At 45.0% G+C, this 144179-nt stretch overlaps 1 protein-coding gene across 1 annotated transcript; it reads right to left on the bottom strand.

Moving 5' to 3' along the window:
* Positions 1-46857: 46857 nt before the first annotated feature.
* Positions 46858-134781, bottom strand: LOC126295450 (uncharacterized). Its single transcript, XM_049987951.1, has 2 exons — positions 134686-134781; positions 46858-50237 (listed from the first exon to the last, which is right to left on the bottom strand). The coding sequence occupies exon 2, from the start codon at positions 50234-50236 to the stop codon at positions 49841-49843; it is 396 nt and encodes a 131-aa protein (XP_049843908.1). The 5' UTR covers position 50237; positions 134686-134781; the 3' UTR covers positions 46858-49840.
* Positions 134782-144179: the final 9398 nt, after the last annotated feature.

Raw genomic sequence — 144179 nt, 5'->3', positions numbered from 1 at the left:
TACTACAGAAGATTGCTGAAAATTAGAAGGGTAGATCACATAAATGATGAAGAGTTATTGAATAGAATTGGGGATAAGAGGAATTTGTGGCACAGCTTGACTAGATGAAGGGAGACATTGTGAGGCATCAAGAGATCACCAGTTTAGTATTGGATGGCAGTGTGGAGGGTAAAAATCGTGAAGGGAGACCAAGAGATGAATACACTAAGCAGATTCAGAAGGATGTAGGTTGCAGTAGGTACTGGGAGATGAAGAAGCTTGGACAGGATAGGGTAGCTTGGAGAGCTGCATCAAACCAGTCTCAGGGCTGAAGACCACAATAACAACAACAACAGCAACAAAACCATTATTATCGTAACTCCAAGTATACGTGTGTGTGGTGTCTATTCTTTGGGACATGTCCGAAATAGCAGATACAACATAAATGTAACTTAATCAGAGGACGGCCAGTGATGTCTTCTGTGCAGGTGCATACAAAGCTCGAGCTCTTACGGGAATCGGCGAAATATCGTGAGTAATGAAGGTAATTGAGAATAGTGTGTGGGTAAGTTGCTTGTTTGGGTCTGACCGGAGTCGTGCTATAGCAGTCCGATGAGCGCTGTGTACGTATGGCGCAGTGTTGAGCGCGTCTGCCTAGAAAGCAGGAGGCCTGGGTTCAAACACTGGTCCAGCGAATAACTTCCGACATTGACTCAGATCAGTGCCAGTTGCAGCCAATCTTTGTTATTCCTTTGCGTCTCGAAGTACAGCTGCCAGTTATAATGAGCGTGTTAGGTGGTTTTAATTACACCAATAAATGCATGGATAACCTGAGTTTCTGTGCACGGGACAGGCAAAATAATGTGAACCAGTGGTAGTAGTGGTGTGTTTTACGGCCAACGACGCAGCTAAGGCACGTGTCGGGCTTGATTGTTCAGTGCGGGCTAGGCATCAGTGCAGGTTGTTTACGGGTGGTGCACGCTTCCTATTTGCATTCAGAGGCCGAGGTCGACGTGCAATGAAAGTCCTAAGAGAGTTCCAAAGAGGGCAGACTGTCGGGGCCCGATCAGCAAGAGCAATAGTAACCGAGACAGCCAACTTACTGAATGTTTCAAGAGCAACTGTTTCAACAGTCATGACAGCCTACACAAAACATGGAAAGACATCATCGAGTAAGCGTAATAGTGGGCGCAGATCAAAATTAAATGACAGAGATCGTCGTACGCTAACACGAATTGTGTCAAAACAGCACAACACTACGGCGGCTAAAGTGACTGGAGAGGTCAACAGCGATCTTCGAGACCCCGTATCTATCGAGACTGTCCACCGAGAACTCCACAAAGCTAATTTTCATTGACGATCTGCTATGCCGAAACCATGGGTGACGACAATCAGCGCGAAGTAACGTAAAACGTGGTGTCAGGAGCATACATCTACATCTACCTCTACACGATTACTCTGCAATTCACATTTAAGTGCTTGGCAGAGGGTTCATCGAACACAATCATACTATCTCTCTTCCATTTCACTCCCGAAAAGCGCGCGGGAAAAACGAACACTTAAACCTTTCTGTTCGACCTCTGATTTCTCCTATTTTATTTTGATGACCATTCCTACCTATGTAGGTTGGGCTCAACAAAATATTTTCGCATTCGGAAGACAAAGTTGGTGACTGAAATTTCGTAAATAGATGTCGCCGCGACGAAAAACGTCTTTACTTTAATGACTTCCATCCCAACTCGCTTATCATATCTGCCACACCCTGTCCCCTATTACGTGATAATACAAAACGAGCTGCCCTTTTCTGCACTCTTTCGATGTCCTCGGTCAGTCCCACCTGGTAAGGATCCCACACCGCGCAGCAATATTCTAACAGAGGACGAACGAGTGTAGTGTAAGCTGTCTCTTTAGTGGACTTGTTGCATCCTCTAAGTGTCCTGCCAATGAAACGCAACCTTTGGCTCGCCTTCCCCACAATATTATCTATGTGATCTTTCCAACTGAAGTTGTTCGTAATTTTAACACCCAGGTACTTAGTTGAATTACAGCCTTGAGAATTGTACTATTTATCGAGTAATCGAATGCCAACGGATTTCTTTTGGAGCTCGTGTGGATCACTTCACACTTTTCGTTATTTAGCGTCAACTGCCACCTGCCACACCATACAGCAATCTTTTCTAAATCGCTTTGCACCTGATACTGGTCTTCGGGTGACCTTACTAGACGGTAAATTACAGCATCATCTGCGAACAGCCTAAGAGAACTGCTCAGATTGTCACCCAGATCATTTATATAGATCAGGAACAACAGAGGTCCCAGGACGCTTCCCTGGGGAACACCTGATATCACTTCAGTTTTACTCCATGATTTGCCGTCTATTACTACGAACTGCGACCTTCCCGATAGGAAATCACGAATCCAGTCGCACAACTGAGACGATACCCCATAGGCTCGCAGCTCGATTAGAAGTCACTTGTGAGGAACGGTGTCAAAAGCTTTCCGGAAATCTAGAAATACGGAATCAACTTGAGATCCCCTGTCGATAGTGGCCATTACTTCGTGCGAAGTTTTCTGAAACCATGCTGCTTACGTATCAATAGATCGTTCCCTTCGAGGTGATTCATAATGTTTGAGTACAGTATATGTTCCAAAGCCCTACTGCAAACCGACGTCAATGATATAGGTTTGTAGTTCGATGGATTACTCCTACTACCCTTCTTAAACACAATCCTGGATGGCTGATAAGTCATATGGTCCGACGAGTCAACGGTTTCTTTACTTCCAACAACGGGTCGCGTTTACATCCGGAGAACGCCATAAGAAGGCTACAGACCTGATTGCTTGATTCCGTCGGTTAATCGTGGTGGTGGAAGTGTGATGGTGCGGGCAGCCACATCTTGGTATCCTGGTGGTCGCATCAGTACTCTCAATGCCGAGTTACAACCAACGATTATGTGAACATTTTAGGTGATCATGTGCACCCCATGACTGAAGTGTTGTTTCCCAATAAAGAAGCCAATTTCAGGACGATAATGCACTCATTCACACAGGCAGGGCAGTACAATCGTGGTATGAGGAGCATACAACTGAACTGCAGCGTTTTCCCTGGCCAGCACAGTCCACGGACTTGAACATTATCGAACCCCTCCGGTCGGTATTGGAACGCTGAGTCCCAAGCAGATTTCCACCTTCCTCGTTACTAAAGGAGTTAGAAGAGGTGCTGATCGAAGAGTGGCATAATATTCCACTGGAGAAATGCAATCATTATAGGCCAGTATTCAAAGAAGAATCGCAAATGTATTACGTGCAAATGAAGGGCGAACCACTTATAAATAAACCATTCCCAAGTAAGTACAGGTGATCACATTATTTTGCCTGTATCCCGTATATCTTGATCTAAGATTTTGTATCCATGTATTTGAACATAAGAGATCGTCTATCTAAAATATTTGTTTGACACCATGAACGGTCATCAAGCCACAGTCGCTAAAACAACAAAAATTTTAAAAGATTACGTAACTACACTCATGCTCATAAATTAAGGATAATGCTGATACAGGGTGAAACAACGCTCTGGTGGGCCTTTTGCAGGTTTAAATCACCTCAGAGTGTGACCGTGCGGTGCATTTGACCTGCGGTGATCGCACGGCAGCGTTGGCAGCAGTCCACACACGCAGAGGTGTGTTGGTGCATGTCAGAGTACGGTGCAGCGAATAAGTGTGCAGACGCTTTCAGACGTGCTAATGGTGACTGTGTGTTGAAAGTGCCTCAAAGGACACATATTGATGACGTTATGAGGGGTAGAATACTAGGGCGACTGGAGGCTGGTCAGACACAGCAGGTCGTAGCACGGGCCCTCCGTGTACCAAAAAGTGTGATCTCAAGGTTATGGCAACGATTCCAGCAGACAGGAAACGTGTCCAGGCGCTACAGTACGGGACGACCGCAGTGTACAACACCACAAGGAGACAGATATCTCACCATCAGTGCCCGCAGACGGCTACGGAGTACTGCAGGTAGCCTCGCTCTGGAACTTACCGCAGCCACTGCAACAGTTGTCTCCAGACACACAGTCTACAGACGACTGAACAGACACGGTTTATTCGCCCGGAGACCTGCAAGGTGCATTCCACTGACCCTTGGTCACAGGAGAGCCCGTAAAGCCTGGTGTCAGGAACACAGTACATGGTCATTGGAACAGTGGTCCCAGGTTGTGTTCACGGACGAGTCTGAACAGTGATTCTCACCATGTTGTCATCTGGCGTGAACCAGGAACCAGATACCAACACCTTAATGTCCTTGAAAGGGACCTGTATGGGGGTCGTGGTTTGATGGTGTGGGGTAGGATTATGATTGGTGCACGTACACCCCTGCATGTCTTTGACAGAGGAACTGTAACAGGTCAGGTGTATCAGGAAGTCATTTTGCACCAGTATGTCCGCCTTTTCAGGGGTGCAGTGGGTCCCACCTTCCTCCTGATGGATAACGCACAGCCTCACCGAGCTACCATTGTCGAGGAGTACCTTGAAACAGAAGATATCAGGCGAATGGAGTGGCCTGCCTGTTCTCCAGACCTAAACCGCATCGAACACGTCTGGGATGCTCTCGGTCGACGAATCGCTGCACGTCTTCAGACCCCTACGACACTTTAGGAGCTCCTACAGGCACTGGTGCAAGAATGGGAGGCTATACCCCAGCAGCTTCTCGACCATCTGATCCAGAGTGTGCCAACCCGTTATGCGTCCTGTGTACGTGTGTATGGTGATCATATCCTGTATTGGTGTCGGGTTACATGCTCAGGAAACAGTGGCGTTTTGTTGCACATGTCTTTCGGGACTGTTTTCTCGACCAATACTGTGGACTTACAGACCTCTGCCGTGTGTGTTCCCTATGTGCCTATGCTATTAGCGCCAGTTTTGTGTAGTGCCACGTTGTGTGGCACCACATTCTGCAATTATCCTTAATTTATGAGCACGAGTGTAGTTTGGACTCACTGAGTCGTCATTTTCAAATGTAATCACAAACGTGGAAAACTGTATTAATATTAGCAACCTCAGTCCTTTGCAATATTACCAAAATACATTAAAACCAATAAACTGATGCAAAGGCAGACGAAACGGGTCACAAGACGTCATGACAGGGTTTTTGGTTGATCAGTCATGTCAGACATTAATGAGGTGTGGATTAAAGCTGCATCGGGATGAAAGATTTTATGTACACTCGCATTACGTCCAGCTGTGATACAACGAACATTTTACAAACAAAGCCTCGGAAATCGTATTCTTGTAACGTGCAGCAAGCCGAAAGCTAGAACACAGCAGGCAGTCCGACTACGTGCTGGTAACGAAATCTTAGAAAGACGATGCACTCCCATTTGGGGCTAACACAAGCTCAAATGTCACGGAGGCCAATATTACAATTTGAAGTCTACCGAGGCACCGCAACACAAAGCGACACATCAGCCGGAGGAATGCCACCGAAATGTGAGTCTCGCACCGACGGGAATCATGGATAGCAAAGACCTTGGCAGTTGTTCATAGTGATTTTGCAGCGTCTGCTCCTTCATGGGGCAGGCAGGACAATGACGGCCAATCATCACCGATTTCCAGTATCTCACAGAACAACCCACCCTTACAGATATTAAGTGCGCACCACGGAAGTTCTAAAAATGAATCTTTGTTTATAAAATGTACTAGTCTCTTCTCTCTAATGTATTAGTGAAATATTTAAATTACAACTTGGAGCTAACACCAAAGTATGATGGGCGTCAAGAAATAAGTACTAGTGGTAGTAGTATGGTTGAAATGGACCTGAGCACTATGGCACTTAACATCTGAGGTCATCAGTCCCCTAGACTTAGAACTACTTAAACCTAACTAAACTAAGGACATCACACACATCCATGCCCGAGGCAGGATTCGAACCTGCGACCGAACCGGTGGCGCGGTTCCTGACTGAAGCGCCTAGAACCGCTCGGCCACAACGGCCGGCAGTATTAGTATGGTATTCTGCCTTGCGGCAGGTCTTGTCATGGGTTAAGCCTCTTCCACTTTTGTCTGTTCATAGCCGGTCTTTCATTTCTGAATACTTGTCTCCTTTGATATTGTCCAGTATTTGATATCTTCTTTTTCGTCTTCCCCTTTTTCCCTCCACCATTCCTCCTATTCCTTCCTCAATCAATGCCCAGTCCAGTTCCGTTTCCTCCTTGTGATGACTTTCAGCATGTTTCTTTCTTCTCCAGCCCTTTCAACAAGTAAACCAACTCATTTTGTTTTCCCAGCCAGTTCCGGTTGAAAAAATGCGGAATTTTCTATGGGACATCACAAAGCAGTGTGGCCGCTGGGTTCCTCGCCGCGTAACAGAAAACCGCAAAGGGCAGCGGAGGACCATCTGGGTGGAGCGTTACGAAGCTGACCGTGACAATTTTTTGGCGAACATCATCACTGGCGATGAAACATGGGTCCATCACTTCGGACCGGAAACAAAACGGCAATCCATGGACTGGCGTCACAGCACGTCTCCTCTGTAGAAAAAGATCAAAAGCCGCACCGTCAACTAGTGAAGGTGAGCCGTGCTGACCCCTGCATTGGTTTAAACCTTGACTGTTACTCTGCGTTTGGTCTCCCGCAGTTATTGCGGTTATGCTATGATTGTTCCTCTTTCTACGTGTGGCAGGAGTGGTGTGAATCGATATTTGCACCATGTAATATCTTTGGTCCGGAGCTTATAGTTTCCGGCTAGCCAGTGCACCGCAGTCGTCAGTTGGTGTGGATCAGCCAGGAAATCTCTGCGGGGTGTAGTTTGGCTGGGCCCGCTGGCGGTCTCTACCCAGTCCGGAGTGTGTGGGAGCTGTTCCGATTGTTACGGGGTTCGTGGCTCACCGACACAGGACATCAGGTAGAGTGGCGATTTAATTACCGAAGTCAGTCTGTCCACATTGTGCCATTGGTTTTCATGGTTGGCTGTTGGGGGTATTACTTTGAACAACAGCGAGTGTTTGAATTGTTGAAAATTTGGTCACCATCCTGTGGACTATAAGTGTATTTTGGTTATTTCAAGTCCAAGTGAACCAGCGGAATTTTCTGCCTTGTGGCCGTTAGCGTTCCGGTTACCTGCCCTGACCGCTGGCGTGAAATTCGGGCAGTGTCCTTTCCTCACCGTGTGTGTAGTTTTGACAGCTTATGGATACTTGGTTGTGGGTGGCTATGACTTTTAAGTTATGGCTTCGTAGTTCCTCGTGTACTGGTCGGGTGGAAAGCGAGTCGTCTTGTCGGTGGGTCCGTTGACTGTCTCTCGGTTGGGTTGCTACCGGATCGGATATAGTTGGGCAGACTACCTGTCTCCCCTAAGCGAAGGTCAATATTTCAAGTGCGGACCGACCCCGGAAACTTCAGAGCGCCGCTGGCTGTACTGCCTTATCTTATTGGTGTTTGACTGTGTATTTTAATGGCTCATAGCCGATGGTTTGAATCTGTATGCTTTTAGTTGCGCTTTAAATAATGGGCCTTCGGCTGTTTTAAAACTGGAATTTCCTTACTTGCCAAGTCTTGCATTGTTTGGGTCTTCAGACACATTAAAAATATTTTTGGATAAAGCTTTGGGCCTTTTGCCTTTGAAAATTTATTGTAGTTGTGTTTTAAATCATGGGCCTTCAGCCGTTTTAAAAATTAAAGAGGTTGCGCCCTTAAGCCATAAGATTGTGTGACATATTCAGTCGATAGTTATCTCGGAAATTTGCGCTGTAACGTTTGGGCAACTAAATGAAGTTATATGTGTTCGAGGGTAACTGACAGCCGCTCATTTGTGGCCCCTTTCCACAATTCCAACTACCTGTACTGCCCTGCGGATTTAATCAGGCGTTTCAAAAGCCATTGCAACGCTGTTCTGGTACTCTGAAGTGCTTGTTCTCTTTAATGTCCTCCCTCAAAGTGACAACGATCGGCTATCATGTGTACTGTGCTACCCTCAGGATATTGAAAAAAGGACATCAGCGTGTTCGTCATCACAAAAATGGGAACGAACTTCTTCTCCATGACGACGCAAGGCCTCACACAATTCTTCGCGCCCACGACCTTCTCACAAAACTTCACTGGAATGTTCATCCTAATGCACCCTACACCCTGGATCTCGCACTTTCCGACTTCCATCTCTTTGGACCAATGGAGGATGCAGTCCACGAAAAGCAGTATCCGGATGATGTGGAGGTTACCGATACAGCGAAACGTTGGTTCAGACATCGGCTTGTGGAGTGGAACCAAGCGGTCATCCAGGTCCTCCACGTAAGGTGGCTGAAGGCCGCCGCATGAAACGTAGATTATGGAGAAAGATAGGGTATCATACGCCAAAGAACGAGGAATAATAAGGTGTACTGGAATTCTCAATACAACCAACCTACTTCCAGAAAAACTGTGTTCTATTACGTATTGAACGTACCTCATATTATTTATTACTGTTTACTATTTATACAAACACCTTTCGCTGTGAAGGGTATAACAATTGTTTCATTAACACTCTCCTCGCTATCTCCTTCAAGATTCAAGATAGCGAGGCTTCTTAGTAATTTTCATGTCAAAGTGGTTTTTCGTCCGCCTTTGGGATGTGCTGGGATCGGTGAAGTATGATTTCTTTCTGCGGAAGGTCGGAATTTAGAAAATACCGTGTCAATGTCGTATGGCCTATATAGGACAGACGACGCATACAATGGAAGAGCGTTGTACGGAACATAAACGATGCACTCGTCTACTGCTACCCACTAAGTTTGCAGTTGCGGAACATTGTATTTCTAACAGACATGCAATGCAGTACAACCAAACTTAGATTTTCGCAACAGCAAGAACTTTTTTGAAACTCCATTATCGAAGAATCCGTCGAAATACGCATTGCGGGAAATCTAATGAACCGTGCGAGTGGTTACCAATTGAATAACTCGTGGACCCGTTCGTCTCCGAAATTTGCTCGAGACGAAGACGCCAGAAGACTTCGATAACTGCGGCCAACAGCAATACCGACGGCAGCTGAGTGGTGCAGTTCCACCAGCGAGGGCGCTGCCGCTGGTCGGTGCGGCCCTCCTGTCTCCGCGACTGCAACGCATGCGCGGCAGTACTATCAGCGCACTATATTAGCTGGAGCGGAGAAGGTCTTCGTCATCCGCCCTACCCTCTGCTACGCCCACCCTGCCTGGATCTCCACTCCCCCTACCTTTTACAAATCACTTCACATCCTAAAACGCCATGCTCTTTGCCTCAGCTGTCGCATCCGCCTCCCCTCCCACATGCGGATCCTGTACGACCTCATTCCCATCCCCCACCTCCTCCTTTTCCTCGAACGGATACGGATCCTGTACACCTCCCGTAAACTCGACCCTCCTCACCCGCTTGTCTCGCCCATCCTCTCCCACCCCCGCTCGTGCTGCGCCTGTACTTCCACGTCCCACCCGGTCTCCATCTCTCCACCCTCCTTACCCTCTCCCAAGGTGGCTTCCGCCAGCTCCCCCTCCCTGATGATGCCCTCCTCCCCTCCATCTACCCCTCCTATCAACTTTGATCCTCCCTCCCTTTTCCTGTGTTTGTTTCTATGAGCACCCTCTCTCCCTTCTCTCCCCCTTCCCTCCCTCCTCCCTTTCTCCCCCCTCCTCCCCCGGGCTTCCCCTACCTCCATACCTTCATCCCTCTCACCATCTCCTCTGCCATTGGGATCTTTGCTCTCCCCTCTCCCTCCCCCACCATCTTCTTCCCCTCGTGGCAGGTCTCTGGACTCGCACACATTAAGTGGACATTCACGCGCCGGAGATCATCGCCATCGTTTTAGTGTGTGTGCCATCACGTTTGTGCATCAGTGTTTTTCGCTGCCCATGCTCCATTGTTCACGTGTCGTCTCCGTCATCAGTGTCCATGTGCAATGCAACTGTTTCTTTCGGTGTCTTCGCGTGTGAACAGCTATGTGTTATTCGTTTCTGTGTCTACTGTTTTTTGCCCCCCACTTTGTTCTTCATATTCTGTGTCGCCATTTTTTTCCTTTGTAAAACTTGTGGCTGAAGAGTAGTGTAGTTTGCTGCTCCCAGCCCACCTTCTGTAAGGTGTTAAATAACAATAAATAAAAAAACAAGTTTTGGTCGGGTTCGCCATGACGTATACCCTTCCTTCCAACTATAACCTGACCTTGTTCCACCCCTCTCCACAGGGTCCATCTTTTCCTCACACCTCCTTCTCCCAGAGTGGGTTTTCCTCCTTCCCTCCCTGGGTCCCTACACCCCCTCCTCGGCTATTTTCCTCTCCCGCCCCGTCCCTTCGCTTCCCAGCCCTACTTCGGTGCGCCCCTCACCTCACACCCCTTTCTCACCCCTCTTCCTCGCCTCCTTCTCCTTCTTCGCATTCCCCTCCTACACAGATCCTCCCAGGTTTTGTTCAGTATTCGTGTGCTGCGTTATTGTTGCGTTTCAGTGCCATTCTACAGTGCCATCTATTGATGTGGGTTTTAATTGTGTGCTTGACCTGTTTATTGTCCATGAAGTTCCTTGCTACCCCTCTCATCACGTGTGTGTTTTACTTGTTCTATGGACTTTCATACTCCGGCTGTACATTGCCTGGTGACTTTCAATGTAGTGTGGTTTTTTCTTTGGGTGTGTGCATGTAACGTACCTTTTTAGATTTTTATCTCCAATTTACAGTCACTGCTTTGTATGTCTTATTTGCTTCTGTTCTGCCTCCTTTGTTTCTATATTCCGCCATGTTATCTACTTTATATTTTTTTTAAATGTCTTCCTGCCTATTTATGTCTCTCAGCTGAAGAGGAGCGGTTATGCTGCTGCCCACCCGCCCCTGATGGGGAATGGAAATGACAATAAAGGGGAAAAAAACGTTTTTGTCAGTCCTCGTTCTGCTCACCTGAAGATGGCTGGCAGCTGTCCAGCCGAAATATCGTGCAATGAAGTTTACGACGACCAGCTTCAAGCCAGAAATCTTTTTCAACAACACTCTCCTACTTGCTGACGACTTAGTGAATGGTAAACTTCTTTGGATGTGAAGATCAGGCTCCTAACACACCTCCAGCCATCCTCATTTTATGTTCCACTGACTTCCGAAAATTACTAGTGATGAATTCAAGTACGTCCCTAAACAACGAAACGGCAACATTCGTGCAGACTTCTTGTCCAACTCATTATCTGCTGCGCCTCTTACGATTTCAGAGCTGATGATAGGAAAACTAGTGCTTAGCCCCGTAACTATCAACTGTATCCTTAAAAAGATGAACACTGATGTTGATTGCCTGGTAATCCCCAAAGATCTGGCGGAAGGCAAAAGTGGCCGTATTGCTTAAATCAGGCAAGGAAACGAATAACTTCTGTATCATCTCGTTAAAGTTCCGGAGAGAATGGTTTTGAATGGCATTTTTAAGTATGTCGACATGAAGATAAAGAACAGTCAGGTTTCAGACCAGTGAAGTCATGTACTAGTCCCATACGTAATTCACCCCAGCACATTGAGGAAAGGTGCGAAAGAAATCAGATTACACAAGTCGACTTTATCGGTCTTACAGCTGCTTGTGACACCATGAATCATAAGAAAGTAACAAAGAAGCTGTACATAGCAACTAACAACAGTGTCTGCTGCAAATTTTTTGCCTCTCTAAATGACAGTCGAGAATGATGACCTTCTCGAGAGAAGTGTGCTGGCTCCAGTATTACACAACCTCTTGCGATGCCCCCTAATATCGAATTACGGACAACTGAAATTGGAAGGAACACTTAGAAAATGTAACAGACCTACTAAAGACACTGCCTACACTACACTTGTCGGTCCTCTTTTAGAATACTGCTGCACAGTGTGGGATCCTTACCAGATAGGACTGACGGAGTACGTCGAAAAAGCTCAAAGAAGGGCAGCACTTTGCGTATTATAGTGAAATACGGGAGAGAGCATCACAGAAATGATACATCATTTGGACTGGAGATCATTAAAACAAAGGCGTTTTTAGTTGCGGCAGAATCTTCTCACGAAATTCCAATCATCAACTTTCTTCTGCGAATCCGAAAATATTTAGTTGACACCGACCTCCATAGGGAAGAGCGATCACCACGATAAAATAAGGGAAATCAGGCCTCGCACGGAAAGATGTAGGTGTTCATTCTTTCCTCGCGCTATACGAGATTGGAATAATAGAGAATTGTGAAGGCGGTTCGACAAACCCACTGCCAGGCACTTGCAAGTGATTTGCAGAGTATCCATGTAGATGTAGATCTAGATGTATATGTAGATGTAGATCGTGTCGGGCCTTAATTTTCCCGGTGTAGTGCAACAACTGGACGTGCTGTGGACTCAACAAGACGCTGGAAGTTCCCTACAGAAGTACTGAGCCATGCTCCCTCTATACCTGTCTATAACTGCGGAAGGGTTGCCAGTGAAGGATTTCGTGCAGATATCCACTTCTCGATTGTGTCGCATAAATGTTAGATGGGATTAATATCAGACCATCTGGACAGCCAAGTCATTCGCTCGAATTATCTGCAAGGTTCTTCAAACCATTTGCGAATAACTGTGCGCCAGTGGCATGTAACATTCTCATCCATAAAAATTCCATCGTCGTTTAGGAACACGACATCTCTGAGTGGCTGCGAGTGGTCTCCAAGTAGCCGAACCTGCAGAGCACACAGTCCATTCCATGTTATGGAGTCACCACCAGCTTGTCCAGTAGCTTGGTGACAACTTGGCTCCATGGCTTTGTGAGATGTGCACCGCTCTCGATCCCTACTGTCAGCTCTTACTCCAGTACCCTCCGCCGCGGAAGTCGAACACGCACAAATGGACGCGGTCAGCCCATAGAGGGCTCCACGTCCGCGGCGGCTCTTCTGAGCAGCGGCTCTCGCGCAGCGAGGGCGCCACCGCTACGCCACGTGCAAACAGCGGCCAATAGCCACTCCCTCCGGTTTCGTATATAGGGACCAGCTCTGCCCTAGTCCAGCCAGTCTCGTACTCGCCCTGGATTTCGTTTCTATCTCGGCGGTACTGCGTTCTGGTCGTTGCTGGTTGTTGACATTTGCCTGGCTCTGGTTCCGAGTGGTGTTGTGTTTCCACACACCGGTGGTTGTGTCGCTCATAGTCGGTCGTGGTCGGTTGTTGTCAGTTGTCGTTGGTCTGTTGTCCCACTCGTCCTGTGTTTAACCGGAGGCGCGTGCTGCACCGCTGGCGGCTCCGATCCATGGCCCAAGGGCATCCCCGCTGTTGTTTGTGATTACTACACTTACCAACTGAAACCGGGACTCAGTTGACCAGGCCACGGTTATTTAGATGTGTAGGGTCCAACCGACGTGGTCATGAGGCCAGCAGAGGCGCTGCAGGCGATGTCGTGCTGTTAGCAAAGGCACTCGCGTCGCTCGTCTGCTGACACAGTCCACTTACGCCAAATTTTGCTGCAGTGCCCTAAATACATGCTCGTAAATTAAGGATAATTGCAGAATGTGGTGCTACTCAACGTGGCTCTACACAAAACTGGCGCTGATAGCACAGGCAAATACGGAACACACACGAAACACATCTGTTAAGTCCACGGTATTGCTGAAAAGTTGAGAAAACCTCCCGAAACACATGTGCTGCAATACACCACTGGTTCCTGCGCATGTAGCCCGACATCAGTATGGGATATGATCACCATGCACACGTACACAGGCCGCTCAACGGGTTGGCATACTCGGCATCAGGTGGTCGAGCAACTGCGGGGGTATAGCCTCCCATTCTTGTACCAGTGTCCGTCGGAGCTCCTGAAGTGTCCTAGGGGTCTGAAGACGTGCAGCGAAAAGTCGACCGAGAGCATTCCAGATGTGCTCGATGGAGTTTAGGTCTGGAGAACAGGCAGGCCGCTCCATTCGCCTGATATCTTCTGTTTCGAGGTACTCCTCCACGATGGCAGCTCGGTGGGGGCGTGCGTTATCATCCATCAGGAGGAAGGTGGGACCCACTGCATTCCTGAAAAGGCGGACATACTGGTGCAAAATGACGTCCTGATACACCTCAAGTGTTACAGTCTCTCTGTCAAAGACATGCAGGGGTTTACGTGCACCAATCATAATCCCATCCCACACTATCAAACCACGACCTCCATACAGGCTCCTTTCAAGAACATTATTGGGGGTTGGTATCTGGTTCCTGTTTAAAAACAGATGAGAATCACTGTTCAGACTATACCTGGACTCGTCCATGAACATAACCTGGGACCACTGTTCCAATGACCATGTACTGTGTTTTCGACACCAGGCTTTACGGACTGTCCTGTGACCAGGGGTCAGTGTAATGCACCTTGTAGGTCTCTGGGCGAGAAAGTTCAAAGTAGGGCAGCACGTTTTGTATTATCGCGAAATATTGGAGAGAGTATAATAGAAATGATACAGGATTTGGGCTGGACATCATTAAAAGGAAGGCGTTTTTCGTTGCGACGGAATCTTCCCACGAAATTCCAATCGTCAACTTTCTCCTCCGAATGCGAAAATATTTTGTTGACACCGAACTACATAGGAAGGTACGATCACTACGATAAAATAAGGGAAATAAGAGCCCGTACGGAAAGATATAGGTGTTCATTCTTTCCGTGCGCTACATGAGATTGGACTCTTTAGTCGTCTGTAGACTGTGTGTCTGGAGACAACTGTTCCAGTGGATGCGGTAAGGTCCCGAGCGAGGCTACCTGCAGTACTCCGTGGCCGTCTGCGGGCACTGATGGTGAGATATCGGTCTCCTTGTGGTGTTGTACACTGTGGACGTCCCGTAATGTAGCGCCTGGACACGTTTCCTGTCTGCTGGAATCGTTGCCATAATCTTGAGATCACACTTTGAGGCACACGGAAGGCCCATGCTATGACCTGCTGTGTATGACCAGCCTCCAGTCGCCCTAGTATTCTACCCCTCATAACGTCATCAATACGTGTTCTTTGAGCCATTTTCAACACACAGTCACTATTAGCAGGTCTGAAAACGTCTGCACACTTACTCGCTGCACCGTACTCTGACATGCAGCAACACACCTCTGTGTATGTGGACTGCTGCCAGCGCCACCGTGCAACGACCGCAGGTCAAATGCACCGCACGGCCAGACCCCGAGGTGATTTAAACCCGCAAACCGCCCACCAGAGCGTTGTTTCACCATGCATCAGCATTATCCTTAATTTATGAGCATGAGTGTAAAACGTGCGTCGCACGTCCCAGATTTTAGTTTTGTGGTTATTTCATGCAGTGTTGCTTGCCGTGGTCTTTAAGTAAATACTATCGGACACTGGCAGGTAACGCCTGAAATCTGCTATTCTCAGCACACTTTTAACTCGGTGAATTTCGAAAAATTAAGAATTTCCCAACAATTTCCGAAACGGAATTTTACATGCGACCATCTACAAATGCCATTCCGTGTTCAGAGTATGCCAAATCGCGTGGTGCGGCCACAATCATGTCGGTAACCTTTCCACATGAAGCACAAATGACATCCCGCCAATCTACTGCCTTTTATGCGTTGTGTACGCGATATCAGCACTGATCCTTGGATCGCTGCAAACTCTCTGCAACTCCTGTCTGAAACACATGATATCGTCCTAAACCATAATTCAGAACTAACTCGCTCATGGTGAATCACACTAATTTTCGTCCTCTTCTAAGCTCTCCTAAACGAGGTTCATTTACTTATTTCCCAGTCTAAATATATAAAAATATATTGTTACACCCTGCATCTTTCCGAGATATGTTTTGTGAATTTGTCTTATCGTAGAAAGCACTATTTTCGTTGTGCAATTCATGTACCAATGGCTTTGTACATTAGTGTTTCTTTCTTGCTCAATCTACAAATAATTATATTAACATTTCAAAGGTAGCTCTTACAGAATCTAAATAAATCACCTTACACTTGTTTTAAATACTTTATTGAACGCTGAACTGGAATGTGTACAGTGATTTTTCAAAATGTTATTTGTAACTTACTAAGTATGAGTTTTTTTCAGTGTTACTGAAAGTAATAAGCACTTCTCACTGCCTATTAGCAAAATGAACGTCAATGAAAGAAATTCACAGTCACATACTACACTTCAAAAGACAGTGGCCACCATCTTCCTTTCTTTGACCATAGTGGCAAGGGGCTGATAAACATTTCCTTGTTGAACCTGTATTATGCAGTTATGCGACAATTTGTATTTTACAAAACTATAAAACAAAAAGTGTACTGGCACTACATGCAAGCTACACGTTTCCGTCAAGCTCCAGTTCTAGAAAGATATAAATGTCGGATTTAGAATTTACACTCTAAGAGAAAATCCGAATGAGTGGAGAAACCGTCGATTGACGTACGTGTACAGCCAAACAAACTAATAGTTAACATTTCAGAAACAGTGGCCGGCCGGAGTGGTCGTACAGTTCTAGGCGCTACAGTCTGGAGCCGAGCGACCGTTATGGTCGCAGGTTCGAATCCTGCCTCGGGCATGGATGTGTGTGATATGCTTATGTTAGTTAGGTTCAATTAGTTCTAAGTTCTAGGCGACTGATGACCTCAGAAGTTAAGTCGCATAGTGCTCAGAGCCATTAGAACCATTTGAACCCAGAAACAGTGGATGATTTATTCGAGAGAAAGAGCTCAAAAAATGGAGGAAGTCAACAGCGCATTGGTCCACCTCTGACCTTTACGGACACAGTTATTGGGCATTGGAGAGATTTACCAAGTAGTTCGGTGTCCCCCTCAGCGGTATTGAAGCAAGTTCTGTCCAAATGGAGCGACACATCGTCAAAATCCCGAACTGGTTGGAGGCTCAAAAAGTCATCGAAGAATCTCTCTTACTTCTGAAGAGTAATGTACCTATTGCAACAAATGCGGGAAACAGTAAGTGAAAAACTGATGAAACTTCTAATTTAAAAAAAAGAACTTGTGGCACACATAAACAGCATTTATTTGCTAAAACACTGATCACCCAACACAAATGTTGAATATTATGTTACCGCAGCACAGAACTACGAAAGGTTACTTGGCAATGGAGGAGACAAAATACTGCCCACTGAAGATGCTTCAAAAGAGAAAAACGCATCTGGTCTAAATAAGACGCTTATTACAGTTGCAGAAGAGGAATATATTTCAAATTCTGCTCTAAATAATACTTTTAATACTGTCGTAAAAGAATATATCTCAATATGAGATACTGCGGAAGATAAGATATACAAACAAAACAGATAACTTGAATATTGTATGTGTGCCTTTTCATTGTTTTTAACTGCTGTGAAAATAAATATTCCAGGACAAAATTAGAAAAACCGAAAACCTATTATGGCTACAATGAAGAGAGAAAGCATTAGAAATTTCAAAAAATTTCATTCAAACGAATAAAATTCATGAAGTAAGACATTTCGATATTGTTTTTAAATAAAGAAAATATTAATCTCCGAATAAGGTTTGATCTCAGAACCTTTTACTTCGCAGCTAAACACATTAACCATGACGCTAGCGTAGATCGTAAGCAGGTAGGACTCCTGGAAGACTAAAATATCACGCAATATACCGACAAACTCTGATGTTATGACTATGAATTACTGATGTTTCCTCGAACTACAATAGAGAATAAGCGATTACCACTTTTCTTTATTGCGAAAAAGCAGTTCGTGAGAATGATACAAACACCTTTCCTTGCTATCGCCTGAATTACGAGGCTTATTCCTTGTTTGGTTTAATTAATTAATAGAATATGAAGCAACTGCTATAAAGAATGGTTTTTCCAAACTTTCTATAAAATAAAGTCTGCTATCTAGACATAGCTTTTGTTCAATTACTTTATTTATGACTGAACGTGTCTAAAACTGAAGACACTCGTCGATGCTCTGCACTGCAGTCGAGATCTGGCAACGTCGTTCTCTGCTCATTGGCTGACTGCGTTTTGTGACGTCAGATGCGCAGAACGAAGCTAAACTTGGCCGCCATCGTAAATGACGTGCACTTTAGCGCTCAATATGAGCAGAGTCGTCTGGGGCGGAGGCGACTCGCGGCTGTGCTGGCCATGCAGTGGTGGTTAATTGGAGTCGGCGTGCTCGTTCTGCCCGCCTGTCTGATGTGGTGGTCTGGTGGGGTCCTGTGATACTCTGGCCCAGAGACAACTAGTTGCTGAATTTAGGAGTCGTCTGCCAGGTTTGGGTGTGGGATCGGTTGGCTAGTCCGCTGGAAGCTCCAGCGGCGGTTTCTGAACTTCATTCTGATGTGGAATGGCCTTATTGGAAGTTCTTACTGTGTGTGTGTGTGGGGGGGGGGGGGGGAGGGGGGCTCATTACGATATTTGTGGTCACTAATTTATTTGCTCAACTGGACTATCTTTTGGTTATCCCACTGAGTGGGTCGTTGCCGACCCGGTCTGTTCCACATTATCTTCGGTGGTGCCTGTTTGTTCCTTTTCCAAGGAATTAACGTAGGTGTTTCGTGTTACCTGCCCAGAATTGTGTTTGTGTATCGTATATTTGACATTTGATGTGTTGGGTAAAGTCTGCCTAAGAAAGGCGGTTTTGGACAATATGTGCATAGTGAGTTACTGCTGCTTGGTGCATGTGGTCTTCTGGGACCTGAACAACAGGACCTCGTCATTTTGGTTTCTGTAACAGCATTTAGTGGTATGTTCTGTATTGTTATCTCAAGGTGTTATTATTAACTAGGTGGAATAGTCGCATTTGGTGTCGTTAAGGCACTTCTAAGACTGTGGTTTGATTTTTCATGTGCGTTTGGGTTTTATTGTTTTGTTTTAAGAAGCGAGAATTGTTTATTAAGTTTGTGTGTGGTGGCTTCCGGCACTTGTTAAGAGCACCCGAGCTAATGACACCGTGTTAATAATCTGCTGTCGGGATGTTATATTGTTATTTGATTTTTGAATTTTATCTTGTGTTGATATTACCTATTGTGTGTTACAGAACATAGCCACAGTGCGTAAGTGATGGGCAGTTGTGGGAGGCATGTCGGGGAGCTCTCAGTGGTTTATTTCGGGGACCGTTTCTAGTGGGAAGGCTCCGAAGTGTTGAGAGCTCGCTCGTCTGTGATTGCGTTGGGAGTTGCCCTTGCCGTTTGGTTGTATCAAATCATTATTTTCTTGAAACTTCCTGGCAGATTAAAACTGTTTGTTGGACCGAGACTCGAACTTGGGACCTTTGCGTTTCACGGGCAAGTGCTCTACCAACTGAGCCACCCAAGCACAACTCACGCCCCGTCCTCAAAGCTTTACTTCTGGCTGTATCTCGTCTCCTACCTTCCATGGCAAAGGTCCCGAGATCGAGTCTCGGTCCGGCACACAGTTTTAATCTGCCAGGAAGTTTCATACCAGCGCACACTCCGCTGCAGAGTGAAAATCTCATTCTGGCATTATTTTGCCGGCTGGTGTGGTCAAGCGGTTCTAGGCGCTTCAGTCTGGAATCGCGCGGCCGCTACGGTCGCAGATTCGAATCCTGCCTACGGGCATGGATGTGTGTGATCTCCTTAGGTTAGTCAGGTTTAAGTGGTTCTAAGTTCTGGGGGACTGATGACCTCAGATGTTAAGTCCCATATTGCTCAGAGCCATTTGAACCGTTTGGCATTATTTTGTTATTATTTAACCCGTGGTCTAGGGGTAGCGTCTTTGATTCGTAATCAAAACGTTTTCGGTCCCGGGTTCGATCCCCGCCACTGCCTAAATTTTGATAAATAATCAGCATTGGCGGCCGAAGACTTCCGGCATAAGAAGTTAGCCTCAGTCTGCCAACGGCCTTGTCAAAGAGGGCGGAGGAGCGGATAGAGGTTCAGGGCACTCTGTTGTCCTAGGGGGTGGGAAATTTCCCCTAAAGGCGGAAGAATCAGCAAAGATCAACGACATGAGGATGCAGAAGGCAATGGAAACCACTGCATTAAAGACACGTAACGTGTATCCACAGGACATGTGGCCTGTAATTGAAGAAGTGTCATGATGATCTCTCCTTTGGCAAAAGATTCCGCAATAGTCCCCCATTCAGATCTCCGGGAGTATGGTTTGAGAGTAAATCGGAGAAAGACGAAGGTAATGAGAAGTAGTAGAAATGAGAACAGCGAGAAACTTAACATCAGGATTGATGGTCACGAAGTCGATGAAGTTAAGGAATCCTGCTATCTAGGCAGTAAAATAACCAATGACGGAGCAAAGAGGACTCGCTATGGCAAAAAAGGCATTTCTGGCCAAGAGAAGTCTACTAATATCAAATACCGGCCTTAATTTGAGGAAGAAATTTCTGAGGATGTACGTCTGGAGTAGAGCATTGTATGGTAGTGAAACATGGACTCTGGGAAAACCGGAACAGAAGAGAATCGAAGTATTTGCGATGTGGTGCTATAGACGAATGTTGAAAATTAGGTGGACTGATAAGGTAAGGAATGAGGAGGTTCTACGCAGAATCGGAGAGGAAAGGAATATGTGGAAAACACTGATAAGGAGAAGGATGATAGGACATCTCCTAAGATGGTTCAAATGGTTCAAATGGTTCTGAACACTATGGGACTTAACATCTATGATCTGCTAAGACATGAGGGAGTGACTTCCATAGTACCAGAGGGAGCTGTAGAGGGCAAAAACTGTAGAGGAAGACAGAGATTGGAATACGTCAAGCAAATAATTGAGGACGTAGGTTGCAAGTGCTACTCTGAGATGACGAGGTTAGCACAGGAAAGGAATTCGTGGCGGCCGCAACAAACCAGTCAGTAGACTGATGATGAAAAAAAAAAATATTGGTTATGTGTTGCTCTTCTTTGATTTTATGGTGCCAAGTGCCATTATCTTTTTCAAAGTTTTTTTTATATAAATGATTTAAAATTGTAATGCCAAGTTAACTTATTATTGGATTTTGTCTCTTGTGTAAACTCTAAAAGCACTATTGTAAAATGGTTCTTTGACTTTATGGTGTCAAGCCGCTGTTATTCTTTTTAAAGCTCATTCTTTTAACCATTTCTTAAGTTCTATATGTTATATGAATTTGTTCTTATTTAAAAGAGTTTAGTATTGTCAATTTAATAAATTGCGTACAGAGTCTGCTGTTTAGATATTATTGGGTGGAAATTCTTGGATAGTTGTCCTGTAAGAGCACACATTTCACTTCCTGGTCATGCTGACAAAGTTTTATGTATGAGACTTTCACTCTGCAGCGGAGTGTGCGCTGATATGAAACTTCCTGGCAGATTAAAAGTGTCGTTCACAGTGTAAATATGCCAGAAAGTTTCAAAATTTTATGAATTTATATGTAAAAGCATAGACAGTGGAAATAGGAATGTACTATGGTCCCTCTCCTGCTCCAAGTCGGCCCGTTTGATCTTCGCGGTGTGTTTGTTTACTGTTGCTCGGCAACATCAAAAATTGTTTTCTAGTGCTTGTCGTCATGCTTACCAAACCCAATATTGACCAGCAAGGTCGCCAGATATGTCCCAAACTGAGAATGTATGGAGCATGAAGGGCAGGGCCCTCAAACCGTCTCGGGATTTTGGCGACCAAACGCCCCAATTGGACAGAATCTCGCACGATATTCCTCAGGAAAACATCCAGTCACTGCCCGTATGTGGGCGAAAGTTGGACTAACGAGGTCTTGACTTGCTCTCGTGAATAAATCTTCCCATTTTTCACTGAATGTAATCATTAGTGTGTATGCATATGTACATCACTTGTACCGATTTCCATCCCATTCGAATAATTCCTTTGTGGGGTGTGTTGTTTCCCGTTTTTGAGTGTATTTCTTGTCATATTAGAATACAGTATGTGATGACCTACAAGTGGGTGAATCGTCAAAGTTGGAAAGACTTTACACTGTAATCTTTTTGCGCTCTTTGCGCTTATATGTAGCAAGAGAAGCTGTGCATCGGCAAAAAATTTTCGTACAGCACGAATCTCAACCGGACCCTCATCTATCGACAAAAACTGTAGGCTGAAAACTTACAATGTGGAGATTTATTCCATATAATGGTGGGTCGTCAATATAAAGCCCGCTTTTCAGGAGAGATGTACATCCCAGTGGTATACGACAACATGATGAAGTGGCCCCTTTGATTTCACAGCCACATATGACACGTCGAAGGTAACACCAAAGGACAGGCCATCACACCTCGACAGCGGGTCGGCTAATCGGCTCGTCGGCTATCACTTTGGTGGGCTCATCGACGATCACTTTGGTGGGCTTGTTGGTGACCACTTTGGTGGGCTCATCAATGATCACTTTGATGGGCTCATCGACGATCACTTTGGTGGGCTTGTTGGTGACCACTTTGGTGGGCTCATCGACGATCACTTTGGTAGGCTCATCAACGATCACTTTGGTGGGCTTGTTGGTGACCACTTTGGTGGGCTCATCGACGATCACTTTGGTAGGCTCATCGACGATCACTTTGGTGGGCTTGTTGGTGACCACTTTGGTGGGCTCATCAACGATCACTTTGGTAGGCTCATCGACAATCACTTTGGTGGGCTTGTTGGTGACCACTTTGGTGGGCTCATCAATGATCACTTTGATGGGCTCATCGACGATCACTTTGGTGGGCTTGTTGGTGACCACTTTGGTGGGCTCATCGACGATCACTTTGGTAGGCTCATCGACGATCACTTTGGTGGGCTTGTTGGTGACCACTTTGGTGGGCTCATCGACGATCACTTTGGTAGGCTCATCGACGATCACTTTGGTGGGCTTGTTGGTGACCACTTTGGTGGGCTCATCAACGATCACTTTGGTAGGCTCATCGACGATCACTTTGGTGGGCTTGTTGGTGACCACTTTGGTGGACTCATCAATGATCACTTTGGTGGGCTCATCGACGATCACTTTGGTGGGCTTGTGGGTGACCACTTTGGTGGGCTCATCGACGATCACTTTGGTAGGCTCATCGACAATCACTTTGGTGGGCTTGTTGGTGACCACTTTGGTGGGCTCATCGACGATCACTTTGGTAGGCTCATCGACGATCACTTTGGTGGGCTTGTTGGTGACCACTTTGGTGGGCTCATCAATGATCACTTTGGTGGGCTCATCGACGATCACTTTGGTGGGTTTGTGGGTGACCACTTTGGTGGGCTCATCGACGATCACTTTGGTAGGCTCATCGACGATCACTTTGGTGGGCTTGTTGGTGACCACTTTGGTGGGCTCATCAATGATCACTTTGGTGGGCTCGTTGACGATCACTTTGGTGGCCTCATCGACGATCACTTCGGTGGAATCGTCGTCCATCTCTCTGGGCTTGCAGCGCCACCAGAGGAAGAAGATGCCGACGGCAAACAGCACCCAGAGTGCCAGCGCCCCCACCATTCGGAGCGGCGTGTGGTAGTAGTCGCTCTGCTCCGTCTTGGGCACATTGGCCCACAGCAGCGGGCACCAGGCGAAGAACATCAGGATGATGACCACGCCCACCACCACCGGCAGCGCCAACATCGCCACGCTCAGCTGCCACCAGCACACGTGCATCCTGCAGACAGCCCAACACACCGTTAGCACCTTCTCAAATAATTTCAGTACGCTGATGAGCGAAAACATTATGACCACATGCTTAACAGCTTGTTTGTCCATCTCTAGAACGAAATACTCCACTTATTCTGCGTATCAGGGCACAGTTTGATGGCACATTTGTGGAGGTATCTCAAGTGGTTCAAATGACTCTAAGCACTATGGTACTTAACATTTGAGGTCATCAGTCCCCTAGACATAGAAAAACCTAACTAACCTAAGGACATCACACACATCCGTGCCCGAGGCAGGATTCGAACCTGCGACCGTAGCAGCCGCGTGGTTCTGGACTGAAGCGCCTAGAACCGCTCCACCACAGCAGCCGGCGAGGTTTGTGACTTTAGATGTCTACGCATAGGTCATACACATCGCGAAAATAATGGCACGCCACTTTACATGGCGCCCGATAGCGACTCTGGTGGGTTCCACAGGATATGTACTATGTGATCAGAAGCATCCTGACATGTGCCTGAAAATGATTCACAAGCCTGTGGCGCACCCCATCGGTAATGCTGGAATTCAGTACACTGTTGGCCAATCCTTATCCTTTGTGACAGCTTCCACTCTCCCAGGCATATGTTCAATCAGGTGCTGGAAGGTTTCTTGGGGAACGGCAGACCATTGCTGCACTGAGGAGAGGTATCGATGTCGGTCGGTGAGGCCTGGCACAAAGTCGGCGTTCCAAAACATCCCTTAGGTGTTGTGTAGGATTCAGGTCAGAACTCTGTGCAGGCCAGTCCGTTGCAGGGACGTTGTTGTCTTGTAACCACTCCGCCATACGCCGTGCATTACGAACAGGATCTCGATCGCGTTCAAAGATGCAATCGCCATCCCGAATTGCTCTTCAACAGTGGCAAGCAAGAAGGTGCTTACAACATCAGTCTAGACCTGTGTTGTGATAGACCCACGCAAAACAACTAGGGGTGCAAGCTCCCTCCATGAGTAACACGACCGCACCGTAACACCACCGCCTTCGAATTTTTCTGTTGGGGCTACACACTCTGGCAGATGAAGTTCGGTGGTCATTCGCCATACCCACACACTGCCATAGGATCGTCATATTGTGTACCGTCATTCGTCACTCCACACAACGTTTTCCCAGTGTTCAGTCGTCCAATGTTTACGCTCCTTACACCAAGCGAGGCGTCTATTGGGATTTACTGGCGTGATGTGTGGCTTATGAGCAGCCGCTCGACCATGAAATCCAAGTTTTCTTACCGCCCGCCTAACTGTCACAGTACTTGCAGTGGATCCAGATGCAGTCTGGAAACCCTGTGTCATGGTCTATCACACGTTACTACCCACTTCAACAATTGTCGCTCGCTGTCAGTCAACAGACGAGGTCGGCCTTTATGCTTTTGTGCTGTACGTCCACCTTCACATTTCCACTTCACTATCACATCGGAAACAGTGGACCTAGGAATGTTTAGGAGTGTGGAAATCTCGCTTACAGACGTATGATACAAGTGACACCTGATCACCTGCCCACGTTCAATGACAGTGAGTTCTGCGGAGCGCCCCATTCTGCTCTCTCACGATGTCCAATGACTACTGAGGTCGCTGATATGGAGTATCTGGCAGCAGGTGGCAGCACAACGCCCCTAATACGAAAAACGTATGTTTTTGGGGGTGTCCGGATACTTTTGATGACATAGTGTACATCAGGCGAATTAGATCGCTGAGACATCAACCTGAGTACACTATAATGTTCCTCAAACCACGGTTCTGAGTCAAGGACAATTATACTGCTGAAATATGATATCGCTGTCGGGATAGCTATGCGTGAAAGCATGCAGGCGGTTCGTAGATGTCAGCCCGTCTAAAATTACTACCACAGGTCCTATGCAAGCACAGTACAATGCCTCTCATAGCATAATGCTGCTCCCACCAGCGTGTGCCTTGGAATATTATTGGACTTTCCATCGTATGAAAGATATAAGTACCCTTGGAAAGGCATTCACCAAGCTACGTATTAAATGATCAACTTATAAGATGAGACCTAAGCTTGGAAAAACATTTGTTTTATATAAGTTAAGTAACTGTAAAGATGCGCATGTAGCGCAAACGCTAGTACATCGACAGCGCAGTCAGAGAAACACTTCAACAGAAGCTGAACTGATCGTTCCGCTTCGATCTAAATAAAAAATATGGCGGTAAAAACTTTTGTACAGCTTCAGATTTTGTCGCACTTCTTCTTGTAATGTGAACAGGTAAAAGAGGTCGATTGTGAGCCATAAAGATGAACGGTCTTGCGAGAGTGCAGACAGCAGTTATTAATTGGTAAAATTCAAGTCATTTGTGTCCTCTACCGTAAATCGGCATGTTTTTGTTATAAAAGCGTTGAACAGTGAAAGAATTGCATCGAAAGAGAAAGATAATGAGTGTTATTTTTTATATAGACGTGAACCACGAACAGGCTGACATCTTATCGCACCAACAGTCAGAAAATTACTTATATAACTTAACACTGTTTATAAATAAGCCCTAATTGCTTGTGAGAAATATTTGAATATACACTCCTGGAAATGGAAAAATGAACACATTGACACCGGTGTGTCAGACCCACCATACTTGCTCCGGACACTGCGAGAGGGCTGTACAAGCAATGATCACACGCACGGCACAGCGGACACACCAGGAACCGCGGTGTTGGCCGTCGAATGGCGCTAGCTGCACAGCATTTGTGCACCGCCGCCGTCAGTGTCAGCCAGTTTGCCGTGGCATACGGAGCTCCATCGCAGTCTTTAACACTGGTAGCATGCCGCGACAGCGTGGACGTGAACCGTATGTGCAGTTGACGGACTTTGAGCGAGGGCGTATAGTGGGCATGCGGGAGGCCGGGTGGACGTACCGCCGAATTGCTCAACACGTGGGGCGTGAGGTCTCCACAGTACATCGATGTTGTCGCCAGTGGTCGGCGGAAGGAGCACGTGCCCGTCGACCTGGGACCGAACCGCAGCGACACACGGATGCACGCCAAGACCGTAGGATCCTACGCAGTGCCGTAGGGGACCGCACCGCCACTTCCCAGCAAATTAGGGACACTGTTGCTCCTGGGGTATCGGCGAGGACCATTCGCAACCGTCTCCATGAAGCTGGGCTACGGTCCCGCACACCGTTAGGCCGTCTTCCGCTCACGCCCCAACATCGTGCAGCCCGCCTCCAGTGGTGTCGCGACAGGCGTGAATGGAGGGACGAATGGAGACGTGTCGTCTTCAGCGATGAGAGTCGCTTCTGCCTTGGTGCCAATGATGGTCGTATGCGTGTTTGGCGCCGTGCAGGTGAGCGCCACAATCAGGACTTCATACGACCGAGGCACACAGGGCCAACACCCGGCATCACGGTGTGGGGAGCGATCTCCTACACTGGCCGTACACCTCTGGTGATTGTCAAGGGGACACTGAATAGTGCACGGTACATCCAAACCGTCATCGAACCCATCGTTCTACCATTCCTAGACCGGCAAGGGAACTTGCTGTTCCAACAGGACAATGCACGTCTGCATGTATCCCGTGCCACCCAACGTGCTCTAGAAGGTGTAAGTCAACTACCCTGGCCAGCAAGATCTCCGGATCTGTCCCCCATTGAGCATGTTTGGGACTGGATGAAGCGTCGTCTCACGCGGTCTGCACGTCCAGCACGAACGCTGGTCCAACTGAGGCGCCAGGTGGAAATGGCATGGCATGCCGTTCCACAGGACTACATCCAGCATCTCTACGATCGTCTCCATGGGAGAATACCAGCCTGCATTGCTACGAAAGGTGGATATACACTGTACTAGTGCCAACATTGTGCATGCTCTGTTGCCTGTGTTTATGTGCCTGTGGTTCTGTCAGTGTGATCATGTGATGTATCTGACCCCAGGAATGTGTCAATGAAGTTTTCCCTTCCTGGGACAAGAATTCACGGTTTTCTTATTTCAATTTCCAGGAGTGTATTTAGTGTTTACCAGAATTCTTATTCTATTCTTTTCCTTTATATATTTTTTACCTCCATGTCATATTACTTTTATAAATGTCAATCAGCCTTTACTACACCAGAGAATACTGCGGCATCCTCTTCGTAGACAGAAGGGCGTTCCTTGTTTTTCTATACAATTAATAGCCGCCCCATTAATAATGATTTCATTTGCAAATGCAATTTTTATTGTTGATTGTTAAAGGTCCCTCGGGTAATTATAAAATTCACACTGATTACGTAAATAAATGCGGGTTGTTCTTTTCCAAATGATAGAAGCCTTTGCGTAATGACAAACTAGCCTCCCTCTGAAAACGATCAGGAACCGAACACACGACGGACGTCTTTGGCCTCTTTCGCGATTCCCGTGGCAAAGCTGTGCCAAACTGGCAACACGACATTCTAGTATGAAACACAACACCTACATAAGTATTAGATTAAAATTGAAATATTTCAATATTTAATTACATTTTTTTAGCACACTAGATGTGGCTCCCGAACACGGTGGATAAAAAAAAAATATCTGTTCTGTTATTGTATCATGACATCATCCAGTGGACGTCGGGAAGCCATAAATGAAGTACTGAACAAAACCGTGGAAGTATTAAAAATTTCGAAAAATAACAGCAGGGAGCAAAATGGCGGATGTGAGTACGGTTTACATTACGCATAAAATCTCGCGTCTTGTATATACACCACTTCCCATTAACATTGCTACACCAAAAAGAAATGCAGATGATAAACGGGTATTCATTGAACAAATATATTATACTAGAACTGACATGTGATTACATTTTCACGCAATTTGGGTGCGTAGATCCTGAGAAATCAGTACACAGAACAATCACCTCTGGCCGTAATAAATGCCTTGATACGCCTCGGCATTGCGTCATACAGAGCTTGGATGGCGTGTACAGGTACAGCTGCCCGTGCAGCTTCAACACGATACCACAGTTGATGGAGAGTAGTGACTGGCGTATTGTGACGAGCCAGTTGCTCGGCCACCATTGACCAGACCTTTTCAATTGGTGAGAGATCTGGAGAATGTGCCGGCCAGAGCAGCAGTCGAACATTTTCTGCATCCAGAAAGGCCCCTACAGGACCTGAAACATGCGGTCGTGCATTATCCTGCTGAAATGTAGGGTTTCGCAGGGATCGAATGAAGAGTAGACCCACGGGTCGTAAAACATCTGAAATGTAACGTCCACTGTTCAAAGTGACGTCAATTCGAACAACAGGGCACCGAGACTTGTAACCAATGGCACCTCATACCATCACGCCGGGTGATACTCCAGTATGGCGATGACGAACACACGCTTCCAACGTGCGTTCACCGCGATGTCGCCAAACACGGATGCGACCATCACGATGCTGTAAACAGAACCTGGATTCATCCGAAAAAAATGACGTTTTGCCATTCATACCACCCAGGTTCGTCGTCGAGTATACCATCGCAGGCGCTTCTGTCTGTGATGCAGCGTCAAGGGTAACCGCAGCCACGGTCTCCGAGCTGATAGTCCGTGCTGCTGCAAACGTCGTCGAACTGTTCCTGCAGATGGGTGTTGTCTTACAAACGTCCCCATCTGTTGACTCAGGAATCGAGACGTGGCTGCACGATCCGCTACAGCCATGCGGACAAGATGCCTGTCATCTCGACTGCTAGTGATACGAGGCCGTTGGGATGCAGCACGGCGTTCCGTATTACCCTCCTGAACCCACCGATTCCATATCCTGCTAACAGTCATTGGATCTCGACCAACGCTAGCAGCAATGTCGCGATACGATAAACCGCAATCGCGATAGGCTACAATCCGACCTTTACCAACGTTGGAAACGTAATGGTACGCATTTCTCCTCCTCACACGAGGCATTACAACAACGTTTCACTAGGCAAAGCCGGTCAACTGCTGTTTGTGTATGAGAAATCGGCTGGAAGCTTTCCTCATGTCAGCACGTTGTAGGTGTCGTCACCGGCACCAACCTTGTGTGAATGCTCTGAATAGCTAATCATTTGCATATCACAGAATCTTCTTCCTGTTGGTTTAAATTTCGCGGCTGTAGCACGTCATCTTCGTGGTGTAGCAATTTTAATGACCAGTAGTGTATATATAAAAACTAATTTCAGGAATTTCTTTCCTCACTGCTTCATTTTACCCTATCGCTGCCAGTTTACCTTGCAGAATTTTTTATCTACGTAGTTAGAATTCGCTTCCGATCATCTTTCATGCAAAGTTTATTTGTTAGCATTGTTAGCATCTCCATTGTTACTACGGTTAAGAACACAAAATGGATGCCATAATAGCAGGATTCAGTGTCTAGTTGGTGATTGTCACTTATTTGCAAAGCTAGGTGCCATCTTGTCTTGTGCCCGGTATAGCTCTGCAATTGTCAGCTACCCCGGTGTGACATCTGACGATCAGAAAGCGTCGCAGCGTGCGCATCTGAGAGTTGACGATCGGCGTGCCGAGAAACATTTCTCTAAGCTGTTACGTCACAAGCTTGAAAATAAACATGGCAGATGACAGATGCAAGCCGACAAACAGTGTGGGTGACGGTGATGACACAACTGTCAAGTCAAACCCACTACGTTCGCGCTCGGGAAAAGGCAGACCCGTTACGCGAATGGGGAGAGCGGCAGATGACATATCGTCGCAGCAAGCGGGAGAACTTTCGATGGTTGAAATGATAAGAATTTTTCTTCAAGAAAGAGAACAGGAGACTCCGGAAAGGGAAGCTTATAAATCACAAAAACAGCGTGATAGACAAGAAAGGGAACCAAAAGAAAGGGGAAATGAACAATGGGAAAAACAGGAAACGAAGCAAAAGGAACCGTAGACAGAGCGAATAACTGCAAAATGCGATGCAGAGGATACATTTTATTGTGCATATGTCTTGTTAGAGTTAGAATTTTGTGACAATCGGCTATCATATGTACTAATATTCTATGAAGCATGCTCACAATGTAAGTGTACTATATTTTTATATTTTTTTTAAAAAAAAGTGTAGTTGAAAATATTACAAGATATAGTTGATTCACTTGTTGAATATTTTTCTACATAATCGCTATTCTCTTCGGTGCATGTGGTGAATTGTGGCAGGAACTTCTTTCTGCCTTCCTATAACGACACTCCTTGCCCCAATTTGGGACCTCTTTCTGTACCTCCTCATCGGTTGAAAATTTAATTCCACTAGGGTGTGCCTTCAGGGACGTGAAAAGATAATAATCTGAAGGTGCCTATGTGTTGGTTCAAATTTAACGTGCTTGTAACTGTAATCCCTTAGAATTTTGTTGAATTGACATACTTTAGATTTGTGTGATTTACCATCTGATCGAAATTTATCGGATTCCTTTTTAGGACTCAAGTGGGTGACTTTATACTATTCATTACATAGAGTCAACTGCCACTTTTCGAACCATAAAGATATCTTGCCTAAATCAGTTTGCTATTGGTTTTGATGACTTTACAAGATCGTAAATGATACCATCGTCAGAAAACTGTCTAAGACGGGTGCTCAGATTGTCTCTCAAGTGATTTATATGGGTTAGGAACAGTAGAGGAGCTATAACAGAGATGTTGAATTTAATAGACGAAAACAGAAAATGTTAAATTGCAGCAAATGACGCGAGCGAAAGGCAATACAGACGCCTAAAATACGAGATAGCCAGGAAGTAGAAAGACTAAGCAGGGATAGCTAGAGGATAAATGCAGGGCTGTAGTAGCTGATATAGCTAGGTGAAAGGTAGAGACAGGCAACTGAGATATTAAAGATACTTTTGGAGATAAGACAAGCAACTGTATGATTGTCAAGAGCTCTAGTGGGAAGCCAGTACTTAAGAAAGAAAGCAGAGGAGAAAGCTGGAAGGCGTATATAGAGAGGCTCTACACAGGAAATTAACTTGATAATAATATCACAGAATGAGAAGAAGAAGATGAAGGTGAACATGAGACATTGCGAGAGGAATTTAACAGATCACTGAAAGACCTAAGCCGAAATTAGCCATGGTGTGCACGGCGCTCCCTCGCATCATAGCTGCTGATATCTTTGTGAGAGGAAGTCATAAATTAATTGTTCCCCCTAATGCGTAATATACACGGTACAGTCACAGTAATGTGACTACCACCTATGTTCGACTTCAATGTGTGACAGCCAAGGGCACATAAAGTGTGTCGGGGGGTGACGCTGGAAACACTGCAAAAGTCGTCGCAATGCGGAAAGGGGGCGATTTATTTGACGTAAGGCTCCAGCTCTCAGCTGATACACGACTACACAGCTTCAAATTAAGTGTTTATCGTTTTCTGTGTGCTTTTCATGTAATATTCACTAGACTCTCGCTAATCTGGCAATTCCTGTCACATGTGGCTGCCTGATTAGTGGAAGTCCCTGGAATTTATTTTATTCAGTTATTTTGAAAACATAGAGAATATAGTGTACTGCACTTTATTAAACCGGAGGATACAATGTACTTTATTAAATCCAAAAATACATTAATTTTCAAAGAAAACTTAATCCTTGAGGGTACTATACACTATACATAATTACACAGTCGTATCACTAACTATTAAACATGTCACTAATTTTTGACCGTTGCAATTACGATACGCGATGGTGGCATGCTTAATCACTCAACCGCTTTACGAGTATTACATCGTTACTGCGTGTATCTGGTTGTTGTATTATGTACTCCAGGAAGACCGCAGCAGATTCAGCACCAGCAGTCTGAGAGATCTACGTGCTCTCTTCTCCTGCGTCCCCTTCTTCATCACTTTCGTCAATACCTTCTCGCGCGCTTTTGATTATGTCTGCATCTGTTAAAGTTTGGTCCGTATCACAGTTTCTCTCATTCAGCCACTTAGTAGCGTCACCATCAATTTCTTCTCTTCCTGGAAGGTTGTGGAACTTGTCAGTGTACAAAGTAATTGATAATTCCAGCGGTCCGCTGTGGCCGAGCGGTTCTAGGCGATCCAGTCCGGAACCGCCCTGCTGCTACAGTCGCAGGTTCGAATCCTGCCTCGGGCATGGCTGTCTGTGATGTCCTTAGGTTTAAGTAGTTCTACATCTAGGGGGCTGATGACCTCAGATGTTGAGTCCCATAGCGCTCAGAGCCATTTGAACCATTTTTGAATTCATAATTTCGAATTGATGGATGTCCACAATTTTCTCCAACTCTTCATTATGGCAGCACTCTCCACTTTATCGGCCGGCCGCGGTGGTCTCGCGGTTCCAGGCGCTCAGTCCGGAACCGCGCGACTGCTACGGTCGCAGGTTCGAATCCTGCCTCGGGCATGGATGTGTGTGATGTCCTTAGGTTAGTCAGGTTTAAGTAGTTCTAAGTTCTAGGGGACTGATGACCTCAGATGTTAAGTCCCATAGTGCTCAGAGCCATTTGAACCATTTTTTCCCACTTTATTCCATGCTTTGGCTACTTGGAAAACAACATCACGTATATTAATTGCTTCACAAGCCTTCAGCATAGTCTCAATAGAACGGCTTTCATTTTGATTGAGCAAGGAGACGGAAAGTGAATGTGGATAATGACGTTTAATTGATTCCAAAATTCCCTTGCCCATGGGCTGAATTAGGGTTGTAACATTGCGTGGGAGAAAGAGTTCTTATATACCATCGGACTTTAGTGAATGATGATCGCATTGAAACTGCGGATGACACGCGTAAAGCTGAAATACTAAACACCTTTTTCAAAAGCAGTTCCTTCTCTAAATCGTCGCACAAACGAAAAAATGGCTGACATCGAAATAAGTGTCCAAGGAATAGAAAAGCAAAGTAAGGTTCCAAATGATTGGAAAAGAGCACAGGTAGTCCCAGTCTTCAAGAAGGGTCGTAGAGCAGATGCGCAAAACTATAGACCTATATCTCTGACATAGATCTGATGTAGAATTTTAGAACATGTTTTTTGCTCACGCATCATGTAATTTCTGGAAACTCAGAATCTACTCTGTAGGAATCTGTAGGAATCAACATGGATTCCGGAAACAGTGATCGTGTGAGATCAAACTCGCTTTATTTGTTCATGAGACCCAGAAAATATTAGATACAGGCTCCCAGGTATATGCCATTTTCCTGGATTTCCGGAAGGCATTCGATACAGTTCCGCCGGCCGCTTTGGCCGAGTGGTTCTAGGCGCTTCAGTCTGGAACCGCGCGACCGCTACGGTCGCAGGTTCGAATCCTGCCTCGGGCATGGATGTGTGTGATGTCCTTAGGTTGGTTAGGATTAAGTAGTTCTAAGTTCTAGGGGACTGATGACTACAGAAGTTAAGTCCCATAGTGATCAGAGCCATTTTGATACAGTTCCGCACTGTCGCCTGATAAACAAAGTAAGAGCCTACGGAATATCAGACCAGCTGTGTGGCTGGATTGAAGAGTTTTTAGCAAACAGGACACAACATGTTGTTCTCAATGGAGAGACGTCTACAGACGATGAAGTAAACTCTTGCGTGCCACAGTGGAGTGTTATGAGTCCATTGCTTTTCACAATATATATATAAATGACCTAGTAGATAGTGTCGGAAGTTCCATGCGGCTTTTCGCGGATGATGCTGTAGTATACAGAGAAGTTGCAGCATTAGAAAATTGTAGCTAAATGCAGGAAGATCTGCAGCGGATAGGCACTTGGTGCAGGGAGTGGCAACTGACCCTTAACATAGACAAATGTAATGTATTGCGAATACATAGAAAGAAGAATCCTTTATTGTATGATTGTATGATAGCGGAACAAACACTGGTAGCAGTTACTTCTGTAAAATATCTGGGAGAATGCCTGCGGAACGATTTGAAGAGGAACGATCACATAAAATTAATTGTTGGTAAGGTGGGTGCCAGGTTGAGATTCATTGGGAGAGTCCTTAGAAAATGTAGTCCATCAACAAAGGAGGTGGCTTACGAAAGACTCGTTCGACCTGTACTTGAGTATTGCTCATCAGTGTGGGATCCGTACCAGGTCGGGTTGACGGAGGAGATAGAGAAGATCCAAAGAAGAGCGGCGCGTTTCGTCACAGGTTATTTTGGTAAGTGTGATAGCGTTACGGAGATGTTTAGCAAACTCAAGTGGCACACTGTGCAAGAGAGGCGTTCTGCATCGCGGTGTAGCTTGCTCGCCAGGATTCGAGAGGGTGCATTTCTGGATGAGGTATCGAATAAATTGCTTGCCCCTACTTATACCTCCCGAGGAGATCACGAATGTAAAATGAGAGAGATTCGAGCGCGCACGGAGGCTTTCCGGCAGTCGTTCTTCCCGCGAACCGTACGCGACTGGAACACGAAAGCGAGGTAATGACAGTGCACGTAAAGTGCCCTCCGCCACACACCGTTGGGTGGCTTGCGGAGTATAAATGTAGATGTAGATCTGATGAATGACTGGGAGCATTGTCAGTTATAAGGATAGCTGCAATTGAAGTTTGTTTTCTTCTTAGCTGTCGTCTCACTGCTGGTACAAACGTTTCATGGTAGCGCCAAGAGAATATTTGTCTGTCCATCCACGCTTTCTTCTGAGCGCTGGTAGAGTATTTATGTCAGTGTTTTAAAGCAACGTAGATGTTGGGATCTTCCAGTCACCATAAGCAACAGTTTTTGACTCCCATATGCACTACAACACGACATTAATGTTACGCGCTGTTTCTGTTGCTCGTTAACTACGAGCTTGTTTCTCGTTGTCGGCACTAATGTTTTTTAAGGAAGCGTCTTGTAAAAGAATCCTGTTTCATCAGTATTGTACAAGGCTTCAGCAGTTAAATCTTCCTCCGTATCTTGCTTAAGAACTCATCACCACTCTTATGATTAGCTGAGCGACTTTCCCCCAGTGACTGAGAGCTGACGAATGCCTTGTCGCTTTTTCCAGTTTGATAGCCAACCTTCGCTCGCTGCAAACACGTTACTGCCACCTAGTTGTTTTTTAAGGTCACTTACAAGTGAATCTGCTTCAAAAATTCGTTTTCGTCCGTCTTAAATCAATATTTAGAGTTTTGTGAACAAAATGGTAGTTACATGAATCGAGTCGGACATCGTGAACATCTTTAAACACAAATTTAAATATATGTCGGTATATTATGGAAATGGAAGAGGATGTAGATGAAGATGAAATGGGAGACACGATACTGCGCGAAGAGTTTGACAGAGCACTGAAAGACCTGAGTCGAAACAAGGCCCCGGGAGTAGACAACATTCCATTGGAACTACTGACAGCCTTGAGAGAGCCAGTCCTGACAAAAGTCTACCATCTGGTGAGTAAAATGTATGAAACAGGCGAAATACCCTCAGATTTCTAGAAGAATATAATAATTCCAATCCCAAAGAAAGCAGGTGTTCACAGATGTGAAAATTATCGAACTATCAGTTTAATAAGCCACAGCTGCAAAATACTAACGCGAATTCTTTACAGACAAATGGAAAAACTGGTAGAAGCCTACCTCGGGGAAGATCAGTTTGGATTCCGTAGAAATGTTGGAACACGTGAGGCAATACTGACCTTACGACTTATCTTAGAAGAAAGATCAAGGAAAGGCAAACATACGTTTCTAGCATTTGTAGATTTAGAGAAAGCCTTTGACAATATTGACTGGAGTGCTCTCTTTCAAAGGTGGCAGGGATAAAATACAGTGAGCGAAAGGCTATTTACTATTTGTACAGAAACCAGATGGCAGTTATTAGAGTCGAGGGACATGAAAGTGAAGCAGTGGTTGGGAAGGGAAGGAAACAAAAGAAAATTTCGGAGTACGTATTAAAATCCATGGAGAAGAAACTTTGAGGTTCGCCGATGACATTGTAATTCTGTTAGAGACGGCAAAGGGCTTGGAAGAGCAGTTGAACGGAATGGACAGTGTCTTGAAAGGAGGATATAAGATGAACATCAACAAAAGCAAAACGAGGATAATGGAATGTAGTCGAATTAAATCGATTGATGCTGCGGGAATTAGATTAGAAATGAGACGCTTAAAGTAGGAAAGGAGTTTTGCTATTTGGGGAGCAAAATAACTCATGATGGTCGAAGTAGAGAAGATATAAAATGTAGACTGGCAGTGGCAAGGAAAGCGTTTCTGAAGAAGAGAAATTCGTTAACATGGAGTATAGATTTAAGTGCGAGGAAGTCGTTTCTGAAAATATTTGTATGGAGTGTAGCCATGTATGGAAGTGAAACATGGACGATAAATAGTTTAGACAAGAAGAGAATAGAAGCTTTCGAAATGTGGTGCAACAGACGAATGCTGAAGATTAAATGGGTAGATCACATAACTAATGAGGAGGTATTGAACAGAATTGGGGAGAAGAGAAGTTTGTGGTACAACATGACTAGAAGAAGGGACCGGTTGGTAGTAAATGTTCTGAGGCATTAAGGGATCACCAATTTAGTACTGGAGGGCAGCGTGGAGGGTAAAAATCGTAGAAGGAGCCCAAGAGATGAATACACAAAACAGATTCAGATGGATGTAGGTTGCATTAGGTACTGGGAGATGAAGAAGCTTGCACAGGATAGAGTAGCATGGAGAGCTGCATCAAACCAGTCTCAGGACTGAAGACCACAACAACAACATGCACACCATCGCTCCCTGCCATTTGAGGTATTGGAAGCAACTAATCCCGTATACAGGGACCTAAGCGACACTAAACTATTGTCGCGGTGCTTACATGGAAACACACAAAATGTTGATGAATGTTTCAACCATGTGATAAGGGAAAGTCTGCCTAAATCTGTGTTTATTGGCTTCAATACCATGACATTAGGTGTATTTGATGAAGTTATTTGCTTTAATGATGAGGCAGTTAGCTATTTGAACTAAAGGTCTGAAATGTTTTGTGATATTTCAGGCTACCATTTGGAGAAACGTAGACTACAGACACCAGCTTACTATCACCAGGAGGAAAAATATAACCTTATTACCTATGAAAAATTACCTTAATTTTGTCTGTATAATTTATGTATTTATAGTATAAAAACTATTGGTTAAAATCATTTGATTTCAGTCTACTTTTTAGATGACAATGCCATAAATGTGTGCAGTAAGTTTTAAGCATCTAAGAAAAGTGACTACAGACAGAGACTGGCAGGAAAAATTTTAAATTACTGACCGACATAAATGTCTATATAATAAAGTTTTTATATCAAATCTATTCTGATTATTCTTATACCAACATCTTCATCCTTAAAACACTTTCATTGTTCTAAAATTTCTTTGCATTCATTATGTAGTTAGACAATCATAAACTTTATGAAAATTGTTGCTATTCTTCCAGCCATTCACTGGCGAGTTACCTTAAATGCAGTTGCTTTTTCCTTTATAATCGGGACACTCACCGGAATTCCTTTACTGCCTTGTTATACGAACCATCTATAAACAGCTACGTCCAGTTCTTCATTCTCACTCTTTCGCGTGACCTACCATTTTCACAACTCACTATCCATTTGTGTTGAGTACTGTCGAATAACAACTTATTTCTTTTTGATGTCACAAATATTTGCTCGTCCTACACTGAACTCAGCAACAATGGATTTCTGTGAAGAACCTCGATTTAACTTGTCTACAATTTCGAGTTTCTGCTTGAGGTCTAGTGTAACTTGTTTCCTTTTAGAAGATTCCATTCCGAACTGTAAAGAAAGCTACAGTTTCAAATACAGTATCTAAAGCATTATTTAACTAAGCATTGTTGCGCACTATAATTCATTGTGCACGTGTTTTCGGATGTGCTCCGGATTACTGAGAGGCCGGACTACTGAGGGCCGAAAAATGGTTCAAATGGCTCTGAGCACTATGGGACTTGACATCTTAGGTCATCAGTCCCCTAGAACTTAGAACTACTTAAACTTAACTAACCTAAGGACACCACACATCCATGCCCCAGGCAGGATCTGAACCTGCGGCCGTAGCAGTCGCGCTGTTCCACACTGAGTGCCTAGAACCGCTCGGCCACAGCGGCCGGCTTCTAAGACTTAGTTTGTGAGGATTACACGCTTTCACACCTGTACTGAGGGCTGAATTAGCGAGAGTCTAGCGCGTGTTTCTCTGCTTAATAGGCTTATTCTCGCGCTTCTGTTAAGTGTAAATTCATTGCGTGGAGCGCAATAGCTGCTTACTGAACAGGCAGCTGCGTAGTACATTAGTGCATCAGCTTCTGTTGCTGACATATCGGGGTGGTAGCAAGGTTGCATATCTAGGATTGTCTGCTTTTATAGTTTACTTGCTCAGTTGGTCTTGCTAGGACGGCTAGGATGTGTGCGTGCTAGCTGCATTCCTGGGACACCTGAATATGCTTTTGGGTACGATCAGTCACCTTCAGACTGTTGGCGACGGGTGTAGCGGTGTTGGAGCATCTGACGTGTAATACCCCAGGTGTCGCTCAGTTTTCCCACGGGCTCTGTTTTCGAGGAACCTCCTGGTGCAAACGATGGGTCAGTAGGGAGGGGGGGGGATGACTTTTGGTATTCTTGGTACACTCTTGACACCATGGATCTCGTAATAGTGATTTCCCCGACGACTGACGAAGTGGAATGTCAGATACATCTATCTTCAACTACGATTCAGCGTTCAAAGGCTGCTAATTCCTGTTGTGTGGTTATAATTGTAGTGTTGGCAGAAGAGCCAACACCGAGTTACGATTGGAGGCTAAAATGCACGCGTTTTAGCTCACGCAGGCTCGAATGTGGAGGGAAGAACAATACTGACGTGAGGTCTGGAACATGACCAGGAATTAGAATTCAGAAAGCGGACCTAATTAGTTTGATGCTTAACTTCATCCATTAATGATCAACGTCGCTCTTGACGGTACATGATTCACATCTGTTCAGAATACATTCATAGTAACTGAATGTGGCGCTTTGCTAGGTCGTAGCAAATGACGTAGCTGAAGGCTATGCTAGTCTCTGCAAATGAGAGCGTATGTAGACAGTGAACCATCGGTAGCAAAGTCGGCTGTTCGACTGGGGCGAGTGCTAGGGAGTCTCTCTAGACTAGACCTGCCGTGTGGCGGCGCTCGGTCTGCAATCACTGATAGTGGCGACACGCGGGTCCGACGTATACTAACGGACCGCGGCCGATTTAAAGGCTACCACCTACCAAGTGTGGTGTCTGGCAGTGACACCACAATAATCACATCGCAAACTTTTTCAGTAAATAGGAGGATATAAGATGAACACCGACAAAATCAAAACGAGGATAATGGAATGTAGCCGAATTAAATCAGGTGATGCTGAGGGAATTAGATTAGGAAATGAAACGCTTAAAGTAGTAGATGAGTTTTGCTGTTTGGGGAGAATTTAATAACTGATGATGGTCTAAGTAGAGGGGATATAAAATGTAGACTGGCAATGGCAAGGAACGTGTTTCTGATGAAGAGAAATTTGTTAACATCCAGTATAGATTTCAGTTGCTTGTTGTTGTGGTCTTCAGTCCGGAGACTGGTTTGATGCAGCTCTCCATGCTACTCTATCCTGTGCAAGCTTCTTCATCTCCCAGTACTTACTGCAACCTACATCCTTCTGAATGTACTTAGTGTATTCATCTCTTCGTCTCCCTCTACGATTTTTACCTTCCACTCTGCCCTCCAATACTAAATTGGTGATCCCTTAATGCCTCAGAACATTTACTACCAACCGATCCCTTCTTCTAGTCAAGTTGTGCCACAAACTTCTCAACTGTCCATTCCATTCAACTGACAGAATTACAATGTCATCGACGAACCTCAAAGTTTTTATTTCTTCTCCATGGATTTTAATAACTACTCCGAATTTTTCTTTTGTTTCCTTTACTGCTTGCTCAATATACAGATTGAATAACATCGGGGAGAGGCTACAACCCTGTCTCACTCCCTTCCCAACCACTGCTCCCCTTTCATGTCCCTCGACTCTTATAACTTCCATCTGGTTTCTGTACAAATTGTAAATAGCCTTTCGCTCCTTGTATTTTACCCTGCCACCTTTAGAATTTGAAAGAGAGTGATCCAGTCAACATTGTCAAAAGCTTTCTCTAAGTCTACAAATGCTAGAAACGTTGGTTTGCCTTCCTTTAATCTTTCTTCTAAGATAAGTCGTAAGGTCAGTATTGCCTCACGTGTTCCAGTATTTCTACGGAAACCAAATTAATCTTCCCCGAGGTAGGCTTTTACTAGTTGTTCCATTCGTCTGTAAAGGATTCGTGTTTGTATTTTGCAGCTGTGACTTATTAAACTGATTGTTCGGTAATTTTCACATCTGTCAACACCTGCTTTCTTTGGGATTGGAATTATTATATTCTTCTTTAAGTCTGAGGGTATTTCGCTTGTTTCATACAACCTGCTCACCAGATGGTAGAGTTTTGTCAGGACTGGCTCTCCCAAGGCCGTCATTAGTTCCAATGGAATGTTGTCTACTACGGGGACCTTGTTTCGACTCAGGTCTTTAAGTGCTCTGTCAAACTCTTCACGCAATATCACATCTCCCACTTTACCTTCATCTAAATCCTCTTCCATTTCCATAATATTGTCCTCAAGTACATCGCCCTTGTATAGACCCTCTATATACTCCTTCCACCTTTATACTTTCCCTTCTTTGCTTAGAACTGGGTTCCCATCTGAGCTCTTGATACACTCCTGGAAATTGAAATAAGAACACCGTGAATTTATTGTCCCAGGAAGGGGAAACTTTATTGACACATTGCAGGGGTCAGATACATCACATGATCACACTGACAGAACCACAGGCACATAGACACAGGCAACAGAGCATGCACAATGTCGGCACTAGTACAGTGTATATCCACCTTTCGCAGCAATGCAGGTTGCTATTCTCCCATGGAGACGATCGTAGAGATGCTGGATGTAGTTCTGTGGAACGGCTTGCCATGCCATTTCCACCTGGCGCCTCAGTTGGACCAGCGTTCGTGCTGGACGTGCAGACCGCGTGAGACGACGCTTCATCCAGTCCCAAACATGCTCAATGGGGGACAGATCCGGAGTTCTTGCTGGCCAGGGCAGTTGACTGACACCTTCTAGAGCACGTTGGGTGGCACGGGATACATGCGGACGTGCATTGTCCTGTTGGAACAGCAAGTTCCCTTGCCGGTCTAGGAATGGTAGAACGATGGGTTCGATGACGGTTTGGATGTACCGTGCACTATTCAGTGTCCCCTCGACGATCACCAGAGGTGTACGGCCAGTGTAGGAGATCGCTCCCCACACCATGATGCCGGGTGTTGGCCCTGTGTGCCTCGGTCGTATGCAGTCCTGATTGTGGCGCTCACCTGCACGGCGCCAAACACGCATACGACCATCATTGGCACCAAGGCAGAAGCGACTCTCATCGCTGAAGACGACACGTCTCCATTCGCCCCTCCATTCACGCCTGTCGCGACACCACTGGAGGCGGGCTGCACGATGTTGGGGCGTGAGCGGAAGACGGCCTAACGGTGTGCGGGACCGTAGCCCAGCTTCATGCAGACGGTTGCGAATGGTCCTCGCCGATACCCCAGGAGCATCAGTGTCCCTAATTTGCTGGGAAGTGGCGGTGCGGTCCCCTACGGCACTGCGTAGGATCCTACGGTCTTGGCGTGCATCCGTGCGTCGCTGCGGTCCGGTCCCAGGTCGACGGGCACGTGCACCTTCCGCCGACCACTGGCGACAACATCGATGTACTGTGGAGACCTCACGCGCCACGTATTGAGCAATTCGGCGGTACGTCCACCCGGCCTCCCGCATGCCCACTATACGCCCTCGCTCAAAGTCCGTCAACTGCACATACGGTTCACGTCCACGCTGTCGCGGCATGCTACCAGTGTTAAAGACTGCGATGGAGCTCCGTATGCCACGGCAAACTGGCTGACACTGACGGCGGCGGTGCACAAATGCTGCGCAGCTAGCGCCATTCGACGGCCAACACCGCGGTTCCTGGTGTGTCCGCTGTGGCGTGCGTGTGATCATTGCTTGTACAGCCCTCTCGTAGTGTCCGGTGGGTCTGACACACCGGTGTCAATGTGTTCTTTTTTCCATTTCCAGGAGTGTACATTGCACACATCTGAACTTGTTTCATTTTAAATGGGGTTGCAACGCGGAGGTCAACCAACTGCCGCAACAGAGAGAAGCATTGCAGGGGAAGCATGTTTTTCAGGTACCTATCCAAACTGTGGATAGTTAACTTTCTTATCTGGGAAGGAGTGGTAGGTATCACTTGCGATGCACCACGAATTCCTTCGTCATTCATTCTAAAACACACACACACACACACACACACACACACACACACACACACACACACACACACACACACACACACACGCGCGCGCGCGCGCACACACACAGACACACACACCTTTGAGCACACCAACTGGTGGGCGACTGCGTCAGCAACACCAACAGAGACGTCCAGGTGAGTAGCCAGGTGTTTGATTGCGATCCGTGGATCACCTCGAATGAGAGTGTCCACACGTTCCGGCGTTGTAGGAGTCACAGCTGTGTGCGGCAGGCTGGCAAGGGGGAGAACGGTCTGGTTTGTGCGGCCCTGACAGTCGTCTCGGCCAACGACTCGCCGTGCTTTTGTTCACTGCCAGTTCTCTGTAGATATTCAGCAAGCTCCTACGAATACCTACGATGCTCTGGTTTTCCGCCAAAAGAAAGTCAGTGTCAGCTCTCTGCTTGCAGTACACCTACGTTATAGACGCCATTTTGAAGGGTACATATAGCACCACCACCTATCAGACATTCATGAAACTATAGTATAGGAAGCGGAAATATTCCACGATGTCTTATAACAAATCCCGGATTTGTTTAATCGAAACTGGCCTAGAAAACAAAATGAGCTGCTTTACTTAGTGAACGCCCCCGTACTTTCTTGTCGCTGCCAAGTTTTACTTAAAATACTTCACGAATCATTAAACGAAAATGGACAGCATATTCTGTAGCCACACCTGTTAGCCGCGTGGTCCGAGGCGTCTTGCCACGGTTCGCGCGGGTTCCCTTGTCCCTCGTGCATGGGTGTGTGTGTTCTCCTTAGTGTAAGTTAGTCTAAGTTAGGTTAAGTAGTGTGTAAGCCTAGCGACAGATTACCTGAGCAGTTTGGCCCACAAAAAATTTCATATTCTGTAAATAAAGAATCAATTTTAGAACTTCTCTGGTGTGGACGTCACGCCTGTAAGGGTGGATTGTTCTGTGAGATAATGGAAGACATTTATGCGAGATGCGTACAACAGTTTCCACAACGAAACTTTGCCTCGATATCTGGCAGAAGCTCCAAAGAGATTCTCGTCGTATGTGAAGTATGTTAGCGGCAAGAAACAATCAACGTCTTCTCTGCCCATAACAATGGAGATACTATGGAAGACAGTGCTGCCAAAGTAGAGTTGCTAAACTCAGCCTTCCGAAATGCCTTCAAAGAAGAAGACGAAGTAAATATTCCAGAATTCGAATCGAGAACAGATGCCAACATTAGTAACGTAGAAATAAATATCCTGGGAGTAGTGAAGCAACTTAAATGACTCAATGAAATCAAGTCTTCTGGTCCAGACTGTATACTAATTAGATTCCTTCCGGAGTACACTGATGCATTACCTCCATACTTAACAATCATATACAACCGCTCGCTCGACGAAATATCTGTACCCAAAGACTGGAAAGTTGCACAGGGCACAGCAATATTCAAGAAAGGTAGGAGGAGTAATCCACTAAATTACAGGCCCATATCGTTAACGTCGATATGTAGCAGGATTTTGGAACATATATTGTGTTCGAACATCATGAATTACCCTCGAAGAAAACGGTCCATTGACACTCAGTCAACATGGGTTTAGAGAACATCGTTCTTGTGAAACACAACCAGCTCTATATTTGCATGAAGTGTTGAATGCTGCTGACAAGGGATTTCAGATCGATTCCGTATTTCTGGATTTCCGGAAAGCTTTTGACACTGTACCACACAAGCGACTCATAGTGAAATTGTGTGCTTATGGAATATCGTCTAAGTTATGTGACTGGATCTGTGATTTCCTGTCAGAGAGGTCACAGTACGTAGTAATTGATGGAAAGTCATCGAGTAAAACAGAAGTGATTTCTGGCGTTCCTCAAGGTAGTGTTATAGGCCCTTTGCTGTTCCTTATCTATATAAACGATTTGGGAGATAATCTGAGCAGCTGTCTTAGGTTGTTTGCAGATGACGCTGTGGTTTATCGGCTAATAAAGTCATCAGAAGATCAAAACAAACTGCAAAACGATTTAGAAGAAATATCGGAATGGTGCGAAAAGAGGCAGTTGACCCTGAATAACGAAAAGTGTGAGGTCATCGACATGAGTGCTAAACTTCGGTTACACGATAAATGAGTTTAATCTAAAAGCCGTAAATTCAACTAAATACCTAGGTATTACAATAACGAACAACTTAAATTGGAAGGAACACATAGAAAATGTTGTGGGGAAGGCTAACCAAAGACTGCGTTTTATTGGCAGCACACTATGAAAATGTAACAGACCTACTAAGGAGACTGCCTACACTACGCTTGTCCGTCCTCTGTTAGAATACTGCTGCGCGGTGTGGGATCCTTACCAGATAGGACTGACGGAGTACTTCGAAAAAGTTCAAAGAAAGGGAGCACGTTTTTAATTATCGCGATATATGGGAGTATTACAGAAATGATTCAGGATTTGGGTTGGACATCATTAAAAGAAAGGCGTTTTTCGTTGCGACGGAATCTTCTCACGCAATTCCAATCACCAACTTTCTCCTCCGAATGCGAAAATATTTTGTTGGCACTGACCTACATAGGGAGGAACGATCACCACGATAAAATAAGGGAAATCAGAGCTCGCACGGAAAGATGTTGTTGTTGTTGTGGTCTTCAGTCCAGAGATTGGTTTGATGCAGCTCTCCATGCTACTCTATCCTGTGCAAGCTTCTTCATCTCCCAATAGTTACTGCAACCTACATCCTTCTGAACCTGTTTAGTGTATTCATCCCTTGGTTTGCCTCTACGATTTTTCCCCTCGCGCATCCCTCCAATACTAAATTGGTGATCCCTTGATGCATCAGAATATGTCCTACCAACCGATCCCTTCTTCAAGTTGTGCAACAAGTTTCTCTTCTCTCAATTCCTATTCAATACCTCCTCGTTAGTTATGTGATCACGGAAAGATATAGGTGTTCATTCTTTCCGTGCGCTTTACAAGATTGGAATAACAGAGAATTGTTAAGGTGATTCGATGAACCCTCTCCCAGACACTTAAATGTGATTTGCAGAGCATCCATGTAGATATAGAGGAACGAATGCTCGCAGTACAGTAGGTTCTCCATTCTTAGACGTGGAAATCAGTGACGGTTGACGGTTAGTGTACTGACCGTTACATGAAGAAGCAGATGCTGCAAGATCACCATGAACAACTGCCAAGGTCTTTGCTGTTCATGATTCCCGTCGGTGTGACACTGATCTTTCGGTGGCATTCCCCGGGCCGAGCTGTCGTTTCGTATTGAGGTGCCTTCATTCGCTGCAGATTGTATTGTAATATTGACTGGTAGATTTGGAGGGGTGGATACCAAACAGCGAGGTCAGATTAGGGAAGGATGGAAAGGGAGTCGGCCGTGCCCTTTCAAAGGAACCATCCCGGCATTTGCGTAAAGCGATTTAGGTAAATCAAGGAAAACCTTAATCAGGATGGCCTGAAGCGGGTTCGAACTGTAGACCACCGAATGCGAATCCAATGTGGTAACCACTGCGCAACCTGGGTCGGTCTAATATTGACCTCCGTGTCACTGGTAGAGACTATTGCACTGAAACTCGAACTGCCGAAAACTGTCTGAAATCACTTTCTGAAACTTATGTGAAATCGTGCTAAACGATAGTTCAGAACAAGCTCCAGTGATCTCTATGCTACCTGGATATTGAACTTCAGCCATTCTATCCTGCCAGCCATAAATGATCATATTTCGTTTCTTGCCAAACTACAACATGGCTGCTAGGAAATGTCACTAGAACACGAAAAGAAAATACTTTTCAATTCCTGTCCCTCATAAGCCTATTACTTCATATGTTGACATAAAGTTCGAAACAAGAAATCAGTCTGCAATTCTTTGTCAAATGCCCACGGATGGAAATTAGTTTACCAAACTACTATAATGGCGGACGATGCAAAGCACGTGTATTTGCACACACGCTGCAGTTCTACATTCAGAGACCAGACTTCTACATCCAGGTTGTGTAGAGATCACTAACTCCCTCATGGTAAATCACACTAATTTTCGTCTTCTTCTAATGTCTCTTAAACACTGTTAATTAACTTATTTCTCCAGCCGTAAAATGTAAAAATATTTTGTGTTACAGTCTGCATCTTTACGAGGTTTGTTTTGGGTATTGGACTTACCGTAGTAAGTGTTCTTTTTGTTGTTCTCGTACAATTCATGTACCAGTAGCTTTGTAACGTTAGTGTTACTTTATTGTTCATTCTATGAATAATTACTTTAACATTTCATGGGTGACTCTTATAGGATCTAAATAAATCAGTTTACACTTGTTTTAAACATTTTATTGAACGCTGTAGTGGGATGTGTACAGTGATTTTTGAAAATGTTATTTGTAACTTACTGAGAATGATGAACAAACTAGTTTAATTCCAGTGTTGCTGAAAGTAAAAATCACTTCTGACTGCCTGCCACTGAACGTCAGTGAGAGAAATTCATAGTCTCGTACCAGACTTCAAAATACAATGGCCATCATCTTTGTCTCTGTGACCATTGTGGGATTGGATTGAGAAACATTTCTGTGTTTCACTTGCATTGTGCAGTTATTTGTCAATCTGTATTTAATGAAACTGTAAAACAAAAACTCTAATGCCACTACATGCAAGCCATAGGTTTCCGTCAAGCTGCACTACTCGAAAATTATAAATGTCTGTATTAGAATTTACACTCTAAGACAAAATCCGAATGAGTCGGGACACGGTAGATGTGATGCGCGCGTACAGGCAAACAGACAAAGGTTACAATTTCAGAAACATTTGATGATTTATTCAGGAGGAAGAGCTCAACAAATTGAGGAAGTCAACAGTGTGTTGATCGACCTCTAACCCTTATTCACGTAGTTATTCGGCTTCGGATGGATCGATTGAGTTTCTGGATGTCCTCTTGAGAGAAATCGTGCCAAGTAGTGTCCAATTGGTGTGTTACATCGTCAGAATCCCAAGCAGGTTGGAAACTCCAAACCTTCTCAGTTGGGAAGAGATCCGGCTGCCTTGCTGGGCAAGGTAGGGTTTGGCAAGAACGAAGACAATCATGTGCGGGCGGCCATTATCTTGCTGAAGTGTAAGCCCAAGATGTCTTGCTGTGAAGGACAACAAAAACTTGGCGTAAGGGTGCTGTAAGGGTGCCGTGAATGACAACCAAGTAGGCCCTGCTGTGAAAAGAAACAATACAATTGGTTGTCAGGCTGTATGGTTAGAGACAGTCACATTGACTTCCGACCCCTGTCTGCGGAGTCTTCGCTTGTCGTATGGGATCAGTTCAAAGCGTAACTCATCACTGAAGACAATTCTGTTCCAGACAATGAGATTCCAGGCCGAAGACGTGTCTGGAGTCGCGCCTGACAGCGGTGAGATATTAACCTGTCTGTCGCGCATCATACACCCTGACAACCAGGACAGGTGGTCTGAGGTGCCACTTCATTTCATAGCACGGCCTCTTTGGCCTTCGTACACGGCACCGTTACAGCACAGGGCTAAGTCGACGATAATCAGTGCCCCATTTTGTTGCCTGTCATGGCAACGCATCCTGGGCTTACGTTTCAGCAAGATAATGCTCACCCGCACATGACAAGAGTTTCTACTGCTTTTCTTAAGGAGGGGGTAGGACATCAAACGGTCCGACTTGGTGCAGGAGAGGGACCACAGGACATTTTAATTTCCACTGTCTATACTTTTACAAATAAATTCATAAAGCTTTGTCAGCATGAGCAGGAAGGATTCAGGATTCACAGTCATAGCAGTGGAAGTTCATACACATAACAAAATAATTTTCTGTTACAAGTGAATTTTCATCAGTTTTTCACTCACTATTTGTTGCTATAGGTACACTTTTCTTGATAAGTAAGAGAGATACTTCAATGAACTTTGCAAAGATTTCGAACCATACTTACAGGTGTATGAAACTCTAGAATTTTCCAAATCTATTAAAAACTGTGGTAAAAATTGATTTTTTCTCAACATGAAGTTTAAATTTTTTCATAATTTAAATAAATTCTACAGTTTTAAACACCTGGAAGAATGATTTCTATACTGTGCAAAAATCATCGAAGAATCTCTCTTACTTATGAAGAAAAGTGTACCTATAGCAACAAATGGTGCCAATAGCAAGTGAAAAAAATGATGAAATTTTACATGGACAAAAAATTATTTTATTACAGTTTTTGAACTTTCACTGCTATTAGTGTAAATCTTGAATCCTTTCTGGTCATGCTGGCAAAGTTTTATGAATTTCTTTGTAAAAGTATAGACAGTGGAAAATAAAATGTCCTCTCCTGCTCCAAGTCGGCCCATTTGACATTCCACCCCCATTACAAAAACAAACCATTATTTGAATGTTTTATTTCTTTAACATATGTTTCATGACCCTCAACTGTTCACAAACTCAGTTGGCCAACTTTAGGCTTGAAAATGGCACATGAGGCCGAATCCTGGATTGTACTTAAATAAACCATAAAAGAGTCAAATGGCGGTGTGTTCCTTTACTGTTGCTCGGCAACATCAAAAACTGTTCTCTAGTGCTTCTCTTCGTGCTGGCCAAACCCTACATTGACCAGCAACGTCACTGGATCTCTCCAAATGCAGTATTTTGGGCAAGGAATTCAAACCATCTAAGGATTTGACGACCAAACGCCCCAATTGGACGGAATCTGGCATGATATTCACCCGAGGTAAATCCTATCACTGCTTCCATGCAGGCCAAAGCTGGACTAACGAGGTGTTGACTTGTTCAGTTTGTGAAGCACTTTCTCGTGAATAAATCATATAATTTTGTGGTAAATACAATCATTAGTGTGTATGCATATGTACATCACTTCTACAGATTTACGTTCCATTCGGATAATTCCTTTGTGGCATGTCTTTATTTCCCATCTTAGACGGTTAGACGGTATTTTCTTCATATTAGTGTGCAATATGCAATATGGGTTGCCATACAACTGAGTAAATACCTCCCCCCCCCCCCCTGTAATGTTTTTGCGCTCTTTCCACTGTAGGAAGAGAATCTCCGCATCGACAAAAAAATTTCATACAGCACGAATCACAACTGGAGCCCCAGGTACAAACACCTGTGTGTCAGCTGAAAACTGGCAAAGTAATGTGGAGATTTGGTCCCTATAATGCTTGGTCGTCAGTATAAAGTCCGCTGATACTCAGGAGAGATGTACATCCCAATGGTACACCTCAACGTGACAAAGTGGCCCCACTGATGTCACAGCCATACGTCGCGTTTGGAGGTATCGGCAAGTGGACGGGCTGTCACGCCTCGGAGGCGGGGAGCACCGTGGGCTCGTCGACGATCACTTTGGTGGGCTCGTCGACGATCACTTTGGTGGGCTCGTCGACGATCACTTTGGTGGGCTCGTCGACGGTCACTTTGGTGGGCTCGTCGATGATCACTTCGGTGGAATCGCCAACGATCACTTTGGGCTTCCGGCGCCACCAGAGGAAGAAGATGCCGATGGCGAAGAGCACCCAGAGCGCCAGCACTCCCACCACATAGAGCGGTGTGCGGTAGTAGTCGCTCTGCTCCGTATTGGGTATCTCCTTCCACAGCAGCGGGCAGCAGACGAAGCACATCAGGATGATCACCACACCCGCCACCAACGGCAGAGCCACCATCGCCACGATCAGCCGCCACCAGCACACGTGCATCCTGCAGACAGCCCGACACATGGTTAGCACCTTGTCAAAAAATTTCAGCTAACTACATAGAGGTTTCATGTACACTGATGAGCTGAAACATTATGACCACTTGCTTAATAGCTTGTTTGTTTGTCTCTGGTACGAAATGCTCGACAGATTCTGCCTATGAGGAATCCAGCAATTTGTTGGTAGATTTGTGGAGGTATATGGCATTATATGTCTATGCATATGTCACATACACACATCAATAAAAGTTTTGCATCACCTCAGTTCGAGAGTTCTGGAACCTGTACAGAATTTTTGCTATAGAAATCAACATGAACATCATTTTTATCACTCATGAAAACTTCACACTGCATGTTGTACCACCATACAGCGAGACCTCCAGATTGCTGTACACACCTGTACCTCTAGTACACGGTAGCACGTTCTCTTGCATTGATGCATGCCTGTATTCGTTGTGGCATACTATCCACTACTTCATCAAGGAACTGTTGGCCCAGATTGTCCCACTTCTCAAGGGCACTTCAGTGTACTTGCCTCAGAGGGGTTGGTGGGTCACATCATAAACAGCACATTGAACCTATCCCAGGCATGTTCGATATGGTTCGTGTCTGCAGAACATGCTGGCCACTCTGGTCGAGTACCAGAGGCGTACATCGGCCCGACATAATGCGACCCCAAAACATCAGGGAACCTCCACCTTGCACCACTCGCTGGACAGTGAGTCTAAGGCGTTCAGGCTGGCCAGGTTGTCTCCAAACACGTCTCCGACGATTGTCTGGTTGAAGACATGTGCAACACTCATCGGTGAAAACAATGTGATGCCAATCCTGAGCGATCCATTAGACATGTTGCTGGGCCCATCTGTATCGCGCTGCATGGTGTTGTGGTTGCAAAGATGGACCTCGCCGTGGATGTCGGGAGTGAAGTTACACATCATGAAGCCTATTGCACATAGTCGAAGTCATAAAAAGACGTCCTGTGGCTGCACGAAAAGCATTATTCAACATGGTGGCGTTGCTGTCAGGGTTCCTTCCAGCCATAATCCGTAGGTAGCGGTCATCCACTGCCGTAGTGGCCCTCGGGCGCGCTGAGCGAGGCATGTCACATCAACATCCGAACAACATCCAGGAAGCACAAAGTAACAATGCGGACGCGACCGAACCGCGGTATTGACTGTCTAGACATGGTTGAACTACAGACAACACGAGCCGTGTACCTCCTTCCTGGCAGAATCACTGGAACTGATCAGCTGTCGGACCCCCTCCGTCTAACAGACGCTGTTCATGCACGGTTGTTTACATCTTTGGGTGGGTTTAGTGACATCTCTGAACAGTCAAAAAAAATGGTTCAAATGGCTCTGAGCACTATGGGACAGTGGTCATCAGTCCCCTAGAACTTAGAACTACTTAAACCTAACTAACCTAAGGACATCACACACATCCATGCCCGAGGCAGGATTCGAACCTGCGACTGTAGCAGTCGCACGGTTCCGGACTGAGCGCCTGAACCGCTAGACCACCGCGGCCTGTGATACAATATCCACAGTCAACATCTGTCTTCAGGTGTTCTGGGAAATGGTATGATGCAAAACATTTTTTGATGTGTGTGATTCGCGTAAGTAATGGGACGCTGCTTTGCATACACGGTGATAGCGCAGCGCTCGATAGCGACCGAGATAGATGACATAGGACCAAGCGAATCTGGTCGCAGAGACATCAACATGACTTCACTGTAATGCTCCTCAAAGTACAATTCTGGCTCCAAGACAAGGACAGTTATACTGCTGGGAGACAATATCTGTCGGAGATCATGAAGGGATACAGGCAGTTCGCAGCTGGCAGCGTGTCTTCGATTGCTACTACTGATCCCCTTCAAGCACACGAGAATGCCTCCCATAGTGTCTGTGGCGCGCTTCTCGGTTCGAGCCGCTATTCACGTCGATGACGACATTTGTGAAGGTGACCACCGACCTAGTGTAGCAAAACTGTGATTCATCCGAAGAGCTGACACGTTCCCATTGATCGACGGTCGAATCTTGATTGTCACCTGCCCAATACAGTCGTCACTGACGGTGTAGTGGGGTCAACATGAAAGGGTGTTCTACTGAGGAGCTCCATGTCCAACATCCTACAATGAACAGTGTACTCCAAACCACTGTGCGTGCACCACCATTGCGCTCTGCCAGCAGAGGTACCACAGATCACCATCCGTTCAACTATACAGAGCAGACAGGCGTCCGAACCCCATGTTCTGTGAAGAGTCATGGACATCCAACCATTTGGCACCTAGTTTCACTGCCCTTCTACCTCTTTCCGTAGATACGACAGTAGCACGTGAACATTCGACCAGTTTCGCCACACTCGTACACAGGCTCTGTGTAATAACATTCAACCCTTTGTCAAAGAGGGTTATCTCAATGAAATTCCCCATTTGCAGCCCACATCTTCACTAGGGCGATGCCCTGTTTGTGTGTGCTCCACTTATGTATTTATCAGTGTTTATATGCAGACTGAAGTGACTACTGAAAATGTGTACGAAGACTGGGAGTCGAACCCAGGTTTCCTGCTCGCTAGACAGATGTGCCGTTTACTACTGACTGAGGTTACGAGTTGGTCAGCACACTGGACATTCGGGAGGACGACGGTTCAAACCTGCGTCCAGCCATCCTGATTTGGGGTTGGGTTGTTTTTGAGGGAAGAAACAAAACTACGAGGTCATCGGTCTCATTGGATTAGGGAAGGAAGTCGGCTGTGCCCGTTCAAAGGAACCATCCCGGCATTTGCCTGGAGCGATTTAGGGAAATCACGGAAAACCTAAATCAGGATGGCCGGACGCGGGATTGCACTCGACTTGCTATGATAGTTTCTGACACGGTGTTGCGGACGGGAAGCATTAGTTGGTGCACATCAAGAGCCCGCTTCGGCTGGAGACCGTGTCGAGAAGAAGGCGCGTCAACATCCAGCTTCTGCAACAGCGACGGCCGACAATGAGTGACTGTCGCCACCTCCTCGACCGACGACTTCAAACCGTCAGTCAACCAACAAGGAAGACTGGAAGCACGTAAAGTTTTAGAACTGTATGGCGGACCTCAGCTTTTCAAACTGTTCAATCTGCCTCACAAAATTACAGCAACGTAGCATGAACCTTCGTTGCTCATTGTCCCAACTGCATTACCAAGCAGGGTCCCTTCCTTTTCCAGAATGAACTAGAGTGACGTTGAAATTCAAACGCCAGCATTAAAGTAATATCATTCCATTCCACTGCTTTAATTTCAAAGTTCAGTTAAAGTATTCATAGCTGGCTACAATATTTAGATTACACAAGCACAAATTAAGAGTGCGAGTTTTGTTACCATATTTTAGCTTACCTGTGACTGCAGCTCAGCTTGGTACGTACTAAATTTTACTACTGTTAATTGTTCAGAATCATTTTATTCAAGTTCAAAGTTAAATCTCTTATTTCTAAATTGCTTAGATTCGAGTAGCTTTTGAAATGATTGTTGAGGTAGCCCAAGACTAACCTTATTTTATTGAATTTCGTAGTGCTTCAGAAACTAAGTTCACTATTAATTTCAGTCAGTAAATCAACTTTCATTTTCCTGGTTTTGTTAATTCTTTTGCTAAATTAAGTCAGAGTGTAGCGAAATTTATTACTTCTGACAAACATCCAGTTTTCACACTACACGTGTCAACCTTCAATTGCCACGCTTTTAGTGTTAATTATATGTGCATTAATCTTTCATTTTCAGTAATTATAGTAGTTGTCTATATGACTGGCGACCGTAATTTTCCCCAAATCTCAAATATCTAACTAACGCCAATTAATTGTTAATGTAACGACCACACATTTACTTTCCTTATTAATTTTATCCTTTTCTTAAAATTAATTTCCACCAGTTTCATTTGCATTTTTCCTTTCATTTAGATGAAACCCTTTCCTCCCGCTTTACTGACAAATTATCTTCGGTGACGATTACTTTTCCCAACTTTCCATTAGGTGCGCGCGGTTTAATTTTTCACTCTCATTAAGGTCGATAAGTGAGGGGGAGGTTACAAGTTCAGTAGAAATAAGGTCTGTTTAGTCAAACGTTAGCATACGAGTGTAAGTGGGATAACAGTTTGTGAATACATAGTTATGGTAATACGTAGATCTTTATAGAGTGGGAGGAATCAATCCGCTGTGAGCTCTATCTGCAACAGCATTGAAGCACTATGCCTCGTCGACGTGTGTGTCGTCATCGTCGCCACCGCATGCCAGTTCATAAACACATAATTAGCCTTGAATACAAACTTGAAGTAAATGGCACTGCACAACCTGTTATTCTTAATGAACCTATTTTCTTCCGTGGTTGTCGAGTTCATTTTTCACTCCATGTCGCAACTGGAGCAGCTGGCAGAGGATGGTTTACACTCGCTATTGTCCGCTGTGAGAACGCATCGCTACCTGGACTAGAATCTTTTGCCGACCGAGATGTCATCGCCTACAGGACTTGAGACTGTGGAATCGACCCGAAGACTCAAATTAGACCTAGTTTTGTTTATAGTAATATGCCTTTTACTCCGTATACCCGCTCATGTTGAAAAGTTTCCAATGATGAGAAAATACACTCCTGGAAATTGAAATAAGAACACCGTGTATTCATTGTCCCAGGAAGGGGAAACTTTATTGACACATTCCTGGGGTCAGATACATCACATGATCACACTGACAGAACCACAGGCACATAGACACAGGCAACAGAGCATGCACAATGTCGGCACTAGTACAGTGTATATCCACCTTTCGCAGCAATGCAGGCTGCTTTTCTCCCATGGAGACGATCGTAGAGATGCTGGATGTAGTCCTGTGGAACGGCTTGCCATGCCATTTCCACCTGGGGCCTTAGTTGGACCAGCGTTCGTGCTGGACGTGCAGACCGCGTGAGACGACGCTTCATCCAGTCCCAAACATGCTCAATGGGGGACAGATCCGGAGATCTTGCTGGCCAGGGCAGTTGACTTACACCTTCTAGAGCACGTTGGGTGGCACGGGATACATGCGGACGTGCATTGTCCTGTTGGAACAGCAAGTTCCCTTGCCGGTCTAGGAATGGTAGAACGATGGATTCGATGACGGTTTGGATGTACCGTGCACTATTCAGTGTCCCCTCGACGATCACCAGAGGTGTACGGCCAGTGTAGGAGATCGCTCCTCACACCATGATGCCGGGTGTTGGCCCTGTGTGGCTCGGTCGTATGCAGTCCTGATTGTGGCGCTCACCTCCACGGCGCCAAACACGCATACGACCATCATTGGCACCAAGGCAGAAGCGACTCTCATCGCTGAAGACGACACGTCTCCATTCGTCCCTCCATTCACGCCTGTCGCGACACCACTGCAGGCGGGCTGTACGATGTTGGGGCGTGAGCGGAAGACGGCCTAACGGTGTGCGGGACCGTAGCCCAGCTTCATGGAGACGGTTGCGAATGGTCCTCGCCGATACCCCAGGAGCAACAGTGTCCCTAATTTGCTGGGAAGTGGCGGTGCGGTCCCCTATGGCACTGCTTAGGATCCTACGGTCTTGGCGTGCATCCGTGCGTAGCTGCGGTCCGGTCCCAGGTCAACGGGCACGTGCACCTTCCGCCGACCACTGGCGACAACCTCGATGTACTGTGGAGACCTCACGCCCAACGTGTTGAGCAATTCGGCGGTACGTCCACCCGGCCTCCCGCATGCCCACTATACGCCCTCGCTCAAAGTCCGTCAACTGCACATACGGTTCACGTCCACGCTGTCGCGGCATGCTACCAGTGTTAAAGACTGCGATGGAGCTCCGTATGCCACGGCAAACTGGCTGACACTGACGGCGGCGGTGCACAAATGCTGCGCAGCTACCGCCATTCGACGGCCAACACCGCGGTTCCTGGTGTGTCCGGTGTGCCGAGCGTGTGATCATTGCTTGTACAGCCCTCTCGCAGTGTCCGGAGCAAGTATGGTGGGTCTGACACACCGGTGTCAATGTGTTCTTTTTTCCATTTCCAGGAGTGTACATGTATGGATGAAAGGACTTGGTGTACTTGCTGAAGATGTAACTGTAACTGGTGATATTACTTTGTATTATAATTATTAATAAAGTGTTATTTTTGACTCCTGTAACCGGGGGCGTCGGCCCAAAGCCGCTAGATGTATATCTGGTAATCGGGGGCTCAAGGATGCAACAATTTCATAGAGAAACGAATATAGTGGGGACGTTACACAGCACAGCTGTACGCCGGCGATATTCTACGCCACGTTTTGTTGCCCTTCATGGCAAACCACCCTGAGCTTACATTTCAGCAAGATAATGGCCGTCCGCAGAAGGCGAGAGTTTCTATTGCTCGTCTTCGTGTTTGCCAAATCCGATCTTGGCAAGCATGGTCGAGACCGCTTGTACCATTATGGGCAATGCCGTACAATCAGACCGAAATTTTGACAATCTAACGTCGCCATTGAACACAACTTGACACAATACCACCCAGGAGAACACCGAACAGTTCTATTAGTCAATGGTAAGCCGAATAACTGATTGCATAAGGGCCACAGGTGGGGCAACTCGGTTATTGACTTGTTCAATTTCTGAAGTTCTTTCTTTTGAATAAATCGTCCCATTTTTCTGAAATTGTAATCACATGTTTGTTTTTAGTAGGGCTAACAATGAAACATCGATATACCGAACTTCCAGAAAACATAGATATTCATTTGTGACATGTTTTACGCCTTTATATGCATGTGTCGAAATCAGAAAGACACTATCGAGTGCCGATATTTTTATTTAAAATTATATTTTTTTTCACAATTTCCTTTAAATATTTGTTCTTTTGAAACTGAAGTAGGATATAATTTTACTTTCACTGTATGAAGGAGTCTTAAAACTTTTTGAGGTTTCATCACGACCAGTCTTTCTCTTTATGAAACGTCACCTTAGAAAAATTATAAATGACTGTGCTTAAACTGACGCACAATATTTTTTAGCGCAACGCAACCTGACTTTTAATAATCCCTGCAAAAGAATGGCCCTGATTAACAATAGCCTATACCTTTCATGAATCACTTACTTCGCAAAAATCTTCATTACTCGAACTACTGCAATACAGCGAGCGCCAATACTGTCAGCTAAATAAAAGATTCTAACTACTGAAGTCACTGATCTGATAGGCATAGTTAGCAAATGAAAGATTTTGATAGAGAACAAACAATGTATTTACCTGAATAGTGTTCAAAAGTCATAATATATATATACAGGGTGTTACAAAAAGATATGGCCAAACTTTCAGGAAACATTCCTCACACACAAGGAAAGAAAATATGTTACGTGGACATGTGTCCGGAAACGCTTACTTTCCATGTTACAGCTCATTTTATTACTTCTCTTCAAATCACATTAACCATGGAATGGAAACAAGGCAGCAACTGAACGTACCAGCGTGACTTCAAACACTTTGTTACAGGAAATGTTCAAAATGTCCTCCGTTAGCGAGGATACGTGCATCCACTCTCCATCGCACGGAATCCCTGATGCGCTGATGCAGCCCTGGAGAATGGCGTATTGTATCACAGCCGTCCACAATACGAGCACGAAGAGTCTCTACATTTGGTACCGGGGTTTCGTGGACAAGAGCTTTCAAATGCCCCCATAAATGAAAGTCAAGATGGTTGCGGTCAGGAGATCGTGGAGGCCACGGAATTGATCCGCCTCTACCAAACCGTCGGTCACCGAATCTGTTGTTGAGAAGCGTACGAACACTTCGACTGAAATGTGCAGGAGCTCCATCGTGCATGAACCACATGTTGTGTCGTACTTGTAAAGGCACACGTTCTAGCAGCACAGGTAGAGTACCCCGTATAAAATCGTGATAATGTGCTCCATTGAGCATAGCTGGAAGAACATGGGGCCCAATCAAGATATCTCCAACAATGCCTGCCCAAATGTTCACAGAGAATCAGTGTTGATGACGTGATTGCACAATTGCGTCCTTCAATTGGGCCAACTGGCGATGAATCGAGGAAGTACAGTACATAACTGACGAAACTAAAATGAGCTCAAACATGGAAATTAAGCGTTTCCGGACACATGTCCACATAACATCTTTTCTTTATTTATGTGTGAGGAGTGTTTCCTTAAAGTTTGGCCGTACCTTTTTGTAACACCCTGTATATCAGTTCATGACATCCAGTCTTACAAATTTACTGTCTCCGATGGACACACGTCCAGATCGTCCGCTCTCAAAACTCCGCCATCTCTCTCCCCACATCCACCACTGCTGGCGGCTCACCTCCAACTGCGCAACGCTACGCGCTGTTAACAGCCAACTGCCCAACACTACAATAACGAATGTTACAACAACGCTAACCAGCCACTGACTGCACACAGCACAGCCAGTGATTTTCATACAGAGCGCTACGTGGCGTTACCAATATAAAAACCTAAACAGCCTACTTACATTTTTAACTGTTTTTAACTGTGTGAAGCAAGTATAGGAGGCACAAAAGAGCAACACCGACTGCACTGGGGACTGTCGGTGTGAATGAAAAGATTTCCGATGTGTACAAACAGGACACCAGTTGCGTTAAAAAATATTTTAACGCAACTAGTATGTTATTTCTTCACATCGACATTCCTGAAAAACATTTTCTGAAAATTGAGAACAAAGATATCAATGACAATATTGGTGGCTGTTGTGGACGGAGACGTGTGAGGGGAAATGCTAACAAAATCGGCGCTCGGCGCTACGAAACAGAAGGTGCAACGTTTAACTTCACCACACGCAGTACACGCAGTTTCGACGCTACGACTGCTAGGTCGCTGGCTGACTTAGAACTACTTAAACCTAACTGACCTAAGGGCATCACACACATCCATGCCCGAGGCAGGATTCGAACCAGCGACCGTAGCAGTCGCGCGGTTCCGGACTGAAGCGCCTAGAACCGCTCGGTCACCGCGGCCGGCTTCAATTCTTACTCTAAGGGGGATAAGCAGGATGCTAGCTTTTTGATTTACAGAATATCTAATAATAAAACAGTATTTGAGAAAAGTAGGGTTAAGCTATAGGGAGAGACGGGTCATATACAATATGTACAACAGCCGAGAGGAAATAATAAGAGTGGACACCAAGAACAAAGTGCTCGTATTTTAAGTAGGCTGTTAAGGTTTTTATGTTGGTAACTCCACGTAGCGCTCTGTATGAAAATAACTGACTTTGATGTGTGCAGTCTGAGGCTGGTTTGCATTGTTCGTATTTGCTATTGTGTTGGGCAGTCGGATGTGAACAACGCGTAGCGTTGCGCAGTTAGAGGTGAGCCGCCAGCAGTGGTGGATGTGGGGAGAGAGATGGCAGAATTTTAAGAGCGGACGATCTGGACGTGTATCTGCCAGATACAGTAAATTTGTAATACTGATATATATATATTGACTTTTCAACATTATTAAGGTAAATACATTGTTTGTTCTCTATCAAAATCTTTCATTTTCTTACTGTGCCTTTCAGCAGTTAGTGCCTTCAGTAGTTAGAATCTTTTATTTAGCTGGCAGTAGTGGCGCTCACTGTATTGCAGTAGTTCGAGTAACGAAGATATTTGTGAGGTAAGTGATTCATGAAAGGTATCGGTTATTCTTAGTCAGGGCCATTCTCTTGTAGGGATTATTGAAAGTCAGATTGCGGTGCGCTAAACATATTGTGTGTCAGTTTAGTGTTGATCAGAATAAGTAAAGAGAGAAATGTCTGAGTACGTTCAGTTCTGCTCAGCTCTTTGAAAATCAAATAATGTAAGAGGTTTATCAGCACAGTAATTCAATAATTTTTCTAAGGGGACGTTTCAGTATTAAAAGGGTGTGAGACAAGGAATTAGCCTTTCGCCTCTACTGTTCAATCTGTACGTCGAGGAAGCAATGATGCAGTTAAAGGAAAGGTTTAGGAGTGGAATTAAAATTCAAGGTGAACGTATATCAGTGATACGATTCGGAAGAAGAATTACATGACCTGCTGAACGGAATCAACAGTCTGAGTACAGAGTATGGACTGAGAGTAAATCAAAGAAAGAGGAAAGTAATGAGAAGTAACAGAAATGGGAACAGCGAGAAACTTAATATCACGATTGACGGTCTCGAAGTAGATGAAATTAAGGAATTCTACTACCTAGGCAGCAAAATAACCAATGGCGGATGGAGCAAGGAGGACATCAAAAGCAGGCTAGCACTGGCAAAAATGGCATTCCTGGCCAAGAGAAGTCTACTAGTAACATAGCAGTTAATTTGAGGAGGAAATTTCTCAGAATGTACTGTGTGATGAAAAAGTCAGGATAAATTTGAAATCTAAATAAACCAGAGAATAATGTAGATAGAGAGGTAAAAATTGACACACATGCTTGGAATGACATGGGGTTTTATTAGAACAAAAAAAAAACACACAGTTCACAAAATGTCCGACAGAAGCGCGTCGTTTGGTGATGATCGTGTGCTCAGCCACCACTTTCGTCATGCTTGGCCTCCCAGGTCCCCAGACCTCAGTCCGTGCGATTATTGGCTTTGGGGTTCCCCGAAGTCCCAAGTGTATCGTGATCGACCGACATCTCTAAGGACGCTGAAAGACGACATCCGACGCCAATGCCTCACCATAACTGCGGACATGCTTTACAGTGCTGTTCACAACATTATTCTTCGACATATTGAGCATTTTCTGTAAAAAACATCATCTTTGCTTTCTTTTTTATGCTAATTATTGCTATTCTGAATAGATGAAGCGCCTTCTGTCGGACATTTTTGAACTTTTGTATTTTTTGGTTCTAATAAAACCCCATGTCATTTAAAGCATGTGTGTCAATTTGTACCTCTCTACGTACATTATTCCGTGATTTTTTCATTTTTTTTAAATTTATACAGACTTACAAAGGAAACAAAAGAAATGTTCAGAGTAGGTATTAAAATTCATGGAGAAAAAATAAAAACTTTGAGGTTTGTGGATGACATAGTAATTCTGTCAGAGACAGCAAAGGACCTGGAAGAGCACCTGAACGGAATAGACAGTGTCCTGAAAGGAGGATACAAGATGAACATCAACAAAAGCAAAACGAGGATAATGGAATGTAGTCGAATTAAGTCGGGTGATGCTGAGGGAATTAAATTAGGAAATGAGACACTTTAAGTAATAAGGTGTTTTGCTATTTGGGGAGCAAAATAACTGATGATGGTCGAAGTAGAGACAATATAAAAAGTAGACTGGCAATGGCAAGGAAAGCGTTACTGAAGAAGAGAAATTTGTTAACATCGAGTATAGATTTAAGTGTCAGGAAGTCGTTTCTGAAAGTATTTGTGTGGAGTGTGGCCATGTACGGAAGTGAAACACGGACGATTAATAGTTTGGACAAGAGGAGAATAGAAGCTTTCGAAATGTGGTGTTACAGAAGAAAGCTGAAGATTAGATGGATAGATCACATAACTAATGAGCAGGTATTGTAAAGAATTGGGGAGAAGAGGAGTTTGTGGTACAACTTGACTAGAAGAAGGGATCGGTTGGTAGGACATGTTCTGAGGTATCAAGGGATCACAAATTTAGCATCGGAGGGCAGAGTGGAGGGTAAAAATCGTAGAGGGAGACCAAGAGATGAATACACTAAGAAGATTCAGAAGGATGTAGGTTGCAGCAAGTACTGGGAGATGAAGAAGCTTGCACAGGATAGAGTAGCATGGAGAGCTGCATCAAACCAGTCTCTGGACTGAAGACCACAACAACAACAACATGCACAAAACATCTACCGATTGCCGTCCCATTCGGATAATTTTTTTCCCCTCAGTGTGTATCTTAGCTCGTGTGAGACTACATTTCGTACCCCAGTCTGTTCCGTAATGAGGGGTAACGTCCCGTGCTTCAGCGTCGCCCGCTGTGTTGCCGGACCTTCCGCGAAGCGAGGCTTGACGTCGCCGGGCTACCTACGTTGCGGCCGCCTTCCGCATCCGGGAAACAACCAGACGAGAGTTCGTTCTCCGCCGCGAGCGAATTCGTTTCCCAACAGGAAATGACTAGTTTCCCCCGCGGGGGGCCCCTATTACGCATTCTGCGAATCCTACGCGCGTAGGAAAGACCAGCAAACGTCGCCAGCTTACTCGTAAGCTACCAAAGACGTTCACTCGACCGCCTTTTAGAACTTACAAATCAAGGACACAATACACAGGGTGGTCCATTGATCGTGGCCGGGCCAAAACTCTCACGAAATAAGCGTTAAACGAAAAACCTACAAAGAACGAAACTCGTCTAGCTTGAAGGGGGAAACTTCATGGCGCTATGGTTGGCCCGCTAGATGGCGCTGCCATAGGTCAAACGGATATCAACTGCGTATTTTTAAATAGGAACCCCCATTTTTATTACATATTCGTGTAGTGCGTAAAGAAATAAAAAGAAATGGTTCAAATTGCTCTGAGCACTATGGGACAACACCTGAGGTCATCAGTCCCCTAGAACTTAGAACTGCTTAAATCTAACTAACCTAAGGACGTCACACACATCCATGCCCGAGGCAGGATTCGAACCTGCGATCGCAGCAGTATCGCGGTTCCGGACTGAAGTGCCTAGAACTGCTGGGCCACCGCGGCCGGCGTAAAGGAATATGAATATTTTAGTTGGACCACTTTTTTCGCTTTGTGATAGATGGCGCTGAAATAGTCACAAACATACGTCTCATAATTTTAGACAAAAAGTTCGTAACAGGTAGATTTTTAAATTAAAATACAGAACGTAGGTACGTTTGAACATTTTATTTCGGTTGTTGCGCGCATCTCGTGGTCGTGCGGTAGCGTTCTGGCTTCCCACGCCCGGGTTCCCGGGTAAGATTCCCGGAGGGGTCAGGGATTTTCTCTGCTTCGTGATGGCTGGGTGTTGTGTGATGCCCTTAGGTTAGTTAGGTTTAAGTACTTCTACGTTCTAGGGGACTGATGACCTAAGATGTTAAGTCCCATTGTGCTCAGAGCCATTTGAACCATTTCGGTTGTTCCAATGTGATACATGTACCTTTGTGAACTTATCATGTCTGAGAACGCATGCTGTTACAGCGTGATTACCTGCAAATACCACATTAATGCAATAAATGCTCAAAATGATGTCCGTCAACCTCTATGCATTTGGCAATACGTGTAACGACATTCCTCTCAACAGCGAGTAGTTCGCCTTCCGTAATGTTCGCACATGCATTGACAATGCGCTGACTCATGTTGTCAGGCGTTGTCGGTGGATCGCGATAGCAAATATCCTTCACCTTTCTGCACAGAAACAAATCCGGGGATGTCAGATCCGATGAACGTACGGGCTGTGGTACGGTGCTTCGACGACCAATCCACCTGTCATGAAATATGCTATTCAATACCGCTTCAACCGTACGCGAGGTATGTGCCGGACATCCATCATGTTGGAAGTACATCGGCATTCTGTCATGCAGTGAAACATCTTTTAGTAAGATCGGTAGAACATTACGTAGAAAATCAGCATAGATTCCACCATTTAGACTGCCATCGATAAAATTGGGGCCAATTATCCTTCCTCCCATAATGCCGCACCATACATTAACCCACGAAGGTCACTGATGTCCTACGTATCGCAGCCATCGTGGATTTCCTGTTGTTCAATAGCGCATATTATGCCGATTTACGTTACCGCTGTTGGTGAATGACGCTTCGTCGCTAAATAATCGCGTACAAAAAATCTGTCATCGTCCCGTAATTTCTCTTCTGCCCAGAGGCAGAACTGCACACTCCGTTCAAAGTCGTCGCCATGTAGTTCCTGGTGCATAAAAATATGGTACTGGTGCAATGTGGCATTCTGAACACCGACGTTTTTTGATATTCCCGACTGTCGCGCAATTTGTCTGCTATTGATGTGCGGATTAGCAGCGACAGCAGCTAAAACACCTACTTGGGCATCATCATTTGTTGCAGGTCATGGTTGACGTTTCACATGTGGCTGAAGACTTACTGTTTCCTTAAATACCGCAACTATCCGGCGAACGGTCCGGGAGACTTGGATGATGTCGTCCAGGATACCGAGCAGCACACATAGCACACGCCCGTTGGGCATTTTCATCACAATACCCGTACATCAACACGATATCGACCTTTTGTGCAGTTGCTAATCGGTCTATTTTAACACGGGTAATGTATCACCGTCCGCACTGGCGGAATGTTACGTGATACCACGTACTTATACGTTTGTCACTATTAGAGCGCTATCTATCACAAAGCGAAAAAAGTGGTCCAACTAAAACATTCATATTTCTTTACGTACTACAGGAATATGTAATAAAAAATGGGGTTCCTATTTAAGAAAACGCAGATGACATCCGTTTGACCTATGGCAGCGCCATCTAGCGGGCCAACCGTAGCGCCATCTGCTTTCCCCCTTGAAGCTAGACTAGTTTCGGTCGCTGGCCACCAGACCCCCCAGACATGAACAGTACTGAGCATATCTCGAATGCCTTGTAAAGTGCTGTTCAGAAGAGATCTCCACCCCCTCTTGCTCTTACGGATTTAGCCCTGCAGGATTTATGGCGTCAGTTCCCTCCAGCACTACTTCAGACATTAGACGAGTCCACGCCACGTCTTACTGCGGCACTTCTGCGAGCTCGCGGTGGCCCTGTACGGTATTAGACAGGTGTACCGGTTTCTTCGGCTCTTCAGTGTAGTTAGCTTTTTGTATTATATACCGACAACGTCCAGCCTGCTAGAAGCTATTTTTAGAGTTGCCATAGGTAGCTGGGACCTCGTAGGGGCACTCTGAAATAAGGGTGTAGGAATGAAGTTAAAAATGTATTTAATTAGTTGGTACACAATATTTTTCAAAAGATTTCATCTTCGTAATAATAAAGAACAACCACCTTCAGCCACAAATCGTCACTGTATTAAAATGCACGATGCATTTCGACCCCTAAGAGGTCAACTTCAGGAGCTTTGACAGTCTACAACAACTTTACATTTCGCTTAATTCTGGGCCTGGCAAGATCACATTGTCATATTACAAAATGTCGCATTATGAAATATACATTTATAAAACTACCATTCATCGAAAAGTAACTTACTGTTTGTCGTAGCAGGTGTATGGCACTGGAGAACGTTTATGTACAAGTATACACTTTCTACTGCACAGAACATTTGCAGAAACATTTAGATACAGGACATTTTCGAACACAATTCAAAACAAGTCAAAGAATTTCGACCACGAAGATTGTTCATTTCTTATAAATACACCGATATTATTTACAAGGTGTTACATTAATTATTTACATAGATATCCTGAATAATACAAATATTTGTGAATGTGGTAATTGTGCCCATATTTTATGAATGTTTACGTTATTAAATACTTGTTTCTGTAGGAAAAAATAAACTTTTAAAATGACTGGAAAGATTGTGACTGCCAATCTCGGTTTGTTTCCTACAGAAACAAGTGTTCAATAACGTAACCATTTCAGAAAATATTGGCACATTTACCACATTCACAAATATTTGTGTTATTAAGGGCATCTACATAAATAAAGGTGGCAGGGGTAAAAGACTATTTACAATTTGTACAGAAATCAGATGGCCGTCTTAAGAGTCGAGGGGCATGAAAGGGAAGCAGTGGTTGGGAAGGGAGTGAGACAGGGTTGTAGCCTCTCCCCGATGTTATTCAATCTGTATATCGAGCAAGCAGCAAAGGAAACAAAAGAAAAATTCGGAGTAGGAATTAAAGTCCAGGGAGAAGAAATAAAATATTTGAGGTTTGCTGATAGCATTGTGATTCTGTCAGAGACAGCAAAGGACTTGGAAGACCAGTTGAACGGAATGGACAGTGCCTTCAAAAGAGAATATATGATGGACTTCAACAATAGCAAAACGAGGATAATGGAATGTAGTCAAATTAAATCAGGTGATGCCGAGGAAATTAGATTAGGAAATGAGACACTTAAAGTAGTGAAGGAGATTTGCTATTTGGGGAGCAAAATAACTGATGATGGTCGAAGTAGAGAGGATATAAAAGGTAGACTGGCAATGGCAAGGAAAGCGTTTCTGACGAAGAAAAGTTTGTTAACATCGAGTAAAGATTTGTGTCAGGAAGTCTTTTCTGAAAGTATTTTTGTTAGTGTAGCCATGTACGGAAATGAAACATAGACGATAAACAGTGTATACAAGAAGAGAAAAGAAGCTTTCAAAATGTGGTGCTACAGAAGAATGCTGAAGATAAACAATGAGAATGTACCGAATAAAATTAGGGAGAAGAGAAATTTGTGGTGCTATCTGACAAGAGAAAGGGATCGGTTGTTAGGACAGATTCTGATGCATCAAGGGATTACCAGTTTAGTACTAGAGGGAAGCATGGAGGACAAGAATCGTAGAGGAAGAGATGAGTACACTAAGCAGATTCAGAAGGACGTAGTCTGCAGTAGGTACTGGGAGATGAAGAAGCTTGCACAGGATAGAGTAGCATAGAGAGCTGCATCAAACCAGTCTCTGGATTGAGGACAACAATACACACACAAACACACGTAAATAATATTGTAACACCTTCTATATAATATTTGTGGATTTGTAAAATGCAGAATCTTCACCGTCAAAATTCTTTGAAGTTTTTTGAATTATGTTCGAAAATGTGCTGTATCAAAATGTTTCTGCAAATATGCTGTTTAATAGAACATAAACGTTCTCCAAAACTGTACGCCTACTACTAGAAACAGTAAGTTACTTTTTGATTTACCATAGTTTCATAAACTTAGATTTCATAATGTGGCATTTTGTAATATAACAATGTGATCTTGCCAGGCTCGAATTAAACGAAATGTAAATCTGATACAGACTGTAAAAGCCCGTAGGGCTCGTAATCCATCGTACACTTTAATAAAATCACGATTTATGGCTGAAGGCAGTCGTTCTTTATTATTGCGAAAGTAATACAGCGTGGGAAGAAACATTGCAAATAACAGATGATATTAAGATTTCACCTTTTTCAGCAAATTTTTTCCCTCTTTTCGTATTTATAAAACTGACACTGTAAGACTTATTACACAGTCCTTGGCAGCAACGATTTTTTTTAGCAGACCACATTAGCGAAAATACTCTTTCCACAGTGGTGTTGTTTTCAGGAACAGAAAACGAATACTCCCAAAATTTTAGCAATTTGCATTTGCGTTCGGGGTTTTCGTTTTCCTTAAGGAAGTAAATCCATTTTTTTCCACGGGGTATTTAGGCTTCCATTCCTCCGAACCATGTTTACTTTCTCAACAGCTCTTCAGATATATATATATTCCCGCAAACGATTGCTGCCTGAAAATCTTCACACCTTTTTAGTCAGTGGTATATTAGTGTTTCGAATCGTCACCCAATCTGGGGTTTCAGACAGTCTCATCGAATCAAATACTCGATAGCTATTAAACTAAATACTCCATTTCTCTAAGTAATCAAATGATGCAGTGTATAAAGCCATTGTTTTTCCTTTGTTGTTGTTGTTGTGGTCCTCAGTCCTGAGACTGGTTTGATGCAGCTCTCCATGCTACTCTATCCTGTGCAAGCTGCTTCATCACCCAGTATCTACTGCCACCCACATCCTTCTGAATCCGCTTAGTCTATTCATCTCTTGGTCTCCCTCTATGATTTTTACCGTCTACGCTGCCCTCAAATACTAAATTGACGATCCCTTGATGCTTCAACAAATGTCCTACCAACTGATCCCTTCTTCTAGTCAAGTTCTGCCACAAACTTCTCTTCTCCCCAATCCTATTCAATACTTCCTCATTGGTTATGTGATCTACCCATCTAATCTTCAGTATTCCTGTATAGCACAGCATTTCGAAAGCTTCTATTCTCTTCTGGTCTAAACTATTTATCGTCCATCTTTCACTTCCATTCATGGCTACACTCCATACAAATACTTTCAGATATGACGTCCTGACACTTCAATCTATACTCGATGTTAACAAATTTCTCTTCTTCAGAAAGGCTTTCGTTTCCATTGCCAGTCTACATTTTATATCATCCCTACTTCGACCATCATCAGTTACTTCGCTCCCCAAATAGCAAAACTCTACTACTTTAAGTGTCTCATTTCCTAATCTAATTCCCTCAGCATCACCCGACTTAATTCGACTACATTCCATTATCCTCGTTTTGCTTTTGTTGATATTCATCTTATATCCTCCTTTCAAGACACTATCCATTTCTTTCCACTGCTCTTCCAAGTCCTTTGCTGTCTGACAGAGTCACAATGTCATCGGTGAACCTCAATGTTTATATTTCTTCTCCATGGATTTTAATAGCTGCTCTGAATTTTTCTTTTGTTTCTTTCACTGCTTGATCAATATACAGATTGAATAACATTGGGGAGAGGCAACAACCCTGTATCATTCCCTTCCCAACCACTGCTTCCCTTTCATGTCCCTCGACTCTTATAACTGCCATCTGGTTTCTGTGCAAATTGTAAATAGCCTTTCACTCTCTTGGATAGGGGTCTCATTCTTTAATTTGTTCCAATTTAACTTGCTTTGCATGACAATAAAACTGGCTGTCTTCCTTTCATTCAGACATCTTTCAGTGTCAATTAATACATTCCTTATTTGAATTATCCGAGACTATTCTTCTCGACGCATTTCATACTGTTTTTTCAAACAGAGACAAGTTACACAGTAGTAAATTTCGCTGCTCGGACTACCGAAAAAACTTGAAGTTATTTGAGGCGGCCTGTCTTCGGCGTCAAAAAATTATTTTATTGGAATCCAAAGCTTAAGAATTCTCTCAACTGTGCGATTTAAAGACAGCTATCTCGTTATGATTGACACAACGTTTAAGCAAAACTCTTTCAACTACTCGGTTCTTACAGTGTATATTGAAAAATAATTGAATATATTCGTGAAGGTTATTTTAATATCGACAGTTAAGACTCCAAGAGCGCTTGATATAGTACTGTGGATAATATGGGCAAGGCACCTAACTCCTTCTACATTTTTTCCTAGTTCTTTTGTAATTTGGTTAAACACAGTCCACTGGCAGCGTCGATGAAGCGCTCCGATGTTGGTATTGGTATTTTTTCTGCAAAAAGCGATTAATTTGCCTAGTGGAATTTGCAGCTATCTTAATAGGAAGTTTACTATCTTCTGGTTCAAAAAATCGATTTTTTTTTAAATTGCATTTCTGGATCCGTAAAAGTGTTTAGGACACACCCCTGAAACAGTTTTTCCGAATACGGAACAGAAATGTTCGTTATTCGCGGTTGAACAAAAAAATGCACCTTCCTCAAATCGGACTTTTTCCCGCACCAGTCTTTTTTTTTTTCGGAGAACGAGTTATTGTGCCCATGCTTGGGAGGAAACACGTAAAATTCAAATGCAAGTCTGAACGCGTGTGTTTGGAAGTTGCCCCCCAAGCATTTGCATTCCGGTGCGAAGACTGTGGAGATTGCGACTTTCCTGGCAGTGAGCAGCTTCAACGAAGGGTATTCAGCAGTTCTGAAGACCGTGACAACAATGGACGTCACCCTGGGACTCTGTTCGACGCAGTTCGCCGAGCATTCGGACGACCGCCGGATTGGAGCGGCCGACAAACCGCTGGTCACCAGCCGTACGAGCGGCTATGGAGCAGCCAGGATGGCCCAGATGGAGCAGAACGCCCTCTGTGAGGAAGAGGAAGGACCAGTTTATGGACCCGGAATAGCAGGCTGAACGTACGTTGCATCATATTACATATATATGTAGTCAAAGCTTCAAAATCGCTTTTCTCGAAATGACTTTTTTTTATCGCGCGGTATGGTAACGTCAAATCTACTGAATCGATTGGAATGATTCTTTGTTTCCGACAAAGCTAACTACATTGTCTAGAAGTTGTACCACTTTTATTCCGATCCATCAACTATAAATATTTTTACTTGGCCGATGTAGTCGAAAAATCGATGAAAAAAACCCTATTTTTTCAAATGGCCGCTATTTTGTTTCGTATGGTCCAAATAACTTTAGCGACGTACAACTCCTAAAGAATCTGACATACTTCACTAACGTCAACTCAAGTTTGATTTCAGACGAGCCGGCTGACCTGTGACATACCGCGCGTGGAGGTCAACATCGAAATTTTGTTTCGATCCGTGGGCGCTTCCGCCTTTGCTCTTCGCCATTTCCGGTCGAAAAAATTCCAGTTTGTGGACGAAATATCAATAAACATTTTGACCAACTTTCACATTGATATCTATAACACATCCCGAGAAAAAGAAGATGTTTTTTTTCGGGCCAAAGATAGTAAACCTATCCTTAAAGAGTCTAGACAAAACTTGGCAATTGACTCCGATGTTTCGTTATTCACCGAATCAAACTGCACCAGCTTCTGCTGGAACCGGTTGGTTTCAGTAAAGTATTGAAAAACTAAAGGAAACACCTTTCAGCATTGTTCTTCAAGGCGTCGGTGCCTATGCCGTAAAACGTCTGTAATGTCCGCCTTCGGACACGGAGTATGGTGCGAGAATATTTTTAACCATCTACATCTACCTCATTACCCTGCTATTCACAATGAAGTGCCTGGCAGAGGCTCCAATGAACCACCTTCAAGCTGTCTCTCTACCGTTCCACTCTCGAACGGCACGCGGGAAAAACGAGCACTTAAATTTTTCAGTGCGAGCCCTGAATTCTCTTATTTTATCGTGATCATCATTTCTCCCTATGTAGGGTGGTGCCAACAGAATGTTTTCACAACTGGAGGAGAAACCTGGTGATTAAAATTTCTCGAGAAGATCCCTTTGTTTTAATGATTGCCACTCCAATTCACGTATAATGGCTGTGACACTGTCTCCCCTATTTCGCGATAACACAAAACGAGCTGCCCTTCTTTGTACTTTTTCGATTTCATCCGTCAGTCCCACCTGATGCGGATCCCACACCGCACAGCAGTACTCCAGAGTAGGGCGGACAAGCGTGGTGTAAGCAGTCTCTTTAGTAGACCTGTTGCACCTTCTAAGTGTTCTGCCAATGAATCGCAGTCTTTGGTTTGCCCCACCCACAATATTATCAATGTGATCGTTCCAGTTTAGGTTATTTGTATTTGTAATACCTAATTATTTAGTTAAATTTGCAGCCTTCAGAATTGAAGGCTGCAAATTTGGCTGACTTCTTTTAGCACTGATGTGAATAACTTTACCTTATTCAGGGTCAATTGCCACTTTTCGCACCATACAGATATTTTATCTAAATCATTTTGCAATTCGTTTTCATCATCTGATGGCTTTACAAGACGGTAAATTACAGCATCATCTGCAAACAATTTAAGACGGCTACTCAGATTGTCTGCTATATCGTTAATATAGATCAGGAACAATAAAGGGCCTATAACACTTGCTTGTGGAACGCCGGATATTACTTCTGTTTTACTCGATGACTTTCCGTCTATTACTACGAACTGTGACCTTTCTGACAGGAAACCGGGAATCCAGTCGCACAACTGAGGCGATACTCCGTAGGCACGCAGTTTGGTTAGAAAACGCTTCTGAGGAACGGTGTCGAAAGCCTTCTGGAAATCTAAAAATGTGGAATCAATTTGACATTTCCTGTCGATAACACTTATTACTTCGCGAGTATAAGGAGCTAGTTGTGTTTCACAAGAACCATGCTTTGTGAAACCGTGCTGACTATGTGTCAATAAATCGTTTTCTTCGAGGTACTTCACGATGTTCGAGCACAGTATATGTTCCAAAACCCTACTGCAAATCTACGTTAGTGATATGGGCCTGTAATTCAGTGGATTACTCCTACATTCCTTTTTGGGTATTGGTGTGACTTGAGTAATTTTCCCGTCTTAAGGTACGGATCTTTCTGTGAGCGAGTGGTTGTACATAATTGGTAAATATGGACCTACTTTATCAGCATACTCAGAGAGGGACCTTACTGGTATACAATCTGCACCGGAGGCCTTGCCTTTATTAAGTGATTTAAGCTGCTTCGCTACTCCGAGGATATCTACTTCTATGTTTCTGATCTTGGTAGTTGTTCTTGATTGGAATTCAGGAATATTTACTTCGTCTTCTTTGGCAAAGGAGTTTCGGAAAACCGTGTTTAATAACTCTGCTTTAGTGGCACTGTCATCAGTGACTTCACCGTTATTATTGCGCCTTGCCACTGGTGTGCTTTGTGTGACCAGAATCTCCTTATTAAAAAAAGGCGAAATTCCTCCAGCTGTATTAAGGTGATGGTTTTATTGGCAACTAGTTTCGATGTTGTTACATCATCATCTTCAGGTCCATACTTGTTGACAGCAACCGTACCAGTTACTACCTACCTTCCGCATGGAACACACCTGTCTCACCACTGACCGCTAGTGTTAGACACATACGGTTACTGTCAACAAGTATAGAAGATGATGCTGTAACAACATCGAAACTAGTCGCCAATAAAACCAACACCTCAATACAGCTGGAAGAATTTCGTCATTTTTTAAACATATACGAGGTGCATTCAAGTTCTAAGGCCTCCGATTTTTTTTCTAATTAACTACTCACCCGAAATCGATGAAACCGGCGTTACTTCTCGACGTAATCGCCCTGCAGACGTACACATTTTTCACAGCGCTGACGCCATGATTCCATGGCAGCGGCGAAGGCTTCTTTAGGAGTCTGTTTTGACCACTGGAAAATCGCTGAGGCAATAGCAGCACGGTGGGTGAATGTGCGGCCACGGAGAGTGTCTTTCATTGTTGGAAAAAGCTAAAAGCCACCAGGAGCCAGGTCAGGTGAATAGGGAGCACGAGGAATCACTTCAGAGTTGTTATCACGAAGAAACTGTTGCGTAACGTTAGCTCGATGTGCGGGTGCGTTGTCTTGGTGAAACAGCACAAGCGCAGCCCTTCCCGGACGTTTTTGTTGCAGTGCAGGAAGGAATTTGTTCTTCAAAACATTTTCGTAGGATGCACCTGTTACCGTAGTGCCCATTGGAATGCAATGGGTAAGGATTACGCCCTCGCTGTCCCAGAACATGGACACCATCATTTTTTCAACACTGGCGGTTACCCGAAATTTTTTTGGTGGCGGTGAATCTGTGTGCTTCCATTGAGCTGACTGGCGCTTTGTTTCTGGATTGAAAAATGGCATCCACGTCTCATCCATTGTCACAACCGACGAAAAGAAAGTCCCATTCGTGTTGTTGCGCGTCAACATTGCTCGGCAACATGCCACACGGGCAGCCACGTGGTCGTCCGCCAGCATTCGTGGCGCCCACCTGGATGACACTTTCCGCATTTTCAGGTCGTCGTGCAGGATTGTATGAACAGAACCCACAGAAATGCCAGCTATGGAGGCGATCTGTTCAACACTCATTCAGCAATCCCCCAAAACAATTCTCTCCACTTTCTCGATCGTGTCGTCAGACCAGCTTGTGTGAGCCTGAGGTTGTTTCGGTTTGTCGTCACATGATGTTCTGCCTTCATTAAACTGTCGGACCCACGAACGCACTTTCGACACATCGATAACTCCATCACCACATGTCTCCTTCAACTGACGATGAATTTCAATTGGTTTCAAACCACGCAAATTCAGAAAACGAATGATTGCACGCTGTTCTAGTAAGGAAAACGTCGCCATTTTAAGCATTTAAAACAGTTCTCATTCTCGCCACTGGAGGTAAAATTCCATCTGCTGTACGGTGCTGCCATCTCTGGGACGTATTGACAATGAACGCGGCCTCATTTTAAAACAATGCGCATGTTTCTATCTCTTTCCAGCCTGGAGAAAAAAAAAATCGGAGGCCTTAGAACTTGAATGCACCTCGTATTATACTAGCTGACTCCCAAATCGTCCATTTCAATTACGGGTATACGAAGAATCTCTTTGGGTTTTCTGCCAGATTTCGAGACAGAATTTCGTTGCGGAAATTATCGCTGTATCTTTCTTTGGTGTTGGCGGTAGACTGCTTTGCGGTGACCTTGGAGTCAGCATACACTCCGACATTCAGTTTCACGGCACAGTCAAGAGAACTGAAAGACGGTTGATGCTTGCCAACTTTATACGCTGTTGTTAGTTCTGCATCAGCAACGAGCAATTCTTCCTTGGTATCTTGTGAAATCATGTATGTAGAAACAGGCTTCAATGTCGATGCTACCGCGAATCTCTTTGTACGATTTTCGTGGAAATGTGATGCCTCACATCTGCCTTACCTCCGTGAGTTACTGAGCTGAAACAGGTACCAATCTCACCCGACGCTTTCTGATCATTATCTCCTCTCTTCATTAAAAAAAAAAAAAAAAAAAAAAAAAAAAGCACTCTCTTCTGCAATCATCCGAAAAGTGGCAGTTTCTCTTGCCATTCTTAGGCATTTTCCTAAGCTATTATAAGTTTATTAGGCGGTAAACACTAGACAACAACGCTTTAGTCATCGAAGTACATGTCACCTTAGACTTCACGCCATTTTATACCTACAGTAAACACTTCAAAATTTACTAACTTGCACTCGTTCGTACGACGCGTAGAAAGAATCGTTTTATAAAACTTCCTGACAGATTAAAACTGTGTGCCGGACCGAGACTCGAACTCGGCACCTTTACTAGGTAGAGCACTTGTCCGCGAATGGCAAAGGTCCCGAGTTCGAGTCTCGGTCCGGCACACAGCTTTAATCTGTCAGGAAGTTGCATATCAGCGCACACTCCGCTGCAGAGTGAAAATCTCAATCTGGAATCGTTTTATGAGTTCGCTATTCAAATGGGAATTGCCCGGTTTTTCCGCGTGGCGCTGCTTTAAATACAAGCGACCTTTGAATCGAACGTGCCGTTCTTGGTGTATTCCATACTTATAAGAATGTATTACGAAAATATGTAGTGTAGGTGATACATCGCATAAATGATCTCTCTCAAACGAGCTCCGAGTACGGTTTATTACGCTACAGTGGTGGGATGTGCGACTTCTGTTTATAAAGGTTTTGCCAGTGAGGTTATGAGGACGTAATGGTTACGTGGTGAAAGTAGATGTTGTTTCTGTTACCATATAAGGCATAAAATCTGAGTGCGAGAAAGCAAGTATTATTTAACTAATGAAAAATAGGTTTGTGATTTCCCTGTACTGGTCAAAATTAATGGAATACTGGTGTAATATTTAGACAATCAGATTCTAGTACAGGAAACTTCAATGCCCTTTAAACACTTAATTAGTGGATTTAAGAAAGAAAGTAACAAGGTTTGTGTTGGCAGTCTTAATTCAGATTGAGTGTAGCGTTTAATGGAGGAAATCACCTATACCATACTGTCTGTTTAGAGTACTTGCACAAAGCACAACTTCAGAATTCGGTATAAAGTACACTATGTGATCAAAAGTATCCGGCCACCCCCAAAAACGTACATTTTTCACATTAGGTGCATTGTACTGCCACCTATTGCCAGGTACTTCATATTAGCGCCCTCAGTGGTCATTAGACATCGTGAGAGAGCAGAATGGGGCGCTCCGCGGACTTCAAACGTGGTCAGGTGATTGGGTGTCACTTGTGTCAAACGTCTTCGCCGGATTTCCACACTCCTAAACATCGCTACGTCCAATGTTTCCGATGTGATAGTGAAGTGGAAACGTGAAGGACACGTACAGCACAAAAGCGTACAGGCCGACCTCGTCTGTTGACTGACAGAGACCGGCGACAGTTGAAGAGGGTCGTAATGTGTAATAGGCAGACACCTATCCAGATCATCACACAGGAATTCCAAACGGCGTCATGATCCACTGCAAGTACTATGACAGTTAGGCGGGAGGTGAGAAAACTTGGATATCACGGTCGAGCGGCTGCTCATAAGCCACACATGACGCCGGTAAATGCCAAACGACGCCTCGGTTTGTGTAAGGAGCGTAAACATTGGACAATTGAACAGTGGAAAAACGTTGTACGAAGTAACGAATCACGGTACACAATGTGGCGATACGATGGGACGGTGTGGGTATCGCGAATGCCCGGTGAACGTCATCTGCCATAGTGTGTAGTGCCAACAGTAAAATTCGGAGTAGGTGGTGTTACGGTGTGGTCGTGTTTTCATGGAGGGGGCGTGCACCACATGTTTTGCGTGTCACTATCAACCACACGCCTACACTGATGTATTAGGTACCTTCTTGCTTCCCATTGCTCGAGAGCAATTCGGGGATGGCGACTGCATCTTTCTATACGGTCGAGCACCTGTTCACTATGCACGGCCTGTGGCGGAGTGGTTACACGACAATAACATCCCTGTAATGGACTGGCCTGCACAGAATCTTTTGGAACGGCGACTTCGTGCCAGGCCTCACCGACCCACATCGATACCTCTCCTCAGTGCAGCGCTCCGTGAAGAATGGGCTGCCATTCCCCGAGAAACCTTCCAGCACCTGATTGAACGTATGGCTGCAGGAGTGTAAACTGTCATCAAGGCTAAGGGTCGGTCAATACCATATTGAATTCCAGTGTTACCGATGGAGGGGCCATGAACTTGTTAGTTATTTTTAGACAGGTGTCCGGATACTTTTGATCACATAGTGTACATTTAAAATTTAGTGTGCAAGAGTGAAGATATTAGCTTTTAAATTAGTCGTTAGAGCATCGTAAATAGCATCCAAAGTATCAAACAAGAACTTCGAAATTGTGCTTTTCAGTACGTGGTATAGGTTTGAATAGTGGAAAGATGTATCGCCAGATGTCAAGTGTCACGACTACTTTTATTTGTGCCACAACTACACCTTTAATGTGCGCATCGGATTTTTTTACCGAGCTGGAATAACGCCTCTACAAGTACCCGAAATTAGCTTTCGTTATCCGAAAGCGCTTCACTTGTGAGTCTTCGGCTTCACATACTCAAAATGATTAGTGATGACCCTGAAAAGCAAGATTACAAGCGCTATGTTGTGCTGAATTTATTTCAAGTTGTGCAGTCATACTTTAATTAACCTTCAATGACTGTAATTTAGCATACGTGTGGAACATAAAGTTTAGATTTAGAATAAGATACCCTGAACACGAAAAGCACTAAAAAGAGGACACACATAACACCACATTTGCAAATCATCTCATATAACAGAATCGCCACCCTACTGGCATAAAAACGCTAGCAAGTAGTAGTAATAATATTCTGTCGTCAGCGAACGTAAACATGCCAGAACCCAGAAAACATCCAAAAGAGTAACTTTTAAGCGTTAGATACGCCATCCATCTCACTTGAACAAACTGTTTTTTGAGGTTATAATTTACACCTAAAATTTCCGAAAAAGATTTTGCCTGCTTGTTGTTTCCAATAAACCTGCAATTTCAATCGACAGCTTCTGAACTACATTCATGCTCATAAACTAAGGATAATTGCAGAATGTGGTGCCACACAACGTGGCACTACACAAAACTGGCTCTAATAGCATAGGCACATAGGGAACACACACGACACGGATCTATAAGGCCACGGTACTGGTGATAAGTTGACAAAACCGTCCCGAAACACGTGTGCTACAAAACACCACTGTTTCCTGCACATGTACCCGGACATCGGTATGGGATATGATCACCATGCACACGTACACAGGCCACACAACGGGTTGGCATACTCTGGATCAGGTGGTCGAGCAGCTGCTGGGGTATAGCCTCCCATTCTCGCACCAGTGCCTGTCGGAGCTGCTGAAGTGTCGAGGGGTTGGAAGACGTGCAGCGATACGTCGACCGAGAGCATACCAGACGTGACCGATGGGGTTTAGGTCTGGAGAACAGGCAGACCACTCCATTCGCCTGATATCTTCTGTTTCAAGGTACTCCTCCACGATGGCAGCTCGGTGGGGCCGTGCGTTATCATCCATCAGGAGGAAGGTGGGACCCACTGCACTCCTGAAAAGGCGGACATACTGGTGCAAAGTGACGTCCCGATACACCTGACCTGGTATAGTTCCTCTCGCAAAAACATCCAGGTGTGTACGTACACCAATCATAATCCCACCCCACACCATCAAACCACGACCTTCACACAGACCCCTTTCAAGGACATTAAGGGGTTGGTATCTAGTTCCTGGTTCACGCCAGATCAAAATCCGGCGGGAATCACTGTTCAGACTATACCTAAACTAGTCCGTAAACATAACCTGGGACCACTGTTCCAATGACCATGTACTGTGTTCTTGACTCCAGGCTTTACGGGCCCTCCTGTGACCAGGGGTCAGTGGAATGCACCTTGCACGTCTATGGGCGAATAAACCGTGTCTGTTCATTCGTCCGTAGGCTGTGTGTCTGGAGACAACTGTTCCAGTGGCTGCGGTAAGGTCCCGAGCGAGGCTACCTGCGGTACTCCGTGGCCGTCTCCGGGCACTGATGGTGAGATATCGGTCTCCTTGTGGTGTTGTACACTGTGGACGTCCCGTACTGTACCGCCTGGACACGTTTCCTGTCTGATGGAATCGTTGCCATAATCTCGAGATCATACTTTGTGGCACACGGAGGGCCCGAGCTACGACCTGCTGTGTTTTACATTTCAGCAAGATAATGGCCGCCGGAAGATGGTCAGAGTTTCTACTACACATGTTAGTGCTTGTCAAACCCTACCTTGGCCAGCAGGGTCGCCGGATCTTTCCCCAATTGGGAAGTTTGGAGCTTTACTGGCGCGACCCTCCAAAGCGCCAATTGGACAGAATTTGGCACAGTAACCCCCCAGAGGACATCAAACGACTCTGTCAATCTACGTCAAGCCGAATAACTACTTGCGTCAGCATCAGAGGTACACCAATGTATTATCGATTTGCTCGATCCGTGAAGTTGTTTCTCTTGAATAAATCATCCAATTTTTCTGAAAGTATGTAGTCGTTTTTTGTCTCTACATGTACATCATTGCTACGGATTTCCGCTCCGTTCGGATAATTTCTTCCTTGTGCGTCGCATTTTTTCTTAGAATGTGTATGCTAATTAATAAAAGTTCAAGAACGAAAAGAGAGAGCCACCATGGAAAACATGTAAGAGTCTTGGTAATGGCTGCAGTTCGCTATGATTTGGACTTGACATACGAGAGACAGCAGTGTTCGGATTTAGATCCAGAGTCTGTTTATATGAACTCTGCAGAAAATAGGATGCCCGAAGAGACAACTCCAAAGACCGTGATGCACAATGAACGACATATCACCTTCTTGCTACAAAAGCCGGCTGCTGTGACCGAGCGGTTCTAGGCGCTTCAGTCTGGGACAGCGCGACCGCTACGGTCGCAGGTTCGAATCCTGCCTCGGGCGTGGAAGTGTGTGATGTCTTTATGTTAGTTAGGTTTAATTAGTTCTAAGTTCTAGGGGACTGATGACCTCAGATGTTAAGTCCCATAGTGCTCAGAGCCATTTGTACCATTTCTCCTACAAAAGTGACACCATTGAAAATGTCAGGTTTCCCATAAACCAACGTATTTGGCAATAGCGAAATATTATTAAGACAAAAAAATGTATCAGCACCAAACAGAATGGACACAACACCAAGACAAATAATGTTTTAGTAGTTTGTAGCAGTTCAGTTATGCCACGTTTAGTATCTTTGTCAAACATACAGTTGTTGATTATTTAGAGTTCTGGCAGTTTTTGAGAATAAAACTTATACGTATGCATCTTTTTATGTTCCATTTGTGCTTCTTAATAATGTTTTATTTCTAATTATTCGCAAATTGTGTAGAACAGATTTTGACTAATAAGTTTTTGGTATCCTTTGCTGCAAAGACATATTTAACAAAATCTTTCATGGACTCGAATGCATAAGTCAGATCATACGAGCAGTGACTGAAAAGCAATGCCTCCACCTTCGTAACTCTTCAACAGTTGGCAGCGTTGGTATGCGGCAGGTTGTGTCTTGTTCCGTAGGCTCTTCTCTACAGCTCCAGTTGGCGGGAAGCCTTACCATTGAAACGTTCTGTTGTTACAGTATAAAGTATGGAATCTTGCGTAGATGGTGGGTCATTGCGATTTAAGCAACGGGCAGTCATTGAATTCTCGACAGGAAAAGGTGTGACACCAAAGGAGATTCATCAGCGAATGAAAGCAGTTTATGGAGCACAATCGGCATTTCACAAGAACGGGTGAGTCACAATATTGCTTGGCTGATCGGAAAGACCTGAGTCGAAGAAAGGCCCCCGGAGTAGACAACATTCCATTACAACTACTGACAGCCTTGGGAGAGCCGGCCATGACAAAACTCTACCAGCTGGTGAGCAAGATGTATGAGACAGGCGAAATACCCTCAGACTTCAAGAAGAATATAATAATTCCAATCCCAAAGAAAGCAGGTGTTGACAGATGTGAAAATTACCGAACTATCAGTTTAATAAGTCGCAGCTGCAAAATACTAACGCGAATTCTTTACAGACGAATGGAAAAACTGGTAGATGCGGACCTCGGGGAGGATAAGTTTGGATTCCGTAGAAATGTTGGAACACGTGAGGCAATACTGACCTTACGACTTATCTTAGAAGAAAGATTAAGGAAAGGCAAACCTACGTTTCTAGCATTTGTAGACTTAGAGAAAGCTTGTGACAATGTTGACTGGAATACTCTCTTTCAAATTCTGAAGGTGGCAGGGGTAAAATACAGGGAGCGAAAGGCTATTTACAATTTGTACAGAAACCAGATGGCAGTCATAAGAGTCAACGGGCATGAAAGGGAAGCAGTGGTTGGGAAAGGAGTGAGACAGGGTTGTAGCCTCTCCCCGATGTTATTCAATCTGTATATTGAGCAAGCAGTAAAGGAAACAAAAGAAAAATTTGGAGTAGGTATTAAAATTCATGGAGACGAAGTAAAAACTTTGAGGTTCGCCGATGACATTGTAATTCTGTCAGAGACGGCAAAGGACTTGGAAGAGCAGTTGAACGGAATGGACAGTGTCTTGAAAGGAGGATATAAGATGAACATCAACAAAAGCAAAACGAGGATAATGGAATGTAGTCAAATTAAATCGGGTGATGCTGAGGGAATTAGATTAGGAAATGAGACACTTAAAGTAGTAAAGGAATTTTGCTATTTGGGGAGCAAAATAACTGATGATGGTGGAAGTAGAGAGGATATAAAATGTAGACTGGCAATGGCAAGGTAAGCGTTTCTGAAGAAGAGAAATTTGGTAACATCGAGTATAGATTTACGTATCAGGAAGTCATTTTTGAAAGTATTTGTTTGGAGTGTAGCCATGTATGGAAGTGAAACGTGGACGATAACTAGTTTGGACAAAAAGAGAATAGAAGCTTTCGAAATGTGGTGCTACAGAAGAATACTGAAGATAAGGTGGATAGATCACGTAACTAATGAGGAGGTATTGAATAGGATTGGGGAGAATAGAAGTTTGTGGCACAACTTGACCAGAAGAAGGGATCGGTTGGTAGGACATGTTTTAGGCATCAAGGGATCACAAATTTAGCATTGGAGGGCAGCGTGGAGGGTAAAAATCGCAGAGGGTGACCAAGAGATGAGTACACTAATCAGATTCAGAAGGAAGTAGGCTGCAGTAGCTACTGGGAGATGAAGAAGCATGCACAGGATAGAGTAGCGTGGAGAGCTGCATCAAACCAGTCTCAGGACTGAAGACAACAACAAGAACAACATCGGAAGATCTGTGCACGAAGGGCAACCCGGATGCTGACTCCTGAAATGAAAGCACACAGATTTGAAATTTGCCACGAACTCCTCACACGTTACGAGAATGAAGACTCACAATACTCACATTAACACAACCAACATAAACTGCTTTCATTCTCTGATGAGTCTCCTTCGGGGTAACACCTTCTGCTGTCCAGAATTCAATGACTGCCCGATGCTTAAATCGCAATGACCGACCATCTGCGCAAGGTTCCGTACTATACACTGTAACGACACAACCGTTCAATGCTAAGGCTTTGCTCCAACTGGAGCTGTAGAGAAGAGGCTACGGAACAAGCCAGTACCTGCCGCATACCAATGCTGCCAACTGTTGAAGAGTTACGAAGGTGGAGGCATTGCTTTTCAGTCAACCCTCGTAGTATCATTTAGCGTTTTGCTAGTCTGTTATCACACCCTAAAATGATGGAATCGTAACGAACAAATCAAATATTCAACTAATACCGAGAACACCTTTATAAAAAGAAAAATAATAAGAATTTGGAATGATATTGTATCGAGGTGTTGAATTTCGTTTTTTCTCGTTTGCAGACAGGGAAAACGGGTCAGAATAAGCTTTAAACAATCTTCTTTTTGATCTGCATACAACAGTAAAACGTCACTTCTATCCGCATCGGAACTGATCCTATTTCATTATAGGAATTCATTACAGGTGATAACAATTTAATTCATAAACTATTTCATTATGTTCTTCCTTTGCTTCCTTGACCCTTGGATTTGTTTCATGGGCTTCTCTTTGGATCAGCATAATGTCCATGCTCCGGATTATCCTACAATATGACAGGCGAACACCCTAATGACAACACCATTATTCTGCATGAAAAGGGGGCCGGTAAGGATGACTACATTCTTCAAAAATGGCACAACTCAAAAATATTCTAATCTACTTTTACGAAACTTGCACAACTTCGAACGTTAGAAAATAATTCTTCTACAGTGAAGCAAGTCATAACAACAATAAATGGTCCCGAATAATACAGTTCACAACATACGAGGGTAAGTCCATGATTATCCACTAAACAGTTATGCAATTTTATTGTAGTCAAATAGGAAACTAACAAGAACATCGTTTTTCGACATAGTCTCCTTGCGTTTCAACGCACTTGCTACATCGTTGTACAAGCTTCCTGATGCCGTCATAAAAGAAGGTTCTCGGTTGAGCTGCAAGCCCGGAATACACCGCTTCTTTCACTGCTTCGTCCGAGGCAAATCGACGGCCCCTTAATGCCTGTTTGAGTGGGCCAAACAATTGATAGTCAGAAGGGGCAAGATCGGGTCTTTATGGAGGATGACCCAGTACTTCAAATTTGAGTTTTTGGAGCGTTTCAGCAGTGTGGGTGGCAGCAGCTGTATGCGGACGGGCATTGCCGTGCAACAACGCAACACCTTCTGACAGCAATCCTCGGCGTTTGCTTCGAATCGCAGGCTTTAGCCTGGCAGTAAGCACCTCACTGTAACGTACACTGTTTACTGTTGTGCCCCTTCCCCCGTAATGTTCCAGTACTGGACTTTGTGCGTCTCAAAAAACCGTATCAGTTTTCCAGCGGACGGTTCGGTCTCGAACTTTTCCTTGCACGGCGAATTTGGATGTTTCCATTCCACACTCTGCCGTTTACTGTCCGGCTCGTAATGATGGATCCATGTTTCGTCACCGGTAATGATCCTGCTAAGAAGCTGTCCCCTTCGTTGCCATAGCGATCCAAATGTTTCTTGCAGATGCCCAAGCGCGTTTGTTTATGCAACTCTGAGAGTTTTTTTGGGACTCAACTTACACAAAGTTTATGAAACCCAAGTCTGTTGTGTATGATTACGTAGGCAGCATCGTGACTAATTTGCAGACGATGCGCCACTTCTTCAGTAGCTAATCGTGTGTCTAAGAGAATCATTTCAGGTGAACGCTCAACGGTTTCTTCATTTGTGGCGGTAAACGGTCGTCCGGCTCCTTCATCGTGCGTAAAACTTGTGCGACCATTTCGGAATTTTTCAATCCATTCGTAGACACTCCGTTGTGGCAAAACGCTGTTCCCGTACTGTACCGAAAATCTTCGATGAATTTCGTCCCCCGGTACCCCTTTCGACCACAAAAAACGGATCACTGAACGTTGCTCTTCTTTGGTGCAAATAGACAGCGGAGCAGCCATGATTAACAGCAAGTCAGCGATAACGAAACTAACCCAGCAGCTTTAAAACTGCAAAGATATAACAACAAATAATAAAAGCATTGCGTTATCAAAGTAAAACGACAGAACTACCAAAATATACAAAAATATAAATAAATTGCGGTCAATAATTGACTTACCCTCGTAATCAAGGATATTCCGTTTATTTAGAAGAGCTAACAATGGTTAAATAATAAAATAACGAACTTTTTATAACGAAGATATAAGCTCAGCTGAAATTTTTGCGAAGAACTTAACGGTGTTCCGAGGGATAGGCTAAACACGGTTGGCGGTGGCGTGTTTGTTGCTGTCAGAAGTAGTTTATCTTGTCGTCAAATTGAAGTAGAAACTTCCTGTGAGTTAGTATGGGCAGAGGTCACGGAATAAAATAATAATTGGATCATTTTACCGACGTCCCAATTCAGATGATACAGTTGCTGAAAGGTCCAAAGAAAACTTGAGTTTGATTTCAAACACGTACCCGACTCATACGATAATAGTTGGTGGTGACTTTAATTTACCCTCGGTATCATGGCGAAAATGCATGTTTAATTCCGGAGGTAAGCACAAAATATCATCCGAAATTATGCTAAACGCAATCTCTGAAAATTATTTCGAGCAGTTAGTTCATGAGCCCACGCGAATAGTAAACGGTTGTGAAAACACACCTGACCTCTTAGCAGCAAATAAGCCTTAATTTACAACGAGCATGAAAACCGATTCAGGGGTCAGTGAACATAGAGTTGTCGTAGCGAAATTGAACATTGCAGTCCCCAAATCGTCGAAAAATAAGAGAAAAATATACCTAGTCAAAAACGCAGATAAAAATTCACCTGACGCCTTCCTAAGAGACAATTTCCACTCATTTCAAATTAATAATATAAGTGTAGACCAGATGTGGCTTACGTTCAAAGAAATAGTATCGGCACCAATTGAGAGATTTAAATCAAATAAATTAACAAACGACGGAGCTGATCCTCCTTGGTACACAAAACGGGTTAGAACACGGTTGCGGAAACAACGAAACAAACATACCAAATTTAAACAGACGCAAAATCCCCAAGATTGGCGATCTTTCACAGAAGCTCGAAATTTAGCGCAGACTTCAATGCGAGATGCCTATAACAGTTTCCACAACGAAACTTTGTCTCGAAACCTAGCAGAAAATCCAAAGAGATTCTGGTCGTATGTGTAGTATGTTAGCGGCAAGAAACAATCAATGCGTTCTCTGTGCGTTAGCAATGGAGACGCTATCAAAGATAGTGCTGTATAAGCAGAGTTATTAAACACAGCGTTACAGAACACAGCCTTCCGAAATGCCTTCACAAAAGAAGACGAAGAAAATATTCCAGAACTCGAATCGAGAACAGCTTCCAACATGAGTAACGTAGAAGTAAATATTCTCGGAGTAGTGAAGCAACTTACATCACTTAAAAAAAAGCAAGTTTTCTGGTCCAGACTGTATACCAACTAGCTTCTTTTCGGAGTATGCTGATGCATTAGCTCCATAATTAGAAATCATGTACAACCGTTTGCTCGACGAAAGATCCGTACCCAAAGACTGGAAAATTGCACAGGTCACACCAATATTCAAGAAAGGTAGTAAGAGTCATCCACTACATTACAGGCCCATATCGTTAACGTCGATATGCAGCAGGATTTTAGTACACCTATTGTGCTCGAACATTATGAATTACCTCGAAGAAAATTGGCTATTGACACACAGTCAACATGGGTTTAGAAAACATCGTTTCTGTGAAGCACAACTATCTCTTTATTCACCTGAAGTGCTGAGTGCTAGTGACAAGGGATTTGAGATCGATTCCGTATTCTTGGATTTCCGGAAGGCTTTTGACACTGTAACACAAGCGGCTCGTAGTGAAATTGCGTGCTTATGGAATATCGTCTCAGTTATGTGACTGGATTTGTGATTTCCTGTCAGGGAAGTCACAGTTCGTAGTAATTGACGGAAAGTCTGGCGTTCCCCAAGGTAGTGTTAAAGGCCCTTTGCTTTTCCTTATCTATATAAACGATTTTGGAGACAATGTGAGCAGCTGTCTTCGGTTGTTTGCAGATGATGCTGCTGTTTATCGATTAATAAAGTCATCAGAAGATCAAAACAAATTGCAAAACGATTTAGAAAAGATATCTGAATGGTGGGAAAACTGGCAGTTGACCCTAAATAGCGAAAAGTGTGAGGTCATCCACATGAGTGCTAAATGGAACTCGTTAAACTTCGGTTACAAGATAAATTTGTCTAATGTAAGAGCCGTAAATTCAACTAAATACCTAGGTACTACAATTACGAACAACTTAAATTGGAAGGAACACATAGAAAATGTTGTGGCGAAGGCTAACCAAAGGCTGCGTTTTATTGGCAGGACATTTAGAAAATGTAACAGACCTACTTAAGGAGACTGCCTACACTACGCTTGTCCGTCCTATTTTAGAATACTGCTGCGCGGTGTGGGATCCTTACCAGATAGGACTGACGGAGTACATCGAGAAAGTTCAAAGAAAGGCAGCACGTTTTGTATTATCGCGAAATATGGGAGAGAGTGCCATAGAAATTATACAGGATTTGGACTGGAAATCATTAAAAAGAAAGGCGTTTTTCGTTGTGACGGAATGTTCTCACGAAACCTTCTCCTGCCAGCCGCGGTGGTCTCGCGGTTCTAGGCGCGCAGTGCGGAACCGTGTGACTGCTACGGTCGCAGGTTCGAATCGTGCCTCGGGCATGGATGCGTGTGATGTCCTTACGTTAGTTAGGTTTAAGTAGTTCTAAGTTCTAGGGGACTGATGACCACAGCAGTTGAGTCCCATAGTGCTCAGAGCCATTTGAACCATTTTTTGAAACCTTCTCCTCCGAATGCGAAAATATTTTGTTGACACCGACCTACATAGGGAGGAACGATCACCACGATAAAATAAGGGAAATCAGAGCTCGTACGGAAAGATATAAGTAAGTGTTCATTCGCTATACGAGAATGGAATAATAGAGAATTGTGAAGGTGGTTCCATGAACCCTCTGCCAGGCACTTGAATGTGATTTCCAGAGTATCCATGTAGATGTAGATGAAAGAGAAGCGGGATATTTCAGTTTATTAATTAAAACTGACAGAAAGGAAAATTCTCTGAAATGGTTGTTCAAAACTGTTATAATCAAAACTATTTAACCGCCCTACGGTCACTATGATTGACAAAAGTGACACAAATAGAAATATCACGCTGCGTTCTGTGACTTCAGTTCCAAAGGGCAACACAACTCAAAATAACATATTTTCAAGGGCTTAACAACGATCAGTTCCCTTGTGGAATTCACTGTCCAATGCAGCGCTTTTGTTATGAGCACGTTCCTACTCCGAACAATTAAAGTGAGACAGCTGCCCTCTAACGGCCAAGTTATGAAATTATAGCTACACACTTTTGATGACTGGACTAGAATCATTTCTTCAACTCTGTCATAGTAACCTCAAAAATTAAGATTTTTCAAGTGTGTCGCTTTGGTAGGAAGTGTGCGATATGTCGACCTAATAAGGAAATGGTTTGTTGTCTGTTTATACGAAGAGTGTGTTGCACTGTGGAGACGAAAAACATGGAATACGTGCTAATACTGTGTCGGACCTCCTCTTGCCCGGCATAGTTAAGCAACTCGACTTGGTATGAACTCAACAAGTCGTTGACTTGCAGAAATATTGATCCATGCTACCTCTATAGCCGTCTTCCGCTGTGAAACAGCTTTGGGAAAAGGTGTTTAGTATTTCAGCTTTACGCGTGTCATCCTCTGTTTCGATGCCATCGTGACCCCAGAGTGTCATCTTGTCTTTACCCTTCTGTCGCCTCGTTTCTTATTCCATTTACTGGCGCCACTAACTTACTGGCTTGCCTGCCCGCGAGTGGCAGCATCGGCGTTTATCGATAAGAGCACCGTCGTATTATCTCTGGAGCGACCACTAGTATTTCCGGGTCGTCGTGTGTCGGGAGTTCAGCCAGGATGGAGGTTGAGGGTCGGACAGACATGACTCGTCCGGCCGTTGCCGACACAGATGACTTGAGTGGGTACGACCTTGGTCGGTTGTTCGGTCGCTCGTCTCATTGGACGACGTGTATTTGGTGGCCGACCACTCCTGGGTTCTCCGCGTGTGTCGACTTGTGCTTCGTCCTTGTTCCACAGTCACTGGCTTTAGTATTGTTCGACTTGTTTGTGGCAGTGTTTCGCGGAACCGTGTGTAGCTTGCGTGGTTTCGACTGAGCAGTTATTTCAATGCTGTCTGCGTGCAGGATGTAGTGAGTCGGTTGGGACGGAGCAGCAGGCAAGCCTCCGCTTCGCGTGGCCAGGCTGGGGCCGCTGGCGCTGTCAGTTGGTGAGGCGCTAGCCGCGAGAGCGACAAAGTTCATTACCCACCGAACCTGGACGCTGAAGTTGAGTGATCAGTTAACCTGTTATGAAACCTCTTCGTTCATTTGTGGGTTGTTGCACCCCTCGGCCGTTCAGGCTAGCAGCATCGCCGGATGTCTTGGAGTCGGCGAAATCTTGGAGTCGTCTTCCTATGTTGTGATTAATTATTAAATTGACTTATTTATCAGTGAAGTGCACCAGCGGTATTTTCTGCCCTCTGGCCATTAATGTTCCAGTTACCTGCCCTGGTCGCTAGCGTAGTTTGTAGGCAGTGTGCCTTTTCCTCGTCGTGTTGTTGCTGTCCAGCACAGTGTACAGTTCGACAGCCCTTTAAGTTGTTTCTTTCATATTTGGTTAGAGTGGTTATTGTTCCCCTGGCTCTTTTTAGATGCCAAATCAAATAGTTAAAATGGCTCTGAGCACTATGGGGCTTAACATCTTAGCTCATCAGTGCCATAGAACTTAGAACTACTTAAACCTAACTAACCTAAGGACATCACACACATCCATGCCCGAGGCAGGATTCGAACCTGCGACTGTAGCAGTCCCGCGGTTCCGGACTGCAGCACCTAGAACCGCACGGCCACTGCGGCTGGCTATATGCCAATTTCTGGAGGCTTAGAGTAGTTTGTATCCTTGTCCTCGGCCGATATTCTCCATCGTCTTGCCGTTGGTGGGATAGAAAGGAATTGGTTAAATTGTTGATCGGTCCTTGGGCCATCCCTAGTTTGGGTTGCCATCCGATTACCTAACTTCCACTTTTGGCTGCCTTTCTCTCCTCACCTCACATTTGAGTTGCCTTCCCAGGCCGACACTTGGAACACTTCTGAGCACTACTTGTTCTGTTTATTTTAAATTGTGATTTTTATTTTAGTTGAAGTATTGTGCGAGGCCTTTGCCCATTTATAAATTCAGTTCTTTTTTTTAATTTTACATAAAGGCCTTCAGCCATGTTAAATTAAAATTTTGAACATTCATTGTTTTAGAATTTTTTTTATTCTTCGAAGTTGTTCTATCTGAAATTGTTTGTAATTCAGGCCCTAAGCCCCTAAGCCGTTAGTTGTTCCATGTGTTGTGTGTGGCCTTCAGCATGGACCCCTTAATAAGGCCTTCAGCCATGTGTATTCTCTAAAGGATTTTTTTTTTATAAGAAGCAAGTGGTTTCTTCAAAATTATTTATCTGACTCGTTGTTCAGGCCTTCAGCAGTTGTTTCAAATTTGTTTGTGGCCTTCAGCTATGCAAAAAGTTAATTAGGTATCGGCTGTTCTGTTTTAAGTGTAAAAGGAAATTTTCTGGCTAGTAAAAATGCTTTGTTAATGTGCATTAATTATAGTTATCCTTCAGACATATAGTGTAGGTCTTCCGCCATTCATTGTTTTCAATGTATGGTTTTTTGTAATTTTTTTACCTTCTTTTATAATTGCTTTTGATTTCTAAGCCTGGCCTTCAGCTGTTCTTGTGTTTGCTGTGTGGTTTTGGGCTTTCAGCCCAGGAAGCATCTCAAGTTTTCTTTAACTAGGCCTTGAGCCGTATTGTTTAATTGTGATTCCCGGCCGGTGTGGCCGAGTGGTTCCAGGCGCTTCAGTCTGCAACCGCGCGACCGCTACGGTCGCAGGTTCGAATCCTGCCTCTACTTCGACCATCATCAGTTATTTTGCTCCCCAAATAGCAAAACACCTTTACTACTTTAAGTGTCTCATTTCCTAATCTAATTCCCTCAACATCACACGACTTAATTCGACTACATTCCATTATCCTCGTTTTGCTTTTGTTGATGTTCATCTTATATCCTCCTTTCAAGACACTCTCCATTCCATTCAACTGCTCTTCCAAGTTCTTTGCTATCTCTGACAGAATTACAATGGCATCGGCGAACCTCAAAGTTTTTATTTCTTCTCCATGGATTTTAATACCTACTCCGAATTTTTCTTTGTTTCCTTTAGTGCTTGCTCAATATACGGATTGAATAACATCGGGGAGAGGCTTCAACCCTGTCTCACTCCCTTCCCAACCGCTGCTTCCCTTTCATGTCCCTCGACTCGTAATAATGCCACCTGGTTTCTGTACAAAATGTAAATAGCCTTTCGCTCCCTGTATTTTACCCCTGCCACCTTCAGAATTTGAAAGAGAGTATTCCAGTCAACATTCTCAAAAGCTTTCTCTAAGTCTGCAAATGCTAGAAACGTAGGTTTGCCTTTCCTCAATCTTTCTTCTACGATAAGTCGTAAGGTCAGTATTGCCTCACGTGTTCCAGTATTTCTACGGAATCCAAACTGATCTTCCCCAAGGTTGGCTTCTACTAGTTATTCCATTCGTCTGTAAAGAAATCGCGTTAGTATTTTGCAGCTGCGGCTTATTAAACTGATTGTTCGGTAATTTTCACATCTGTCAACACCTGCTTTCTTTGGGATTGGAATTATTATATTCTTCTTGAAGTCTGGGGTATTTCGCCTGTCTCATACATCTTGCTCATCAGATGGTACAGTTTTGTCAGAACTGGCTCTCCCAAGGCCGTCAGTAGTTCTAACGGAATGTTGTCTACTCCCGGGGCCTTGTTTCAGTGCTCTGTCAAACTCTTCACGCAGTATTGGATCTCCCATTTCGTCTTCATCTACATCCTCTTCCATTTCCATAATAATGTCCTCAAGAGCATCGCCCCTGTATAGACTCTCTATATACTCCTTCTACCTTCCTGCTTTCCCTTCTTTGGTTATAACTGAGTTTCCATCTGAGCTCTTGATATGCATACAAGTCGTTCTCTTTTTTCCAAAGGTCTCTTCAATTTTCCTGTAGGCAGTATCTATCTTACCCCTAGTGAGATAAGCCTCTACATCCTTACATTTGTCCTCTAGGCATCCCTGCTTAGCCATTTTGCACTTTCTGTCGATCTCATTTTTGAGACGTTTGTGTTCCTTTTCGAATGCTTCATTTACTGTATTTTTAGAGTTTCTCATTTCATCAATTAAATTCAATATTTCTTCTGTTACCCAAGGATTTCTACTAGCCCTCGTCTCTTTACTTACTTTATCCTCTGCTGCCTTCCTACTTCATCCCTCAGAGCTACCCATTCTTCTTCTACTGTATTTCTTCCCCCAATTGTAACAATTGTTCCCTTATGCTGTCCCTGAAACACTGTACAACCTCTTGTTTAATCAATTTGTCCAGATCCCATCTCCTCAAATTCCTACCTTTTTGCAGTTTCTTCAGTATTAATCTACAGCTCATAAGCAATAGATTATCGTCAGAGTCCACATCTGCTCCTGGAAATGTCTTACAATTTAATACTTGGTTCCTAAATCTCTGTCTTGCCATTATATAATCTATCTGATACCTTCTAGTATTTCCAGGATTCTTCCATGTGAACAACCTTCTTTTATGATTCTTGAACCATGTCTTAGCTATGATTAAGTTATGCTCTGTGCAAAATTCTACCAGATGCTTCCTCTTTCATTTCTTTCCCCCAATCCATATTCATCTACTATATTTCCTTCTCTCCCTTTTCCTAATCTCGAATTCGAGTCACTCATGACTATTAAGTTTTCGTCTCCCTTCACTACCTGAATAATTTCTTTTATCTCATCATACATATCATCAATTTCTTCATCATCTGCAGAGCTAGTTGGCATATAAACTTGTACTACTGTAGTAGAGGTGGGCTTCGTGTCTATCTTGGCCACAATAATGCGATCAATATGATGTTTGTAGTAGCTTACCCGCATTCTTAAAGCAAGAAGCGAAGCAACTGTGAGCTACTCCCCTTACTCCATAATGGTCCACACAGTCAAAAGCCTTCGTTAAATCAAAGAAAACACCTAAAGTTCGCAACCTTTTATTTAATCCGTCCAAAACCCCACAGACGAAAGAGAATATAGCATTTTCAGTTGTGAAGCCATTTCTAAAACCAAACTGTACAATTGACAGCAAATTATACGAATTTAAATGTTCCAGTAACCTTGTATACAGGGTGTTACAAAAAGGTACGGCCAAACTTTCAGGAAACATTCCTCACACACAAATAAAAAAAAATGTTACGTGGACATGTGTCCGGAAACGCTTAATTTCCATGTTAGAGCTCATTTTAGTTTCGTCAGTATGTACTGTACTTCCTCGATTCACCGCCAGTTGGCCCAATTGAAGGAAGGTAATGTTGACTTCGGTGCTTGTGTCGACATGCGGCTCATTGCTCTACAGTACTAGCATCAAGCACATCAGTACGTAGCATCAACAGGTTAGTGTTCATCACGAACGTGGTTTTGCAGTCAGCGCAATCTTTACAAATGCGGAGTTGGCAGATGCCTATTTGATGCACGGATTAGCACGGGGCAATAGCCGTGGAGCGGTACGTTTGTATCGAGACAGATTTCCAGAACGGAGGTGTCCCGACAGGAAGACGTTCGAAGCAACTGATCGGCGTCTTAGGGAGCACGGAACATTCCAGCCTATGACTCGCGACTGGGGAAGAGCTAGAACGAAAAGGCAATTCTTCGTGCAGTTGACGATAACCCTAATGTCGGCGTCAGAGAAGCTGCTGCTGTACAAGATAACGTTGGCCACGTCACTGTATGGAGAGTGCTACGGGAGAACCAGTTGTTTCCGTACCATGTACAGCGTGTGCAGGCACTATCAGCAGCTGATTGGCCTCCACGGGCACACTTCTGCGATCGGTTCATCCGACAATGTGTCAATCCTCATATCAGTGCAAATGTTCTCTTTACGGATGAGGCTTCATTCCAACGTGATCAAATTCTAAAATTTCACAATCGAAATGTGTGGGCTGACGAGAATCAGCACGCAATTGTGCAATCACGTCATCGACACAGATTTTCTGCGAACGTTTGGGAAGGTATTGTTGGTGATGTCTCGATTTGGCCCCATGTTCTTCCATCTACGCTCAATGGAGCACGTTATCATGATTTCATAGGGGATATTCCACATGTGCTGCTGGGACATATGCCTTTACAAGTACGACACAACATGTGGTTCATGCACGATGGAGCTCCTGCACAATTCAGTCGAAGTGTCCGTACGCTTCTCAACAACAGATTCGGTGACCGACGGTTTGGTAGAGGCGGACCAATTCCGTGGCCTCCACGCTCTCCTGACCTCAACCCTCTTGACTTTCATTTATGGGGGCATCTGAAAGCTCTTGTGTACCCAACCCCGGTACCAAATGCAGAAATTCTTCGTGCTCGTATTGTGGAGGGCTGCATCAGCGCATCAGGGATTCCGTGCGACGGAGGGTGGATGCATATATCCTCGCTAACGGAGGACATTTTGAACATTTCCTGTAACAAAGTGTTTGAAGTCACGCTGGTACGTTCTGTTGCTGTGTGTTTCCATTCCGTGATTAATGTGATTTGAAGAGAAGTAATAAAATGAGCTCTAACATGGAAAGTAAGCGTTTCCAGACACATGTCCACATAACATATTTTCTTCCTTTGTGTGCGAGGAATGTTTCCTGAAAGTTTGGCCGTACCTTATTGTAACACCCTGTATACAACCGTCTCAACAACTTTAGCAAAAAACACCGATGGCATAGAAATAGGCCTATGATTGTCAACATTATCCCTGTCCCCCTTTTTTATAAAGTGGCTTCCCTAGCGAGCGCTCCGCTTCGCTATTCACTTCTGTGTATTTAGCCAGTGGTAGGCCAGCAGCCGTGCTGCATGTTGCACGGGCTGCGCCGCAGGTCTTGAGGCGCCGCCGATGACGTAAACAGGATTCTCGGAAGCAGTTGCCCCTTGCATACGCGAGGAAACAGCACCGCTGCGGAGCTCCTGTTTCGTACGAAACTCACCGCCAGCAACGTCGATCACTCTCGTCCCGTACATTATTCGATCTTTCAAAAGAGAATAGAATGTATAAGATTTGCTGATGACATGGTATTAGTGGCAGAAAGTGAGCGGACAGTGAATAACATGCTCAAAGATCTGAACGAAGCTTGTGTGGAATATGGGATGCAAATAAACACAGCAAAAACAAAAGAGTATGCACATCAGTACAGGACGCAGACTGTCCAATATTAAAATAGGACAATCTACGATTAGACAAGTAAGTCAATTTAAATATCTCGGAAGTACAATAACTGAAGACTTGAGATGTCACCAGGAGGTGAAAACCCGAATTGCCATAGCGAAGTAGGCATTCAACAGAAAGTGGAGACTCTTATGTGGCAAATTAGATAAAGGACTAAGGAAAAGGCTTGGCAAATGTTTTGTCTGTAGTGTGGCACTATATGGGGCAGAAACATGGACACTGAGACGAGAGGATGAAAAAAGGTTAGAAGCATTTGAGATGTGGATGTGGAAGAGAATGGAGAGAATAAGCTGAATGGAATGAGTGAGTGATGAAAGAGTATTGGAGAGGGTTGGTAAGAGAAGATGTCTGCTGAAGGTTGTAAGAAAAAGAAAAAAGAACCAGTTGGGACATTCATTGAGAAGGGAGTGCTTGCTAGTAGAAGGATTGGTTTGTGGGAGAAGACTGAGAGGAATAAGGAGATACAAGGTGATAGGCGACGTAAAGGGAAGAGGAAATTATGCAGACCTGCAGAGGATGGCAGAAGACAGGACAGCCTGGAGAACTACTATGTGAAAACCTGCGGTTAGGCAGAACACTGATGATGATGATGATTCGAAAATTCAAACGCATTTACATTGACGTGTGTTGCAAGACGTTAATACCAGTCTACATCTACATCTGCCCGCATCTCGTGGTCGTGCGGTAGCGTTCTCGCTTCCCACGCCCGGGTTCCCGGGTTCGATTCCCGGCGGGGTCAGGGATTTTCTCTGCCTCGTGATGGCTGGGTGTTGTGTGATGTCCTTAGGTTAGTTAGGTTTAAACAAAGTAGGGGACTGATGACCTAAGATGTTAAGTCCCATAGTGCAAAGAACCATTAGATCCATACATCTACATCTGCATCGATACTCTGCGAATCACATTTAAGTGCCTGGCAGAGGGTTCATCGAACCACCCTCACAATTTTGGTGGACAGCATCTGGCATGGTACTCCTCTGGTGGACATCTAGCAACTCCGATGCCAGGCCGAATAACTGCTTCCGTAAGAGCCAGAGGTGGACCAAAGCGTTATGACAAAATTTGTGAAACTTTTTCTCTTGTACAAATCAAAACAACTTTTCTGAAATTATAATGCTTTGTTTACCCGTCCCATTCAGATAATTCTTTCGTGATGCGTCGACTTCTTTTTCTTCGAGTGTACAATGAAGTGGCAAAACTCATGGGATAGCGATATACACATATATGCTTGGCCGCAGTACAGCTTACACAAGACACAGGGTGTTCCAACAGTCTCTCCGCAGTAGACTTGGCCACTGTTTCTATGTTTCGATTCAGTGTATCGATACGTGGAAGTGTTTCAGTGTTTCGGAACGGCTGCGGTTCACTGTTTCCAAACAGTGGTGTTTCATTCCGCCCCTGCCTCGGATAACCGGTCCAGATTCGATCTCGGACCAGACACAGAAACTGTATCGTTGTTTCAAAATAAAACTGTTTCAGTCCACCTGCGCTTGGAACGGACTGATTGTATCGAAACAGCGATGTTTCAATCCGCTCTGTGTCGGATGAGATTCGGGCTCGGCGCAGGTACTGAAACACAACATACCACTTCGTGAGACACTTTCAAGAGTGTCGAAATCTTTTTGATAAGCAATAGCATGAAGCTTAAGATACCCGAAAATAAAGCTTCGTTTCTAGCTGACTGTCATATTACGAAATGGCGTAACATCTGCTTTATAAACACTAACCAAACAATAAAACAACGCATACTATTCACATTCAAAATAATAAATATGTCAAAATCATTCGATTAAATTACACTTTTTTATAATATACGCTTCTCTTTTCATGTACAGTAATCGCATTAAGAAACGCAAGTAAGACTACAATATGAAACTTCCTGGCAGATTAAAACTGTGTGCCCGACCGAGACTCGAACTCGGGACCTTTGCCTTTTGCGGGCAAGTGCTCTACCATCTGAGCTACCGAAGCACGACTCACGCCCGGTACTCACAGCTTCACTTCTGCCAGTATCCGTCTCCTACTTTCCGAACTTTACAGAAGCTCTTCTGCGAAACATGCAGAAATAGCACTCCTGAAAGAAAGGATACTGTGGAGACATGGCTTAGCCACAGCCTGGGGGATGTTTCCAGAATGAGATTTTCACTCTGCAGCGGAGTGTACGCTGATATGAAACTCCCTGGCAGATTAAAACTGTGTGCCCGACCGAGACTCGAACTCGGGACCTTTGCCTTTCGCGGGCAAGTGCTCTACCAACTGAGCTACCGAAGCACGACTCACGCCCGGTACTCACAGCTTTACTTCTGCCAGTATCCGTCTCCTACTTTCCAAACTATACAGAAGCTCTTCTGCGAAACATGCAGAACTAGCACTCCTGAAAGAAAGGATACTGTGGAGACATGGCTTAGCCACAGCCTGGGGGATGTTTCCAGAATGAGATTTTCACTCTGCAGCGGAGTGTACGCTGATATGAAACTTCCTGGCAGATTAAAACCGGGCGTCAGTCGTTCGGTAGCTCAGTTGGTAGAGCACTTGCCCGCGAAAGGCAAAGGTCCCGAGTTCGAGTCTCGGTCGGGCACACAGTTTTAATCTGCCAGGAAGTTTCATATCAGCGTACACTCCGCTGCAGAGTGAAAATCTCATTCTGAAGACTACAATATTTTGAATGAAAAAAGGCGTAGAGTGACAGTTATTAGACATGTACATAAGTTTGATGTAGGTATAATTGCAAGCAATCTGTTTGACATATCACTGATAGTGTAATGGTGAACGGGAAGGGCAGGGAAGCATGGTGAATTCATAGTAACGGTTCGAAACACCTAGAAAGACAATTTTTTTCTGTTATATTTTCTTATTTATTCGAGTTATTTAGCGTTATTTGTGAGTCTATAGTCAGTATGCCTGTTATCCACAATGATTCCCTCTGTGTGCATGGGAATTAGCAGGATGGGTATATCACCCATACTAACGGAATGTGGGAATCCCAGTAGCATATCTCTTGTTTCTGCAGTTTGCTCCCACCTCCAGGTCCGTTCGTGGTGGTTCTTCTGTCTTCAGCTATGGCTGTCCTCAGCCAATTGAAAAGTATGAAAGTCACACGACACCAAAGCAGCGCATTTGCTGCAGGAAATACCAAACTACCAAGACGCCTAAGTGATAGTTTCATACTTTCTGCGATATGATTAGCGCTCTCGCACCTCATTTGTGTTTATATGGGCATACTTATACAGTAGACATTGAAGATGATAAAATGTGTAGGTTATTAGATTACAAAACACAAACTGTTTCACCGTATCGAAACAGCGTATCGAAACATTACATTGTATTGTTTCATTTGTTTCGAAACAGTTAAGTGTTTCAGTTTGCCCATCTCTACTCCGCAGTACCGTGTGATTGTTAGCCGCGAGTGCCGTATGATTGTTCGCTCGCCTGGGTTACTTCCCTTCAAGTGGACTCTCACAACATCCCACTGTCGCATAATTTCACAGGACTTTGGCCTCCACGATCGCCCGACCTAACACCACCTGACTTTTTCTTCTGGAGTGCAGCGAAAGCAACTGTCTATAAAAACCACCCATAATCCATCGATGAATTGAAAACTGCTTCTGTTACAGAAGAAATGTTACAGCTTGTGTTTCGAAACATGATTAGACGAATTGAATTGTGTATTCAACAACAGGGGGGACACTTTTAACACTGAATGTGAAAATTTGTAAGTAAAAATGAATATTCAGTAAATTAATAACTTGTATTTCATTGAGTTTCATTTCTGTATATTCCCTGCGGCATACGGCACGCGCAGCTAACAATCATACGGCACTGCGGAGAGACTTTTGCCACACTCCGTACAAAAGGACAGCGCATTGGTAGAACTTTCTTTGTATTCAGGTGATCCGTGTGAAAAGGTTTCCGATGAGATTATGGCCGCACGACGTGAATTAACAGACGAAACGGACCTAGACGCATCGGTAATTCCATTTCGGAAATCGTTAGGGAATTGTACAGGATGAGTCAGTAACTATTGCCCCCTACAATAACTCCGAAAGCATGATAGTAGCTGAAAAGTTTGTGGGACAGATATTGCATGGGACAACAGGGGACAAATAATACGACGTTGGTTTTTTGTTACTAGGTGGGGTCGCTTCAGAGATATGAAGGTCAATTTTGTTGTTTTTTTTAAATGGGATGTTATAGTCTGGTACTTATTTTCTGACAGCGGCTGTCGAGACGAATCCAATGATGTACAACGGTAAGATCTTTGGAGGTCAACGGTCACTAAGGTCGCATGGACGTCCATTTACAGAGCGTGTTCGAAGAGGTGACCATTGGTATCAGTGCAGTGCTGCAACCTTCTTATCATGTATTGAGTGGTAATCCTTATCACATCGGCACTTATCGAAGCACATGCTCTGACAATTCTTTCTCGTATATCGTGCAGAAATATTCAGAATAGGGCGTATCCACCTAACGTGCCACCGACATGTAAACACCATTTGACAGTTTCAACACTAGTAGTAATCGATTAGTATCGTCGAATCAAGTGAATGTGAATGACGTATTCCTTCGTAGAATAAATCGATATGCTTCTCATTCACAGAGGATGCCAACGAAATTCAGTGAGAGCTACAGACTTATACGCTGAAAGATGTCCTCAACGTACTCACCTTACACGTCGTACATTTAAATATATGTGTGATAAACTGAGAACAACTGGACCTTTAACGCATCGGAAACATCTGCCAAAGAAAAGCTATTAACGAGGAAACGGAAATTGGCACTCTTGCCACTGCGGTTCGAGATCCTTGCGTTATTTAGCGTCAAATGGCAAGGTAATCCGTCATGAGCCAGAGTAGTGTTGTTCGTGTTCGGCATCGCCATAAATATCATCCCTACCATATCAGTCTCCAACAAGAATTAACTGGTATGGGTTGAATGCGTCGCATTGAATTCTGTCGATGGGCTCGACTTCAGATTCAGAGGGATGACACATTTATTGATTTGATTTTATTTAGTGACGAGGCTACATCCACGAACCATCGAAATGTTAATTTGCATAACATGGGTTATTGGGCAACAGAAAATCCATGTTGGCTGCGGAAAGTTGCACACCAAAAACCGTGGTCGGTGAATGTATGGTGTGGGATTCTGGAGGACAGAATTATAGGTCCCTGCTTCATCGAAGGAAATCTTAATGGTAGGAAGTACACCACATTGCTGTAAGAAACATCAGGTCTGTTATTGTAAGAAATACTTTTAGCAACAAGTAACAGAATGTGGTATCAACACGATAGGTGTCCGGCACATTTTTCGCTGTTGGCTAGAAATGAGTTGCAGAGGCAATTCCCAAATCGTTGTGTGTGTGTGTGTGTGTGGGTGAAATATAGGACTTAACTGCTATGATCACCAGTCCCTAAGCTTACACACTACTGAACCTAAATTATCCTAAGGACAAACACACACACTCATGCCCGAGGGAGGACTCGAACCTCCGCTGGGACCAGCCGCACAGTCCATGACTGCAGCGCCCAAGACCGCTCGGCTAATCCCGCGCAGCGCAAATCGTTGGATTGGACGCGGAGGAGATGGGTCGTGGCCGGCTCGTTCGCCAGATGTGACGCCTCTGGACTTTTTTCTTGTAGGGATTCGTAAAAGAAATTGTTTATAAAGACGTTCGAACTACACCTGAAGATATGCGAGAGAGAACTGTCAGAGCGTGAGCTTCGATAAGTGCCGATGTGATAAGGAATACCACTCAATCCGTGATAAGAAGATTGCAGCACTGCACTTATACCAATGGTGATCACTTCGAACACCTTCTGTAAATGGACGTCCATGCCATCTTTGCGACCTTCGTTGATCTTCAAAGACCTTACTGTTACACATCATTCGATTCATCTCGATAGCCGCTATCAGAAAATAAGTACCAAACTATAGCATCCCATTAAAAAAAAAGTTGACGATATCTCTGAAGCGACGACACCTAGCAACAAAAAAGCAGCATCATATTATGGCCCCCGTTGTCCCATGCAACTTTTGTCCCACAAACTTTTCAGCTTATATCATACTTTCGGAGTTATTACGATGGGAATAGTGTGACTCACCCTGTTTATTGCGAGATCCATAATCGAAGAGTATGTCCATGGTCACCATGGACAACAAAGTGTCCAACAGCCTTCACTTAACGACCAAGAGCAACCACGTTTGGTGGAGCTGTCAGTGATAACAGCCAAGAAACAATGCGTGAAATGAGTTCGGCGAAATTTGCCGGCTGGCCGGAGTGGCCGAGCGGTTCTAGGCGCTACAGTCTGGAACCGCGCGACCGCTACGGTCGCAGGTTCGAATCCTGCCTCGGGCATGGACGTGTGTGATGTCTTTAGGTTTAAGTAGTTCTAAATCTAGAGGACTGATGACCTCAGAAGTCAAGTCCCATAGTGCTCAGAGCCATTTGAACCACTCTTTTTTTTTTTAATTTTGCGTGAATGGGCTATGGCAGCAGACGACCGACGCGAGAGCCTTTGCTAACACCACAAAATCGCCTACAGCGCCTCTCGTGGCCTGGGTAGATGAGTCCGGATGTCGGTTGGTAAGAGCTGATGGTAAGGTTTGAGTGTGGGACAGTACCCACGAAGCCATGAACCCAAGTTGTCAATGAGGCACTGTGCAAGCTCGTCGTGGCTGCATAATCGTGTGGAATATGTTCACATGGATTTTTTTGGGCCCTCTAGTCAAACTGAAGCGATCGTCGACTGTAAATGGTTGTGTTCGGCTACCTGAAGACCATTTGCAGCCATTCATGTTCCAAACAACGGTGGAATTTTTATGGGTGACAATGCGCCATGTCACTTGGAAACAGTTGTTCGAGACTGGTTAGATTAGATTAGTACTTGTTCCATAGATCATGAATACGACACTTCGTATGATGTGGAACGTGTCAGGTTAATAAAAGGCGTCTATACAAGATATTACATTACACAAAATATTACATGACACTTAATTCTTTTTAGGGGGTGGGAAATTACCCATTTACTATAACCAAAAAATCATCTAATGATTAGAAGGAGTTGCCATTAAGAAATTGTTTTAATTTCCTTTTTAATTCTATATGGCTATGTGTCAGACTTTTGATGCTATTAGGTAAGTGTCCAAAGACTTTTGTGGCAGCATAATTTACCCCCTTCTAAGCCAAAGTTAGATTTAACCTTGAATAGTGAAGATCATCCTTTCTCCTAGTATTGTAGCCATAAAGCCACTGGTTTGAAGAACATTCTGGACAATTCGAGCCAACGATTTGGCCGTTCACATCGCCCGACTTGAATGTCCCTCGAATATTTAGGGGACATAAACGAGGCACAAAGTCCAGCACCGGCAACGCTTTCGCTATTGTGGACGGCTTTAGAGGCAGCATGGCACAATATTTGTGCAGGGGACTTCTAACGACTTGCTGAGTCTATGCCACATGGAGTTGCTGCAACATGTCAGGCAAGAGAGATTAGGAGGTATACCTTGACTTCCATCCCCTCAGTTTATCTGCTTCATTCTGGTAGGTAAGTTCGGGAATCATCCAGACGCTACTGTCAGTCAGGCAGTCAGACAAATTTGTGATCAGATCAGCATCTTCCGCTCCATGTGCTTCACGTGTTCAAGGGGCAGTACCAAATACACTATGTGATCAAAAGTATCCGGACACCTGGCTGAAAATGAATTACAGGTTTTCGCACCCTCCATCGGTAATGCTGGAATCCAATATGATGTTGGCCCATCCTTAAGACTTGGTGACAGCTTCCGCTCTCCCAGGCATACGTTCAATCAGGTGCTGGAATGGTAGCCCATTCTTCACCGAACAGAGGTATCGATCTCGGTCGGTGGGGCCTGGCACGAAGTCGGCGTTCCAAAACATCCCAAAGGTGTTCCATAGGATTCAGGTCAGGACTCTGTGCAGGTCAGTCCATCACAGGGATGTTATTGTCGTGTAACCACTCCGCCACATGTCGTGCTCGATCGTGTTGAAAGATTCAGTCGCCATCCCCAAAGTGCTCTTCAGCAGTGGGAAGCAAGAAGGTGCTCAAAACATCAATGTAGGCCTGTTTTGTGATGAAAATGGAAATGAACTCCCACGCTTCTTTACAGAGCGTAGGGGAACGACGCGGGAGACCCGCACCGCTTTACGATAGCGCCACGCAAAACAACAAGGGGTGCAAAACACGGCCACACCATAACACCACCGGCTCCGAATTTTACTGTAGGCACTACACACGCTGCCAGATGACGTTCACCGGGCAGCGTCATTCCCACGGCGGCCGGTGTGGCCGAGCGGTTCTAGGCGCTTCAATCTGGAATCGCGCGACCGCTACGGCCGCAGGTTCGAATCCTCCCTAGGGCATGGATGTGTGTGATGTCCTTAGGTTAGATAGGTTTAAGTAGTTCTAAGTTCTAGGTAACTGATGACCTCAGATGTGAAGTCCCATTGTGCTCATAGCCATTTGAACCTTTTATTTATTTATATATGAGGCATTCCTACACGCTGCCATTGTGTACCGTGATTCGTCACTCCTCACAACGTTTTCCACCGTTCAATCGTCCAGTGATTACGCTCCTTACACCGAGCGAGGCGTCGTTTGGCATTTACCGGCGTGATGTGTGGCTTATGAGCAGCCGCTCGACAATGAAACCCAACTTTTGTCACCTCCCGCCTAACTGTCATAGTAGTTGCAGTGAATCCTGATGCAGTTTGGAATTCCTGTGTGATGGCCTGGATAGATGTCTGCCTTCTACTCATTACGACCCTCTACTTCGGCGGTCTCTGTGAGTAGCAGACGAGGTCGGCATATACTTTTTTTGTGCTGTACGAGTCCCTTCATGTTTCCACTTCACTATCACCTAGGAGACAGTGGACCGAGGGATGTTTAGGAGTGTGCAAATCTCGCATAGAGACATATGACACAAGTGAGACCCAATCACCTGACCACGTTCGAAATTGATGAGTTCTGCAGAGCACCCCACTACATCTACATCTACATTTATACTCCGCAAGCCACCCAGAGATGTGTGACGGAGCGCACCTTACGTGCCACTGTCATTACCTCCCTTTTCTGTTCCAGTCTCGTATGGTTCGCGGGAAGAACGACTGTCTGAAAGCCTCCGTGCGCGCTCGAATCTCTCTAATTTTACATTCGTGATCTCCTCGGGAGGTATAATTAGGGGGAAGCAATATATTCGATACCTCATCCAGAAACGCACACTCTCGAAACATGGCAAGCAAGCTACACCGCGATGCACAGCGCCTCTCTTGCAGAGTCTGCCACTTGAGTTTGCTAAACATCTCCGTAAAGCTATCACACTTACCAAATAACCTTGTGACGAAACGCGCCGCTCTTCTTTGGATCTTCTCTAGCTCCTTTGTCATTCCGACCTGGTACGAATCCCACACTGATGAGCAATACCAAAGTATAGATCGAACGAGTGTTTTGTAAGCCACCGCCTTTGTTGAATGACTACATTTTCTAAGGACTCTCCCAATGAATTTCAACCTGGTACCCGCCTTAGCAACAATTAATTTTATATGATCATTCCACTTCAAATCGTTCCGCACGCATACTCCCAGATATTTTACAGAAGTAACTGCTACCAGTGTTTGTTCCGCTATCATATAATCGTACAATAAAGGATCCTTCTTTCTATGTATTCCCAATACATTACATTTGTCTATGTTAAGGGGCAGTTGCCACTCCCTGTACCAAGTGCCTATCCACTGCAGATCTTCCTGCATGTCGCTGCAATTTTCTAATGCTGCAACGTCTCTCTATACTACAGCGTCATCCGCGAAATGCCGCACGGAACTTCCGACACTATCTACTAGGTCATTTATATATATTGTGAAAAGCAATGGTCCCACAATACTCCCCTGTGGCACGCCAGAGGTTACTTCAACGACTGTAGACGTCTCTCCAGTGATAACAACATGCTGTGTCCTGTTTGCTAAACACTCTTCAGTCTAGCCACACAGCTGGTCTGATATTACGTAGGCTCTTACTTTGTTTATCAGGCGACAGTGCCGAACTCTGTCCTCTCACGATGTCTAATGATTGCTGAGGTCGCTGATCTGGAGCACCTGGCAGTAGGTGACTGCACAATGCACCTAATATGAAAAAAAAGCTATGTTTTGGGGGTTGTCCGGATACTTTTGATCACATAGCGTACGTGTCTCCAGTGTGTCGCATCGAGACCCTCAGGCTGATAACATAGCACCCTTTGTGTTGCACAAGTTGCGCAGAGACGTTTGGGGAACAACTAGGAAGAGACGGACGTGACTACTAGAAAGGATCCCGAAGGCCAAACCACGATCCCTGCGGTGCCGCGAGCGGCAACCGGTTTCCCCGCTAAGGCTGGTTCCCCTGACCCTGGCGAAAGCCGCAGCGTTCGCTGCACGTGACGCTCAGTTCAGAGCCTCCATACTTGGCCAACTCTGTCGAGCCGATGTTAATCTGGCATGCGGTTCTAAGTCCGCAGCTTCGCACGCCCGGGTTCGATTCCCGGCGGGGTCAGAAATTTTCTCTGCCTCGTGATGACTGGGTGTTGTGTGCTGTCCTTAGGTTAGTTAGGTTTAAGTAGTTCTAAGTTCTAGGGGACTGATGACCTCAGAAATTAAGTCCCATAGTGCTCAGAACCATTTGAACTCACGCAGGTAATTCTCCTCTTTGGTGAAAGCAGAAGTCGTTAGCGTTTCATATGGTACCTAAGCGTCCTGACAGGGCGCTGTTAGTAACGAGTTGTAACAAAGCGGGCCGATCCCAACCACCTGTTATGTTTTGCTTCACCCCGAAATCATTGGTACTCATTTTATTGCAAATATCTTAGATATAATCACTTATATGGAATGTGCACTGAAAGACCTAAGTCGAAACAAGGCCCCCGGAGTAGACAATATTCCATTAGAACTACTGATAGCATTGGGAGAGCCAGCCCTTGGGGAAGATTAGTTTGGATTCCGTAGAAATACTGAAACACGTGAGGCAATACTGAACTTACGACTTATCTTAGAAGAAAGATTAAGGAAAGGCAAACCTACGTTTCTAGCATTTGTAGACTTGGAGAAAGCTTTTGACAATGTTGAATGGAATACTCTCTTTCAAATTCTAAAGGTGACAGGGGTAAAATACAGGGAGCAAAAGGCTATTTACAATTTGTACACAAACCAGATGGCAGTTATAAGAACCGAGGGACATGAAAAGAAAGCACTGGTTGGGAAGGGAGTGAGACAGGGTTGTTATTCAATCTGTATATTGAGCAAGCAGTGAAGGAAACAAAAGAAAAATTCGGAGTAGGTATTAAAATTCATGGAGAACAAATAAAAACTTTGAGGTTCGCCGATGACATCGTAATTCTGTCAGAGACAGCAAAGGACTTGGAAGAGCAGTTGAACGGAATGCATAGTTTCTTGAAAGGAGGATATAAGATGAGCATCAACAAAAGCAAAACAAGGATAATGGAATGTAGTCGAATTAAGTCGGGTGATGCTGAGAGATTTAGATTAGGAAATGAGACACTTAAAGTAGTAAAGGAGTTTTGCTATTTGGGGAATAAAATAACTGATGATGGTCGAAGTAGAGAGGATATAAAATGTAGACTGGCAATAGCAAGGAAAGCGTTTCTGAAGAAGAGAAATTTCTTAACATCGAGTGTAGAATTAAGTGTCAGGAAGTCGTTTCTGAATGTATTTGTATGGAGTGTAGCCATGTATGGAAGTGAAACATTGACGATAAATAGTTTGGACAAGAAGAGAATAGAAGCTTTCGAAATGTGGTGCTGCATAAGAATGCTGAAGATTACATGGATAGATCACATAACTAATGAGGAGGTATTGAATAGAATTGGGGAGAAGAGAAATTTGTGGCACAACTTGACTAGAAGAAGGGATCGGTAGGTAGGACATGTTCTGAGGCATCACGGAATCACCAATTTAGTATTGGAGGGCGGCGTGGAGGGTAAAAATCGTAGAGGCAGACCAAGAGATGAATACACTAAGCAGATGCAGAAGGATGTAGGTTGCAGTAGGTAATGGGAGATGAAGAAGCTTGCACAGGATAGAGTAGCATGGAGAGCTGCATCAAACCAGTCTCGGGACTGAAGACCACAACAACAATAACATATTGCGCTAGAAGTAAAGGAAACAAAAGAAAAATTCGGAGTAGGTATTAAAATCCATGGAGAAGAAATAAAAACTTTGAGGTTCACCGATGACATTGTAATTCTGTCAGAGACAGCAAAGGACCTGGAAGAGCAGCTCAACGGAATGGACAGTGTCTTGAAAGGAGGGTATGAGATGAACATCAACGAAAGCAGAACGAAGATAATGGAATGAAGTCAAGTTAAATCGGGTGGTGCTGCGGTTACTAGATTAGGAAATGAGACGTTTAAAGTAGTAAACGATTTTAGCTATTTGGGGAGCAAAATAACTGATGATGGTTGAAGTAGAGAGGATATAAAATGTAGACTGGCGATGGCAAGGAAAGCGTTACTGAAGAAGAGAAATTTGTTAACATCGAGTATAGATTTAAGTGTTAGGTAGTCGTTTCTGAATGTATTTGTATGGAGTGCAGCCATGTATGGAAGTGAAACGTGGACGATAAACAGTTTAGACAAGAAGAGAATAAAAGCTTTCGAAATGTTGTGCTACAGAAGAATGCTGGGGATTAGATGGGTAGATCACATAACTAATGAGGAGGTATTGAATAGATTTGGGGAGAAGAGGAGTTTGTGGCACAACCTGACTAAAAGAAGGGATGCGTTAGTAGGACATGTTCTGAGGCATCAAGAGATCACAAATTTAGCACTGGAGGGCAGCGTGGAGTTTAAAAATCGTAGAAGGAGACCAAGAGACGATTACACTAAGCAGATTCAGAAGGATGTAGGTTGCATTAGGTATTGGGAGATGAAGGAGCTTGCACAGGATAGAGTAGCATGGAGAGCTGCATGAAACCAGTCTCTAGACTGAAGACCACAACAACAACGACAGATATAATTGAATGGAAGTAAATGTGCACTGGTGATCCCGAATCAACTTTAAAAGACAGAATTCAAGTCAGATTGAATCCTTAAATACAGTGCTCACAGCACTTTACGTAATATCAATTTCTTATTTGCTTATGTATGAAGCCTAATTATTTAGGACGATTTACATGAATGTGCATGTTACATGAAAACATTGAATAGTATGTCAGGGCTTATCCAACTTACTATTATTATCTACTACACTGAAGCGCCAAAGAAACTGGTATAGGCATGCGTATTCAAATATAGAGATGTGTAAACAAGCAGAATATGGGACTGTGGTCGGCAACGCCTATATAAGACAGCAAGTGTCCCGCGCAGTTGTTAGATCGGTTAGTGCGGATATAAGTACCATGGGTCAGTTTCATATTTCCTGCAACAAATGCGCTGCTTTCGTGTCACATTTTACTATTAGCTGAGGTCAGATTTTGTATGTTTGACATAACAGATTTTTGCCAAACTCGCTTCCATATATTCGAATGCCTAATTTTGATAGGATTTATGAGTGATGATCTGTATGTGCTCTTGAAAAGGCATATCATGGCATATAAATTTTTGAGATAGCATTCTGGGAAGCGAGGCAGTGAATTAACATTTATGAGACTGCCACTCACATTTTTCTTACTCACAGTTAAAATTTCTCATTGTTTTCGGTATGTTTCCTTGAACTATAAAATCCAAACTAAATATAAAATAATTCATACGGTGTAATGCCTTTGTGATACCAATATCGTGGAAGATCTGGCTCTACACCACTTACGCCGAGCGGTCTCAGGCGCTGCAGTCATGGTCTGAGCGGCTGGTCCCAGCGGAGGTTCGAGTCCTCCCTCGCGCATGGATATGTGTATTTGTCCTTAGGATAATTTAGATTAAGTTGTGTGTAAGCTTAGTGACTGATGACCTTAGCAGTTAAGTCCCATAAGATTTCACACACATTTGAACATTTTTTTTCTACACCACTTACGCTTCTTGCTAAGGAATTCCATCAAGCACTCACAGCAAGCAGATATATTATCATTTTATTACAAACTCCCCCAGGAAATCAAAAATGAAGTTAAGTAGCTGTTGGAATGTAGTTTTTATCACAGTATCTGAAAACCAGAAACAAAAATATCAAAGTACTGTTGTTCATTTGGCTGAGAATTATCTATGATACACCAGTATTAAGATGCCTACATTGTGTAATAACCAAACATAGCACATTTACAACACACAAACACATACATACATAAATCAGATAATTGTTCTCGAACACATAAATAAATGAGGCTTTTTGCAGATGATGCTGTGGTGTATCGAGAGGTTGCAACAATGGAAAATTGTACTCAAATGCAGGAGGATCTGCAGCGAATTGACGCATGGTGGACGGAATGGCAATTGAATCTCAATGTAGACAAGTGTAATGTGATGGGAATACATAGAAAGATAGGTCCCTTATCATTTAGCTATAAAATAGCAGGTCAGCAACTGGAAGCAGTTAATTCCATAAATTATCTGGGAGTACGCATTAGGAGTGATTTAAAATGGAATGATCATATAAAGTTGATCGTTGGTAAAGCAGATGCCAGACTGAGATTCATTGGAAGAATCCTAAGGAAATGCAATCCGACAACAAAGGAAGTAGGTTACAGTACGCTTGTTCGCCCAATGCTTGAATACTGCTCAGCAGTGTGGGATCCGCACCAGGTAGGGTTGATAGAAGAGATAGAGAAGATCTAACGGAGAGCAGCGCCCTTCGTTACAGGATCATTTAGTAATTGCGAAAGCGTTACGGAGATGATGGATAAACTCCAGTGGAAGACTCTGCAGGAGAGACGCTCAGTAGCTCGGTACGGGCTTTTATTAAAGTTTCGAGAACATACCTTCACCGAAGAGTCAAGCAGTATATTGCTCCCTCCTACGTATATCTCGCGAAGAGACCATGAGGATAAAATCAGAGAGATTAGAGCCCACACAGAAGCATACCGACAATCCTTCTTTCCACGTACAATACGAGACTGGAATAGAAGGGAGAACTGGTAGAGGTACTCAGGGTACCCTCCGCCACACACCGTCAGGTGGCTTGCGCAGTATGGATGTAGATGTAGATGTAGATAAACATACTCAAAAAAAAATTGAACTCATTGAACGATGAGCAAAAACGTAAGTGTCTTCTGCGTGCAACAAACCTGAGAAAAATGTTCTTGTAAGGTAGCTACATGTAAGATTTAGTGGACTAAATAAAATACAATCGAATACAAATTCAGTGCACATTGGCCAGAGAAGAACAAAATCATCTGAAATTTTACTGTTTCATTTCTGAGTAGATCGACTGTACCAGTTCTAAGTTGTAGTTGAGAATATAATCTTTGATACTTTTTAGCTTGAAAGACAGGATCGTCTGTCTGTTATTGTTTGCCCCTGCTTTGAAAATATGCGCTCACATGGAACAGAGGTGGCCATAATATAAAGACGTCGCTTCATTATTTCAAACAGCGTAGGGAACAACACATGATTTTCTTTCCACCACAGCAATGGATCTTGTGGTCAGTGTATCAGTGGCATATTCATACATTTATGAAGATGCAGTACGTGTATGTTACAAGAGATGTGTAATTTAAGTGAATGTTTTTCACACTTTTGGCTCAAGTGGCTCTGAGCACTATGCAACTTAACTGCTGAGGTCATCAGTCGCCTAGAACTTAGAACTAATTAAACCTAACTAACCTAAGGACATCATACACATCCATGCCCGAGGCAGGATTCGAACCTGCGACCGTAGCGGTCGCTCGGTTCCAGACTGTAGCGCCTAGAACCGCACGGTCACTCCGGCTGGCTTTTTACACTTTTATTATTTTGAATGCGAATAGTGTGCGTTATTTTATTGCTTGTCGGGGTTACGCCATTTCGGAAGAGGTCAGTGAATTAGACACGATACTTTATTTTCGGAAACCTTAAGCTTCGTGCTGTTGGGTGTCAAATAGATTTCGACACATTTGAAAGTGTTACATGAAGTGAGTCGTTGAATGTGTTTCAGTACCTGTACCGTTCCCGAATCCTGTCCGAGACGGAGAGGAATGAAAAGTCACTGTTTCTATACAATTAGTCCGTTCCAAACACAATTGGACTGAAACAGCATTATTTTGAAACAGCGATACAGTTTCTGTGTCTGGCTCGAGATCGAATCTGGTCCCGTTATCCGAGACAGAGCGGTATGAAACACCACTGATTGGAAACAGTGAAACATAGTCGTTTCGAAACACTGAAATGGTACCACGTATCGATACACTGTATCGAAACACAGAAACAGTGTCCAAATCTACTGTGAACACCACGGCCAGACGGAGTGGCCGAGTGGTTCTAGGCGCTGCAGTCTGGAGCCGGGCGACCGCTACGGTCGCAGGTTCGAATCCTACCTCGGGCATGGATGTGTGTGATGTCCTTAGGCTAGTTAGGTTTAATTAGTTCTAAGTTCTAGCCAACTGACGACCTCAGAAGTTAAGTCGGATAGTGCTCAGAGCCATTTGAACCATTTTTTTGTGAACACCAGGAATCCGGTAAAACATCAAACCTCCGACATCGCTGCGAACGGAAAAAGATCCTGCAAGAACGGGTCCAAAGACGACTGAAGACAACCGTTCAACGTGACAGAAGTGCAACCCTTCGGCAAATTGATGCATATTTCGAATGCTGGGCCACCAAGAGTCAGCATGCGAACCACTCAACGAAGGGCTTTCGGAGCCAAAGGCCCACTCCTGTACCATCGATGACTGCACGACACAAAGCTTTACGCCTCGCCTGCGCCCGTCAACACCGACATTGGACTGTTGATGACTGGAAACGTGTAGCCTTGTCAGACGAAACTCGTTTCAAATTGTATCGAGCGGATGGACGTATACGGAAATGGAGACAACCTGACGAATCCATGGACCCTGCATGTAAGCAGGGGCCTGTCTGAGCTTGTGGAGGCTCTCTAATGGTTTGGGGCGTGTGCAGTTGGTGTGATATGGGACCCCTGGTACGTCTACAGGGTGTTACAAAAAGGTACGGCCAAACTTTCAGGAAACATTCCTCACACACAAAGAAAGAAAATATGTTATGTGGACATTTGTCCAGAAATGCTTACTTTCCATGTTAGAGCTCATTTTATTGCTTCCCTTCAAATCACATTAATCATGGAATGGAAATACACAGCAACAGAACGTACCAGCGTGACTTCAAATACTTTGTTACAGGAAATGCTCAAAATGTCCGTTAGCGAGCATACACGCATCCACCCTCCGTCGCACGGAATCCCTGATGCGCTGATGCAGCCCTGGAGAATGGCGTATTGTATCACAGCCGTCCACATTACGAGCACGAAGACACTCTACATTTGGTACCGTGGTTGGGCAGACAAGAGCTTTCAAATGCCCCCCTAAATGAAAGTCAAGAGAGTTGAGGTCAGGAGAGCGAGGAGGCCACGGAATTGGTCCGCCTCTACCGATCCGTCAGTCACCGAATCTGTTGCTGAGAAGCGTACGAACACTGCGATTGAAATGTGCAGGAGCTCCATCGTGCATGAACCACATGTTGTGTCGTACTTGTAAAGACACATGTTCTAGCAGCACAGGTAGAGTAGCCCGTATGAAATCGTGATAACGTGCTCCATTGAGCGTAGGTGGAAGAACATGGCGACCAATCGAGACATCACCAACAATGCCTGCCCAAACGTTCACAGAAAATCTGTGTCGATGACGTGATTGCACAATTTCGTGCGGATTCTCGTCAGCCCACACATGTTTATTGTGAAAATGTACAATTTGATCACGTTGGAATGAAGCCTCTTCCGTAAATAGAACATTTGCACTGAAATGAGGATTGACACATTGTCGGATGAACCATTCGCAGAAGTGTACCCGTGGAGGCCAATCAGCTGCTGATAGTGCCTGCACACGCTGTACACGGTACGGAAACAACTGGTTCTCCCGTAGCACCCTCCATACAGTGACGTGGTCAACGTTACCTTGTACAGCAGCAACTTCTCTGTCGCTGACATTAGGGCTATCGTCAACTGCACGAAGAATTGCCTCGTCCATTGCAGGTGTCCTCGTCGTTCTAGGTCTTTCCCAGTCGCGAGTCGTGGAATGTTCCGTGCTCCCTAAGACGCCGATCAGTTGCTTCGAACGTCTTCCTGTCGGGACACCTTCGTTCTGGAAATCTGTCTCGATACAAACGTACCGCGCCACGGCTATTGCCCCGTGCTAATCCCTACATCAAATGGGCATCTGCCAACTCCGCATTTGTAAACATTGCACTGACTGCAAAACCACATTCGTGATGAACACTAACCTGTTGATGCTACGTACTGATGTGCTCGATGCTAGTACTGTAGAGCAATGAGTCGCATGTCAACACAAGCTCCGAAGTCACCATTACCTTCCTTCAATTGGGCCAACTGGCGGTGAATCGAGGAAGTAAAGTAAATACTAACGAAACTAAAATGAGCTCTAACACATGGAAATGAAGCGTTTCCTGTCACATGTCCACATAACATCTTTTCTTTATTTGTCTGTGAGGAACGTTTCCTGAAAGTTTGGCCGTACCTTTTTGTAACACCATATATATATATATATATATATATATATATATATATATATATATATATATATACTCCTGGAAATGGAAAATAGAACACATTGACACCGGTGTGTCAGACCCATCATACGTGCTCCGGACACTGCGAGAGGGCTGTACAAGCAATGATCACAAGCACGGCACAGCGGACACACCAGGAACCGCGGTGTTGGCCGTCGAATGGCGCTAGCTGCGCAGCATTTGTGCACCGCCGCCGTCAGTGTCAGCCAGTTTGCCGTGGCATACGGAGCTCCATCGCAGTCTTTAACACTGGTAGCATGCCGCGACAGCGTGGACGTGAACCGTATGTGCAGTTGACGGACTTTGAGCGAGGGCGTATAGTGGGCATGCGGGAGGCGGGGTGGACGTACCGCCGAATTGCTCAACACGTGGAGCGTCAGGTCTCCATAGTACATCGATGTTGTCGCCAGTGGTCGGCGGAAGGTGCACGTGCCCGTCGACCTGGGACCGGACCACAGCGATGCACAGATGCACGCCAAGACCGTAGGATCCTACGCAGTGCCGTAGGGGACCACACCGCCACTTCCCAGCAAATTAGGGACACTGTTGCTCCTGGGGTATCGGCGAGGACCATTCGCAACCGTCTCCATGAAGCTGGGCTACGGTCCCGCACACCGTTGGGCCGTCTTCCGCTCACGCCCCAACGTCGTGCAGCCCGCCTCCAGTGGTGTCGCGACAAGCGTGAATGGAGGGACGAATGGAGACGTGTCGTCTTCAGCGATGAGAGTCGCTTCTGCCTTGGTGCCAATGATGGTCGTATGCATGTTTGGCGCCGTGCAGGTGAGTGCCACAATCAGGACTGCATACGACCGAGGCACACAGGGCCAACACCCGGCATCATGGTGTGGGGAGCGATCTCCTACACTGGCCGTACACCTCTGGTGATCGTCGAGGGGACACTGAATAGTGCACGGTACATCCAAACCGTCATCGAACCCATCGTTCTACCATTCCTAGACCGGCAAGGGAACTTGCTGTTCCAACAGGACAATGCACGTCCGCATGTATCCCGTGCCACTCAACGTGCTCTAGAAGGTGTAAGTCAACTACCCTGACCAGCAAGATCTCCGGATCTGTCCCCCATTGAGCATGTTTGGGACTGGATGAAGCGTTGTCTCACGCGGTCTGCACGTCCAGCACGAACGCTGGTCCAACTGAGGCGCTAGGTGGAAATGGCATGGCAAGCCGTTCCACAGGACTACATCCAGCATCTCTACGATCGTCTCCATGGGAGAATAGCAGCCTGCATTGCTGCGATAGGTGGATATACACTGTACTAGTGCCGACATTGTGCATGCTCTGTTGCATGTGTCTATGTGCCTGTGGTTCTGTCAGTGTGATCATGTGATGTATCTGACCCCAGGAATGTGGCAATAAAATTTCCCCTTCCTGGGACAATGAATTCACGGTGTTCTTATTTCAATTTCCAGGAGTGTGTGTATATATATATGGTGTTACAAAAAGGTACGGCCAAACTTTCAGGAAACATTTCTTACACGCAAATAAAGAAAATATGTTATGTGGACATGTGATCGTAAACGCTTAATTTCCATGTTAGAGCTCATTTTAGTTTCGTCAGTATTTACGCTAATGGAGCACATTATCATGGTTTCATACGGGATACTCTACCTGTGCTGCTAGAACATGTGCCTTTAAAAGTACGAGACAACATGTGGTTCATGCACGATGGAGCTCCTGCACATTTCAGTCGAAGAGTTCGTACGCTTCTCAAAAACAGATTCGGTGACCGATGGATTGGTTGAGGCGGACCAATTCCATGGCCTCCACCCGCTCTCCTGACCTCAACCCTCTTGACTTTCATTTATGGGGGCATTTGAAAGCTCTCGTCTAGGCAATCCCGGTACCAAATGTAGAGACTCTTCGTGCTCGTATTGTGGACGGCTGTGATACAATACGCCATTCTCCAGGGCTGCATCAGCTCATCAGGGATTCCATGTGACGGTGGGTGGAAGCATGTATCCTCGCTAACGGAGGACATTCTGAACATTTCCTGTAACAAAGTGTTTGAAGTCACGCTGGTACGGTATGTTGCTGTGTGTTTCCATTCCATGATTAATGTGATTTGAAGAGAAGTAATAAAATGAGCTCTAACATGGAAAGTAAGCGTTTCCAGACACATGTCCACATAACATATTTTCTTTCTTTGTGTGTGAGGAACGTTTCCTGAAAGTTTGGCCGTACCTTTTTATAACACCCTGTATATATCGGGTGGTCCATTGATAGTGACCGGACCAAATATCTCACGAAGTAAGCGTCAAACGAAAAAACTACAAAGAACGAAACGCGTCTAGCTTGAAGGAGGAAACCAGATGGCGCTATGGTTGGCCCGCTAGATGGCGCTGCCATAGGTCAAACGGATAAAAACTGTGTTTTTTTAATAGGAAGCCCCATTTTTTATTACATATTCGTGTAGTACGTAAAGAAATATGAATCTTTTGTTGGGACTTCTTTTTTCGCTTTGTGATAGATGGCGCAGTAATAGTGACAAACGTATAAGTACGTGGTGTCACGTAACATTCCGCCAGTGCGGACGGTATTTGCTTCGTGATACATTACCCGTCTTAAAATGGACCGTTTACCAATTGCGAAAAAGGAGGATATCGTGTTGATGTAGGCTATTGTGATCAAAATGCCCAACGGGCGTGTGCTATGGATGATGTTCGGTATCCTGGACATCATCCAAGTGTCGGGACCGTTCGCCGGATAGTTACGTTATTTAAGGAAACAGGAAGTGTTCAGCCAGATGTGAAACGTCTTCCACGACCTGCAACAAATGATGATGCTCAAGCAGGTGTTTTAGCTGGTTTCGCGGCTAATCCGCACATTAGTAGCAGACAAATTGCGCGAGAATCCACGATGGCTGCGACAAGTGGAACATCGGCGACCTTGGCGGGTTAATGTATGGTGCGGCATTATGGGAGGAAGGATAATTGGCCCCCATTTTATCGATGGCAATCTAAGTGGTGCACTGTATGCTGATTTCCTACGTTATGTTCTACTGAAGTTAGTGCAAGATGTTTCACTGCATGACAGAATGGCAGTGTACTTCCAACATGATGGATGTCCGGTACATAGCTCGCGTGCGGTTGAAGCGGTATTGAATAGCATATTTCGTGACAGGTGGATTAGTCGTCGAAGCACGTGGCCCGCACGTTCACCGGATCTGACGTCCCAAGATTTCTTTCTGTGGGGAAAGTTGAAGGATATTTGCTATCGTGATCCAGCTTCAGCGCATTGTCAATGCATGTGCAAACATTACGAAAGGCGAACTACTCGCTGTTGAGAGGAATGTCGTTACACGTATTGCCAAATGCGTTGAGGTTGACGGACATCATTTTGAGCATTTATTGCATTAATGTGGTATTTACAGGTAATCACGCTGTAACAGCATGCGTTCTCAGAAATAATAAGTTCACAAAGGTACATGTATCACATTGGAGCAACCGAAATAAAATGTTCAAACGTACCTGCGCTCTGTATCTCAATTTTTTTTTAAAAAAACTACCTGTTACGAACTGTTCGTCTAATGTTTATGACTATTACAGCGCCATGTATCGCAAAGCGAAAAAAGTGGGCCAACTAAAACATTAATATTTCTTTTCGTACCACACGAATATGTAATAAAAAAATGGGGGTTCCTATTTTTAAAAAACGGTGTTGATATCCGTTTGACCTATGGCAGCGCCATCTAGCGGTCCAACCATAGCGCCATCTGGTTTCCCCCTTGAAGGTAGACACGTTTCGTTCTTTGTAGTTTTTTTGTTTGACGCTTATTTAGTGAGATATTTGGTCCGGTCATGATCAATGGAGCACCATATATACCTTTAAAATGTGTAGCCTATGTCCATCCGAACTTTTCTTACAGTGTGGTGTAAAAATTTGAGGTAGATCGGCCAAGAACTTTTCGAGATTTTTGGTAACGACTTATCTTTATATTTGCATAGACGGCTAACTATTGAGGAAGTTTACAGAAACCGGCATTTGAATCTGACAGCAGAACGATTCTACCGCCACCAAAATACATCGTCTTCCATTGGCTCCGTTTGCGAGTGGGAGTGGAGAGGGAACGGCCAGCAGCAGTACAAGGTACCCTCTGCAATGCACCGTGTAGTGGTTTGCAGAGTACGTATGCAAATGCAGCTGGAGGAATTGGAGACTTCAAGTAGCAACAGCTCAAGAAGTATACAGGAGACTTCTGCAGTAATGGCACTTATTTTTCACCTACACAGATATCCCCAGCACGAACAGGGAAGGGATACTTGATCTCACCACTTGGACCCACGAAACATTGCCTGAATGCACGTTGGATAATTTTGCGGTTCTGCTTAGTGTCGCGAAGATGGCGCAGCAGGATTGCCAACCGGTGTAAAATACATTGGTCCAGTACGGTGTTTTTTCTGTCCCATCTTCGCCTCAGAAGCACAACACATAAACAGTGGCGGCTGTTGTGTAAGAGCGCAAGAGAAAAAAAAAAATGGCTCTGAGCACTATGGGACTTAACATCTGAGGTCATCAATCCCCTAGAACTTAGAATTACTTAAACCTAACTATCCTAAGGACATCACACACATCCACGCCCGATGCAGGATTCGAACCTGCGATCGCAGCAGCCGCGCGGTTCCAGACTGAAGCGCCTAGAAACGCTCGGCTGCAACGGCTGCCTTTGTTTCTCATCGTCATTGCTAAAGTACTGAGAAGTGGCAATTCGGTTATAACTTCATCTACTTCTCTCGGTTTTGTGTTGTTTTTCGCAGTAGATGCCTTTTCCCCACAGATTAGAGGCTTTAGGTACACGGTCATATAAAAAAGCCTAATTAGCTGGAGAGGTAGGAGGGTTATAATGCCAACTCCGAGCAGTGATCAAACAGGCGGGCAGGCGGAGAAAAAGGTTTTACAAAAATAGGATTAATACACTCCTGGAAATGGAAAAAAGAACACATTGACACCGGTGTGTCAGACCCACCATACTTGCTCCGGACACTGAGAGAGGGCTGTACAAGCAATGATCACACGCACGGCACAGCGGACACACCAGGAACCGCGGTGTTGGCCTCGAATGGCGCTAGCTGCGCAGCATTTGTGCACCGCCGCCGTCAGTGTCAGCCAGTTTGCCGTGGCGTACGGAGCTCCATCGCAGTCTTTAACACTGGCAGCATGCCGCGACAGCGTGGACGTGAACCGTATGTGCAGTTGACGGACTTTGAGCGAGGGCGTATAGTGGGCATGCGGGAGGCCGGGTGGACGTACCGCCGAATTGCTCAACACGTGAGGCGTGAGGTCTCCACAGTACATCGATGTTGTCGCCAGTGGTCGGCGGAAGGTGCACGTGCCCGTCGACCTGGGACCGGACCGCAGCGACGCACGGATGCACGCCAAGACCTATTAGGATCCTACACAGTGCCGTAGGGGACCGCACCGCCACTTCCCAGCAAATTAGGGACACTGATGCTCCTGGGGTATCGGCGAGGACTATTCGCAACCGTCTCCATGAAGCTGGGCTACGGTCCCGCACACCGTTAGGCCGTCTTCCGCTCACGCCCCAACATCGTGCAGCCCGCCTCCAGTGGTGTCGCAACAGGCGTGAATGGAGGGACGAACGGAGACGTGTCGTCTTCAGCGATGAGAGTCGCTTCTGCCTTGGTGCCAATGATGGTCGTATGCGTGTTTGGCGCCGTGCAGGTGAGCGCCACAATCAGGAATGCATACGACCGAGGCACACAGGGCCAACACCCGGCATCATGGTGTGGGGAGCGATCTCCTACACTGGCCGTACACCTCTGGTGATCGTCGAGGGGACACTGAATAGTGCACGGTACATCCAAACCGCCGTCGAACCCATCGTTCTACCGTTCCTAGACCGGCAAGGGAACTTGCTGTTCCAACAGGACAATGCACGTCCGCATGTATCCCGTGCCACCCAACGTGCTCTAGAAGGTGTAAGTCAACTACCCTGGCCAGCAAGATCTCCGGATCTGTCCCCTATTGAGCATGTTTGGGACTGGATGAAGCGTCGTCTCACGCGGTCTGCACGTCCAGCACGAACGCTGGTCCAACTGAGGCGCCAGGTGGAAATGGCATGGCAAGCCGTTCCACAGGACTACATCCAGCACCTCTACGATCGTCTCCATGGGAGAATAGCAGCCTGCATTGCTGCGAAAGGTGGATATACACTGTACTAGTGCCGACATTGTGCATACTCTGTTGCCTGTGTCTACGTGCCTGTGGTTCTGTCAGTGTGATCATGTGATGTATCTGACGCCAGGAATGTGTCAATAAAGTTTCCCCTTTCATGGGACAATGAATTCACGGTGTTCTTATTTCAATTTCCAGGAGTGTATGTAGTCAAAACTTCAAAATCGTTTTTCTCGAAATGACTTTTTTTTATCGCGCGGTATGGTAACTTCAAATCTACTGAACCGATTGGAATGATTCTTTGTTTCCGACGAAGCTAACTAAATTGTCTGGGAGTTGTACCGCTTTTATTCCGATCCAACAACTACAAGTATCTTTACTTGGCCGACGAAGTCAAAAAATCGGCGAAAAGACCCTATTTTTCTTCAAATGGCTGCCATTTTGTTTCCTATGGTCCAAATAACTTAAGCGAGGTACAACTCGAAAATAATATTATATACTTTGCTAACGTCAACTCAAGTTTGATTTCAGACGAGCCGGCTGACCTGTGACATACCGCGCGTGGAGGTCTACATCGAAATTTTGTTTCGTTCCGACGGCGCTTCCGCCTTTGCTCTTCGACATTTCCGGTCGAAAAAATTCCAGTTTGTGGGGGAAATATCAATACACACTTTGATCAAATTTGACATTGATATGTATAACGCATCGCGAGAAAAAAATTTCTCATAGAACATGCTTTTTTCGGGCCGAAGATAGTAAACCTCCCCTTAAACTGTTGACAGGCGTTGATACACATTAGCGGGCACTGTGCGCCCCGACCGGGACTCGAAACCAGAAGCTCCTGCTTACATGGCAGACCCTCTATCAATCTTTTTTTTTTTTAATCTCAAAAATGGTTCAAATGGCTCTGAGCACTATGGGACTCAACATCTGAGGTCATCAGTCCCCTAGCACTTAGAACTAATTTAACCTGACTAACCTAAGGACATCACACACATCCATGCCCGACGCAGGATTCGAACCTGCGACCGTAGCGGTGGCGAGGTTCCAGTCTGAAGCTAAATTGGAAGGAACACATAGGAAATGTTGTGGGGAAGGCTAACCAAAGACTGCGTTTCATTGGCAGGACACTTAGAAAATGTAACAGACCTACTAAGGAGACTGCCTACACTACGCTAGGCCGTCCTCTTTTTAGAATACTGTTGCGCGGTGTGGGATCCTTACCAGATAGGACTGACGGAGTACATCGTAAAAGTTCAAAGAAGGCCAGCACGTTTTGTATCATCGCGAAATGTGAGAGAGAGTGCCACAGAAATGATACAGGATTTGGGCTGAACATAATTGAAAGAAAGGCGTCATGCTGTCATGCGGTTCCAGACTGTAGCGTCTAGAACCGCTCGGCTACTCCGGCCGGCCTGTGTTTAGTAACTCTGCTTTGGCAGCATTGTCTTCGATAGTATCTCCATTGCTATCGCGCAGAGAAGGCATTGCTTGTTCCTTGCCGCCAAAGCCCTCCCATCGTCATGATGGAGAAGGTATCGTGATACATGATATCGTTAACGCTCTGCCACTGTGCCAACATCCAGTGCCGATGTTGACGTACCCATTTCAGTCGTAGTTGCCGATGTCGTGACGTTAACATTGACACACGCACGGGTAGTCGACTGCAGAGGACCATCGTTAGGAGTGTTCGGTGCACTGTATGTTCAGACACACTCGTACTCTGCCGAGCATTAGAGTCTGATTTTAGCTCCGCCACAGTTCGCCTGTAAGGTGTCACGCAAAGCCAACACCTTCCATGAAAAGCCTGACATGATAGCAAATGCGGCAGTATGTCACATAGCTCCGAATAGATCGTGACATTAAATTAACCAAAGTAATACGATCAACGAGTGAGCAAATGGAATACCACAGACTAACACAAGAACGCCTAAATGCATGTCGTACCTTCCCACCGTGAAACAGACGCAGTTCCTAGGGGAGAAACGAGAACAGAAGCAGAGAGCAGAACCGTGTAGGCTAGAAGGCCCTACGATAAGGGACGGACACCCACATCTCCGTCCGACCGCCAAGACCACCCCCCAGCCCATGTTAAAAGATAGAGCCCTCCAGAAAAACAGTATAGATCTTACGGTAACACGAAAGGGGCCACACCAGCTGCAAGTTTTAAGGTGAGACTTTTTCGCGTCTCTGTTACGTTACAGACATTAATAACATTGCTCCACCACAAAAAGTATAACGTTTCTCATTGGGTAGGCAGAATGTTTATAGGTGGAGCTTAAGGTTAACATTGAGACCCTGATTGGTCAGTTGAAAACACAGCCAGATAATTTTTTCTAAAACCAACTTCGGAAAATTGTAGTAAGGAGAAGTTAGGAGAGAGTTGCGTCCCTGACGCTGCCTAACCAACGACAAGGTAATGAATGCACGTGATGCCGCATTTTTGAGCGCATAAGGCTTTACTCATAACTGCAGAAGTTTCATCTGTTACACCCCCTTTTTTGCGTAATACTAGTGTCGATCGTCAATTAAAGCTCATGGTGTTCACATTTGCTACTAGGAGTTAAAATCTGAAACGCGATGATTTTTCTGTTATATAGTTATTGAGAAGCCACTGTAATTTACGACAAGTTAAATAAGTAATTAAAGAGGATCACTGTAGACATTTTCATAGTTTTCTCTTTTATGAAACTTAACTTAAACCTAGATTATAGATGTGATATGGCACAGGTCATCCTTCGATCCATTGTATAACTTGGAAACCCATTCAGGGAATATTCGTTCACATTTTTGTTGAACGCAGTTGGTTTTTATCATCCTGTATTAAAATATATCCCTGTATCAATAGTGCAATTTATAAACAATGTTTTGCGAGTAGAATAAAATTTCCAATGGTAAACTTAACTGCTTTTTCGACTTTATTTTACCAGCTAACTAAAAATAGGAAAGCCTTGAACCCCTCCCACTAAATTTATTATTAAGATTCTTTTACAGGGAGTGCAGTGGAGTTGACGCTGAAATCATTAAGTATTTGATTATATCATCGCTAGTCTCACTGAACTCTTCTGAACAGTAACAGGTCACCGGTTGAAACTAGTCAATTCCCTAAAAAATACGCTCAGAGCGTCTTTGCGCGAAAGTGGTATGGAGACACGAGTCAGAACAGACAGACACCACGCAGAGAATGTTAGACGCCGCCTGTCCTGTTTTACCAGACTGATCAGCCTACGACGTCCAACATCTGTAATAGGAGTTGCCGCCTAACCCACGACGTTCGCACGTGATATCACTTTGCTTTCACCACGTGTCAAAAACACTCACTACGGCACTCCTCGGGCACCCGACAAGTCGTGCAGTTTCCGAAATGGCGGTGCCGAGCCTCCAACCCATCTGCCCTTGGTTAAACTGAGATAGATCGCGCGTCATACCCACTCTATACAGGGCCAGCACGCTAACTCCATCTGCATGCACAGTGAGTGTGTCCATCTGACTAGCAGCCATTCCTCGCCAGGTGAGGCTGCTATCGCCCGGACGGGTTTATATCGATAGTACGTCGGTGGTCATAATGTTCTGCTTAATGAGTGCATTGAGTTGCACAAAATCGAGACTGCCTCAATTACGGACTTCCACCGGCGAGACAGGTACTCGCCGAATGCAAACTGACACGTATGCGGCACTCGTTTCACGTCGGAGAATACCGGGCACACACGCGTGTAAAGCTTTCAATTAAGAGCGGGCGTAGAGACTGGTGGACACTTGAATACTGTGTGTGCTCGATATAAATTACATAAAACAACATACACTCATGCTCATACACTACTGGCCATTAAAATTGGTACACCAAGGAAAAGTGCGGATGATAAACAGGTATTCATTGGACAAATATATTATACTAGAACTGACACGTGATTACATTTTCACGCAGTTTGGGTGCATAGATCCTGAGAAATCAGTACCCAGAACAACCACATCTGGCCGTAATAACGGCCTTGATACGCCTGGGCATTGAGTCAAACAGACCTCGGATGGCGTGTACAGGTACAGCTGCCCGTGCAGCTTCAACACGATACAACAGTTCATCAAATGTAGTGACTGGCGTATTGTGGCGAGCCAGTTGCTCGGCCACCATTGACCACACGTTTCCCATTGGTAACACATCTGGAGAATGTGCTGGCCAGGGGAGCAGTCGAGCATTTTCTGTATCCAGGAAGGCCCGTACAGAACCTGTAACATGCGGTCGTGCATTATCCTGCTGAAATGTAGGGTTTCGCAGGGATCGAATGAAGGGTAGAGCCACGGGTCGTAACACATCGGAAATGTAACGCCCACTGTTCAAAGTGCCGTTAATACGAACAAGAGGTGCCCGAGACATGTAACCGATGGCAACCCATACCATCACACCGGGTTATACCCCATTATGGCGTTGACGAATACATGCTTACAATGTGCGTTCACCGTGTTGTCGCCAAACACGGATGCGACATCGTGATGCTGTAAACAGAACCTGGATTCGTCCGGAAAAATGGCGTTTTGCCATTCGTGCACCCAGGTTCGTCGTCGAATACGCAATCGCAGGCGCTCCTGTCTGTGATGCAGCGTCGAGTGTAACCGCAGCCACGGTCTCCGAGCTGATAATCCGTGCTGCTGCAAACGTCGTCGAACTGTTCGTGCAGATGGTTGTTGCCTTGCAAACGTCCCCATCTGTTGACTCTTGAATTGAGACGTGGCTGCACGATCCGTTACAGCCGTGCGGATAAGATGCCTGTCATCTCATTTGCTAGTGATACGAGACCGTTGGGATCCAGCACGGCGTTCCGTATTACCCTCCTGAACCCACCGATTCCATATTGTGCTAACAGTCATTGGATGTCGACCAACGCGAGCAGCAGTGTCGCGATACGATAAACCGCAATCGCGATAGGCTACAATCCGACCTTTGTCAAAGTCGGAAACGTGATGTTACGGATTTCTCCTCCTTACACGAGGCATCACAGCAACGTTTCACCAGGCAACGCCGGTCAACTGCTGTTTGTGTATGAGATATCGGTTGGAAACTTTCCTCATGTCAGCACGTTGTAGGTGTCGCCACAGGCGCCAAATTTGTGTGAATGATCTGAAAAGCTTATCAGTTGCATATCACAGCATCTTATTCCTGTCGGTTAGATTTTGAGTCTGTAGCACGTCATCTTCGTGGTGTAGCAGTTTTAATGGCCACTAGTGTAAATTAAGGATAATGCCGATACATGGTGAAACAACGATCTGGTGGGCGGTTTGTGGGTTTAAATCACCTCGGGGTCTGGCCGTGCGGTGCATTTGACCTGCGGTCGTCGCACGGTGGCGCTGGCAGCAGTCCACATAAGCAGAGGTGTGTCGGTGCATGTCAGAGTACGGTGCAGCGAGTAAGAGTGCAGACGTTTTCAGACGTGCTAATGGTGACTGTGTGTTGAAAATGGGTCAAAGGACAGACATTGATGACTTCATGAGGGGTAGAATACTAGGGCGACTGGAGGCTGTTCAAGCACAGCAGAATATACGAGTATCTTAATTTTAGCCATTGTTATCAGCGCTCCTTCCGTGACTATTCCTCTCGTAAAATAAAACACAATCGCCTTCATCCACAATCGTGATTTTAATTAAAATTCACGATGTATTTCGTGCCCTGGGTGCTCATCTTCAATTGCTTTGACAGTTTACATCGATTTTTTCAGATTTAGGTTAATTCTGGTCCTGGTAAGGTTACAATGGTGTATTACAAAGCAAACACATTGTGAATGTAAGTTTACAAAACGAATACAGATCGAAAAATAACTTATTGTTCCCTGTGGTAGATATATGGTTTTGAATCACAGTACGAGTAAACATGTCCAACTACGTGTACACACTTTTTATTCTACGGCCCATTCTGTAAACACAAGTCAAAACAAGTAAAAAAAAATTCAAATATAAACATGCAGCGTTTCTACAAATAGACACATGTTGTTATTTCAAAGGAAATACAAAGCTATTATACACTGAAGCGTCAAAGAAACTGGTATAGGCATGCGTATCCAAATACAGAGATATGTAGACATGCACAATGTGGGGCTGCGGTCGGCAACGCCTGTATAAGACAGCAAGTGTCTGGCGCAGTTGTTAGATCGGTTACTGCTCCTACAATTGCAGGTTATCAAGACTTAAGTGACTCCGAACGTGGTGTTATAGTCGGCGCACGAACGATGGGACACAGCATCTGCGAGGTAGCGAAGAAGTTGGGATTTTCCAGTACGACCTTTTCACTAGTGTATTGTGAATATTAGAAACCCGGTAAAACATCAAATCTCCGACATCGCTGCGGCCGAAACAAGATCTTGCAAGAACGGGATCAACGACGACTGAAGAGAATCGTTCGACATAACAGAAGTGCAACCCTTCTACAGATTTCAATGCCGAGCTATCAACAAGCCCAGCGTGCGAGCCATTCAACTAAGCATAATCGATATGGGCTTTCGGAACCGAAGGCCCACTCGTGTACCCTTGAAGACTACACGACACAAAGCTGTACGCCTCGCCTGGGCCCCTCAACACCGACAATGGGCTGTTAATGAGTGGAGGAAACATGTTACCTGGTCGGACGAGTCTCGTTTCAAAGTGTATCCAGCGGATGAGCGTGTTCGGGTATGGAGACAACCTCATGAATCTAAGGACCCCACGTGTCAGTAGGGGACTATTCAAGCTGGTGGAGGCTGTGTAATGGTGTGGGGCGTGTGTGGCTGGAGTGATACGGGACCCCTGATACGTCTAGATACGACTCTGACGGGTGACACGTACGTACGCATCCTGTCTGATCACCTGCATCCATTCACGTCCATTGTGCATTCCGACGGACCTGGGCAATTCCAGCAGGACAATGCGACACCCCGCACGTCCATAATTGCTACAGCGTGGCTCCAGGCACACTCTCCTGAGTTTAAACACTTCCGCTGGCCAACAAATTCTCCAGACATGAACACTATTGAGCATATCCGGGATTCCTTTCAACGTGCTGTTCATAAGAGATCTCCACCCCCTCGTACTCTTTTGGATTTATGGACAGCTCTGCAGGGTTCATGGTGTCAATTCCCTCCAGCACTACTTCAGACATTAGTCGATTCCGTTGCACGAAGTGTTGCGGCACTTCAGTCTGCACGCGGTGGTCCTACACTTTATTAACCAGCTGTACCAGTTTCTTTGGCTCTTCAGTGTATTATTAGTTATACAGGACGTCATTTACAAAACAAATATTTCTTTGTGAATAGATAAAATGTGTAGTAAATAGTCTTCTTGGTTTCGCCGCTGGATCACGCTGTGGAAATTCCACAATATTTCATCGGAGCAACTGTCCGACTTGTTCAGGTGGTTCAACCTTGTAAATGTAAAGGTAAAACGTGAATTGCGTTAGCTTTGCTCACACTATTAAATATTTGTTTCTTTAAGAAAAAATAAACTTTTAAAATTACTGACGGAACCATGGATCCTACACTGTGTTTGTTCATTCTACATCTTTGTGTAACATTATTTCATTGTTCTAATAAATCAAGCTTATTACCATGGCTTTCTGTGTGGAATACATTTAGACTGTTGTGAATGTCACTTAGTCTGTGTCTCTTAAGGTATTTATGGTTGGCTATTGTAAATTTGTCAAAGTAGTTAAGTCTAAAGGCATAGGCGTGTTCTTTGCAACACAGAATACCACGGTAAAAAACTTGGTCGACTAGAACAATTAGAAAATAATGTTACACAAAGAAAAATCTTCTGATAACACGTTGAATAAACAAACAAGAGTTCAGCAGCCACAATTTTTTCAGTAATTTTGGAAGTACACTATTGGCCATTAAAATTGCTACATCACGAAGATGACGTCCTACAGACACGAAATTTAACCGACAGGAAAAAGATGCTGTGATATGCAAATGATTCGCTTTTCAGAGCACGGTTGGCGCCGGTGGAGACACATGAAACGTGGTGATATGAGGAAAGTTTCCAACCGATTTCTCAAACACAAACAGCAGTTGACTGGCGTTGCCTGGTGAAACGTTGTTGTGATGCCACGTGTAAGGAGGAGAAATCCGTACCATCACGATTCCGACTTTGATAATGGTCGGATTGCAGCCTATAGCGATTGCGGTTTATCCTACCGTGACATTGCTGCTCGTGTTGGTCGAGATCCAATGACTGTTAGCAGAATATGGAATCGGTGGGTTCAGGAGGGTAATACGGAACGCCGTGCTGGATTCCAACGGCCTCGTATCACTAGCAGTCGAGATGACAGGCATCTTATCCGCACGGCTGTATCGGATCGTGCAGCCACGTCTCGATCCCTGAGTCAGCAGATGGGGACGTTTGCAAGACAACAACCATGTGAACGAAGAGTTCGACGACGTTTGCAACAGCACGGATTATCAGCTCGGAGACCACGGCTGCGGTTACCCTTGACGCTGCGTCACAGAGAGGAGCGCCTGCGATGGTGTACTCGACGAATGGCAAAACTTCATTTTTTGGGACGAATCTAGGTTTTGTTTACAGCATCACGATGGTCGCATCCGTGTTTGGCGATATCGCGGTGAACGCACATGGCAAGCGTGCATTCGTCATCGCCATACTGGCGTATCACCCGACGTGATGTTATGGGGTGCCATTGGTTACACGTGTCGGTCACCTCTTGTTCGCACTGACGGCACTTTGAACAGTGGACGTTACATTTCAGGTGTGTTACGATCCGTGGCTCTACCCTTCATTCGATCCTTGCGAAACCCTACATTTCAGCAGGATAATGCACGACCGCATGTTGCAGATCCTGTACGGGCCTTTCTGGATACAGAAAATGTTCGACTGCCAGCACATTCTCCAGACCTCTCACCAATTGAAAACGTCTGGTCAATGGTGGCCGAGCAACTGTCTGGTCAATGGTGGCCGAGCAACTGGCTCGTCACAATACGCCAGTCACTACTCTTGATGAACTGTGGTATCGTGTTGAAGCTTGCATGGGTAGTTTGCCTGTACACGCCATCCAAGCTCTGTTTGACTCAATGCCCAGGCGTATCAAGGCCGTTATTACGGCCAGAGGTGGTTGCCCTGGGTACTGATTTCTAAGGGTCTATGCACCCAAATTGCGTGAAAATGTAATCACACGCCAGTTCTAGTATAATATATTTGTCCAATGAATACCCGTTTATCATCTGCACTTTTTCTTGGTGTAGCAATTTTAATGGCCAGTAGTGTATATTTTTTCCTACAGAAACAAATATTTTTGGTAAATAATCCACATTTGACATATTGATAAATATTCGTTTTGTACGTGATATCCTGTATAAGAAATAACATAATGGCTTTAGATCTCCTCTGGAATAATAACACTCAAGTAATTGTAGAAGTGCAGCATCTTTACATTCGAAATTCTTTTGCTTGATTTGACTTGTATTTACAGCATAAAAGGTGTATACATGTATATAAAAATGTTTACTCATAGTGTGCTTCAAAACCACGTATCCACCAATGGAAGCTGCTACTTTTCCATTTGTGTTAGTTTTGTAAACTAAAATTCACACTGTGCCAGTTTTGTAATATAACGTTGTAATCTTACTAGGACCAGAAATAGCCTAAATCTGAAGAAATAATCTGTGTAGATTGTCAAAGCAACTGAAGATGAGACGTTAATTCTCGAAATGCATTGCGAATTGAAATGAAATCATGTCTGTGACACGAACATTCTGTGGTATTGACACAGCAGATAAACTAGAAATTATGTTTTTGGTTCTTTCGTACATGTCATAAGTGATGTCATTGCAAATAAAGCCAGGCTTCCGACCCTGGAGGTAATTAACCCCTAAGGGGTAAAATGAAATTTTCTGAGGGGTAAAAAGTAAACGATTGATTCTGTTTCACTCACAAAACTAAATTATTTATAAAATACCATTACTATTATCACATTTTTTCAAGACTCTGGTATTGATGTCGGGCTCTAGCGGTCAGCTTCCTGAGAACGGGGTCCCCGGTTCGATTCCCGGTGGGGTCAGGGATTTTCAACTGCCACCAGATGACACAGTGTGTGTGGTGTCATCATTTCATCATCATTCACGAAAGGGGCGAGATAGAACTGAGCAAAGGTTGGGAATTTGTACGGGCGCAAGTAAGCACGCAGTTGAGCGCCCCACAAACCACAAACATCATCATCATCTACGAGGCGTGTTTTTTAAGTAAGTACCGTTTTGAAATTCAAAAAGACATGCAAAGATATCTCAATAATTTTATTTTCACATGAAAGCCTGTACGTTAATCTAGTTTTCTACATAATTTTCATCAATATTGAGGCTGGATCAAATGACTCTGAGCACTGTGGGACTTAACACCTTAGGTCATCAGTCTCCTAGAACTTAGAAGTACTTAAACCTAACTAACCTAAGGACATCACACACATCCATGCCCGAGGCAGGATTTCGAACTTGCGACCGTAGCGGTCGCGCGGTTCCAGACTGTAGCGCCTAGAACCGCTCGGACACTCTGGCCGGCTCAATATTGAGGAACTTGTCATAACATTGTACCAATTTTTGAATAGCCTCCTCACAGAAGTCTGCCGCCTGACCTGTTAACCACCGCATCACCACCGTTTTGACTTCGTCATCGTCTTGAAGACGCTGACCGCCCAGGTGTTTCTTCAAGTGCAGCAACAGACGGTAGCCACTGGGCGCAAGATCTGGGCTCTACGGAGGTCAGATTCGCCACATGCGGACGGGTATTGTCTTGCAGCAAAACGAAGCCCTTGCTCAACTTGCCACGTCTTTTGTTCTGAATTGAACGGCGGTGATTGTGCAATGTCTTACAGTAAGCTGCTGCACTGAATGTCTCATTACGAGGCAGAACTCCACAAGCAATATTCCTTTTCCGTCCCAAAAAACTGTGCACACGATTTTCCGGACAGAAATTGTGTGCTTGAACTTCACTCTTCTGCGTGAATCTGACCTCCGTACAGCACCGACCTTGCGCCCAGTGACTACCGTCTGTTGCTACACTTGTAGAAACACCTGGGCAGTCAGCGTCTTCGGGACTATAACGAAGTCAAAACAGTGGTGAAGCAGTGGTTAACAAGTCTGGCGGCAGACTTCTGCGAGGAGGGTATTGAAAAACTGGTACAGCGTTATGACAAGTGACTCAATATTGACGGAAATTATGTAGAAAAGTATACTCCTGGAAATGGAAAAAAGAACACATTGACACCGGTGTGTCAGACCCACCATACTTGCTCCGGATACTGCGAGAGGGCTGTACAAGCAATGATCACACGCACGGCACAGCGGACACACCAGGAACCGCGGTGTTGGCCGTCGAATGGCGCTAGCTGCGCAGCATTTGTGCACCGCCGCCGTCAGTGTCAGCCAGTTTGCCGTGGCATACGGAGCTCCATCGCAGTCTTTAACACTGGTAGCATGCCGCGACAGCGTGGACGTGAACCGTATGTGCAGTTGACGGACTTTGAGCGAGGGCGTATAGTGGGCATGCGGGAGGCCGGGTGGACGCACCGCCGAATTGCTCAACACGTGGGGCGTGAGGTCTCCACAGTACATCGATGTTGTCGCCAGTGGTCGGCGGAAGGTGCACGTGCCCGTCGACCTGGGACCGGACCGCAGCGACGCACAGATGCACGCCAAGACCGTAGGATCCTACGCATGGCCGTAGGGGACCGCACCGCCACTTCCCAGCAAATTAGGGACACTGTTGCTCCTGGGGTATCGGCGAGGACCATTCGCAACCGTCACCATGAAGCTGGGCTACGGTCCCGCACACCGTTAGGCCGTCTTCCGCCTACGCCCCAACATCGTGCAGCCCGCCTCCAGTGGTGTCGCGACAGGCGTGAATGGAGGGACGAATGGAGACGTGTCGTCTTCAGCGATGAGAGTCGCTTCTGCCTTGGTGCCAATGATGGTCGTATGCGTGTTTGGCGCCGTGCAGGTGAGCGCCACAATCAGGACTGCATACGACCGAGGCACACAGGGCCAACACCCGGCATCATGGTGTGGGGAGCGATCTCCTACACTGGCCGTACACCTCTGGTGATCGTCGAGGGGACACTGAATAGTGCACGGTACATCCAAACCGTCATCGAACCCATCGTTCTACCATTCCTAGACCGGCATAATTTCCATCAATCTCAATAATTTTATTTTTAGATGAAAGCCTGTACCTTAATCTACTTTTGTACATAATTTCCATCAATCTCAATAATTTTATTTTTAGATGAAAGCCTGTACCTTAATCTACTTTTCTACATAATTTCCGTCATAGCAGTAACTACATAAAGACAACTACTGCGCTATACACATTTTATTATTATTATTAATAATAATAATATTAGTGGCTATGGTCACAGCCTCAATTTCTGACAATTCAGAAATAACGTTGGGTTGCGTTGTTTTGAGGGACGAGACCAGACAGCCATGTCATCGGTCTCATCGTATTAGGGCGGGATGGTGAAGGAAGTCAGCCGTGCCCATACAAAGGAACCATCCCGGCATTTTCCTGGAGCGATTTTAGGGAAATAGCGGAAAAACCTAAATCAAGATCGTCGGACGCGGGATTGAACTGTCGTCCTCCCGATTACGAGTCCAGTGTGCTAACCACTGCGCCACCTCGCTCGGTCAGAAATAAGGAGCAGCAATCGAGTAATTTAGAAACAGTAAGTATAGTGTATACGTTATAACGTGGTCGATTTTCAATGGGTTTGCACTGAGCCGGTGAAGCAAGTGTCGCAATGGAGAGGACGAATACAGGGGAAGCGTGTTTTGTAACAGGTGTCTGCCCTCACTGTGGGTAGTTAGCTGTCTTTCCTGAGAAGGGCCTGTGCGTAGCACTTGCGATGCACCAGGAATTCCTTCGTAATTCATTCTAACACACACACACACACACACACACACACACACACACACACACACACACACACACACACAGACTCACACACACGCACGCACACGCACCACACACAGAGATATACACATACACACACATACCCACAAACTGAATACCATTCTTGTTTTGCAAATCAAACTGCCTTTTCCTGCTACTATTTATTTTATTTAATCCATACGCGCTTCGCCTTCTGCTGTTTTAAGGCATCAACAGTGGGTTCTATAATGATACAGTTTTGTTACTTATAGATTATCAAACAGTTCACTTCGAGATTTTTTGTAAAAAATGTAATTACTTACGACGTCTACAGACGCTAAAGTAACCTCTGGCGTGCCACAGGGGAGTGTCATGGGACCATTGCTTTTCACAATATATAAAAATGACCTTGTAGATAGTGTCGGAAGTTCCATGCGGCTTTTCGCGGATGATGCTGTAGTATACAGATAAGTTGCAGCATTAGAAAATTGCAGCTAAATGCAGGAAGATCTGCAGCGGATAGGCACTTGGTGCAGAGAGTGGCAACTGACCCTTAACATAGACAAATGTAATTATTGCGAATACATAGAAAGAAGGATCCTTTATTGTACGATTATATGGTAGCGGAACAAACACTGGTAGCAGTTACTTCTGTAAAATATCTGGGAGTGTGCGTGCGGAACGATTTGAAGTGGAATGATCATATAAAAATAGTTTTTTGTAAGGTGGGTGCCAGGTTGAGATTCATTGGGAGAGTCCTTAGAAAATGTAGTCCATCAACAAAGGAGGTGGATTACAAAACACTCGTTCGACCTGTACTCGAGTATTGCTCATCAGTGTGGGATCCGTACCAGATCGGGTTGACGGAGGAGATAGAGAAGATCCAAAGAAGAGCGACGCGTTTCGTCACAGGGTTATTTGGTAACCGTGACAGCGTTACGGAGATGTTTAGTAAACTCAAGTGGCACACTCTGCAAGAGAGGCGCTGTGCATCGCGGTGTAGCTTGCTGTCCAGGTTTCGAGAGGGTGCGTTTCTGGATGAGGTATCGAATATATTGCTTCCCCGTACTTACACCTCCCGAGGAGATCACGAATGTAAAATTAGAGAGATTCGAGCGCGCACGGAGGCTTTCAGACAGTCGTTCTTCCCGCGAACCGTACGCGACTGGAACAGAAAAGGGAGGTAATGACAGTGGCACGCAAAGTGCCCTCCGCCACACACCGTTGGGTGGATTGCGGAGTATAAATGTAGATGTAGATGTAGATTTGAAGATCTGCGTTTCCTCACATCTGATCTGGAGGCCTCAGTACCACTTGTATCACTGTTCTATATTCACCTCTTCGTGTTTTCGCCATCCACACACTGTTCAGCATGTTTGTCTCCCTTTTTTGTGGTGGACTATCGTTCTTCTGTCACTTGATACAACTATTTCGTCGTACACTTCTTTTCACAGCGTAAATACTGCGACTCCATTACGTGCTTCATCGTCTTTGGTACGTTTACTTATGTGTCGCCAACCTAACGAAGTATATGTTCGTTACTAACTTCTTTTTGTGCTGTTTGTACCGTCTGTGTGCGTATGAGTGGGGGATAAAGCCGATTTTTTTTGACGCTGTGTAAAGAAGTGTACCACGAAATAGTTGTATCGAGTGACAGAAGAACGACAGTCCACCACAAAAAAGGGTGAGAAACATGCTGAGCCGTGTGTGGATGGCGAAAACACGAAGAGGTGAATATAGAACAGTGATAAAAGTGGTCGTGCGACCTCCAGACCAGATGTGAGGAAACGCAAATCAGCAAATCGTAAGTAATTACAAATGGTTCAATTGGCTCTGAGCACTATGGGACTTCTGAGGTCATCAGTCCCCTAGAACTTAGAGCTACTTAAACCTAACTAATCTAAGGATATCACAAACATGCATGCTCGAGGCAGGATTCGAACCTGCGACCGTAGCGGTCTCGCGGTTCAATACTGTAGCGCCTAGAACCGCTCGGCCACCCCGGCCGGTTAAGTAATTACATTTTTTACAAAAAATCGTGAAGTGAACTGTTTGATAATCTATAACGGACAATACTGTATCATTATAGATCCTACTGATGATGTCTTAAAACAGTAGAAGGCGAAACGCGCATGGATTAAATAAAATAAATAGCAGCAGGAAAAGGCACTTCGATTTGCAAAAGAAGTATTTATATACTTGCTGCGTAAGATGGCCAGACAAACAAACGTGAATATCATACACTGTCATCATTTTAAACATAAAAGTATTCCAGGAAAAGTCTGTCATTCTAAAGTTAGATAGGTGCAAAAGTTGGTCATAATATGGGAGGGGGGGCTATAGACCGCACAGGCAGCGGGAGGGGAGGGGGTGCTAGCTAATGTCCAATTGCATTCAGGGTTAATGGTCTATGAAAGGTTGGGAACCGCTGCCTTACACGAACGAAAGGTAGGGAAGAAAGCTCGCAGAGTTATTTAAACAATGTCGGTGGGTATAGAGCATCGTCGGATGATGATCGACGAATTGGAATCGGGGCCGTAGCTCCCTGTCGCGTGAAAGTAGAAAACTATGTGCCATAAAATACTGACTCGACTTAGCTGGAGTCGGCGAGACGGCGCAAACTCCTGGACCGGGGCGGATGACGTCATACGCCAGCGTCTCCTTGGAAGTGCAGCACGCTACTGGAGTCGTGGGGTCCGGCGAAGGAGGCAGACAGCCAATCCGTTGGTGGAAGGGGGGGGGGAGGGAGGAGGGGTGGTAGGGGCACGGCCTCTCAGTCCCCACTAACCTGCGTCAATGTGTGTCCAGTTACGTGGCTGCAGCAAGCGCGGGCCGAGTTGGCTTCGTCACCTCCACGGCAGGAAGATGGTCTTCCCCACATACGAAGTCGACGAGGAAAGCCTCGGCCTTACTACAAAGCTAGCGTTGACTGTCACCATCATCAGCCATGTATCATTCATTCCTGAACACAGGTATCGTCCAGAGACATCCCAACATTACCATTTTCATCTACTTTTGCACCCTCGTTCATCTGTGGGTAACGTTACTGCCGCTTCACAGCTGTAGGTCTCGATATACAGGGTGTTTCAAAAATGACCGGTATATTTGAAACGGCAATACAAACTAAACGAGCAGCGATAGAAATACACCGTCTGTTGCAATATGCTTGGGACAACAGAACATTTTCAGGCAGACAACCTTTCGAAAATACAGTAGTTACAATTGTCAACAACAGATGGCGCTGCGGTCTGGGAAACTCTATAGTACGATATTTTCCACATATCCACCATGCGTAGCAATAATATGGCGTAGTCTCTGAATGAAATTACCCGAAACCTTTGACAACGTGTCTCGCGGAATGGCTTCACATGCAGATGAGATGTACTGCTTCAGCTGTTCAATTGTTTCTGGATTCTGGCGGTACACCTGGTCTTTCAAGTGTCCCCACAGAAAGAAGTCACAGCGGTTCATGTCTGGCGAATAGGGAGGCCAATTCACGCCGCCTCCTGTATGTTTCGGATAGCCCAAAGCAATCACACGATCATCGAAATATTAATTCAGGAAATTAAAGACGTCGGCCGTGCGATGTGGCCGGGCACCATCTTGCATAAACCACGAGGTGTTCGCAGTGTCGTCTAAGGCAGTTTGTACCGCCACAAATTCACGAAGAATGTCCAGATAGCGTGATGCAGTAATCGTTTCAGATCTGAAAAATGGGCCAATCATTCCTTTGGAAGAAATGGCGGCCCAGACCAGTACTTTTTGACGATGCAGGGACGATGGGACTGCAACATGGGGCTTTTCGGTTCCCCATATGCGCCACTTCTGTTTATTGACAAAGCCGTCCAGGTAAAAATAAGCTTCGTCAGTAAACCAAATGCTGCCCACATGCATATCGCCGTCATCAATCCTGTGCACTATATCGTTAGCGAATGTCTCTCGTGCAGCAATGGTAGCAGCGCTGAGGGGTTGCCGCGTTTGAATTTTGTATTGATAGAGGTGTAAACTCTGGCGCATGAGACGATACGTGGACGTTGGCGTCATTTGGACAGCAGCTGCAACACAGCGAACGGAAACCCGAGGCCGCTGTTGGATCACATGCTGCACTAGCTGCGCGTTGCCCTCTGTGGTTGCCGTACGCGGTCGCCCTCCCTTTCTGGCACGTTCATCCGTCACGTTCCCAGTCCGTTGAAATTTTTCAAACAGATCCTTTATTGTATCGCTTTTCGGTCCTTTGGTTACATTAAACCTCCGTTGAAAACTTCGTCTTGTTGTAACAACACTGTGTTCTAGGCGGTGGAATTCCAACACCAGAAAAATCCTCTGTTCTAAGGAATAAACCATGTTGTCATCAGCACACTTGCACATTGTGAACAGCACACGCTTACAGCAGAAAGACGACGTACAGAATGGCGCACCCACAGACTGCGTTGTCTTCTATATCTTTCACATCAGTTGCAGCGCCATCTGTTGTTGAAAATTGTAACTACTGTAATTTCGAAAGTTTATCCGCCTGAAAATGTACTGTTGTCCCAAGCATATTGCAACAAACGGTGTATTTCTATCGCTGCTCGTTTAGTTTGTATTGCCGTTTCAAATATACCGGTCATTTTTGAAACACCCCGTACGAGATATGTCCACGGGAACCTCACCATCGCACCCCCTCAGATTTAGTTATAAGTTGGCATAGTGGATAGGCCTCGAAAAACTGAACACAAATCAATCGAGAAAACAGGAAGAAGTTCTACATCTACATCCATACTCCGCAAGCCACCTGACGGTGTGTGGCGGAGAGTACCCTGAGTACCTCTATCGGTTCTCCCTTCTATTCCAGTCTCGGACTGTTCGTCGAAGGAATGATTGTCGGTATGCTTCTGTGTGGGCTCTAATCTCGCTGATTTTATTCTCATAGTCTCTTCGCGAGATATACATAGGGGGGAGCAATATACTGCTTGACTCTTCGGTGAAGGTATGTTCTCGAAACTTTAACAAAAGCCCGTACCGAGCTACTGAGCGTCTCTCCTGCAGAGTCTTCCACTGGAGTTTATCCATCATCTCCGTAACGCTTTCGCAATTACTAAATGATCCTGTAACGAAGGGCGCTGCTCTCCGTTAGATCTTCTCTATCTCTTCTATCAACCCTACCTGGTGCGGATCCCACACTGCTGAGCAGTATTCAAGCATTGGGCGAACAAGCGTACTGTAACCTACTTCCTTTGTTTTCGGATTGCATTTCCTTAGGATTCTTCCAATGAATCTCAGTCTGGCATCTGCTTTACCGACAATCAACTTTATATGCTCATTCCATTTTAAATCACTCCTAATGCGTACTCCCAGATAATTTCTGGAATTAACTGCTTCCAGTTGCTCACCTGCTATATTGTAGCTAAAGCATAACGGATCTATCTTTCTATGTATTCGCAACACATTACACTTGTCTACGCCATTCGTCAATTCGCTGCACATCCTCCGAATTTCAGTACAATTTTTCATTGTTGCAACCTCTCGATACACCACAGCATCATCTGCAAAAAGCCTCAGTGAACTTCCGATGTCATCCACAAGGTCATTTATGTACACTCCTGGAAATTGAAATAAGAACACTGTGAATTCATTGTCCCAGGAAGGGGAAACTTTATTGACACATTCCTGGGGTCAGATACATCACATGATCACACTGACAGAACCACAGGCACATAGACACAGGCAACAGAGCATGCACAATGTCGGCACTAGTACAGTGTATATCCACCTTTCGCAGCAATGCAGGCTGCTATTCTCCCATGGAGACGATCGTAGAGATGCTGGATGTAGTCCTGTGGAACGGCTTGCCATGCCATTTCCACCTGGCGCCTCAGTTGGACCAGCGTTCGTGCTGGACGTGCAGACCGCGTGAGACGACGCTTCATCCAGTCCCAAACATGCTCAATGGGGGACAGATCCGGAGATCTTGCTGGCCAGGGTAGTTGACTTACACCTTCTAGAGCACGTTGGGTGGCACGGGATACATGCGGACGTGCATTGTCCTGTTGGAACAGCAAGTTCCCTTGCCGGTCTAGGAATGGTAGAACGATGTGTTCGATGACGGTTTGGATGTACCATGCACTATTCAGTGTCCCCTCGACGATCACCAGAGGTGTACGGCCAGTGTAGGAGATCGCTCCCCACACCATGATGCCGGGTGTTGGCCCTGTGTGCCTCGGTCGTATGCAGTCCTGATTGTGGCGCTCACCTGCAAGGCGCCAAACACATATATGACCATCATTGGCACCAAGGCAGAAGCGACTCTCATCGCTGAAGACGACACGTCTCCATTCGTCCTCCATTCACGCCTGTCGCGACACCACTGGAGGCGGGCTGCACGATGTTGGGGCGTGAGCGGAAGACGGCCTAACGGTGTGCGGGACCGTAGCCCAAATTCATGGAGACGGTTGCGAATGGTCCTCGCCGATACCCCAGGAGCAACAGTGTCCCTAATTTGCTGGGAAGTGGCGACGCGGTCCCCTACGGCACTGCGTAGGATCCTACGGTCTTGGCGTGCATCCGTGCGTCGCTGCGGTCCGGTCCCAGGTCGACGGGCACGTGCACCTTCCGCCGACCACTGGCGACAACATCGATGTACTGTGGAGACCTCACGCCCCACGTGTTGAGCAATTCGGCGGTACGTCCACCGGCCTCCCGCATGCCCACTATACGCCCTCGCTCAAAGTCCGTCAACTGCACATACGGTTCACGTCCAAGCTGTCGCGGCATGCTACCAGTGTTACAGACTGCGATGGAGCTCCGTATGCCACGGCAAACTGGCTGACACTGACGGTGGCGGTGCACAAATGCTGCGCAGCTAGCGCCATTCGACGGTCAACACCGCGGTTCCTGGTGTGTCCGCTGTCATTGCTTGTACAGCCCTCTCGCAGTGTCCGGAGCAAGTATGGTGGGTCTGACACACCGGTGTCAATGTGTTCTTTTTTTCCATTTCCAGGAGTGTATATTGTGAATAGCAACGGTCCTATGACACTCCCCTGCGGCACATCTGAAATCACTCTCACTTCGGAAGACTTCTCTGCATTGCGAATGACATGCTGCGTTCTGTTATCTAGGAATTCCTCAATCCAATCACACAATTGGTCTGATAGTCCGTATGCTCTTACTTTGTTCATTAAAAGACTGTGGGGAACTGTATCGAACGCCTTGCGGAAGTCAAGAAACACGACATCTATCTGTGAACCCGTGTCTATGGCCCTCTGAGTGTCGTGGACGAATAGCGCGAGCTGGGTTTCACACGACCGTCTTTTTCGAAACCCATGCTGATTCCTACAGAGTAGATTTCTAGTCTCCAGAAAAGACATTATACTCGAACATAATACGTGTTCCAAAATTCTACAACTGATCGACGTTAGAGATATAGGTCTATAGTTCTGCACATCTGTTCGACGTCCCTTCTTGAAAACGGGGGTGCGATGGGGAGGTTTCCTTGTAAGTGTAGTAATTAACACACAAGTGATAAGGAAAATTTATTCACATCAAATGTAAAGGTTTAAAGAATGAGACTTTCACTCTGCAGCGGAGTGCGCGCTGATATGAAACTTCCTGGCAGATTAAAAGTGTCTGCCGGGCCGAGACTCGAACTCCGGACCTTTGCCTTTCGCAGTCTCTGCAATATCCTTTCTTTCAGGAGTGCTAGTTCTGCAAGGTTCACAGGAGAACTTCTGTGAAGTTTGAAAGGTAGGAAACAAGGTATTGGCGGAATTAAAGCTGTGAGGACGGGGCGTGAGTCGTGCTTGGGTAGCTCAGGTGGTAGAGCACTTGCCCGCGAAAGGCAAAGGTCCCGGGTTCGAGTCTCGGTCCGGCACACAGTTTTAATCTGCTAGGAAATTTCGTATCAGCGCACACTCTGCTGCAGAGTGAAAATCTTATTCTGGAAACATCCCCCAAGCTGTGGCTAAGCCATGTCTCCGCAATATTCTTTCTTTCAGGAGTGCTAGTTCTGCAAGGTTCGCAGGGGAGCTTCTGTAAAGTTTGGAAGGTAGGAGGCGAGGTACTGGCAGAAGTAAAGCTGTGAGGACGGGGCGTGAGTCGTGCTTGGGTAGCTCAGATGGTAGAGCACTTGCCTGCGAAAGGCAAAGGTCCCGAGTGCGAGTCTTGGTCTGGCACACAGTTTTAATCTGCCAGAAAGTTTCAAATGTGGAGGTATTTACAAAAAGAAACAATCTATTGTTTGAACAAAACATCCACATAATTTTATAATCATTTAACAAAAATGTTCACACTACAGAATAAATAAAAACGAAGAGCCACTGATGGTGGCACAGTGGTGCCGAAACATGTTTGCATACTGAGGAAAAAAGGTGTTTTGCATAACTGGCGGACCTCACATTCAACAAAGTAAGTTCCGTTTGTTTATATAAAACAAATATGTACAGACACAGAAAAAATATTTATTGTACAAAAATCTACAACTGATAAACTACTTTTCTACATAGTTTCCGAAAATTTGTAGGCACTTGTCATTGCGTGGCAAGTTTTTGTACGCCTTCTTCAGAGAAGAAAGGACAGATCTTAGGCGTAAGGAGAGATGAAAGTCTCTAGGAGCAGGGTCCGGGCTGTACGAAGGATGATCAAATGCGTCCCACTGAAATTCCCGTCAGAGGTTTCTTGTCACACTCGCTGTATGAGGTCGGGCGTTATCGTGAAAAGAAAAAAAAAACTTTTGACAGTAATCCTCGGCGCTTGATCTTTATTGCGCGACGCAATTTCTTAATGGTCTCGCAGTAACCATGTGCATTGATTGTTCGGCCTCGTGGTAAGAAATCAATCAGCAAAATGCCTTTTCTGTCCCAAAAAACGGCGCACATGATTTTTCGAGATGTCAAGATTTGCTTAGGCTTAATCTTCATTGGGGATGAAGTGCGCCTCCATTCGACTGATTGCCGTTTTGTTTAGGGGGTGTCGCGCGATACCCAAGTTTCATCCCTCGTGACTATCCGAGAAAGAAAACCAACGCCTTCTTCATTGCAGCGTGTCAAAAACTGAAGTGCATTGCCAATCCGCTGTTTTCCTTGTTGTTCAGTAAGAATTTCGGGTACCCGACGTGACAAAAAGTTTTCGAAATTTCAGTTTTTTCAGTAATAATTTCATGAATTAGTGATCGTGAGATTTGCGGAACTTCCGTAGCAAGGGCACTAGGTGTAAACTTACGGTTCTGCTTAATCTTCTTTTCAACTGTCTGAACCAGTTTATCAGTAACCACAGACGGGCGTCCATTTCGTTCTTCAGCGTGTGCTTTGTGGCGAAACCAGTGACTTTAATTACTTATAAATGATATTTCAGGTAGATAAAACCAGTTACCTATTGTCAGCGTAACAATTCGTTTGATCTCAAAAATGATTATCCCGGCTAATGTTTGTCACGCTGCTAAAGAAATCTCCACTGAGCCGGCCTGGGTGACCGAGCGGTTGAAGGCGCTACAGTCTCGAACCGCGCGACCGCTACGGTCGCAGGTTCCAATCCTGCCTCGGGCATGGATGTGTGTGATGTCTTTAGGTTAGTTACGTTTAAGTAGTTCTAAGTTCTAGGGGACTGATGACCTCAGATGTTAAGTCCCGTAGTGCTCAGAGCCATTTGAACCATTTTCTCTACTTGCGGTGTGTATAAATTTTGTGTGTGAAGTCGTGTGAGTGGCACTAAATTGCATATCATTTATCAGATTTTACACACCTGTTACTTAAGATAGAAGCAAGAGGGCTGTACAAGCAATGATCACACACACGGCACAGCGGACACACCAGGAACCGCGGTGTTGGCCGTCGAATGGCGCTAGCTGCGCAGCATTTGTGCACCGCCGCCGTCAGTGTCAGCCAGTTTGCCGTGGCATACGGAGCTCCATCGCAGTCTCTAACACTGGTAGCATGCCGCGACAGCGTGGACGTGAACCGTATGTGCAGTTGACGGACTTTGAGCGAGGGCGTATAGTGGGCATGCGGGAGGCCGGTGGACGTACCGCCGAATTGCTCAACACGTGGGGCGTGAGGTCTCCACAGTACATCGATGTTGTCGCCAGTGGTCGGCGGAAGGTGCACGTGCCCGTCGACCTGGGACCGGACCGCAGCGACGCACGGATGCACGCCAAGACCGTAGGATCCTACGCAGTGCCGTAGGGGACCGCACCGCCACTTCCCAGCAAATTAGGGACACTGTTGCTCCTGGGGTATCGGCGAGGACCATTCGCAACCGTCTCCATGAAGCTGGGCTACGGTCCCGCACACCGTTAGGCCGTCTTCCGCTCACGCCCCAACATCGTGCAGCCCGCCTCCAGTGGTGTCGCGACAGGCGTGAATGGAGGACGAATGGAGACGTGTCGTCTTCAGCGATGAGAGTCGCTTCTGCCTTGGTGCCAATGATGGTCATATATGTGTTTGGCGCCTTGCAGGTGAGCGCCACAATCAGGACTGCATACGACCGAGGCACACAGGGCCAACACCCGGCATCATGGTGTGGGGAGCGATCTCCTACACTGGCCGTACACCTCTGGTGATCGTCGAGGGGATACTGAATAGTGCACGGTACATCCAAACCGTCATCGAACACATCGTTCTACCATTCCTAGACCGGCAAGGGAACTTGCTGTTCCAACAGGACAATGCACGTCCGCATGTATCCCGTGCCACCCAACGTGCTCTAGAAGGTGTAAGTCAACTACCCTGGCCAGCAAGATCTCCAGATCTGTCCCCCATTGAGCATGTTTGGGACTGGATGAAGCGTCGTCTCACGCGGTCTGCACGTCCAGCACGTACGCTGGTGTAACTGAGGCGCGAGGTGGAAATGGCATGGCAAGCCGTTCCACAGGACTACATCCAGCATCTCTACGATCGTCTCCATGGGAGAATAGCAGCCTGCATTGCTGCGAAAGGTGGATATACACTGTACTAGTGCCGACATTGTGCATGCTCTGTTGCCTGTGTCTATGTGCCTGTGGTTCTGTCAGTGTGATCATGTGATGTATCTGACCCCAGGAATGTGTCAATAAAGTTTCCGCTTCCTGGGACAATGAATTCACGGTGTTCTTATTTCAATTTCCAGGGGTGTAAATACAAATCCACGTTTAGACAATAGCGACTCTATTTTTCCAATAATAATTAACAATATAATTACAGGTTTTCTCTTTACAGACGTCACACGTCTCACGTCCGAACAGTTCATCCGTCAGTACACGGAGAACAACTGAACCAAAATTATCACAGACAACAAAAAAATTATAACTGTCGTTGTCTATGAATTTAGTTCTCTGATAATAGTTTTAATTCACACAGAAATTAAATTATTACAGAAATAATGAAATAATTATCGTCATTTTTACACGATACAGTCTTTATTATACGTAGTATCTATAATATTTGCTGAAGTTTGTACACTTAGTTCATTTTAACATCTTGTGGTTAGAACATAGTGCCGTGGATATTACAACTTGATCACGATCTTCAATGAACAGTGTGACCTACCTAACCACTGAATCACTCATAGCACTTTGTCCGTAAACCTCGCAGATTTGCCGATGAATTTCCTTTGGTTTAACTTTCTTTGCATTTAGAAAACGAATCACAGATTTGGTTTCACACGCGGCGGCATTTTCAATTACGGCTGACATCATAAAGAAGCACTACAAGAGCACGCGTGGGCAGCAGCGATCTGAAAATGGCGTTCATGTCTTCTCCACGAGTCAGGCGGTCGCGTTCTCGCTTCCCGAGCACGTGGTCTACATCTACATCCATACTCCGCAAGCCACCTGACGGTGTGTGGCGGAGGGTACCCTGAGTACCTCTATCGGTTCTCCCTTCTTTTCCAGTCTCGTATTGTTCGTGGAAAGAAGAATTGTCGGTATGCTTCTGTATAAGCTCTAATCTCACTGATTTTATCCTCACGGTCTCTTTGCGAGATATTCGTAGGAGGGAGCAATATACTGCTTGACTCTTCGGTGCAGGTATGTTCTCGAAACTTTAACAAAAGCCCGTACCGAGCTACTGAGCGTCTCTCCTGCAGAGTCTTCCACTAGAGTTTATCTATCATCTCCGTAACCTTTTCGCGATTA

This window comes from Schistocerca gregaria, chromosome 11, assembly GCF_023897955.1.
Source record: "Schistocerca gregaria isolate iqSchGreg1 chromosome 11, iqSchGreg1.2, whole genome shotgun sequence".
Taxonomy (NCBI): domain Eukaryota; kingdom Metazoa; phylum Arthropoda; class Insecta; order Orthoptera; family Acrididae; genus Schistocerca; species Schistocerca gregaria.
The sequence above is the reverse complement of the archived record's forward strand: the minus strand, read 5'-3'. Positions and strand labels throughout refer to the sequence as shown.

Bases quoted from the DNA above. Each gene is read 5' to 3' on its own strand.
- LOC126295450 (XM_049987951.1), bottom strand. From the start codon at position 50,236: ATGCACGTGTGCTGGTGGCGGCTGATCGTGGCGATGGTGGCTCTGCCG.